At 45.0% G+C, this 144,179-nt stretch overlaps 1 protein-coding gene across 4 annotated transcripts; it reads right to left on the reverse strand.

The window, feature by feature from the left end:
* Positions 1-33,354: 33,354 nt before the first annotated feature.
* Positions 33,355-110,454, reverse strand: RNF152 (ring finger protein 152). Of its 4 annotated transcripts, none has more exons than XR_006602152.1 (3): positions 110,150-110,454; positions 39,667-41,197; positions 33,355-39,579 (listed from the first exon to the last, which is right to left on the reverse strand). XR_006602152.1 is itself a non-coding variant. In XM_045065686.1 (3 exons), the coding sequence occupies exon 3, from the start codon at positions 41,046-41,048 to the stop codon at positions 40,437-40,439; it is 612 nt and encodes a 203-aa protein (XP_044921621.1). In that variant the 5' UTR covers positions 41,049-41,197; positions 108,791-108,914; positions 110,150-110,454; the 3' UTR covers positions 33,355-40,436. The 4 variants fall into 4 exon arrangements, 3 of the variants coding, with proteins under 3 accessions (XP_044921621.1, XP_044921620.1, XP_004745645.1); XM_045065686.1 differs by adding an exon at positions 108,791-108,914 and having other exon boundaries at positions 33,355-41,197; XM_045065685.1 differs by having other exon boundaries at positions 33,355-41,197.
* Positions 110,455-144,179: the final 33,725 nt, after the last annotated feature.

The following is a 144,179-nucleotide window of genomic DNA, read 5'->3' on the forward strand; positions in this document are numbered from 1 at the left end:
ACTCTACGACCCCCTCATCTGTTGCCTCTGCCTCGCCCACATTTTTACTGTTTCTTTTTCTTTACTTTCTAGCCTTCCTTGTGATTATGTTTCAGTCATTACATTTTTTTTCTCCATTAGTTTGGAAGTCCTCTACTTTGTATTCTTTTGTGATTCCTAAAGAAATCTACATTTATCTAAAGACCAGATTATCCATTATCTTTATACTCATCATAAATAATATAAGGGGGTGGGGCATCTGGCTGGCTCAGATGGTTAAGCCTCTGCCTTTAGCTCAGGTCATGATCCCAGGGTCGTGGGTTTGAGCCCCGCATCAGGCTCCTTGCTCTGCGGGGAGCCCATTTCTCCCTCTGCCTGCTGCTCCCCCTGCTTGTGCATACTCTCTCTCTCTGGCAAAAAATGGTAATAATAAATAAAATAAATAAATAATAAATATAAGGAACTTAAAACAACATGTAACATCACCTCCCGCCCAAAGCATGTGTTACTCCTAAGTAGTATTTTGATTCTATAATTCAACACCGCAAATTAAGCACTAGGATTTTTTTCTTTATATAATTAATGATTGTTTAATCTCCCCAAATATCTGCCATTTGCTTATTATTCCTTACAGCACCTCAAATCTTTCGTATAAGATTACTTTCCATTTAGCTAAAGTAAATCTCTTTCGACTTTCTTTAGTCAAGGATTGTTGTGGCAAAAAACTCAGCTTTTCTTTTCTTTCTTTCTTTCTTTTTTTCTGGTTTGTTTTTGGTCTTAAAACGTTTTGTTTCACCTTTTTTTCTCTTTTTTTGTTCACTACTTTCTAGGGTACAGTTTCAGTACAGTAAATCACATGTACTTAGAATATACCATTTGATGAGCCCAACAGATGTAAAAACCTGTGAAACCAGAGCCACAGTCAAGATACAGAACATTTCCATCACCCCAAGACTTCTTCATGCCCTTGGCACTCCATCCTTCCTGTCCCACCCCCGGCTCTGGGCAACCATTTTGTTCACTGTAATTTATAAATTAGTTTCATTTTTTCTAGAATCTTATAAAAGTCAAATAATTCAGTAAATAGTTGGATCTGCCTTCTTTCGCTCAGCATAATTATTTTGAGATTGATTCACATTCTTGCATATATGGACAGTTCCATTTTATTTTTGGGTGGTGTTCAATTGTATAAATATGCCACAATTTGTTATTCCTTCCTTTGCGATGGACATTGGGTTATACCTAGTGTTTGGGCGGTTATAAATGTGCTATGGACATTCATGTACTAGTCTTTGTGCAAACACCTGTTTCATTTCTTCAGGGTAAATACTTAAGAGAGGAATGACATATGGTAGGTGTATGTTTAACAATTTGAGAACTGCCAAACTGTTTTTAAAACTGTACCATTTTAGATCCCACCAACATTTCCCATTGCCCCCTATTTTTGTTAACGTTGATATTGCATTTTTTAAAATTTGAGCCATTCTGGTAGATGTGTAGCAGTATCTCATTTGGTTTTGATGTGCATTTCATCGATGACTCACATAGGCAGTCTCTGAGATGGCCTTTAACAGTCCTTATCTCCTGGCATTCACACACTTGTGTAATTGTGCAATGGACTAAACCCAGTGATTTGCTTCTAACCGCGAGATTACAGCAACACTCCTAGGTTATCACTTGAGCGATGAGGTTACCAAAAAACTGACTTCCATCTCGCGCTGCTTCTCCCTTCTTCTCTCTCGGGAAAAGTTCTCAGGCATTATCTTTTCATACATTTCCTCTGTCCCTTTTTTTCCACTTCCCTTCTGGAACTCCAACGAGATGTAATTAGAACTTCCTCCTCTAGCTTCCGTGTCTCTTAACTTCTTTAGATATTTTCAATCTCTTTCTTCTTTCTTGTGCTGCATTCTAGATCATTCCTTGAATCTGTCTCCCAGTTCATGGTTCCGTCTTCTGTTACAAGTACTCTGCTGTGAGACTTAGAGTGTTTTTCTTCGGGAGGACTTTCATTTTTAAGGTTCTACTGGCTCCTGGCTCCCCCCACCTTTTTTTTTAAAGATTTTTTTATTTGTTTGACATAGACAGAGATCACAAGCAGGCAGAGGCAGGCAGAGAGAGGGAGGAGGAAGCAGGCTCCCTGCTGAGCAGAGACTCCGATGCGGGGCTCGATCCCAGGACTGAGATCATGACCTGAGCCAAAGGCAGAGGCTTAACCCACTGAACCACCCAGGTGCCCTTATTATCCATTTCTTACTTTTTGTTCATGCCTTTAATCCATTCTTTTATTTCTTTGAATATTCAACAAGCTTGTTTTCTGTGTCTGAAGAAATTTTATATCTGCTTCTGCGTCTGTTTGCCTTTGCTGTACTTTGTTTCCTTATTATTTTGTAACTTTTCACTGTGTCCTGATATTCCTTAGAACATTATCTTTGGGAATTCTTGGCACTTGTGTTGAAAATGATTCCCTCCAGAGAGGATTCCTATGTCTTTCGTCAGATGCCTGCAGCACCAATCGATCCTAAACTATTTTAACCTGTTCTTGCCTTAAGGTTTAGGAATCATCAGGTATCATAAGTTTTGGCAACAAATTTGCATGAAGGAAGGCTTATCATCTTGAATTATCAAGAAAGATTTCTTTTCTAATGCTCCAAGATGCAAGAGAGGCAGTTTCCTTGCAGCCCTTCCCCCTCCTTAACCTAGGCGCAGATTTAGTCCAATTTATTTCCAATTCATCATTACCCTCAGGAAACCGTATTTTGGGTCTCAGCTTTATGCAAGAGACCTATAATTAGACACTCCGTGGGCAGTCTTGGCTTTTGTCAAATATCACTGTCCCGGCAAGGCTCTGAAAGCCAAGCTCAAGTTCACTGGATTTCAATACGGACACTCAAGGCAAAGGTTGATTTAGCGCTCTACCTACTTCTACAGGTTAAAGCTTCTCCTTAGCTTGTGGTATGAGAGTATATCTACCTTCTTGCTAGTCCACTGATGCATCTGGAAATAATTTTTAAATAGTTTCAGAGGCAGAGTTATCAAATCCAGCATGCTGTCAGAAAGGGAAAGTTCCTTTTAATTTTTGCAGGTTTCTAATGAAGTGTGAATTAATTTAACCATGTTCAACCATGCATCTAGGAAAATAATTCCAAGCACTTTGCCTTAGTCATTTCAGGCTGTTGTAACAGAATACCATAGACTCGGTGGCTTAAACAACATAATTTATTTCTCAGTTCAGGAGGCTTGGAAGTCCAGGATCCAGGTGCGGGCAGGTGCAGTGACTGGCGAGAACCCTCTTCCTGGTTCGCAGTCGGCCATCTTCTTGCTGTGTCCTCGCGCGGCGGAAAGCAGAGAACAATCATTTCTCTCAAGTTTCTTCTCATAAAAGGAATTAATCACATCCATGAGGCTCTACTCTCAAGATTTAATCACCTCCTCAGGCCCCCAATTCCTAACACCATGACCCTGGAGATGAGGGCTTCACTACAAATTTAGGGAGAACACAACGTTCTGTCCATAGCGGGGTTATTGTTTTCCAAGACTTCAGAGTCTGATCTCAAACAGCTACCTGTGTAGCTTTAAGTCAAGACATGAAAGGTCAAAAGGAGGTCACTTGGGTCATCTTAAGTAAATTTTTCAGCAAGATACCAGAACTACTACTCAACTTCATCTTGAACCCCCACACAGAAGGGTTCTTAAAATATTTTCAGACATCCCCAGCATGGATAGAATTACTTTGAATCACTCTATTTCGCTGAAAGTGAATTTATGTAGGAAGATAGAGAAGATATTATTCTAAACATCTTTAGACAGCTTTTTAAGAGACCTAGATATCCAGATCATCTTTATTGGCCCTTTTAGGCTGTGGAATCACGGAGGTTTAGCGCCCACGGTCATTACTCAAACATCTTATTCAATAGTTAAGGACGTTGAGTCCCAAGACCTCAGCTGGGGCTAAGCCTGTACCTTGTACATTGCTGAGCTCATAGGAAGCAGCTGATTTTGATGCAAGGGGCCTGAACCCCAGTCCTCATCTCTCTCCTCCAAGCCCCACTGCTAATAGCACTATTCACAAGAATCAAGACTTGTTCTTTCAAACAATCTTGGGGGTTTTGTAGTGCAACCATCCAACCCACCCCACCCCCCAACCAGAAACATCTTTCCATAGCCTAATATGCATAGCCTTTCCATAGCCTAACATGCAGGAGTATTGTTAATTTAAGACTTAACGTGGATTTCAGCTTCTAATAGGTCCATCTTTGACTGAACCACTCATAATTTTTATGTGCTATTTGTGCACTTTATAGCCCATTGGAAGGCTGTTGTACAATGTCCACAGTACATTTATGCCCAATTTGTTGCATTACTATTTTAATTAATTGAGGAGGTTAATAGTTTTGTATATTTGATTTTATAGCACATGTTTTGCATATCCATTGCATATTTGATATTGCATTGAGGATCAGAAATGTAACCCCTAATTGTAACATGGTTCCCAGGTGAGACTATAGCCTGCTTTATGACAGTCACTTTATGACAATTTCTAGAAATGAATTATGGTCTACATATCATCTGTAGTATCAAATGTATGAATAATGGAATTAGAACATGTGACCTGTGTGCTTTCATTTGAGGGGAACTGTCAATAGCGGCAAAATCTTGAGAATTTTCCATGGAAAACTAACATGACTCCAACATTATGATTTTATGATAACCTGTAGAGGAGAGAGAATAAAAAAAAAAGCATTTAAAGAAAGATTTATACATTATTAACTAATGTGACATAAAATGTTCCCATCCCACTAATAAAAAAATGTTGAATTTATTGTTTTATAGCACACTGTCTGTCTCCTAGAGAATAACAATATTGGTGATTTTTTTTTTCATGGGGCGACTAGAACATTTTGCTTACTTACATGATTTACAAGGCTACTTTAGAAAAGGAACAATAACAACTCAGATGTTGGATATGTTCTAAAGAAGAGAAGTTACATTAGAGGTTCAGGATGGTGGAAAATATAAAACATGTTATCACAGAAAAGGAGGCAATATGAAAATAAGAAGAATCATAATTTGTTTAAAGGAATTTGGGGTGCCTGTGTGGCTCAGTTGGTTACGTGTCTGCCTTCAGCTCAGGTCATGATCCCAGTGTCCTGGGATTGAGTCCTGCATCGGGCTCCTCACACAGTGGGGAACCTGCTTCTTTCTCTGCTTGATGCTACTCCTGCTTGTGCTTTCTCACTAGCTCTTTCTCTCTTATATAAATAAATAAAATCTTTAAAAAATAAAAAAAATAATAATAACAAAGGAATTCAGTCAACGGTGGACTCAGCATTAAATACCTCCAGAGGTCTACATTTGATTTTGCATCTTTGTTGTACCCACAATCCTAGCAAAGACTTCATTACCATTTAATGTTAACCAATAACTTAGTGACTTGTTATGGTAATCCACGTTTGCTTAGTCAGCTGCAAAGTCCTTAACAGGCATCAGGTCCAAGAGTCAGTGGTTATGGATAAACTTTGTTCCTTAGTAAGGAACTTGGCGTCAAACAGTGATAAGCTTAATCTGGTAACATCGGCAGCTGGTCATCATTGCAACATGAATGATTAAAACCCATTCTGACCATCTGATTATTCCTTAGTCTGATTATCACCACTCATCACATTTCTAAAAAAGTCCCATGAGACTTTATCATTTAAACCTAGTTGATAGCTAACTTGACACTATCAATAAGGTGGCCAAGTAGGTTTGTCTGCTTCTTTGAGATCATGAGCTGTCCAGGGAGAGAGGTATTCGAAAAGGAGCCTGGAGGTCTCTGGGGCCACTTTCAAGACTCTGCCTCCCATTCTCTGAAGGAACGTGTACATGAAATGAGATGCTGAGAGACGCTCAGATGACTGGAGAGTATAGGACACAAAGAGCAATCGGAGTTGTGATTGCCACTTAAAGCTGAAGCAAATTTAACCTGAAATTGCTGGAATCACTGGCGAAACATTCACCCATGTGGCATAAAAGAAAAGCGAAGCTCTAAAAGTCAGGTATTCTGAATGCAAGTCACATCTCTGCCACTAAATAATTGTATGTTCTTGGGGTGCTTCGGGGGCTCAGTCGGGTGGGCAGCGGACTCTTGGTTTTGGCTTGGGTGATGGTCTCAGGACTGTAGGATCAGGCCCCAGGTTGTGCTCCACGCTCAGCTGGGAGTCTGCTTGGGATTCTCTTTCTCTCCCTCTGCTCTGCACAACACTCTCTTTCTCATTCTCCCTCCCTCAAATAAATAAATAAATAAATAAATAAATAAATATTTTTTAAAAATGCTTGAAAGCACTTAAGGAAGTTTCTTCTCCTTTCTGGGCTGATGTAGGACTCACTAATCCTTTCCAGCCTCAACCTTTTGCCTATTACTTTCCTGTTGAGACTAAACCAGCTTATTTCCATGTCTCGAGGAGATGGTTGTCCAGCCAAAGGCCCACCACCTCTCTCAGCTGTTTCAGTCAGAGCAGGGAAGGTATTAAGAGACAAGGGACCTGCCTTCAAGGACTTTATCATCTAACCCATAAGTCAGATGGTTCTCACCCACAGGGAAGGAACAGTTAACCTGCACAATATAGTATAGGTATAACCTGCAGATTATAGATTAGGTATAATCACTGCCCAGAGAGGAGAATGTGGTGCGATGGTTGGTGACGACTTTGCCAAAGCACAGAAGGAATGGGGCTTGGATGACACCTGGGATAGACTCTCTTGGATGGACAGAGTTTGCTCAGGCCAAGGGCACAAGGAAGGTTATTTGGAAGTAGGTGAACAGGATGAACAGAGTCAGGGAGGTAAGAACAAGCATGGCATGTGGGGGAAACAGAGATTTGCTTGAATGAGAGAAAGGTGAGCATGTAAGTGTAAGACTGACTGGAAAGGGAATAATGAACCCAATTATGAGGACATTGAAAGGTAACTCCAAGAGTACAAATGTGCCATGGGAACCAGGAAGGGATTGGGAATTCTTGAGTAGGTGGGTGTTTTGGTCCATTTGGGCTGCTGTAAAAGAATCCCCAGACTGAGGGACTTAAACAACAGAAATTTATTTCTCACAGTTCTGGAGGCTAGAAGCCCAAGATTAAGGCATCAGCAGATTCGGTGTCTGGTGAGACCTGCTTCCTGGTTCACAGATGCCTGTCATCTCACTGTGTGCTCACAGGGTAGACAAGGATGAAGGAGCTCTCTGGAGTCTCTTGTATAAGGGCACTAATCTCATTCATGAGGGGTCCACCCTCATGACCTAGTCACCTCCCAAAGACTACACCTCCAAATAGCATCATCCTTGAGAATTAGGTGTCAACGTACGAATTTGGGAGGAACACCAGCATTCAGTCTATAGCAGAATGGTGAAGTTATGCTCAGGGAAGATTAGACAGATGTGCCTTTGTAAGCTGAGTTACTTATAGACAGAGATGGGGAAAATAAGATGAAATGGGATCAGAAGCAGTAGAGAGGAGGAGAGGGGAGAGGAGAAGAGGGGAAAAGAGGCCTCTCTGCAAATACCTAGGTGGTTCAGGAAGTGAGGCTAGAGGGCAGGAGAGTTGTCTGGCTGATGTATGGATATTGGAGACATCTCATGAAAAATAGTGACTTTCTGGGGCACCTGGGTGGCTCAGCTGGTTAAGCAACTGCCTTCAGCTCAGGTCATGATCCCGGAATCCTGGGATTGATTCCCACATGGGGTTCCCAGCTCCATGGGGAGTCTGCTTCTCCCTCTGACCTTCTCCCCTCTCATGGTCTCTCTCACTGTCTCTCTCTCAAATAAATAAGTAAAACCTTTAAAAAAAAAAAAGTGACTTTCTGTATATCCCCAAATTAATTGAAAGGGTCTAGAAGACATATTTGTACACCCATGTTCACAACAGCATTATTCACAATAGCCGAAAGTTGGAAGCAATTGTCCAAGGAGGGGTGAATGAATAAAGAAGTATCCACAGAGGGGTGACTGGATAAAGAAAATGTGGTCTACACATACAATAGAATAATATTCAGCCTTAAAAAAAAAAAAAAAAAAAAGCCTCCAAAAAACATATTCAGCCTCAAAAAAAAAAAAAAAAAATTCAGCCACGCTACAGCATGGATGGACCTAGAGAACAGTATTTTAAGTGAAACAAGCCAGTCCCAGAAGGATAAATAGTGTACGATGACATTTATTTGGGGTACATGCAGAAGTCTAATTCATAGAAATAGAAAGTACAGTCTTGGTTTCCCAGGGCTGGAGAAACAGGGTAACAGGGTGGGGGAATTAGTGTTCAATGGGTATAGTTTCAATCTTGCAAGATGAGGAAGGTTCTGGAAAGACATATTTGAAAGGGTCTAGAAGACATATTTGTACACCCATATTCACAACAGCATTATTCACAATAGCCAAAAGTTGGAAGCAATTGCACAACAATGTGTGTTTACTACCACTGAGCTGTATACTTAAAAATGGTTCAGATGGTAACTCTTATGTTAAGTGTGTTTTACCACAATTTTTTTAAAAAAGAAAGAAGAGATTTTCTTTAGTCCAACGCTCTGGATCCCATCATCTCCAACCGTCTCAGGGGCTTTATTCCATTTATCATCCTGTCTCTTTCTCTCTCTCCTGGACCTTCAAGCCTTTCCTTTCTCTCTCTCCCTGTCAACTCTTTCTAGCCAAGAGTCTTCAAATAATTTTCTATATTTTGTAGAGTCTATTTTTTCACTCTTCAGCCACTACCTTCAGACAATCAATAGACAACCTCCTTCTCCTAAAATTTAACTCGTGTTTTTTAGTTCTTACCTTCCTAGACCACCAAGCGGGGGTTTATCCTGTTGACCTCCTCCTCCTTCAAATTGTTTCTGTCCCTCTTCTGTCCCACCAAACTCCTGATGTATCTACTATCTGTGGAGTCACTCCCTGACTTCCATTCAGGCTTCTTCATGGTCGCTCTTCCTGTGTGCATAGTGTTGGGAACCCCCAGTTCCACCTTGGATTCTCTTTTATCTCTTTTATCCTCACACTTTTTGAGTGATCATATTCACTCTTTGGCCTCAGGTACCATCAAATGTTGATGATGCCTAAGTCAACATCTATAGTAGAGATATCATTCCAGTACTTTCCACCCATAGTCACTGGCCTTCGGGACATCACCACCTGGATGTCCCATATCTATTTCAAGCTCAACAGGTCCCAACTTCAGCTCATTTTGACCCCTTCCCACGATACACATACCAACTTCTCCTTTAATATGCCATTTGCTGAAATGGCAGACTTACCATTAACTACCCAAACCAGAAAGTTCACATCATCCTCTTTTTCTCTCTCTCTCTCATGCCCATTTCCCATCATTTATAATCCTGCCGATGGTATTGACACTGGGAAACTGGAAAATCCCCAGGTAGGCCAGTGCCCTGAGAAGAGTCTTACAGCGTTCTGCCCATCTGAGGGGCCATCAGAAAAGGGGGCATTAGAAAGTGCCAAAAAGAAATATTTTAATGGTAGTTTGATTTGTGTGTTAGGAAAAGGTATTTGAATATTCATATGAGCTGACTTTCATTAGTAGTAAATGTTTTGGGAAGATTCAGTAACCCAGGGGTTGAGTGTACTCTATAAAGTCTGCTTTTGAGGCATTTGAACTGCATTTGTTGTTAAAGTATTTAATATCAGCAAATGTAACAAGTTACTTCCAGAAGAACCAGGAATGACATCTGTTGTTAGATGATGAGGCATCAGTTTTAATGTCCTGTTAAGTAGCGAGAAGGCAGTCAGCTGGAATTTGCCTGGGAGGGTTGGATGAGGGAATCCCTGTCTCCTCCTCCAAAGCCTGTTGGGGGTTGATCTAGATTTCCGGAGCCCCTTCAAGCCTCAAACATTGGCTCACTCACTTCTACTGGGAAGCTACCTCATCCTACCTGCCAGGACCCTCCTTCCCACACCACTGGAAGGGAAGAAGGCATCTGGGGGGTGATGGTAATTAGCACTCATGAAAGAGAATCAACACTGTTGGCCACTGTATTGTCTTTGCCATGCTTGAAACCTCCTGAAGGGCGCTGTAGATTGATTGTGTTTCCCCCCAAACTATGTTCAAGTCCCAATCCCTGATACCTGTGAATATGACCTTATCTAGAGATGGTCTTTGCAGAGACCATTGGATTAGGTCCTACTCCAGTAACTGGTTTCCTAAAAGAAGAAAGTAATTTGGACACGCAGACACAGGAAAGAACACCATGTAAAGACACAGGCAGTAGCTGGACAGAGGAGTCTATAAGTCATGGAATACCAAGGAGAGCTGTCAGCGGGGCGCCTGGGTGGCTCAGTGGGTTAAGCCTCTGCCTTCGGCTCAGGTCAGTATCTCGGGGTCCTGGGATGGAGTCCCGCATCACGCTTTGTGCTCAGCAGGGGGCCTGCTTTCCCCTCTCTCTCTGCCTGCCTCTCTGCCTACTTGTGATCTCTGTCTGTCAAAAAAATAAATAAAATCTTTAAAAGAAAAAAAAAAAGGATAGCTGTCAGCTACAGGAAGGCAGAGAAGGACCACGTGGCCCAGATTCTTCCCTAAAACCTTGGAGAGAGAGTCTTGGTTTTGGACTTTGAGACTCCAGAACTCTGAGAGAATAGATTTCTGTTCTTTGAAGCTCTCAGTGTGTGGGTTTGCCACAGCAGGCCTGGGAAAAGAAAACAATGGGGTATCTTGGATGGGACAGAAACAAGAGTCAAAAAAGTCCACCCCAGGTTTAATCGGCAGCCAATCAGGACACTGAATCTTAGCTCTCAGAACTGCCCTCCTCTCTGAGCTAGGCCCCCAGGCCCTCTTGCCTGGATCCCACCATTGTCCCTAACTGGTCTCTCCAGGCCAGTCTTACACCAAGGGATAAAGGACACCTAACACCAGTCATAGTCACAGCGATGGACAACTGAGTTCTCAACCCCATGGAAGGAGCTGGCAGGCTGTGTACACGTGCAGGCAGAGTCCTAACAAAGATCCTCATCCGCCTTTACTAAATCTTGACAAGAGTTCGTGTGAGTGTATTGCCTGGGGAAGGGGCTAGCGGAGCAAGGCAGCCCCGTGAAACCGGGGTGAGGAATCATCATGACTTCTCAGTGGAGACCCTGAAATCTGGGATTGGTCTCAAGCGCCCATGTGAGTCAGAACTGCACCGCATACCGCCCTTTCTACACTCTCTCCCCGCCACCAACTGCCGTGGTTCCTTCCTGGGCCCTCCTCCAGTCCCGGCTGGGAGTGGAGCCCAGAGGGTCCCCGGGCGCCACCAGGGGCTGACGAGCCAGAAGTCCCGGGGGTGACCCAAGGCGATCGCTGGCGGGCTGACAGCCAGCGCGTTATCAGGAACTTTCCCAACAGTGCAGCGAGAGCTAGTGTTTATAAAGTGCTCTGAAAGCCTCTGATAAAAGACGTTAAATGGCATTAATGGAACACATTCCGCAGATCCCACGTCTGGCTCCGGCTTGATTGATACGCATCCCTCTTGCGCAGTCAGCGGACTCTTTACTTCAGATGAATTGAGCTCATTAATTAGGATCCTGTGTGCCGTTTATTGTGAAGGATGCTCACTTATTACCGTAATTAGGACCCTGAGCCAACCTCGGACTATCTCACTGTAAACATATGGGGGAGGGGGACTGTCTCCTTGAACCCCCAGTGCAGGGAGTTGCTAAATTCAAGCCCATTATCTGGCGCAGACAGGCACCTGAGGTTCCAATAAAACAAAGTGTTGCTGATTTCAACAGGGCTCGCTCTTAGATGAGTCTCTGGTAAGCACGTGATTAATGCATTGCTCAGTAGTGCTTCCCTGTTTCCAGACATGAGCTCAACTCTGGTCCTGTAACACCTCTATTCCTCATTTGCACTCAGCAACTAACAGACATTTTGAAGCAAAATTAAGCTTCCTTACCCATTTGCCACCAAGGGGCTACTTCTATTATCCAGGAAAGTGGCAGTACCCTTAAGGTGAATGTTCAGGAAACTGGTTGCCCATTAGAGGCCTCTGGGGAGATTTCATCGAATCTGGATACCCAGACCCCAGCCTTAGAAATTCTGATTCTGATTCACGTGGTCTGGGGGACTAGGCATTAGTGTGAATATGTTGGGCGGGGGGAGTATCTTTCTTTTTCTTCTCTTTCTTTTAATTAATAGACTTTATCTTTTTGGAGCAGTTTCAGGCTTACAGAAAAATTGATGCTGGTCCGGAGAGTCTCCATATACCCACTATACATATACCATATAGGAAGTAGATCTCTATATATTTAATGATCTGAGTGACTCAAAAGTGCAGGCAGAGCTAAGAATTCAGTTTTAGGGCAATCATTAGCTATACAACAAGAATTCAGCAGTTTCTGGTAGGAATAACTTCTGATTGAACCACAGCCCAAGCTGTTCCAGGTTTTCCCAACACGTATCCCTAATGCAGCAGCCCAAGCTTGAGAGTGGATTGACATTCATTCACATGAAGATGACTCTGTCCACCACTGTGGTTTATGCCTTATGCACAATGAATGGCCTTATCAATTATTAGAGGTCTTGGAGAGTTCTCTTCCTTGCTGGATTAAAAAGAATATTAGTAGAAATAATACAAGTTGTGGCAATCTCGAATTCTTTGAAATGGTTGATGAGCTGCAGTACTTAAGGAAATTAACATAGTACTTCTAAAAAGGAGTTATTTGAGTATTTTTGACATTAGTAGCCTTGCTATAAAGATGGCTAAGTAGAACAAAGGAAGTAATCCATTTAATAGAGAACAGAAAATGTGGGGCGTAAATGCATTTTTTCACGGTACCCAAAAGAGAGCTAGACACGAAAGCAAGTATTTGGGGTCCATAACCATTCATTCATTGAACAAATTATTTATCAAGCATTTACTGTGTTTTAGGTTCTAGGTGCTATGGATAAACAATGAACCAAACAGGCAAGTAGTGCTGCTCTCATAGAATTTACACTCTAGAGGCGTATTGGAACATGTACCCTCCCGCTTACCCGGATGCTGTTGCAGTTGTCTAACTAACAACAGCTGGACACCTCTGGAAACGTGAAATACATTATGTAAGTCGTAAACGTTGTTGACATCACCTTTTCATTAGACTGGCATCAAGATAAAAATCTAAAATTCACTACGAAATATAATTTATTACTAAATTTTGACTTGAGAGAAAGTTCATGCACATTGATATGGGTAACAATTGGATTGTTGAAATATAAATAATAAATCATATTTAAAATATGCAAAAGAAATAAATTCGGGGCATCTGGGTGGCTCGGTCGGTTGGTTTCCACTCAGGTCGTGATCTCAGGGTCATGGGATCAAGCCCCGCCTTGGGCTCCCTGCTTGGCGGAGACTTTGCTTGTCCCTCTCCTCTCTTCCCCTCCCTACTAGGGCATGCTCTCTCTTTCTCTCTCTCACTCTCTCATGAATACATACATAAATAAATAAATTAAATCTTTTTTTAAAAAAGAAAAGAACTCGAGTTCTTTCATAAAGTTAACAGCTTATGGGTATGTTGGGTCTAGTGCAGTTGCTAGACATGTTTGAGAACTTTAGGAGGAAATGCTATCTTTATTGAAGGGCACAGGTATCTCTCACTTAGCTTATGATGCATAATAAGCTTCTCTGAAATGAAATACCTTTGTACAGCACAATTTACCTTGTATTTAGCTCATGATTCTGGGGGTCAGCTGGGAGCTTTGCCTGGACTGGCTCAGCTGAGCCCTGTTGGGGCCTCTCGGGTGCTCCGGTGTCGGAGGCAGGCCCCTGGCCAGGGCGGCCTCCGCCATTAAAAGATGGTGCCTGGCTAGTTGCCAGGTTAGGATTGCCTCGTGAGACTAAGCGGAACGCCCAAAGAGGAAGTAAACAGCATTGGTTGCTAGCGAAGTTGTTCATTTAGGTGCACAGCCTGATTCGCTCGCTCCTGTACCCTGCTCGCTGATTGGTCATGTAAGCGTATATAAGTGTGTAGACTTGAGGAAATAGAGAGAAGAGAGAGAAGATGCATCCAAACGAGGGTTCTTGTCGTCCTTGCGGGGCGAGGGCGATACTCTGGCCAGCTGAGGAGATGGCCTCTCTCACTCACGGGTGGTTTAGCCCCCTCAGCTGGGATGGCTCACCTCTTCTCCAAATGGCCTTGTAGCCTCCAGTTTCCTGGTCTCCTTCCCTTGAGAGCAAGGCCCAATGCTCCACTAGTTTTCAAGCCTGTGATTGTGTCACATTGGTTATTGTCCCCTTGACAAAAGCAACTCATACGGCCAAGTCCAGAGCTGGTATGGGGGGGCACTACTCAAGGGCAGAGACGGAAATTATAGTGACATTTGTGCAAATGATTCATTCCACTATCTCATTGCTAGGTATGGGTTTTTAGGTGAGACCCTCCTAGAAAGTACTATTTTCTGAGAAGTTCCTGCCTTTGACGATGGGCCCCATGTACACTCAGGTCTAACTGTTCCCAGTGAATGCAGCCCAGGGAACACAGTACCTTGCTGTATCACTTCACACAGTCTGGGATCTGGAGATGCATACTTCACCCCTGGGCTGTACCAGGTTCCCCCTCTGGGGACCACGCTTTCCTCTCTTAAAGCGGCTTTGTAAATTTTGTATACACCCCTAATTTCCACACAGATCACACCCCTGCATCTTTAGGAGAAGAGAACGATGTTTGTGATAGCGCAGTGAATCTCTCTGTCCCAGGACTCAAACCCAAGAGATCTGCCTCTTCCTTAAGCCAAAAGTATACAGGAATCGTTGTTAGAACTGCATGTAGGGGATTGGAGACCTGGAATTCACGGGGACTGGGTCAAGAAAGAGGCTCAGGAAAGAGAGGATGTACCTCCTGGGGGGACTCAAACCAGACTCCCCCTCAGAGAGGAGAGGAAGGAAGTGCAAGGAAGAGAGACTGTCTTCCAGCATCGGCTCCTCCTTGTTTACAGTCTGATAAAATTCATTAAAGACTTTGCTTCAACAAGATCAGCCAGGAGTTCAACACTCAGTTGCATATTTGAAAGTTGATAAGAGAGATCTTAAGAGTTCTCATCACAAGAAAGAAAAATTTGTTAACTATGTGTGGTGATGGATGTTCGCGAAACTTAACATGGCAATCAATTTATAGTACATACATGTATCAAGTCCTTATGTTGTATACCTAAAACTAAAATGTGTCAAATTGACTCATTGTGTCAATTATATCTCAGAAAAAAAAAAAAGATTCTCCATGTGTTGATGATTGTTCAAGCAGATGATATTTACACAGATATTCATTGTACTATCCCCTCTACTTTTGTACATATTGCAAATTTCCCATTAAAAATTTATTTTGTTGGGGATGCCTGGGTGTCTTAGTTGTTAAATGTCTGCCTTCAGCTCAGGTCATGATCCCAGAGTCCCGGGATCGAGCCCCGCATCGGGCTCCCTGCTCCATGGGAAGCCTGCTTCTCCCTCTCCCACTCCCCTTGCTTGTGTTCCCTCTCTTGCTGTCTCTGTCAAATAAATAAATAAATAAAAGCTTTTTAAAAATTTGTTTTGTTTGTTTGAAAAAAAATGTATTTCAAGTTTGAATATAATCGCCATGAGTAACTCCCTGTCCTGGCACAGGAGGTAGAATAGTTCACTGGTTAGACATGCAGGCTTCCACCTCTGACCACCTGTGTGACCTTGAACGAGTTAGCCTAGGTAAGCCTCACTTTCTCCCTCTGCCATGGCCAGGGTTGTCCAGAGAAACAGAACCAATGGATAGAGATTGAGATGGAGATCGATTTTAAGTAACTGGTTCACAGAATTGCAGGACCTAGAAAGTCTGAAACTATAAGACAGGCTGGTAGGCAAGAAATGCTGATGGTTGGGGCACCTGGGTGGCTCAGTGGGTTAAAGCCTCTGCCTTCAGCTCAGGTCATGATCCCAGGGTCCTGGGATCGAGCCCCGCATCTGGCTCTCTGCTCAGCGGGGAGCCTGCTTCCCTTCCTCTCTCTCTCTCTCTGCCTGCCTCTCTGTCTACTTGTGATCTCTGTCTGTCAAATAAATAAATAAAAATCTTAAAAAAAAAGAAAAAGAAATTCTGATGGTCAGTGTTGCGATGTGGAATCAGAGTTGCACAGAACAGTGGACTGGAAACTCAGGCAGGGTTTCTGTGTTGCATTCCTGAGGATAATTCCTACTTCAGGGCTGGGGCTCAGAGCTTGCTTTAACGCCTTCAAATGATTAGAAGCCAAATTATGGAGCATAATCTGCTTTACTCAAAGTGTACTAACTTGGGGCATCTGGGTGGCTCAGTCAGTGAAGCATCCATCTTCAGTTCAGGTCATGATCCTGGGGTCCTGGGATCAAGCTCCACATCGGGCTCCCTGCTCTGGGGAGTCTGCTTCTCCCTCTGCCCTTCCCATTGCTCTTGCTCTCTCACTCTCTCTCTAATAAATAAATAAAATATATTTTTAAGAAGTATACTAATTTAAATGTTAATCATCTCTCAACAAATACCTTCAACAGCAATATCTAGATGTGTGTTTGACCAAACAACAGGCACCATAGCCTAAGCCAGGTTGACATATAAAATTAACCTCACACTATCCATTAAAGGGACACAAACCAGTATATACGTCCTTGAATTGTAATGAAATAAAGCAACAAAGCAGGGAGAACGGCTCCCAGCATTAATCTTGGTTGTCATTATTCTTATCCATACCCTATAGAAATAGTAAAGGCTGGCCATCCACATAAATTAGGGCTATCTAGTTTGGGGAAGGGGTGAGCGGAAGGTTTGGAGAATTTATGGCAGTAAGTGGTTTTATTCCTTAAAGAACCAGAGTGGGGCATCTGGAATTAGTTTTAAATTGATGTTTGTTTTCAAAAGAAAAGGAATTTAAAAAGAGTTCTGATCCTTTAAGACTGAACTCTTGCTTTAGAGACCCATCACCTAGCAACAGGAAGATAAAACCTTCTCTCCTCCAACAGGTAAACCTCCAGCTTATCTAATTGAAATTTCAGGCTTCCTGCCACACTCCCGAAAAACTATCACTTTAAAGGGATCAAACTGTACAAGCCAAACAGAGTCAAATTTGAATGTGCTGGTTTCCAAATGGCAGGCTAATGAGATTTTCATTGGGAGAAGAGATTTGAAGCTTTACAGCTCGTAATTTAAGTAGCTTTGTTCCATTGGCATTCATTGAATTTCACAACAAGACTGCAGTAAAATTCCTTTTTTGACTCCTGTCTGGGGATCAAAGATAAGTGTTAGAAGCAGAAACAAAGTGTAAATTGTATGAAAATAAAGAATTATCTAGACTTTTCACCAGGTTGAGTTATCTTTTATTCTTCCTTCCAATGTTCCCTGGCCCTCCCTTCCCATGTTTGTTACAAATGCTCTCCATTCTACTTCTGAAATGACTGCTCATTTCATGCCTTTCCACTCCGCTGACATACCCTTTACAGTACCCCTGATTGATCTCCCTGACCAAACTGTCTAATCTATTCTTGACACCATTGACCAATTTATTTCTTTTAAGACACAGCCTTTCTTCTTTCTATTCTCTGCTCAAAATTTCAATAGCTACTATTGCTTTCTTTTCCACAAAGTTCAAACTCCTTTGCTTGGCATTTTAGACCTTCTGTGATATGACCATAAACTTTCTTTCCAAGATTGTTTCCCTATTTCTTTGTACCAGTTCTAGCCAAACACAAATTTCTGGTCCTCCCCAAACCTGCCCTGAGCTTTTTTGACTCCACATCTCTGTTTATACTAGCACCTCCTCAAATGCCCTCTCCTTGAATCCCAGTAATTCACCTAGGTCCAGGCATGCCAGTTCCTCCAAGAAGCCTTCCTTGATTTCCCTCCTCCCAAGTAGCACTTCTCTTGTGACATTTATCACATTTAGAGAAGTCAAAAGGGTGCAGGATCTAAGTGCACAACTTTGAAGGTGGACAGCTGGGTTTGAGCCAGCTCTGCTGACTCTTACCTGTGTTAACTTGGACAAATTGCTTACCTTCTGGGAATTATGGCTTATGTTTGCCTTTTTGAAAAATGAGATAGCCACTGGTTGTGAAAGGTGAAGAAGTTAAATCATGGAATGTGCTTGGCACGTAGCTGACAGTCAGTAAATATTAATTCTTATTTTTTAAAAATCACATTTAACCTTTATTGTAGTCTATACAGTCCCCATCTCATGCCCCCATCGTAAAATCCCTGGGGGTAGAATCTAGATCATAAACCCACTCTCGGTTCCTCTCCCCACCAAGCCTGCCATGTATTATTATTTGAAAAAAATTGTTCCTGGTGGCCTTCCCTGGGTGCCCCACCCAGGGAAGGCCAGGGACATGACGCTAATTCTCATCTGAGTTACAGTATATGCCTATTGTTTTCATCATATGTATATTTTATTGTCTTTCGTCCCCACAAAAATACACTTTCAAAAAGACAAGGACTTTTGTGTGTTTTGATTATTGCTGAATCCCAGCACCTGGATCATTCAACAAGTATTTGCTGAACACTTGAATGAATGAAGATCTACTTTCTCTCTCTCTCTCTCTCTCTCTTCCTGAGTTGTATTTCCAAATAAAGTGATGACATTTCTTGCCAATTCCTCAAATCTAAGTTTACAGAGAACAACTGGAATACCGACCAGATGATTTTGGTATGTAAGTGTCAGGGGAAGAAACTCCAAATGTGATTGGAAATGTGTGGTAGCGATGTCTAGCGCTTACCCATTTCTTCTCTGCCTCTCCCTCGGAGCATGTGAGGAGAGCACATCTCTCTGCTCCCTTTCCAGTCAGGCAGGACTATGTTCTGGAGCAGAAGTGAAGCACGTCACTTCCAGGCCAAAACCTTTAATTATCAGCGTGAGACCTTCTTCCTCTGTCCCGTCACCCGAGGAGGTCACGTGTTCTTGGAGGTATAGCTCCGGGATGGCGGGCCCTCTGTTCAGCCTGGATCCTGCAACGTTGTACAGAGAGGGCAGCTGTGTTAGACAGATCACTAAATGCACAAATAACTTCGCAAGAGTGAGAAATCAGCTGGAAGGCACTCAGCCATGAGACGTGGGGGTTGTTTGTTACTGTGCACAACCTAGCTGCCCTGACCAATACAGACTGTATTAGGGTGGATTGTACAAGGAGCCGGAAGGAGAGTCTTGGTATTTTCCAACAAATCTATCAATGCAACATAGTCTTTCATCTGAAATATTAAGTAGCTCACAACGTATGCTCTTTAGTTTATTTCAGTGATCATGGGGAATGTCCTCTCATCTTTCTTGATTATCCCTCCTTCTTTGTCGATAAGAGGAATGTACCAACCTTTACTGGACATCAGTGGAGTCCTTGCTTTGCCTGCTACCGTATTTACCGAATCCTGCGCATCTCAGAACCACATGGTCACGATTTGAACATGCCCGTGTTCCAGCTAACACTGTACTGGGCAAAGCAAGGGCTACCCAAATTTGACTTTACTAGAAAGTACTGAACTATAAAGGGACAAGACTTTGAAACTCAATTTCCTGGCAGTTTCCTTTGGCTTTCTTTTTTTCTTTAAAGATCAAGAATGTTTTTCCTATAAATTACTGTGACTTCTCAAGAACAACGAACTTCACACACTCTATCTTAACATTGCTGATTGTCACAGTCTTCGTTCCTCATATCCAAACCACTGTTCCTCCTAGCACATAAGTAATACTGCTTACTGAGCTACAAGAATTAATTCATCATCAATTCACTCAAGATATGGCAGAATGAACTTAAAAACAAATAGCTGCCATCTTTTGTAAAAGTACCTGTAGTCTGAGAAACAGCTTCCTTGTACAAAAATAATAAGACCAACCCAGAAGCCATGAATTTTTCCCCAGGACTAAGGGATGAATTTGCAGGAGTGCCTCGCTCTTTCTGCCCTTTGGGCAAGAGCAGCTGTTGGCCAGAGGATGAGATCTGGTCCATGACCACAGGATGGGATAAATGGATTGACTTTCCAAGGGATGAAGTCCATGTCATTAGCTACATTAGCACAATTCTCTAAACAGCCGAACCCAGGAGTCATCTGTATTCAAACCCATTGATTCATTATTGACACCAACCCAACCCATGCCGGTGCTAGGAAAATCAGGTATTTTAAGGTATAGTCTATGCACTAGAGGGTCTTACAATCTAAATTGGTCATGAGCGACTGTGTCTTCAAAAGTAGAAATAGAGAGAAGTACAAAAAATTGCATTTGCTGTTTCAGGAAGTCTAGAACTTTCTGTCATGTCCATTACATTATAAAAGATAATCCATGATGAGGGCCATGAATAGTGTAGGCAGAGTAAGAGCTATAGGCATGAAGAGCTGCCAAGGGAGGGAATTGGAGGACCAAGCAGTTTTATGGAGGGCGTGAAATAAAGGTCAGAGAAGACTTGCATCCAAGATGGGAGCGCAAACGCCCAGGGGGCTGACCAGAAAAGATGAGTGGGTGAGAGCAGGATAGGCTGGAAGTGCCAGGGGCACGTGCCCAGTCTGGACGGGACTGTCACCACCCCTCTGCTGCGCGCGAGCCTGGGGCCCTGTAACCGGGCCTTCAGATTTTTCCAGAAAAGTCAGAAATCTGTATTTGTAAGAATGGCCACGTCTTAAAATATTGGCAACTCAGATAAACACAATCGCAGGTCAAATAAAACAGTTTCTGGCAGGATTGGGCTACAGCCCTGCAACTCCTGCCTCGGGTCAACCAGGCGGGAGGCTGGAGAAAGACTTTTCCTCTGCTCTCAGCCGACCCCTCGCATTTCCCATGACTCCACATCGGCTGTGTACAGAACAGAGTGAGCTCTGATTAAACTGATATTAGAGATAGTACACCAAATTTGCATAATTTCTTAAATTCGAGGAGGAAATTTATATTACCCCCCCCTCCAACATACATAATTTTGTTCTGCCAACGGTAATTGTCCTGAGCCGCTGCCCCACTGGGGAGGGCTCAGTTGTGATTAATTAAATTCTGTTTGCCGCGAGCAAACGGCAGAGCCCTCCATCATGCCTCCCGCCTCTTCGGCAGCCTCCAGAGGAAGTCACTGTCCGGGATTATAAAACTGCTACTTTTCTTTTTATTTTCTTTTTTTATTGTGGTGATATATACATGCTATTTACCATTTTTACCATTTTTAAGTGCGCAGCTCGGTGGCGTTAAGTACATTTACAACGTTGTGCAACTGCCATCACCAACCATTTCCAGAACTTTTTCATCATCCCAAACAGAAACTGTTTATTCATTAAACAATCACTCCCAGGTCTGCCTCCCCACCAGGCCCTGGTAACCTCTATTCCACTTTTTTCTCTGCGAATTTGCCTATTCTGTGTACTTCATATGAGTGAAATCACGTAAGATTTGTCCTTCTGGGTCTGGCCTATTTCACAAAGCATGATCTTTTCAAGGTCCATTCGTGTTATAGCAAATATCCCGTTATTTTGTTCCTTTCCTCCATATTTCCTCACCTCTTTCCCTATTTTAGTGGTAAATCTATACAAAAAGGATAATACTTTGAGCATAAAATCCACCAAAGTACACATCATTCAGAGCCTTAAATTCTCTTAAAAGAGAAAGGATCTTGATCTGTCCAAATCTCTCGCTTTCAGACTGTCTGGATTTGAATCCCGACACCGCCATTAACTATTTTACAGTTCTAGGAATGTTATTTAGCCTTTCTGTGTCCTGGAATTCTCACATAAAAAAGCTAGGAAAATAATAATTTATATATACACTAATATCCAATGTTATATGTAACACAGGAGGAGCATTTACACAGAGGAGTTTTAGTAATACAATTTTTTGAAAACATAACCATGGACTGATTTATATATCTCTGTGTATATTCTAAATAATTTATTTAAATAAATCCTTATTAGTAAATGAGGCCTGTTTGCTAAACAGGCACTGCTCTGAGATCCAGGACCATTAGAAATCAGAGAAGAAGCTGCCACAGGGCCTCTGCATGGCTCCCTGTCCAGGGGTCCCATCCCCGTCCATCATGCTGAAGTTTGGGAGCAGAGCACACCCCACACAACAAGATCACAGTGACCACTCTCAGTGGGGAAGTTGACCGAGGTATTTGGAAGTTCTTTGAAAGAAGGAAAAGAGAGAAGAAGGAACAGGGCAGGGGTGGCTGGAGAGGAGAGATCTAATCCATTGAACAAGGCCATTCAGAGTAGGGGCAGAAATCCTGACATACCTTTTCTTAGCCCCAAGATCATCCACTTTTTCAGTGGCCAAGCACTGTTCAATAAGGACAGGTGAGAGAAAACATACAAGTGAGAATGTTCTCTATGGGTCCTTTACACAAAGGAACTAAGCAGGATCCTTCCCTATAGGGAGATCACAATCAGGCAGGAGAGAGAGGTAGTTTAGCCAACAAGCTCTAGGAAGAGTGCCAAGCAGGAGAAAGGTAATCAGATACCAACTACCACAGAGGAGGGACTGATGAACCCTCTCTTGGAGGCTCAGAAAAGCTTCCTGGCATCTAGGACATGAAGGCTAGAAAATTGAGTAGAGTAGTTTCCTGGTCAGACCAGAAAGGGAGGAAGAGACAGTGTATGGACAATAGCATTCAGGGAACATATAAAATCCTTTAACATTGCTGGAGCTTAAAAATAAGCTGGAGAGGTAGGGAGGGGGAGGAACCAGGAGACCTGCGTGTGATGCTAAGATACAGGGAGCCTGGTCTTATTGGAGAGACAGAGCCAGGAAAGGGTTTAATCAGGAGAGGGGGGCACCTGGGTGGCTCAGAGGGTTAAGCCTCTGCCTTCGACTCAGGTCATGATCTCAGGAATCCTGGAATCAAGTCCCTGGAATCAAGTCCCGCATCAGGCTCTCTGCTCGGCGGGGAGCCTGCTTCCTCCTCTCTCTCTCTGCCTGCCTCTCTGCCTACTTGTGATCTCTGTCAAATAAATAAATAAAAAATCTTAAAAAAAAATCAGGAAGGGGCCACGCTTAGAGATCTGTGGTTTCTGAAAGAACACCCTAGCATCGGTGAAGAGGACAAAACGTGGGTAGTAGAGATAAAGCAGAAGGGGGGGGGGGACATCAACCAAGAGTTGACGGGAGTTTCCTGATGAGCATCGAAACCAGGGCAGTAGCCATAAGAATGTAGAAGAAAAATAAACAAACCTGAAGCTTCTTTTATTATTTTTTTAGTCTTTTTTTTTTAAGATTTTATTTTTTTAAGTTATTTCTACCCCCAACATGGGGCTCCAATTGACAACCCCTGAGTCCCGTGCTCCACTAACTGAGCCAGTCAGGGGCCCTTAATATTTTAGTCTTTACAGCCATTCATTTAAGAGGATTTCATGACCATTCACTGTTAACTGAAGCATTTCATGAATAATGTTATATTTTTAAGCTTTTTGAAGCTTAAAAAGCTTTTCACAAGCGTCATTGTCGTGTTTGAGCCCCAGAGTAACTGTGTAAGATAGTAAGTTCCATCATTCCCATTTTACAGATGCAGAAACTGAGGTCCAGCGAGGTGAACTGATTTTTCCCAAGGTTACACGGAGAACTAGCTGCAAAGCCTGAGCTGGGACCAAAACCTTACCCAGAACCGGCGTTCACTCCTCCCCAACCCCATGACGTCAACAGCTCAAAACTATTTCCCTGTTTATGCATCCCCAGAAAATGAAAGGTTGCTTGGCAATGTGTTATTGGTCGGGGGAATGGAAAATTACAAAGAAAGCCAAAACTATGAGTGAACTGTAGAATTCTTGGAGTCATTGATCTAGATACAAGCGTTCCAGCCAATGGGAAGGAATGCAGGGCTGTTTCTGGTTTGTTTTCCAAACAGGCGGGGAGTCCACTTATCTACACACACAGCTCAGGCTCAGTTAAGAACCAGGGTTTCTGGGGTTTGACAAGATGCCTGTGCCTCCTTCTTGCTGCTGGGGAAAATCTATAATATCTCTGCATTAGACAGAAAGGCAGGTGGGGCCGTGAAGATCTGTCCTGCTCAAGAAGGAAAACCAAAAAGCATTTGGTGACCCATTTAGGCTTTAATTTGCTTTCAGGTTTCTCCACCGTCTGTGGACGCCGGGAGGTCAGCCTCGCGTGGCCCATTAACACACGTGGGTTCTGTGCGGTGTCTCCACTCGCCTGGGTCCCAAACAGGTGCACCCTCAGAAAGCCAAAGTCTCTGCTTCTACCTCTTGCTGAGTTGGTCGTGTGTTCATGGCTCCCAGGCCTATTTGCCAAAAACCATTTTCCATTCAGAGTTAAATCTGGCTGATTCCGCCACCGTATTTATTTGCCTGGGCCTGTGTTTTATCGCTTTAAGAAGTGATTAGTCCCGCTGTAATGATTTTTTTCCACTTAGAGGGCACTTTGGGCTGAGAGGCCCATTCAAAGCCACAACGTTTTGATGCTGCTTCTTTAAAATCAGCCACTTTCTCTCATCAAACTCTGTAAAAATGGCCGATGGGCTCTGGGCACAGCCCCCACAATCACCTGGGAGGGGTCTTAAAGAAGGCCTTGTTGGCAAACTTTTCCTGTACCCCCACAAGAGAGGTTGCCCACACCTCAAGTTTAGACCCAAATTAGAGTTAACCCAATTTGTGGGGAAAAGATTAGCTGGACAAAAAGCAGAAATCACCTTAGAAATCACCAAGAAAAGTGGTCATCAAGTTTATTTCTTCCAGCAGAACTCCTTTTACCAGACAGAAATCCGTGACAGACTGGTCAGTGCTACCGCAATCCCCTCGCCCTTCCCTGGCGGCCCCCATGGCTCCCAGGGAACATTCTCTGAAAACTTCCACTACAGGCCACCTTCCTCGTTTTTTGGATAAGGAGAGGAGGTCTGGAGAGATGAGGTGACCTGCTCAAAGGCTGACAGCCAGCAGCAGGGGCAGTGTGGTCTCCCAAGGGCCTCCCCAGATGAGGAGGGAATCAAGGGAGTGACCAAACAGCACTCGGGTTCCCCTTTGATCATGTCACTGTTCGTGCTTGTCTGCTGAGTAGGGGACGTAGGAGAGCTTCAGTTCCTCCTCCATGTCCTCCTGCCTGACCTCCCCACAGTGGGGACCAGCATTGTTACTTTTTTCACCTTGAACCTGAGTTGAAACTATATAACCTTTTGAGGACATGCAGAATCATCCTGCCCAGAACCTTCCCCTTTGTGAATCACAAAATAGACCTCCCGGGGACAGAGCCCAGGCCTTTGGCTAATGGCTGGAGGGCACCTCCCCCGCCTCTGTGTGCCTACCACTCCTCCACAGGGGGCCCTTTCTGCCCCAACGTCACCCAGGGACCTCCCTCTTCTTGTGTTTGTCAAGAAAAAGAAGGAGAAGGAGAAGAAGAAGAAGACGAAGACGAAGAAGAAGACGAAGACGAAGACGAAGAAGAAGAAGAAGAAGAAAGAAAAAAAGAAAGAAAGAAAGAAGAAAAGCAAGCAGTATGAACATAAAATGTCAAGATCCAAGAAAATTGTAAGACCAACCTGCTTAACCAAGCATTTCTGGAAGGGAAGAATCTTTTTGACTAATGTTTTCAGACGGTTTGCTCACTGTCCATTTATCACCAGTGCTTGTTTGCCAATCCCAAGCACATCATTTATATGTGCCCAGAATCCCTGGGTAATGGGCATGCTGTAAAAATAAATAGAATAAATAAATTAGTTCTCGAGCTCCTCGAATAAATCCAGTTGAATTAAATGCACCTAAAGTCACTCAGTCTTGACGAGCAAAGTGAAGACTGTAATGAAACAGGCTTTTTGTCTGGGAAAAAGGGAGAAGAGGGAAAGAACTTTGCTCGAATGCATGGAAAAATTTAAGAAACAAAGGAAGTCATATTTGCACAGAGAGTTAGTCATTGTTATTTTCCAGAGGTTTTGTCTCCCAATTGCCTTTTTCCATAGCCTCAATTTCACCTTACATTTCTAGAACCTTCCATTGAAATTTGAATGCAGGTCCTGACAGTTATTGGATATAACCAAAGAAAAGGTAAGATTGTTTACCTCGCATCCTTATTGTCTTTCCTATTCGGAGGTTTACACACTTTGAATAACAAAGCTCATATGGGCTAGAAACGCACATGGCCACACACACACACACACAGGCACGCCCAGACCTCGGTTGAGACCTCACAGCATACCAGGCGCTATTCTAAGTCCTTTATTTGCATTAAATATTTTAACCCTCACAACAACCCTATAAATCGTGTACTATTATGATCATCTCCATTGTAAAATGAGGAAACTGCTAGTTTTAAATTTTTATAGAGGTCACCTGATAGCATTTTTTAAAAAAGCACCTAAGATTTAAAATATATTGTACAATTAAGGTAAATTATGTTTAAAGCAGACATTTGACATCTATGCCTATAAAAATTTATATATTCAAGTTGACCTAAACTGCATTTTTTTTTTTTTTAGAACTTCTCACTGGAAGGATAAGGGACCACCTTGCAACTTGGATTATTTTCCACTTGAGCACACCCAGTGTTTTCCTGGGCACCTGCCGTGTGCCAGGGACTGTCTGTCACTTTTGGGGAGAGTGACGGGTACCCCGTGCCACCTTACATCCAAGTACAGTCAGCACTCCTCACCCTCACACACACTCACTGATGCACACTCATGCTCATACGTACTCACCCACACTCACACATCCACGCTCTCACACACCAGTGCACACTCACGCTCACACTCACATGCCATGCTCACGCTCACATACTGACCCACACTCACCCACTCATACTCACACCAACACACACACCGATGCACACTCATGCTCACACACTTGCAATCACACATCCATGTTCATGCTCACACTCCATATTCATTACACTCACATCCACACCCTCACACTAGTGCACACTCATGCTCATACTCACACATCCGTGCTCATGCTCACATACTGACTCACACACCTGCACTTTCACACACCGATGCACACTCATGCTTACACACTTGCAGCCACACATCCATGTTCATGCTCACACTCACCATATTCACATTCATGCTTTCACACACTGGTGCACTCACACTCACATCCATGCTCATACTCACTTACTGACACTCACACTCACACATCCATGCTCTCACACACCAGTGCACACTCACACTCACATCCATGCTCACACTCACTTACTGACCCTCACACTCATACTCACATCCATGCTCTCACACACCAGTGCACACTCATGCTCACACTCATAAACCCATGCTCATGCTCACACACTGACCCATACTTACACCCATACACTCATGCTCCTGCTCACCTGTTCACACTCACACCCACACAGTCACACTCACACATGTCCTCCCTTTCTCCTCCCAGAGCCAGGACAAGGCCGAGGCAGTAGAAGCCTCTGGAAGCGAGCACCTCTGCAGCCTCACCTCTCCCCATCCTCCCCTGCCCTCTCCCTCCTCACACACACACACACACACACACACACCACACAGCACAATTAAATACAACAAAATCAAACAGTCCAGTGTGCCAGTGGGCTATGGGGAACACACAGCATCTGTAGATGGCCAAGTGACAGGGCTGGTACAGTCGTGACATCAGTTAATTCTGACTAACAAGTGAAGCCGCCTAGGCAGTCAGCCTCAAGCATGAACATTTTAAAGAAGAGGAAATGACTGGATTGTAGGAAGATAGCTGAACAGGAGCAGCTCATTAAAATGGGTTTGACGGGCAGGAAAGAGAAAGCCACTGTTCCCCACAGCAGTAGCAAGAATCTAAGTGTGGAAAGTGATGAGATCTGCAAAGAGAATCCCAGCCACACCACCCCCCGGCCCCGGGGGATTCCAAAACCCACTGTGCATCCGAACCTGACCGCGCTGAGCTATCCCAGGGACTGACTCATGTCTCGTTCATTCAGCAAACACTCACCGAGCCTCCATCACTCCTCTGAGCGCTGGGGGCGGGCGGCAGGGGGTGGAGGTGGGGGCGGGCAATGCTGATTTCCAGGCACAGACAGGTCCCCAGGGCAGGATTAACCTGATCCCCTCTCTCGGTGGTACTGGGTTCAAATTCTCTTGTAGGAAGTCTTTTCCCATCCACTAATTCTGCTTCTCCAAAACGTACATATTCAATCCTTTTTTTAAAATAAAGGTTTTATTTTTAAGTAATTTCTATACCCCATATGGGGCTTGAACCCACAAACCCCGAGATCAAGAGTCAAATGTTCTACCGACTGAGTCTGCCAGGCACCCCTGTCCTCTTTTTTTCTTTTAAGCGGAATACCATTTTCCAGAACTATATAAACTGGAGTCATGCTGAAATTAATAATGGTTTCCATAGAAATAAAAGCCACCAAGTACCGGCTTTGGAAAAGGCTAGAGGAGTTGGGCTGAAATCTGAGGGAGTGCAAAGTTTCTACTTCGGAATGAAGCCTCTCGATGGCTGGGGGGGAGGACGCACACTAGAAGGGGGTGAAATCAGGACCGTTTCTTGGTTGTCGGACATAAAGCTAGGAAGGAGGTGTGATTTGTCCTAAATGGTGGGGGCGGGGGACGTAATTAAACAGGGAACTTAACTGTGCAGTGGGGCTGCTTGTGTTTCAAGTGTATATAAACTGATAGAAATTTATAATTTATAGAATATAAATATAAAATTTATAGAAGCATAGATAGTCCCTACATTGCTTATGCATTGCTTAGGAGTATACTGAAAGTGATGATTACATGGGTTCCTGGATGGCTCAGTCGGTTAAGCGTCTGACTCTCCATTTTGGCTCAGGTCATGATCTCAGCGTCGTGAGAGGGAGGCCTGCATTAGGCTCCAGGCTCAGCACGGCTTCTGCTTGAGACTTTCTCCCTGTCCCTCTGTACCCTGTACACCCCCCGCCCCGCCCGTGCTCGAGCATACACACGCATGCACATGTGCTTTCTCTCTAAATATAATCTTTCTAAAAAACTAATTATTACAACTATTGATTTCATTCCATGAATTTTATATTTCTAGTAAAATGATTTTCTATGAAATGCTAAAATATTTTTAACTTATGTGTTTTGCATATGTTTGTAAATTCCTTTATTTGTCTGTGTAATCCTCTGTGTAGCCATTCTCAAAATATGACCCTCTGCCCATTGTGGGGCCAACAGATCTTCCTAATGGGTTCCCCTTGACAATCCTAAAACTTTTTCTTAAGTGCCTGAATGAGATCAACTCATTAATAACGGTCTACATATGTTTTGCTACATGTGGTATTTTTAAACTAAAATTAGTGCTTTTTAGACTTCAGAGAATTTAGATGTGGCTCTAGTTCAGTATTTTACTGACGCTGCAAGCCTGCAGTCGCACGTGCGCCTGTGCGAGTGGCTGGATTCTGACAATGTGGGGGAGGTTACGTATTAATTATCAGTGCTGCCTGGAGTAATCATGTTTTTTAATTGCTGCTCTTTTGCTTCTTCACAGCGAATTATTGTTAGTTTTGTTCATCATTATCAATTTAGTTTGTTGTGAGTTGTTTTTAACCCCATAGTATGCAGTAATGAATATTTATGAATTTTTAGGCTATAATTTTCCAAAATTGCTCTGGAATGTATACTGAAGCGGATGTATACATATTTGCCCCATCATTTGCTAATATGAGAACGTTTCATCTGTAATGTGTGCACTGCATGGAGTGTCGGCATGCAAATTACAATAGAACATGAAAGTGAATCTAATAAAATACTGGGTTATTTTACATTTACATGTTATTGGTTTTAAAAAGTGAACATATGAGTAGTAGTTTAATCTTAACATAAAAAATAAGCAAAATATGTGTGTGTGTGTGTGTAGTTTTTGTTTTTTTTTGTTTGTTTGTTTTGTTTTATCCTATTTTGATTAACTGGAACAAGACAAAATTGTGAATCATTATTCAAAGCCAATAGTCTCCAAACTGTGTTTTATCAGATGTTAATAGGTTTTCTGCAAATGATGGATTCTTTACTCGCATAAATTGGGAGAAAGTGGTTATTATTGTGTTTCCCTTTTCCAGATTTGCAAGGCCCTTTCTTTAGCATACCACGATGGTTAATTTTATGAGTCAACTGAGAGAGGCCATGATGCCTAGGTATTTGGTCGGACACCCGTCTGGAAGGTATTGCTGTGAAAGTATTTTGTAGATGAGATTAACAGGTAAATCACTGGACTTTGGGTAAAGCCCACTGTCCTCCCTAAAGTGGGTGCGTCTATTCAAAAAGTTGAAGACTGTTAGAGAAAAAAATAGTAACCGCTAAGGAAGAGGGACTCCTGCCAGCATTTTGTTTGGGACTCAAGCTGCAGTGTCAACCCTTCTCTGGGTCTGCAGCCCCCTGGCCTGCTCTGAAGACTGCCAGCTTCTACGGGTACAAGAATCAATTCCTTAAAATAAATCTCTTTACAGATATATATATACAATATGATAAATTTATATACATATTTGTATATAAATATACACACATATACACATATGTGTGTATATGTTTCTCTAGAGGACATGTCACACATGTTAAAGGTTCTAGAAGTTTATACAATTCAAAAAAAAAAATCCCTATTTAACCCAGTGTTTTCCCAGTTTATTTAACCACGAAAATTTTTTCATATAACACCTACAACTATCTCAAATACGGCTTGGGCCAGTTTCTTCTCAAGGCTTGACTCTAGACAGAGCTGATCTGTATGCAGCCTCTGTCAGTAACGGCAGACTCTAAACCCATCCAACTCAGGAACCAATAGCACAACTATTGGAACAAAAGACTCGACCTGCCCTTTTCTTCTGCACCCGGTGCTGGCACAGGGAAACGGCTGCGTGTTCTGTGGGCAAAGCGAGGTGAAAATACTCACTGTGGAGTCGGTTCCACATACAGCGACGTCTGATGAAAATAACTACCAGAGGAATGGACCCCATAGCTGGGCTTTTGTCAAAGGCTCTTTTGTGGCTATTTCTGGGGACTGGTGAGTCGTCCTGAAATATCACCCATGACAGTGCATCATGGCACAAGGCAACGCGCGAATGGCAGGGGGCCCGACAGGACAAGCCAGCTCTGCCTCCTCTCTTATTGTCCCTTCTTAAATGTGTCCTCACAAACGGTCCTCACTGACCCCAATTTATCCTTCAGAGCTTATTCTAGAAGCCATTGCCTTTTCTGACTCCTCCCTTCCCCAGAACCCACCAGATCAGCCTGCCCTCCCTGCTGTCAGGTACGTTCAAACACCAAGTACCCCTGCCCTGGACACAAACAGTGTTTCTTTATTAATGCCGGTCTTCCCTCCAGGACTGCGAGGGCCAAGAAGCCAGTGGCCACTTCCATCTCGTGTCTGTCGAGCCGCGGGAATGGCACAGGAGGGAACAAGCGACCCGAGGAGATCCTACTCCTCTCCGCTCCCAAGGGCGTCCGCCACATCAGTTACCCTTCCTCGGTTGCCCAGCTGGCGGAGTCGTCTTTCCTCTCACCTGTCTCGAAAGACCTTCACTCTTTCAACGTTTGGAGAAAATCTGTGCCAAGAGTCCACGAGATGTTCACACGTAGGTGTATGCACATGTGCACAATACACACGCACGTGCGCACACGCATGCCCATTTCTGCATCGCTGACTCTTGCAAATAATAATCTATACGTTCAGTTACCAGCAAAATAGTGTGAAGAGATAGGCAAGCAAGGAACCGGAGGAGGAAGGAGACTGAATCCAATTACAGCTCTGTCCTTTTCTGGGTCAAGTAGAATTGCGCACAAATTTTCAAACCTATAAAAAGAAAGGGAGAGGCTCAGTCTGGGTCGAGGATCCGTCCCCCCTCCCCCCGCCCCAGGTGCCATTTCCCCAGCCCAGGGCTACACTACGTACACTGAACGTGCATTTTTCTTCAAGAGTCATTGCTGGAAACAAAAGCATTGAGAAAAATAATGCATTGGCAGGGAAAGAGGCTTTCATTTCAAGAAACTCAGCTGACTATTCAGAGGGGACACATCTGTCAGGACTGAGGGTGGGGGTGACACACAGTGGATGCCAGTCCTGGCTCCAGTCACTCCCTGTGCCCCGCCCCCATCCCCTCCAGACCTTTGGGGGTACTCAAACACAGTACCCCTTTGCAGGAGGGGCCAGAATGGCAAAGACCTTGGAGTTGACACAGGTTCCCCCACTTCTTCCACCCTTACACCCAGAGGCAGAAACCTTGCACTAGCTATCCGAATAGAGCCTCTTCTACAGAGCTTGCCAACGTGGGGCTCCCCAGGCAAGATGTGTGTGCAGGGCTCACCTGTGCTCCCCTATCATTCACTCCAGGTCCCGCCAAGTCTACAGAGAAGTCTCTAGATAAGACTCTAGATACAATCCAGTCCTGCGCTTGGAGGAGCTAAGACCTGGAAAGGCTAAGGTATTTAACAAGGGCCTTAAATGCCTTCTTGCCCCCTTTGAGTTAACTCCTTCTCTAGCTGAAAGAAACGCACAAGCTTGAAGAAGCAGTTACAGTAAGGGAGTCCCTACCCGCCCCAAAATACACACATGCCCACTCACTCCGAGACCGGGGAAAGGCATACAAGAAATTCCAAAATACGCTAAATAAATTTCACATTTCCAAAAAAGTCTGGACTCCCTAGTACAAAGCTTGCTTTTTGGTACAACGAAAGGGTATCTCACACTTTGCAAACTATGGGGAGGGGCACTTGGGTGGCTCAGTCTGTTAAGCAGTTGCCTTCCGCTCAGGTCATCCCAGGATCAGGTCCCATACCTGGCTCCCTGCTCAGCAAGGAATCTGCCTCTCCTCCTTCCACTTCTCCTGTTCAAGCTCTCCCACTCTCAAATAAATAAAATCTTAAAAACAAACAAACAAACAACCCCCCCCCCCCCAAAACCTATGGGGATTATTTCCTAATTGCCCAGAGAGAGCCAGGTCATGCTTATACAAGCATGCATGCATGATCAGATCATTGATAAGCCCTTATAAAGGATTAGGCCACTTGCAAACTGAGCTGAAACTCATTGATGTGATCCAGAGTTACTGAAAGACAGAATGCTTTTATCAAAAAAAAAGGCTCTCCTGAAAACTCTGTCGCACTGATGAGAACGTGCATAGAAGAATGCCTTTCCAGATTCAGAGCCAAGAGGCAGATGACATGGGGGGCCTGGGTGAAGCTGTCCTACACATAGTAAAATGAGATGTCCACCTGGGGCCCGACACACGCAATGCCATTTCAAGACAGCAGAAGGACAAAGTCGGGGCCACGGGAAGTCATGAAAACCCAAGTTGCAATAAGACCAATCCTCAGTCTTACTCATCACAAAGGCATTCTTTGGCTTCTCGGAGAAACTGCTTGAAGGTCACCTCCACTTAAAATTCTTGGCTCAGGAGCTCCTTGTTGCTTTATTACCCTAGTCTATTAAAATTCTTAGAGTAACTGATGATGAAAATTCCAGCGCATTTGCGCATTTTTTTTCCTTCATAGAGTGGGAAGAAAAAAAACACACACACAAAAAACCAGCACGCGAGTCTATTTGAAATCGTTTTATGAATTTTAATCATAGCAAATGTTTTTAACAGTAGTCATAAAATCAACATTACCACATATACAAAGGACAAGACACCAGTTTGGCATACAAAAATACCATATATTAAAATTGGGTTCATTGGAAAATCTCAAGACTTGCTAAGACACCATCTACACCAGAGAAAGCAAGCAAGAATGCTTTTAAGACATTCAGATTTATAAACAGCAGCTTGATATCCCACTTCCAAAGTCAATTATTTGGCAACATTTGAACAATATTTTCTACACAGCCCAGCAGCTCATTTATCTGTAGGGCAATTTGGCCCTTTAAAACAAAAGCTTCTAAAATAAATAATCTGCATAATTGTGAATGAAACATGTCAAGGACTTGAGTTAGCCTCTCAGCAGCATTAATCTAGCCATCTAAAACTGGAGTATTAGCTCTTGAGAGGGCCAGGGAGCCCACCAGTGGGGCTGGAAGACCGGCGGGAACAGCGCAGAGCGGCTGCGTGGCTTATGATGGGGGAGTCGGGACCCGTCCCAAGCTGCAAGCAGCCTCCCCACTTGCAATCGTCCATTGAGACAAACAGGACCAGGTGGTGGAATAAAGAAAATATAATGACAACCACCAGGATTGAAAACCAAAATACTCTTGGATGAGTCTTCCCAAGAGATCAACCTACTCAAGTCAACCACAGACCCGGACAATGCATTCCACTGCTAAGAGGGTATTATTAGAGTTCGTGGCTAATGACCTAGCAACCAATTCTAGAACAGGCTCAGAGATTGTCTAGTGTGTGGACAACTCAGGGGTGGGGGTGGGGCAGCTTGGATCCTCTCACTGGCCCAGCCCACTCTGTCTTCAACTTAGACTCTGGAACTGAATTTGGTAGGCCAGCCTAGAATAACAAATTGTGCTTGTCTAAGTTATTCCTAGTCGTCCTTGGGTTTCTTTCTTCAGCTGGTTTCTACAAAGACTGACCTTCAGCTCTCACATCTTTTGTTCTCCAACCATGATCCCACTACAGATTTCTCTCCTTTTATGCAAGTATTTTCTGTCTTGAGCACATCTACCTATTGCTATCGACCCAAGGCCACGTCTCCACTGCTCCCACACAGGATCTGTCTCTCAGCCAGAAAAATCAGGCCAGGAGCTTCCTAAAGCACAGTGTACGACAGCACCTACTCTGTCCTCCCATCTAAACAGAGAAGACACAGATTGAGGTCGAGGGGACATCTTCCTCCTCTTTTTCCTCCTTCTTACACCGCATGGTCCTTTACCATCCTCACAGTCAATCATCTACTTCCAGATTCTCAAATGTCAAATTCAAAATGGAACATCCCTTTGGAAAACTAATTAGAATAACCCAGTAACTCACAGGGAGAATACAGAAAACCCTCACCCAGGCTACTAGCCCTGCACCCTGTGGTGATGAATTTAGAGCAGTGTTCTAGAAGAACAGGGACAACTCTAAGAGAGCACCCCCAGAAAAAACAAAAAAGACAATGCATGCTGATGCAGACTTTAAAAGACTCCTCTGTACTTTGCCCCAAATATTACTGATTGTCCCTATAAAAGATCATAATATGAATAGTATCAAAAACCTTAGACTAGAATAATAAAGTCCAGCTAACAAGATGAGTGTTTTCAAGCACCACTACATCATAAGGGAGATATACATAGTGGGATACCCCGGGCAGTGAGTCCTGAAAAAAAAAATCCATTGGCCCAACTGTGCAAGGAAACTTGTGCAGAAAAATTGGAGCCACGCTGCATGAGTTCAGGAATAATGGTACTCCACCCCTGAGCCAAAAAACAAGCCATTTGAAAGACAAAAATTAAATGCCCGTCCTGCTTGTGTTCTTCAATCATCAATGGCTTTCCAATAAAATGTATAGAGGAGAACCCACCTCTTCATAGGTTTGAAGTCTCAAGGGTTTATTCATCTAGACATTCCCAAAGGTGGTTGGTTTGATATAATGTATGCAGCCTACAGCATTTGTTAAGAAATTAACATCTAAGTTCAACATTATATAACCCACAAATTGGAAAACATGACTAACAACATTTTTTTACTTGATTTTTTAAACTCCTGTTACAGCTAAGTCGTGTGTGTGTGTGTATATCTATATATGTCTATACCTGTATGTGCAAATATACACTATATATATATAAATATACACTATATATATATATATATATATAGTGAATCATGTCAGGAAAAAATTCAATGGCTTTAATTTCCACTTATTTTTTAGAAATATTTCATGCTTAATAAAAATTTAACTGAGTTTAACTAAAATTTAACTAAAATTCACTGCTTTTGAGATAGATGAATACTTTCAACACAGCTACTGGATTTTCTTGATGACTCCATTCTTTTCTGGAGCTTCTGTTTTGGTTAAGGGTTACCTTCTATGTGATGTTTTCCTGGGAATGACGAAATGGTCACGAAGACCAATCAACTGACTGGTGACACGTTTTGTGTGGGAACAAAATGCAGACTGACTGACAGTATCATTCTTTTAGGAGAAGATAGAAATTCAAACCTTTTTGATATCACTCCTCTCATACCAATAACCTCTGGGCTTCTAAATTCCTCTTAAGTCTGAAGACAAACTATCATTTTGGCAAAAAAAAAAAAAATTAAATAATTTTAAGAGATAAGCTAAAAAGGTCATGCCCACTGACGAGTTCTCAAAAAAAAATTATATTTTGCTAAAATTTTTTAAAATTTTGCTAAATTGAGGCAAATGCAATGTTCACATTACACTCAGAAACAATGAAAAGTAGACTAGCCAATTCTGACACCACACAGGATTTCAAATAAAGCAATGTGAACTCTTCAAATCAAAATCCAGACTAGAATAAATATCATACTATCAGGAAGAGTCTCATCTTTCTATGAAAATGTATCTCAAACTCAATTTTCTGCTTTCCTTTATTCACTTAAAAAGCAATTTTCGTAACTTTAATAACCTTTTAAATTCCCTGAACAATGTTTTTTAATGTTTAAAAAAAAAAAAAGCCTTTGTGCAAGGCTGCAAATTTGCAATTTGTTCAGTAATAAGAGATAAAAGGAAAAACCAAACAAGACTGCACGTGTCAAATCTCACTCTAAGAGCAGTACCTACGTTGTAGTCCAGCATCTGAAAATGGATCCTCATACCAAATACAACGACAAGCCAGCAGACTTCAAGGGCAAACAAAACCCCTCTCTAAACACCGCAAAACATGATTGCTCTTACATTTCACACCTTACTCATGCAATGATGAAGTCTGGGTAAGATGCTTGAAGTGAAGAGGAATTTCATTAGACTTTTTTTTTTCTGTTTTTCTGTAACATTTACTTTTTGGCCCTAAGATCCTAAACACAGTTTCACAGTATAGGTCATGCATAGCTTGCAAGTCAAACGTTTTTACAGCTACTGTCTAACTATTTTTGGACAACAGATTTACATGCAGCTAATGATCCCAGACGAGGGGCTTCATAAAACACTCTTTATGCCTCACTGACCATTCTATGGCCCAAAGTATGTAAGTAATAACCCCAAAGGGTAATCAATGAATTTGAATCATCATACTTGAGATCATATATCTTTTAAGCCCAGAAAGGATTTTTTCTTTTTAAGCAACTGCATGTTACTAAACTGCAAACTGTTCTCTTTTCTCTTAGCCCTACTCTGTACTCCGTCAACACCCTCATGCTAGATCCCACTATGCAACCCTCCAGAATTACACGGTCCAATACAGTAGTAACTAGCCACAGGTGAGTGACTATGTTTAGATAGCTTAAATAAAATACAAAATACATTCCTCAGTCATACTAACCCCACTTCAACTATCCACTAGCCAATGTGGCCAATAGCCACTATATTGGACCGCATAGGCCATAGAACACTTCCGTCACCGGAGAGAGATCTATTGAACAGAATAGCTCTAAGCTGCACCAGCACATGGGTTAACCTTCAAGTGACCTACTTTTAGGTCATGCTAAAGACTGAACTTAATTGCATTCTTAAAGAAAATACCTTTTACGCTTTCTAATCATAAAGTATGACTGAAACTGAGAACCAATTGGCCTTTTCGATCACAACTTGTGCCCCAGGTCACTGTACAAAAATTTCCCAAAGACAATGCTTTTTGATAGCATTCTTGGTTGGTTGTACTTAACATATGAAGTATTCTCTTGCTTATGTCAAGATCATTAATAAAGATGAAAATTCATGCTTCTTAAAGTTTACTATTTACACAACGCTCATTGTCCTTTACATAAGGGTGGGGGGAACCAATGGTTGGCAATTTAAAAAATTCAAATCACATCATTTTTTATTAAATGTCTATACTCATCCTTAACTCAATCGTCCTTTCGTTTCCCAGAGAGGTAGATGCTAACTAAAACGGATATATATATATATATATTTAAAACAACAACAACAACAACAAACTAAAGCACTATTGAGTGAGTAAAGGGTATTTATTCACCCTCCAAAAGATCAGAGCCCAACAGAGACATCAACAGGCCTCGGAAAGAGCAGAGAATAACGCAGTTCTTGTCTCCATTTTGCTGCAGAATTACAAAGGGCCACACACCTCTGTGGGCCTCCATGGACTCATGCACAAAAGGAAGCCACCAGAGGCTGCTCTCAGCTCTGACTTTCTGTGCTTTCAGTTGTGATTTTTTTCCCACTGATGTGCAACTGTGAATTCCGGGTGATTGTGTCCCTGGACTTTTGTCACATGGGGTAGATGAGTTGTTAGTGTCGTGGGGAAATGCCAGAAGAGGCCAGAGCGATGGGATGCCAACTAACATGAAAACATCAAGTGTACAAAAATTCTATCTGCAGGCTGAGCTATGACGCACAGAAACACACGCACACACGTGTGCACAACTGCACACTTTGACAGGCAATACACAAGTAACTCCAGGCAGAATCCATTGAAACAGTATTTCTTAGGTCAGGAAGACGCACACACAGAATTCTGATTTGGGTGTTATTGTTACCTTAAATTGTAAAGTCAATAATCTATCACAGGGCTGATTAATTTGGCACTGCTTCACTGCAGCTCTAGCGTGGGACTGTTTTTAAGTTACGTGGACATTTTTACTCTACAGCTTTGCACTAAGAAACACAGAGTGCTCTACCGCCACACATTAGTGCTATATAAAACCTAATTAACACGCAGGGCTCTAGTTCATACTACACTACAGGGCCAGTCATTTCATACTGAACATAGACAGACGTAGATATCATTCACAAAAGCAACTCAAATATGGCCTGGCTGAAAACTGCAAGGGTCAAGCCCGTTTGAAATGTAGCATTCTTAATGCAACATTTTCCGTGTTTTGTTTTTTTTTTTTTTTTCCTTTCCTCCAAGAGGTATAGAAATTAGGTCAGACATGCATCACGGCAGCCTGGCAGAGTTTGAGAAATCGACACTAACCCAACAGTGTATTATGTTACGTAATAGAGGATAGTATTTAGTTAATAGGATACCTAAATTATTAATACCAAATAAATCCTAGATTATTTGTTGTATAATGCCCAATAGCTTAGACAATAAAATGGCATTTTAACCTAATTTCTACTTTGAGCTTTCAAATACACTTGCTCCATGAATTCCATAAAAGAAATTAGAAGAGAACCGTAAAGCTGATGGCTATTTCTGAATGCACACACATCCAGACACAGGAAATTACCACTTCCACACCAGCAGATCTTTCTTCACCAGCGTCCGCAGATCACTATACTTTTAAGAATATTCGAGAATTTATGATGAACTGATCCACTTTAGATTGGGAATGTGAGTCGTTAGTTTACCTTGTCACTTTTCTCAATAAAAACATATTTTGAAATACAAGACATTTTCTCACTTGTACCAACAAGAGGAAATTGGAATCCTAAATGGTTTAAACTCTGACGGAATGACATCGTTCAAAAAGCAATCATGGCCTGTCTATTAAAATGTCAGTCCAGGTTCGCCATCGATGAACAATACTCATATCTATCATGATACCTCCAAACCCCGAGCCAAGACAGCGTCTTCTGTCACTTTCCATCTGTGCCTCACAGAGTACAGGACTTGGCTATGCAGGAGTAGCAAATGTTGGAAGTGATGCGTGCGCGACACTTCCCTGGGAGGGTCCTGGGTCCTGGCGCTCGAGAGGTGGCCACAGAGTCAGACCCTGGACTCATTCAGGCCCACAAAGTCTTACTCCTGGGATTCTTCTGAAAAGATTCAAAACCTGAGGTAAATCAAATGACACATATACACGCCCACACAAATAACACAATATTTACATTTAAAATTCTTACTTCGTGAGATGGCTTGAGAAAAATTGGCATATAGGGTTCCTGTGGGATTAGGCATTTCTCATTATTACTCAGTTTATTGCTCTCCTGTTGGGCTTTCAGTTTAATAAACACGTAGCAAGCTCTAATTACAAGGGAAGAAAAATGGAGGTACAGAACAAAACACAACACACTGGAAACACTTGTTCGGACACTTTCTTCCAAAAAAAAAAAAAAAAGACCATCCACTTCACTTATTTTAATTTAGGTGCCATTCAAAAAGTAAAGTATAAAAAGCCTTAGCAACTAAATGAAGACTGGATTTCCATTAAAAAGGGGAAAGGAACCAGCACTGCACAGTCGTCGCTGAATTTTTAGGGGGGATTCTCAGGTTTAATTCTATTTGTATACATAAGCATCTTTGTTTTAATCTACCACATTTAGAGAAGATCACATTGTACGCACTTGCACAGTTTAACGTCTAAGTGGAATACATCTATCTGGTAACAGGATTCTGACAAATCATAAATCACAGTCCATTTAATAAATGATTATGGGGATGCATGCAATCGTCTTCAAAGCTGTTGCCACCAACGCTCAATGATTTGCCCGGTATCTCGCTGAGACCTCGCGTCTGCCCTTCGCGTCTGTCTCCGGTTAATCAAGTGGCAGCCCAGAGGCCAGCGCTGGCACCCAATGATCAGCGTCGCCCCCCATCTTCTCGCTGCGATCCCATCACCAACACCTGCTCAACCCCGAGTTGGCACCCACGAGAGACTCCCCTGCCACGCTGTTCAGCCACAGGAGATCACAGTGAAGCGCTTCGAAATGCAAGACATGTTGTGCAGCACGATGCCCAGCAGGAAGACGAGGACGCAGGCCACCAGGATCACAGTGCACACCCCGGACCAGGTGGAGCTTTTGGCCACGCCCCGCCGGTCGGGCTCTTCCTCCACCGCCTCCTGGGGCGCCCCGCCCTGCAGAGGCTGCTGTTCCGCGGGGATGGTCACCACGGTGACCGGCTTCTGCTGGCTCCCCGGCAGCAGGCGGCAGCCCATGTCTCCGGGCAGCAGCGCTCGCTCCTTGGAGATGGGCAGGGGCAGCATGTAGCACCCATTGCTGGGAAGTTTGATGAACACTGGGGTGTGCTCAGACGCGTGCGGGATGGCGATGACCGCCAGGACCTCGGGGTCGTCGGGGAGCTGCGACACGGAGAAGCCCGGGGGCAGCTTGGTGACGCCCCGGCACCAGGGGCACCTCACGTCCTTCTGGCTCGTCCTCATCTGCTGGAGGCACACTGAGCAGCAGGTGTGTTTGCAGTCCAGCAACTTAGGCCTTCGCCGGGGGCTGTAGTAATTGAAACAGATCTGACATTCCAGCAAGGAATCCTGGGAGAGCGTCTCCATCGCGCCTCTGGGAAGCAGGAAGGCCAAGGCCAAGGGGAAAGAGCTTGTTCTCAGGGGCACGCACTCCCACGCCTTCCTTCTTGGCTTTCCAAAGTCGTGAGGGGATCAGGGAGCTCACAGGCACGGAGCATACTTGAGTGTGTTCATTTCTGAAGAAGACAAAAAAATGCAGAAAAGTTAATTATTTCAAACAAGCTGAGGTGTCAGCACACCAGCCAGGGTTCAAAAAGTCTTGACACTGGGTCAAAACATAAAAATTTCCCACTCGGGAGAGATTACAGGAGTCCCACTTGTAATGCCCAGTGGAAGATAAAGGAGTTGTCTCAGGCGGCTTCTTCCGGTAAATGCCTTGCTCATTTCTAAAGGGAATGCTTTCATGGGGGTACACATGCCCCATATTTCATAAAGAGGGAGTCTTGATTATATTTTGTATATCTCGGTGGACCTTGGCTTGTTCTTCTAAAATACACCGGAGAAATTCTCTTGCTTCAAATAACTTTGTATCATCTCCTAAAAGTAAATTTCTTTCCTTCAACCCGCTGGTCGTCTTCTCCTGACTCGACTTACCCTCCTGCCAACTTCCCAAATCTAGGGAGTCCATGTAACTTATTTGCTCAATTCCTCTCTCAAAGGAAATTAAAACAGTGTTGCCAAATATCTGGGGATCCCTCCCCCCCCACCAACCAAATCATTGAAATAAAGTAATGCTTGTCATTCGGTTTCAAAAGAGACAAAAGCTCAAAACAACAGCAACAATGGCCAGCCACAGCAATGATCCTTCAGGTAGCAGGGGTCACAAAGGCACACCTAGTATTTTCCATCCGTTACTTTAATTGCAATACTATTTAGGCTCGCACCCAGGAACAGGACTGCAAGCAAGTACTATTAACTCACCAGTCGTAACCAAGTATTGTCTACAAGAGGTTACCAAAGAAGACTGGCAGGCAGCCCCCACCATAAAACGAAAACAGTGTAAGCCTTCTGGTACTGACTGAGAGGAAGCAGAAAGACTTAGTTCAACTTAACTGGGGTCTGAGGAAACCCCTAAGGCTCCAGTGTTGTAGTGAAGGCTGCTAATTCTATTTCCTATTGAAAGTGTCCAAATTACCGGTCTCTGGATGGAGTCACAATGGCTCTGGAAAGAACGACCCAACCACTATTGTAGAAAAAAATCACCAGTCCTTGAACCCCACCCACTCCCAGGGCCGGGAGCTAATAACAGGGAAAAGTTCCAGCACACGTTTCTTAAAAAGCAAACCTCTTTTTTCTAACTTCCCTTGTGAAATCAAGAATGTACTCCTTGCCAATGATATGATTTGTTAGAAATCAGAATTAGAAATGGAGGAAATTTTTAAAGCAAAATATAATCACTGGTGAAAATAACAACAATAGCCCAAACCAGCAACATACCGTGAAACATTTTCGATGTAGTAAGAGTGCCTCGATTAAATTACTGAAAGTCAAACAGAATAACAGAGCATTCAGAAAGTTCATATCATAATCAACTGCTTATCTATCCACTAATTCAAGAAATGTTTATTGAATAATTGAAATCTGCTAAGGGTAGAACTCAAATATTCTTGATGAAAAAACATATTATCGGGTGATGGAGGTATTAATTAGCTAGATGGGGGGGCAGGGGGTCCTTTCACAATGTCCATATAGCAAATCACCACCACGCACACCTTCAATGTCTTACAGTTTTGTCAGTTATACCTCAATAAAACTGAAAAAAAAAACCTGAAAAAAGTAAAAATTAAAGCTATCTGTAGAGCATCTATCAGGCACAAAGCACAATGCTTTGGGCATATAGATGAAACTGATCCAAATCCTACTCTTAAGCAATTTGGTTGCGTAAGAAAGAAAACATGAATAGCTTTTCGCTTCCCATTCATTTATTCATTCAGATTCTTACTGACCATCTCCACGTGTCAAGCATTATGGTATTTGTTTTTGTCCCTTGTAACCAAGACCTTGTCACTGCCAGTAAGAAACTCCCAGCCTAGCAGTAACCAGTTATGCGTGTGAACAGCTGTAATACAAACACAGAGGGAAACGTGCCGGACAAGGGCAGGAGGAACCAGGGAAGGCTCAACGGAAGATCTGGATTATGGAGAGAATTTGGACATATAAAAGCAGGGGGCAGGGGACGCCTGGTTGGTTCAGTTGGTTAAGCAGCTGCCTTCGGCTCAGGTCATGATCCCGGCATCCTGGGATCGAGTCCCACATCGGGCTCCTTGCTCCGCAGGGAGCCTGCTTCTCCGTCTGACTCTGCCTTCCACTCTGTCTGCCTGTGCTCGCTCTCGCTCGCTCTCTCTGACAAATAAATAAAATCTTAAAAAAAAAAAAAAAAAAGCAGGGGGCAGATCATTTTCAGGTTCAGAAATCAGTGTGAGCCAAGGAAAGAGCATGAGCAGCTGCAGAATTATTTCTAGGCTCTACCTGTGGCACTGGCTGGAGGATTTTTTTTTTTCCTAATATGAGAGTAACTTGAAAATCCCCCCTAAGAATTTTATAGTTTTAGCTTTGATGTTTAGGTCTTTGAAAAAGATGCCTTTTAGTTTTTTATGATTTTATTTCTCAGTAATGTCTACAACCAATGTGGGGCTCAAACTTACAACCCTGAGATCAAGAGTCTCAGGCTCTACCAACTGAGCCGGCCAAGGTGCCCCCAGATGCCTTTTACAGAAATGAGATTCTTGGAGAATTTGCAAGCAGCCTCCCACTGGCCCAGCCTGAGAGCGCATTCCTGCAGGGAGGGGAGAGGGGAGTATGGCCAGGCACAGACCACACACTGTGGACAGCCTTGAGTGCCAAGGATGTGGGGCTTTCTGGTGGGCGATGGGAAAACACCAGAGAGGGTAGGAGTATGAGAATGAGGGGGCGCCTGGGTGGCTCAGTGGGTTAAGCATCTGCCCTCAGCTCAGGTCATGATCCGGGGGACCTGGGATTGAGCCCCACGTGGGGCTGTCTGCTCAGCGGGGAGTCTGTTTCTCTCCCTCTTCCACTGCTCCTTCCCATCTCCATCCCCCACTCATTCTCTCTAATAAATAAATAAAATCTTTTAAAAAAAGAGAGTATAAGAATGATTCATTAGGTAATCATACTCGGGGTAGATTGGAAAGACCTGCTGGGAAGCTAGTATAATATTAGACAAGAGGGAACGAGTCGTTGAAGGAACAATGGGCAATTAGGCTGAAGAGATGAGACGTGCCAAGCAGTAGTCGAGAAGTCGAGTGGGATCCGGCGGTGATTACAATGTGGCTGTGTGGCAGGGAGAAGGCACAGGTGAAGTCTGGAGAGGAGGGTGGCATCAGTAAGAGAAATAGGGATCCCGACAGAACCACAGTGGGTTCTGCTTGGGCCACCTTCCAGTTGAGGTGCTGGGAAGAGATACGAAACAAGTTATTCAGGAAGACAGGAAAGAGTCGGGAAAAAAGCTGAAGATGTGGGGATGATAGTCTAGAGAAGAGTCAGGCATGGACCTGGAGACTCAGGGGAGGGCCACCGAAAAGAGCTATCAGCCAGAGACAAAAGAAGAGAGAGACACCCTCAGGGAACACACAGCTCCTTCTGACGGAAAGGATGAACGGGGACAGAGGTAGAAGGAAAGCCATCATCTCCCAGCCCGCATCCCTGGGGAAAAAAAAAGAAGAAGAAAAAGGAAAAAGAAGAAGAAGAAAAAAGAAAGCCTGAGCAGCATGAGGGTATGGAGAGAGAACCTTGGGCTTTGGTGACCAGGAGGTCCTTGGTATTTTTAAGAGTGTCTTCAGTGGAGTATTGGGGGATGACGGAGTCAGCAGGGATGCTGGAATGGGAGCCCCGGAGTCCCTTTTGAGGTAGCGTGAGGCAAAGGGGCAGGCCAGTAGCTGAGAGGGTGAAGAATCACTTTGATTTGAGAACACAGAAATCTGAGCGAAGAGAAGCAGAGGAGGCAGGCGTGCTCCAAGCCACAGGGTCTGTGCGGTGCTGCCCAACGCCGTGACCGCCCGCGACAGGTGCAGGCGAAGGGAGCACGTGAGCTCAGACAGGGGAAAGCTGCCGGACTGCAGTGGGCAAAGCGGAATGCAAATCCCCCGTGAGCCAGCACTTAGGGTAGAACCTTCTCATTTCAGACCCCAAGTATGGAACTTATTCTTTCCTGAAATACAAAAGCAAAACACAGGGTTTGCTGGCGAATCTTGGCAAATGCTCCTCTCTGTCCTTAGCATTAAAGCCTAGGGACAGAGATAAGGCCCGGTGACAGACCACAGGGAAATGGGAATGTGCGTGGGTGGGAAGGACTGACTGCTTGGAGCTTTGGTGGCAGAAATGACCAAACTGGGGAGGGGACAAGAAAAAGCACAGATTCCTGCAATTTTACGAATTTGGAGACCGCTTTCTTTAACAACGGCGCTCGGGACCACCACCTTCCAGATACATGGAGCTGGGACCAAAAAACTGTTTCTTGATACCAGTCCAGAAACAGTGACCACGAAATTATCAATCTTCCTTCCTAACAAAACAGAAAAAAGAAACCCTTCCTGCCTTCCATGTCCTTGACCTTACTTTCATATAAAAAATGTGGGAATCCGTTTAGCGGAGGAGGAAGAACAGGGGCTTTGGCCTCAATGAACCTTGGGTCCAGTCCTTGCTCTGTCACCACCAGCTGTGACAGTAGAGTGAGTCATTGAACCTCTGGAAGCCTGATTCTTTACCGGCTAAAGAGGAAAACAGAGTTGTAGCTGAATCAGGTAAAAGGCTCAGGGAGCACTGGTGCATCCCTCTCCCTCCCTCCTGACCGCAGACTCCTTCCAGTGCTGTGCGCCATCTGCCCAGAGAGCTCTTCCTGGCTCTCAGAGAACCGCCATTTTGAACAGCTTGAGAGGAAGAACACACGGGTTCTCCTTGGCCCTGCCCCAAGGCCTGCCACACCATCGTTTTTCAACAAAACCAACATGCAATTTTATTCATGATTTTATGTTCCAAGTAATGCTCACTTAATTGGCGTTGTGCTGCTTTAAAACTGGATTATACTACTCAATTTCCAACTCTATCCAAGTAAGCCTAGGCCCTAGGGTAAAGGCTGACCACCAAAGCAGAATGGGGAAACAGTTCCTATCTTCCATGCTCAGCCACTCAAGGCATCCTGGTGACAGCATCTCTCATCTCTCCGTGGACGTGCTCTGTGTGACGCCAGCTTGTACTGCATTCCAGCTTATTTTCTGCAGCATAATTAGTAATGATGATGCTTAGTTAGGTAAAGAGAAGAAAATTTATGAGCCTATGGACCAAAGCTAATGATGAATCATCCCTCTTCCCTTCCTTCGGAACCTGGAAAGGTGTGTCAACCATAAAAGAAAGGGAGTGCAAACAAAGCCGACGTAAGCTGGGAAGTAAACTCGAGTGCCTGGTCAAATGCATCAAACATGAAGCACACACAGGTGAGAGCCTCAGGAACCAGAGTCTGAGGTTCTTTCCTTACCAGAGCAAGATGCAGCAGTCAAGTAAGACACGCGTTACATTTAGGAGGAAAGGGCATTTGGAACGCATACAAACAAGTGTATTCTGAAACATAATGGGACAATTTATTTTTGAAAGGATCTGAAGATCAAAACCGGATCACAAGAAGAGGAAGAGCCCCTAAAGGAGGACATTCTCAAAATAATTATGGCTTATAATAAGAGAACTAATTTTCAAATGTATTTTCCTAAGACAGCACTTAGTTTCATAAATGATGTCAACAGTACAGCATACAGATAAAAGGCCTTGAATAATCACTGAACGCAGTACTAACGCATGCTTTGGTTTAAAATGCCTTTCTTAAAAAAAAATATTTATTTGACAGCAAGTGAGCAAGTGGGACGGGGGGTTAGCAGGGGGTAGAGAAAAGAGAGAGAGGGACAGAAGCAGACTCCCCACTGAGCCTAGAGCCCAATGCAGGGCTCGACCTCACAACCCTGAGATCAAAACCTGAGTGGACAGGGCGCCTGGGTGGGTTAAAGCCTCTGCCTTCGGCTCAGGTCATGATCCCGGGGTCCTGGCATTGAGCTCTCTGCTCAGCAGGGAGCCTGCTTCCTCCTCTCTCTCTCTGCCTGCCTCTCTGCCTACTTGTGATCTCTGTCTGTCAAATAAATAAATAAAATCTTTAAAAAACAAACAAACAAAAAACCCGAGTGGGGACCAGACATTGGGCACTCAACCGATGGTGGCACCCAGGTACCCCTAAAATGCTCTTCTTGGTTTCTTGGTTTCGGCTCAGGTTGGGAGTCTGCTCGAGATTTTCTCCCTCCACCCCGTTTCCTTTGGCCCCTTGCTTACGTACCCTCTCTCTCTCTCGCAGTATCTCTCAAATAAATAAATAAAATATTTTTTTTAAAACATGGATTGAGATTTGTGTAACTACAGGGAAGCATGTTGGGGGATGGGGTGGAAATGCCAAACACTAAAGTGTTGTGTATGTTGTTGTTTGGGAGTAGTGGCATTTGATGTTCTTCAACACTTGATAAATTTTCCCCAAAATAAAAGTTCCCCTTTTTAAAACACTATATACTTTCAAACACCGTGATAAAAGGTGTGGGCATGATAAAGCGTCACTATGAATTTAGTGGTGGTAAAACAGCACAGGCCTCCAATACTGAGTCTGCACAGTCCCAGGTGCTTTTAGAAGTTGAGGGAGGCATAGGAGGATTAAAAAAAAGTGGAGGAAATAAATAATCCAGAATGTTGTACTCTGCTTAGACTCTTGTGACCCTCCATACACCCTGATTTGGATCTGTGGCTGTGACCTTCATTGGGAAGCCTCCCCTCAAAACTGGTGTGGACCGAGAGCGACTACATCTGGTTGACCCTGGCTGACCTTGAACTATTCCACCCGATGGTCTCCATCAAAACCTTCAATTCAATGGTCCTGGTGAGAATCATCTCGAAGTCAGAGATGACACTGGACACTATCCTGCTTTTCTTCCTGTCTGGAAATAGCTCCTCCTTCTGATGCCGGCCATTTGTTACTTCATTCTTCAAGAAAAAGTAAATATTTGAAATGGGATTAAATGAAATCATTACAATTCCATGTAATGTGGCATTTCAGCTGGTAACACCCCTTGGTATACTGGATCTCAGCTAACACTCTGGTAAGTGGCAAGAATGGGAATGGCCTGGCGGTGACCGACGTGTCGCTGACGTCTGGTCCTCTGGCAGCAGAGAGCAATTCTTTCAGGACACAATTGCCTGATGGATGCAGAGTCCCACTGGTCTAACTACACTCGCTCTGATTTAATGGAGAAGGCAGTGGATTCTAGGACTCTGACAAATATTAAATGAGAATTCCATCGGCCCAAACTCTAATATTTATATTGTTTCCTCCCATGAGCATCTGTGGTTTGCTGTATTTAACGATGTCAAGACTCTAGAAAGTGAAAACTCTCATTCATTGTCTTGGATGACCTGAGGATGCAGCAGGGAATGGTGACCCGGTCTAGAGGCAGAGTGGCCTTGGTGGCAGGGGCAGACCCGGTGAGACAGAGAGATCGTGGCTAAACAGGCAGAGGGCAGCAGACGAGCCAGCCAGAAGGCCATGATCAGACCCAGGGACCTGCACACGACCAGACGACTGGCCCTGCCAGCACTGCCCATTGGGACAACCACAGTCCCGATGGACTGGGCCAGAGGACAGGGGCCAACTCTGTTACTCTGAAAATTTGACTAACCGAGCAGGGGAAGCTGAACCAAGGTCTTCAGAGATGTTATTTATACAGGAGCATTTCATTTACTCAGAAGCATTTAAGTCGAGTTACAAAGAAGATAAACAAATTTGATGCCCCCACCCCTGCCAGTTCGGCAATGCATATTTAAAATCCAAGTATATTGGAATCAAGACATTTTTAGGAATTAAAGCCGAATTTCAAAGTAGCCATGACTGACAATAACCACTGGTTTTTGTGGGTTTGCTTCTTCTAGTAGCTATCAAACCATCACTACTGTTAGGGGTCAGGAAAGGAGGATCTTAGCTCTAATTCTGCCCTAATAAACCTTCAGCAAGTCACCTCTCTGTGAGCTGTGTGGGGTCCTCACCTATGAGGACACTGTATTAGATGATCCCCTAACGTACCTTCTAGCAAACATAGTTCTACTACATGAACAAAGTGCTGGCTTTCAGTGACAGAGCTGCCAGGCTATTTGTTCTGTGCTTATGATACCTGCCAGATCATCTGTTAGTATCATGTTAATGATCTCACAAGAATGTACATCTATGTGAGAGAGCGGGCAGTTCAATAAATGGGAGGCAACTTACATTAGAAATTTCTTCCTTTGTGCCTCTGGTTCAACAAATGAATTTAGGTAGAGCTAAAGGGCTAAAAGAAATAGCCACAACTCTGATTTACAGCAACAATCCAAAGAATAACTATCTTATGTCTAATCAATAACCTTCTTAGATCAAGGAAGATATTGCTATTACTCAAACTCATTACCATGTGAAGGTGGTCCAGACTTTTCCTTGAAAAGTCACCTGCACAGCCGCCCACCTCACACAGAGGATATTATTGGCATAAATCAGATACTTTGTTTCACCTTCACTTGCTCTGATCACCAGTAATGGTGAAGAAAAAGTTGCAGATGCTCATAAAAGCAGGAAGAGGTATAAAGGACTGTCAGGGGATCCCCAGGCTCCCTGGAGAGGAGGGATAATAAAAGATGCCATCAGACAGACAGACAGACAGGTAGAACAAAGGGAAAATGATCAATTACCCCAAATCCTAGAATTCTGAGTACAGCCAAAGGAAATGACAAGTCAGACATCTAAGTAGAGCCAAAGAAATGAAAAACAAACAAAAACCCTAATCCTTCCCAATGGCTGGACATCTACTAAGGGAAAACATTCGGTAGGTAAACAAGTATTTATTGGGAACCCATCATGTGCCAAGCTTTATCCAAGACACCGAGACACTACGGCCAACTAGTGCCTTTGCCCTCAAGGAGCCTAGACGTGCACTTGAGGGAGGAGCTATGGAAAGAGAACCAAGGGGAGGGAGGGGGCGGCCAGTCGGAGCACTGAAAGGAGGTGCTTCTTCAATCGATCATGCACAGGACTCAAGCAAAAATACCAAGCAAAGAGCTATCACTTCCTGTTAGAACCAGAAAGGTTAGAGCCAGCTGCCAGCGGGCTCACTGTTCTTCCTGCTCCGGTGACACTGGGGAACAGGAAAGTCAAAGGGAAGGACACTGACATTTCCCTTTGTGATTAAGCACCACGTTAGACCCATGTGGGCATCACCCCAGACAGCAAGGTGGGCTCTGAGCTGTAAGAGCTATAAGCCTCAAGAGAAGCCAGAGTTTAAATTTGAGGGAGGATCTCAAGGTCGTCTAAGTTTGAGGGGGGAATCTCAAGGTCATCTAAAGACAGCACAGTGCCAGCGAAGCACATTAGGTCATCGCTGGGGAGAAGGGTCTGAGGGCTTGAAGTCGTGCATTAAGGACCCCGAGGCTCTAAGTAAGCAAGCTCCCGGGAGGGCAAAGGCCCCTCTCTGCCGCGGGTCCCCACTGCCCCTGCTCTTCACGTGCGGGGTGCGGGGGGACACTGAAGACCCCAGATAGACTCGCTATGTATCTATGTGCATTTCCAGAATAGGAACCACACAGCTGCCTTTCCCACCAACCCCAGCACAAACAGAAACCTTCAGGCAATTTGTTTTTTTAACTTTTTCCCATTGTGTTTTGTCTGTGTCAGAGACCCTCCGACTTTCTTCCGTAAAGAGGCAGATATGAATTTCAGGCTCTGCGGGTCAAACAGGCTCGTTCACACACTCAACTCTGTAAAGTGTGAAAGGAGTCACGGACAGCAGACAAAGAACAGTGCCTTTACAAAGACAGGCCTAGGATTGGAGTTGCGCAACAGGCTATCATGTGCTGACCCCAGATGGCCACCATTTCCCCTGCCCTTAATCCCCTAAATTCAATGCGTTACTCTGGAGACACCCATCCCCACATCTGCTTCTTGCTCTATCATCAGTTATGTCACCTGGTATCTTTCTGTCAAGTTCCAGAAGACAAAATACTTTCATAGTTATTTGGGGAGATAAGAGAGTATCAGCTTTATAGTTGCAACACCTTTTTAAATGACTGTTTTCAGAAAACAGGAAGAGAGGTGAGCAAGGACATTGACAATGACCATCATACCTGACCCACTAACTGCAAGACCATTCGTGAGAACACAGGTAGGGTTCCAGACTTCTTTCCACTTAGAAATATGGATCTATTACTTGGACCAAATGGCAATAACTCTAGAATTTATCATGATCACCCCAGATTAAAGACAACCCCTAATTTGATGGAACCTCACAGGGACACAATGGTAATGCCGCCTGACTGCCCGAACTTTGGATACAATCCTATGTTCACCTCCACAATTATGGCAAGCCAGGAAGTAGCTGAACCAATTTAGATCTGGCCAGGTTAATCTCAGCTTTAAAGACCTTATTTATTTATCTGACAGAGATCACAAACAGGCAGAGAGGCAGGCAGAGAGAGGAGGAAGCAGACTCCCCGCCGTGCAGAGAGCCTGATGCAGGACTCAGTCCCAGGACCCTGGGACCATGACCTGAGCCGAAGGCAGATGCTTTAACCTGCTGAGCCACCCAGGCGTCCCTAATCTCAGCTATAGGTTGCTATCTCATGGTACTTCACCTCTATGAAGAAGGGACACTTGGGTACATTCCCCAAACACATGGAGAAGTTCTTCAAAGTGCCACAGAACACGGATGAAGATGAGAACGCCATTAATCTGAGACACCCTGAGGCTAGAAGGAGCGGCAGGACAGGAAAGTCTTAGCTCAACTTTATTTATTTTTTAAAAATTCATTTATTTATTTGAGAGAGAGAGAGAGAGAGCAGGGGGGTAGGGGGTGGGCAGAGGGAGAAAGAGAATCTGAACCTCTGCACTAAGCACAAGCCCAACACGGGGCTAGATCTCATGACCCTGAGATCATGATCTGAGCCGAAACCAAGAGTCAGACACTTAACTGACTGAGCCACCCAGGCACCCCTTGGCTCAGTTGAAAAAAAAAAAAAAATCTAAATATTAAGACTCACCTACTTTTACACATTTAAAAAATACATATATTTCTTAAGATTTCCTCAGATTACCCAGAAAACATTCTAAATTAAACATCTGAAAAGAACAGCACATTAAAAACCTGGTGGGTTTTATGGATATCTCTTTAAATAAATCTATTCAGAAGCCAGTCGTAAGATTATTTTCTTTGAGCAGGGAGTATTTATTGCCGCAATCTCTCTACCTAGCATCAATTTCGATGATTCATGGCATAAGTTAAGTCTCAAACTGAAGTTACTAAGCTCCCTAAAGGCACCAGTACTAAACTAAACCCAGGAAGCGCCGTGGGGCAGGGGGGGTGTGCAGGGAGTCAGCTGTCAGTCTGCTTGTTACACTTCTACTTTTTCAGACATCCAGCTGGAGTGACTCAACGAGACTTGACTTTCCATTTAGGCAGGGCAAGAAGAAAAAAAGCAACCCCCCTCCCCCAAACTGGAGATGGAACCGTGATACAACCAAAAGCCATCAACCATGAGTCCGTCTTCCCTAACCTCACAAGAAATCCAAAAGACTTCTCCTTTGCTTTCTTATGTTTGTTTTTAAGTCAACTCAGAAGTAATATTTGACAACAAAATGTACCTACTTTAAACAGAGTTCAATGAGTTTTGACAAATACACACAGCTGTGTAACCACTATGCCAATCAAGCTATTTCCATCACCCCACAAGGTCCCTTTGGGCCACATCCAGTCCCTCCTCCCTCTCTGTCCCCGGCTCCAATCTAGCTCTGAATCTGTAGCTTGTCTGTGGGTATAGATTTAGGGCAAGTAGCAATATTCTTTTTTTTTTTAAGATTTTATTTATTTATTTGACAGACAGAGATCACAAGTAGGCAGAGAGGCAGGCAGAGAGAGGAAGGAAAGCAGGCTCCCCGCTGAGCAGAGAGCCCGATGTGGGGCTCGATCCCAGGACCCTGAGATCACGACCTGAGCCAAAGACAGAGGCCCCAACCCACTGAGCCACCCAGGCGTCCCAAGTGGCAATATTCTGAGTGTACTTTCAGATGATCTAGGAGCATCTTCTGGGGAATAAAGTGTTGAACCAACTTCATATTCATATTCCCAGAGAAGACCACAGAGTAACAAAGAGTACTCTGAATGCATTCATTCAAATATGGACAGAGTCCAAGGCACTATCCTGGGTTTGGGGGATCCAAAGAGAAAAAGATGGGCCCCTCCTTGCAAAGATAACAACGTGGTGTGGTCTGGGCTTAATGCAGGCTATCGGACAGCAATGGAAGAAGAGACACCTGGTCTACCTAGGGAAGCCTGGCACGATTTTTCAGGAAAAGGTGGCACTTTAACCTCAAGGATGAGGCCACAGCGTAAGTAAAGGCACAGAGCCCCAGACTGCGCAGTACCAGTGGTATGGGCAGGGCTCTGAACCCATGGCCTCCAACAGTACTCACGTGTGTCTGTCAGCACCTACCTCAAGGCTGTGCAGACTTCAATGGGTTAGAACACACGTCAAACTCTCAGACCGGTGCCTGAGCCCCGGCCGGCTCTTCCTGGTATTATCACTACCTGATGAGGAAGGAAAGGGAAGGCCTGCCGGAGCCTGACGACGGCGGAAGGCAGTGGGGTCTGAGCAGCATTAACGAATCCATCAATTAAGCACAGCCTTCCCCCTGTGCTCTGAGCTCAGCGGAAAGGCAGACAAAGAAACAGGTAGGGGTTCAAATGTAGCCTTGGCTCCAGGGTTCTAAAGCAAGACAGGAGGAAGTCCCCAAAGCCAAAATGGCACTTCCCTGGTCCTCGCACTGAGGTTCCAAGGAACCTAATAGCTGTCCCTGCCAGCTGGGAAAGGTCAGGTCGCTAGGTGGCAGTAGAAACAGGGGGGCAAAACATGCCCCCCACGGAGGGCAAATAAGTCATGGAGTGAGGAAGGAAGGAGAAGAGCAGGAGGAAGGAAAGAGGGAGCAGGAAGGAGCAGAGGGGGAAGGAAAGAAAGCAAGACAGAGCAGAGCCCATCCCCCTCCTCTTCGCAACTCCTCTTCAAGGGGCACTGAGGAAGGCCCAGCCCCCAGCAGCAGGCAGAAGCAGCAGTTCTGATTTTGTGGGAAGCTCAGGAACGGAAGGGCAGGCCCCTCCCCTAGTTCTCAGGGTTTGGATTTTGTCCTGTGCGTGGCAGGGCTGCTGAAGCTTCACTGGGGAGTGTATCACAATCATAACCACATGATCTTTTTTTCCCCTTTTTAACCATTTTGAAGTCCACAATTCAGTGGCATGAAGCACACTCCTAATGTCGGGTAAGCATCATCACTACTTCCAGAAACAACGTCTTCATACCCAACAGGAACTCTTGTAGGGCCAACAGCAGGCTGCCCCAAGGGGGGCCACTCTGACATGAAGAGTATTTTGAGTTAAAAGCAATCTAAACCCAGCAGATTCAGCAAAAGCTCTTCACCTCCCCTTCCACTGCTCGTCTGTACCAGGAAGAGAGGTATTCACGGAGATTTCTCTTTATCTAAGAAATGTATCCACGTAACAGGGCCACCTTCGCTTTACAGACCTCTCCTCTCACCTCCCCGCTAATGGGCTTTCTCCCCTTTGTGTCAGCAGACCCCACCCCTCTCCTCAGCTCACAGAAGCCCCATGGTGCCTCACTGTCTTTGGGATTTCATGTCTGTGTGGATTCTCCATATGTATGAAACTACATTTGATTTTCTCCTGTTCAACTGTCTCTTGTCGATTTGATTCTCAGGCCAGCCAGAAGGACCTCAAAGGGCAGAGGAATTTCTTCCTCCCCGACACTTGGTACTCCTCAAGAATGTAACTCCCCACAGTCTCTGGCAACCTCTCTTCCGCTTTTGTTTCTCAAGGAATCTGCCTATTCTAGGTGCCTCATATAAGTGGAACCATCTATTTGTCCTTTTGTGTCCCCATGGGGCTCCCTGCTCAGCGGAGAATCTGCTTTTCCCCCCTCCACCCTTCCCCCAAGTCACACTTGCTTACATATGTGTATGCTCTCTCTCTCAGATAAATAAACATCTTTTAAAAAAATAAATAAAATGCTAGTGTCCATCTTGAGTGCATAGAGATCAGGTATTAAGGCTCAAGCCTGTCAACTCCACTAGCTTCCGGCACCCAAAATAAATTTCTCCCTTTCTCTTTTCCAACTCTCATCTCCTGAGTTACCAGCTTCTCTTACAAGTTTATCCAAATTTGTTTGGCAACAGTGTTGGCCAACCCAGCCAGAAGCTACATTTTGATTGGTCCGGCCCACTTGGGTTCCCCTGGACAGAGTGGTTGGCCACTACAGTGCCCAGGCTCTTGCATGTGGCTCCCCGGTTAGTGACTATAACAGACTGTTTGGTAACGTGACAGAGGAGGAAAAGACTCCCATGGTTCTGGTTCAGACAACCGAATGGAGGTCAGATTTCTGAGGAAGGCTGCTTACTGAAAGGCAGCACAGTGTCTGGAGGTTACGGAGATGGACAATATGCTCTGAATCTTTAAGTTTCCTAACTGCTCAAGTTCTGACTTCCACGTGAAACTTGGATAACCACTGTGGAACTAGCATTACCAAATACTTTTGTTTATATGACATTATATTTCACCAAGTCAATTATTAGACAACAAAGAAATGGATATTTTCATTACTGGGTCCTCCAGGAAAAAAAAAAAAAAGAGAAGAGACTATGAACCACAAATGTCTAAGTTCACAGAGATTAAACCTTAGCAGTGTTCAAATTCTTCTCATCTCTAAAAAAGCACAGTGTAAAATATTTGTAAGCGGTTCTGTGGTGCCAGGCTAGAGCTGTTTATTAGGACATCCCATTATCAAATAAGGCTCAAAGCTATCTTTTGCCATGTAAATTCCTCTCTCTCTACCCTGGCTCTGGTTACCAACTAAATGGGAAGAAATGCTCAGATTCACCACCTCTCCCTTTGTGGCTCATTCAGCCCCCCCACACACACACAAATAGATACATCTTTACAGAATAATAAAGCCTGCCAAGTCCAGTAGAGAGTATACAGTAGGTGCTCGTCTATAGTAACACCCAGATGAGAAAGCCTGTCTTCCTCTCATTGTCGTATTACTTCCATAATAAGAATAAGAATATTCAACTTCACACGGAGGCCCAAACTGAAATGTGAGGTTATGGATTATCCTGATTTTTATATCCAAGACCACACACAAAGTATTTAAGCTTCAAGAATAAAAAAATTAAGCAGTTTTGGACATCACGCTCTCCCTCTACTCTCACCAAGTACCCTTAGAGGGGAAAAAAAAAATTATAAAATAAGCCTATTTAATCTTTCAATTAACTTATTGAGTTTCAGCTTTCCTATCCTTTGTGAAAAAATTTCTCGTAACTTCTCTTTCTCAGAAGAGTCACAAAATATATCTAAAAGCAGTAAGTTAATATTTTCTTGTATTAACCCAATTCTACTTTTGAATTTAAAATGCAGAGATGCAGCAATAATAGGAGTAAAACAACAGATACAGATTTAAATGAAAATAAATGTCTCACAAACCGTTAGCTGATGTAGGTCATGAGAATCAGATTACATTGGTTTATTGAGACAGCCAGTCTATTTTGGAAAATAACTCTCTAATGCTGTCAAGTTACTGAGCAACTTAAAATAAAACAAGGTCGAATTTAACCTACACTGAAAGGAGGGAAGAAGTGGCCAAGCCTCACATAAATTGCAACCTAAGGTGATGGACAGGGCAGACCCCACCCCATCCCCCACCCTCCTCCGCAGCCACACTTCAGTTCCACTGCCGCCCTTCCCTAGGACTGTCGCAATCCCTCCGTGTCCCCATCAATGGAATATCAATGAGACCACAGAACCACAGACTCACACACAAATACAATTTCCTGAGGAAGTGATTCTAGAGCTAACATCAGTGAACACGAGGGCCCTCTGTTTGTCTCATCGCTGTGTTTTTCTTTAGCTGATGGGAGGCATTCTAAGGCTTTCAAGGCCAAAGGGACTCTGCATTTTTTAAATGCCATCTATCCCTGAAGCTGGATTATAATAAGCAGATAAAGAGACAGAAACATCATGACAACAATTTGAAGAGATTTTTCTTTCTGTCCATCAAGCCAGGTTGGGGCAATAAATACATCACCCAGGGTTCCCCATGATGGCTACTTTCATAACCTGGACTGCCATTTGCATTTTAAAAAAACCATCCACAAGATAAAATATGAAATACATGGGCACTACAACTCCAAGACGCCAATACACACCTTCTTTATTCCACAAATCGGCAAGTCATCATTCCTGCCATCAGCCCTCCAGTGAATTACTCTCGCCAAACACTGGAGCAAATGATGGGAGCGACCCCTTGGTTACTTAGTCAAGTACTTGTCAAGCCCTGGCTTGAACTCCACCCTCCAGTTGCTTGGGGTCACTCGCACTTCTATAACAGCAGCGTGCCTCTCTTAGAGCCTCTAAACTTCTATACACACATCCTTCTTGGCTTAGCGGCAGTTCCCCTTTTTGGTCTGGAAACGTGATGTCTAGCAGCAACTCTAAGAAACCATCTCTTACCCTTCCAGCTGGGTAAGGTGCTACACTTACACTCTTATATTCTGTTTACTTGCATCTCCCCCATTGGAAAGGGTTCCCTCAGGGCAGGAACCTACACACCCCCTGTGTTTGACCAACCAAGGGGTTGGATGGATTCCTGTTTACCGGCATCTCCCCCTTTCCCCAGCATGAATATAGTGCAGAATGGCCTCCGCACTGAGGACAGGGATCTGGCCTGCCTTCTGTTCTTTCCTTAATGACTGCCGTTCAGGAAGGGCTCCACAAATGCTTGTAGACTGAAAACTAACTGAAATTGAGCCATTTCTAAAAAATTAAGGACATACGGTCACCAGGATTGCAGGCAATTCAGAAATCATGAACAGGGTAAGACTCACGCTTTAACAGTAGGCTTGTTATTTACCTCTTCCTAGAATGGTACGCTAAAGGAAGGAGTTACTGGATAGGAAAATAAACTCAGATGTTAAGCTAGTATTTTTTTTTTTAAGATTTTATTTATTATTTGACGGAGAGACACAGTGAGAGAGGGAACACAAGCCGGGTTAGTGGGAGACAGAGAAGCAGGCTTCCTGCCCAGCAGAGAGCCCGATGTGGGGCTTGATCCCAGGACTCTGGGATCATGACCCAAGCAGAAGGCAGCGGCTTAACGACTGAGCCACCCAGGAGCCCCTAAACTAGTATTTCTACAAAATACTTTGAATCCATGCCTCATCATGTCCACTGAAGCCAGTGCCTGGGTGTGGGGTCCTGACGTAAACACCTGCAAAAACGTCCCTGGGGGATGGTCATATCCAGTGAGGTCTGCCAGCCGCTGCCAATTCCTCACTCTCAGAATGGGCTCCAACATCTACCCCACAGCAGGCTTCCTCCACACTGCTCTTGGGAGAACAGGACAGCCGGAGGGGGAGGAGTCGTTATTTAATAAACCTACGTGTGATTTACCTGTCCACCTGGTAATTCCACTTCTAAGTATTCACTCTGAAAACATACCCCCATGCACCCTCGACAAAATATTCACAAGGTAATTCATTTCACCATTATTTTCAACAGCCAGATGCTGGGGAAAAAGGAAATTTAAATTTCCATTCACAGAAGCTAATTGGTTTCTAGCCACCAGCGGAGTAGTAGGGAACGTGGCAGACAGAAGAATGAGGAAGATGCTATGAACTGCTCCGCAGTGACAGCCTGGTGGTACCAAGTAGGGGGGGGGGGGACAAGGTGGAAGAAAGAAGGGGAGTAAGAAGATAAATTTGTTTATTTTTACGAAAAGAGAGAACAAACCAATTCATGTCACAATGGTCGCAAGTGCGGGAGTGGGCGGGAACGGAGAGGAAGGGCGAGATGAGGCCGAGGGCTCTCCCACTGCACCTTTAGACGCCTGCGACTCTGAGTCATGTATACAGTGCACTTCTTCAAAACCTGAATTAATCAAAAAGGATGAACAAAATCAAATCCTAAAATTAAATGTATACACAGAAACAACTGAACGGAGCTCAGGTGGACAACAGAACCACCATAACATATCAACATAATCGGGGCGGGGCGGGGCGGAAGGACGAGAAGAATGAGGGGAAGGGGGAGGGGGAGAGAGTTCTTTTTTTTTTAAGATTTTGTTTATTTATTTGCCAAAGAGAGCACGAGAGAGCGAGCACAGGCAGGTAGAGTGGCAGCAGAGGCAGAGGGAGAAGCAGGCTCCCTGCCGAGCAAGAAGCCTGATGTGGACTAGATCCCAGGACACTGGGATCATGACCTGAGCCGAAGGCAGCCACTCAACCCACTGAGCCACCCAGGTGTCCTGAGAGTTCTTTTTTAATGAAGACTCCCACATATATATGAAAAATGAGAGATTAAATTTTTTAAACCACCATTTTGCCACTTCCAGTGTAGTGTCCGACTTAGCTGAAGATCATCCATAAATGCCAAAATCCCTGGGTGAAAGGTTGCTGGAAGACAGCACAGCGTATTTACTCCCCTCGGAGATCAGCTCACAGGCTGCTTATTAAACGGTGAAGACAAAAATCGTCTCTACGATGGTAAGATCTGGCAGGCGTCACCTTAACCAAAGCTCCAACTCAGCAGGTGTCACTTAACCAAAGCTCCAACTCAGCACCTCCCAATAATGGCACAGGCTGATGTCACGTGCTTCCCGCAATGGCGCACGGAAGAACACGACTTTGCCTGTGAGGTGCCCTGCCAACGGGTTCATTTGAATTTAATCACAAGGAACAAGATGTGAAGGACTTTTATGAGCTCCTCAAAGCCGGCAATGTCACGGAGAGGAAATCAAAAGCAAGGAGACCGTCCTAGATTACAAGACTAAGAAGATGCGTCAACCACGTTGGGATCCATGGCTGGGTGTGGGGGAGGGGGGCTCTCTACAGTGATAAAAAACATTTTAAAATATGGACTGTGTATTAGGTACTATTACTGAATTAATGGTGAATTTCTTGGGTGTAATGATGGGATTCTGAGGGAGAAAGTCCCTGTTCTTGGGAGATACATGCGGGAAGTATTCTGCGAGTAAAGCGTCATGATGCCCCCAAACGAGGTGAAGTGTAAAATTCATCTCCATTCCACCTGTTGAGTTACTCCTTCTGTTTCTGAGACTTCAGGTGAGAGAAAGCTAAACGCAGCCAAAGCAAGCCTCTCACACTTCCTGAAAAGCTGCCAATCACCCCTCAAAGATGTATGAGGGTCTACAAAAACAAAGCTTCCTGACTATTAGGGGCTGAACTGTGCTCCTCCCCAACCCTGTAACTCATACCCTGAGGTCCTAACCCCAGGCCCTCAGAATGCAACTGTATTTAAAGACAGGGCCTTTAAAGAGGCGATTAAGTTTAAAAGAGGTCACTAGTGTGGCCCTAATTCAATATGACTATGTCCTTATGAGGAGGGGAAATTAGGGCACGGACAGGTCTCCCGAAGAGCACATGAAGACACAGGGAGAAGGTGGCCATCGACAAGCCAAGAGACAGACCTCCGAAGAAACCAACCTTGCCGACACCAGGATCTGAGACCTGTAGCCCCCAGAATGGTGAGAAAGTAAACTTCGGTTGCTTATGTCACCCAGTTCATGCTACTCTGTTAGAGCACCCCAAGCAAATGAATACATTCACTTTCTGCTTTTCTTTTCTTTTTCTTTTTTTTTTTTAAGATTTTGTTTCTTTACTTGTCAGAGAGAACACAAGCAGGCAGGGTGGCAGGGAGAGGCAGAGAGAGAAGCAAGCTCCCTGCTGAGCAAGGAGTCCAATGCGGGACTCAGTCCCAGGACCAGGACCTGGACCTAAACCAAAGGCAGTGGCTTAATCCACTGAGCTACTCAGGCATCCCTTCTTCTTCTTCTTCTTCTTCTCTCTCTCTCTCTCTCTTTTTTTTTTTTTTTAAGAGTTTGTTGTTAAGTAATCTCTACAGCCAGTGTGGGACTCAGATACACAATCCCGAGATCAAGAGTTGTCTGCTCCACAACGGAGCCAGCTAGGTACCCCTTGTGCTTTTGATTCATTTGCTTCTTTGCCAGGCCAAGTGTCTAGCAGAGTTCCTGGCTCACAGCACCCAAAGGCACCCTTTCCTTCTTCAGACTTCGCAAGAATGGTGCACATGGTCCTTCAATCCTATCCCCATTAATCACTCGGGCTCCATCCCCCACCCCCACCCCCTCCCCTAGGCTCCAGGACACCCTCCAACTCCTGGTTCTTTGCCTCTGGGCCTTTCAAGAAACACACGTGCACTGTCCCTCCTGACTCCAAGGCTTCCCTCCACAGCCCTTACAGAGCTGGAGGCTCGCTCCACCCAGTTCCTCAGCCCTTCGTCCGCCCCCATGAGACCCCTCCCCATGCCGCAAGATAACTACCTGTTCACTCACAATTCCCACCCACCCCCCAGATCTGGCTGCTCTAGAGCAGGAAATAACATGTTCTTTCTCTTTGCAAACCACAGCATTTAAGCACATGCTAGGCACTCATACTTTTGGTGAATTAAATTAACATGAAACATGAACCACGTTCAATTTCAGACTCCTAACTCTTCATCCACTTGGCATGTTCAAGGGACCAGAGAAGAAATCACAAAAAGGATTAGAAAGTTCAGCCCTATCACCAAAGGCGGAGGATGTAAGGAATGATCCTTACATCGCAGTACTTGAAGCCAAATGAAGCCAAAATGAAGTTTCATTTTCATTAGTATTCACAGAAATGAATCTCAGAGAACCAAGATCAAATGAAACATACCTCAGTGTGAGCTTAAGCCAACCTCTCTTTCTAGAGTCAACTGTTGTAATCCTTTTCAGTCCCTGGCCAACCACCTCTCCTGCAACCCCCCTACCCAACTTGGCCCCAAAGCCCCTACAAATACGTCACAAGCTTCCTAGATAGCACTAACATTCCCGTGGCTCGTGAGAGGTGGAAAAGCTGCCATTGACTAGGACGGCAGCGGAGGGTCCAGTAAAGGACGGCCCATAGACAGATGCACGTCTGCTGTCCAAAGCTACACTCAAGGTCCTTGCTCCCCCCTCCCCATCCAGATCCAAGTCCTACCTATCCTTTTCCCGTGACTCACCTTGCCTCCCACTTCCTCCCTCCTGAGGGACACCTGCCCTTTGTAGGCTGATGCGCCTTCATCCTAAAACGCCGATACTTCCCATCTGTTCCTTCGTCCTTCCTGTCCCTACTGATACCTGCTTCTCTGCAAAGACCAACACAGGCTGCAGATTTCTTCTCAACCTTCCTCACCTGTCAGCAGTCCCGCTGACCTTTGCCGTGTTCTTCCATTCCACAGCGTCACCAAATGTAATGATTACTCACAGGACCCCATCTTGTTGCCAAAAAAACCCAAATAATTTCCCCTTCCCCAAAACATTTAAGTTGCAGACCAGAGGTTCCATTACTCCTGTGCACTCAAGGTTATTTACTACGTAAGAGCTATACAATGATTAAAATCAGAAAACTGCACCAAATATCCTGACAATGCAAAGGGACAGAATCCAGGGTCACGTGTTGTATTTACCTGTCCTAATTCTTTACTCTTCTTCAATCTGGAACAGTTCCTCAGTCTTCTCTTGACTTTATTATAACTTTGACAGTTTAAAGATTATCAGGGGTTACTTTGTAGAATACCCTTCAGTTTGAACTTGTCTGTTGTTTTCTCATGAACAGACTTGGTTTACACACTGTATTTGGTGGGGAGACGAGAGAGCTTACAGAAGTAATTCTAGCAGGTGGTTATGCGATATTAACTTGATACTTGTGTCTCCTACATTTCTCCACTGTGAAGTTACTCCTTAATCCCTTTCCTTTTGTATTTTAACAAGTATTTTGTAGAGAGGTACGTTGAGGCTTTATAAATCTTATTCCTTTGGAAACATGCATCCACCCACGTTAGCACGCTTTCAAATTTCTTGCCTGAATTAATGATAACATGATGGTTGCCAGATGGTGATTGTTAATTCTACCCTTCCTTCTACTTATTAGCTGATATTCTAGACAGAAAGTAGATAGAATTAGCCGATATTCTAGGTGAATGTCCTCTTTTCCTTATTTATTTTATTCATACTAGCATGGGCTCATTGAGTTTATATGATTCAACGAGTTAAGACCGATTACCGCTCTATTTATTTTGATGCTGCAAGTACCCTAGGTTTGGCTACTGGGGGCTCCTTCAGGCATGGTTCCTATGTCCCCATCATTCTTGGCGCACTTCCTTACTTTGTGACACAGAAAGATGTTTTAGGCTCATCTCATACTTCCCCTGTCCCAGGCCCAGAAACAGCCACTTCTCCCAGGAGCCCATTCCCTTCACTTACAGGATGGCATCTAGAACTCAAGATCGTAGTGGGGTGCCTAGCTGGCTGGCTTGGTCAGTAGAGCATGCAATTCTTGATCTTGGGGTTCTGAGTTTGAGCCCCACGTTGGGTGTAGACATTACTTGCACACACACACACACAGAAAAATAGAAGGAAATCAAGATCTTAGAAACCAGAGATATACTCATGGCTGTCACTTATCACTGCTCCCAGGACCTGTCAGTGGACACAGCTAGGAGCTGAGCTCCCCTGGAGATGGCCAGCATCTTGCTCCCATGTAGCAGGTAAGCCTCAGGATCAGTTAAATTGGCTAGGATCCTGCCACTGGACTGGTCTGTCTTTTCTTTACAGCCCACAACCCAAGGAGCTGCTCTTACCAAGCTGGGGTCCTATCCTGTCACTCACAGCTCCCTCTTCTCTTCCAAAGCCTCACACTCTGGTCTGGGAGCTTCTCGTTCTACCTGATTGTGTCATCCTTGGTCTTTCTCCTTGTCATACTACCCTGTGTTTTCACATCTAACTTCTTGGCCTCCTAGGTGGACTTTCAGAGAACATGGGTTCCCAGGAGCCCAAAAGCCCTGCCCTGTGCACAGTCCACCCCAGCTCCCAGAACCCCGGGAATCTGTCTGTCCCAGAGGAGAATCTTCCCACTAAAAAACAGCACCCCCCCCCAAAAAAACCGTTCTTCATGGTGACAGTTTGTCTTTCCCTATGTTAATTTCTAATGGATGTTTTTAAAAAAAAGTTTTAGGTGCTGTAGCGAAGTGATAGGTAGAACCTTTTTAGGTCTGTGGGGGTGATATTTTGGTCCCAAAGTCAGGGCTCCTCAGCTAGTCCTACATTTCTGAGCTTCTTCCCTTTCTCTGCCTCTGACATCACCATTTCTTTTTTCTAAAAGCACCATTGTTATTCCTTCTCTACTGCTCTGCTCAGCTTCCATCCCCAGAAATGTGTTCATCCAGGTAACCCAGAGATGATATATAAATCTTCTGGTCCCTGCCACCTGCTCTAGGAGTCGAATCTGGGGTGAGAAAGACTGTCACAGGGTCCTTGAAACAGCCATTCATGGGACAGGCGATCAGGAGTCAGTCCCAACCCACTGCACAGTCCATCTTCTACTTTTTGGAAGTTTCTACAGGGTTGCATACATGATGGATGTTTAATAACATTGTCAGGCTAACTAGCAGTGATTTCTAGTGCGTACCCATAAAAAGTTACTACAAAGGCCTATAATTTTGGACCTCAGAGCTTTCATTTTTCCAAATGGGAAAGGCATGTAATAAATATCTCCAGAACCACAATGTGATATGACACTAGCTATTAAGGCTCAAGGAACCAATATCCATGAAACAGTCCCTTATCCATTAATAATAGTTACAAAATGTCAAATCCCACAGCTGGCCTGGGCTGCAAATCTTATATTCTTTACTTAAGAACAGATAAATAAATAAGCATGAGTTGGTCTGACTTTTCTGGGCATAGAGAAGCAAGATCTTTGTAATCATCATGTCAAACGTGAATCCATGAGTTCTGAGTCAAGGTCCCCCTCTTCCAGACTAACAATTCTTCACTCTCAGGAGCTACAAACGTTCTGAGAAAGGGATAAAGGGCACAGACTCCTCTGTGTCTGCGGGCAGAGGTGCAGAAAAGCACACATGTACACAAGCAGAGTGTGCCTCTAACTTCACGGAGCTCGATCACAGGGGGCCCCAGGTGAAGAGCCCCTGCCCTCGGCCAGCGCTTCTCAAATGTTAATGTGCCAATGAATCACTGATGCTGCTTTGAGCGGCAACCTTCTAGAACAGAGGTCAGCACCCGTTTTCTGTCTGGGGGCAGATGGTAAATATTTTGGGCTTGGTGGGCCACACGATATATGCTCCAACAACTCAGCTCTGCTGCTGTCCCAGAAAGTGGCCACAGACGATACCCCAACAACCAATGGATGCACCTGTGTTTTTAAAAAAAAAACTTTATTTACAGAAATAGGAGGCAGGCTGGCTTTGACCTGAGGAATATGCTGGAAGATATTACTTTAAATCCAGCACAAGGACTACAATAGCAAATTATAAAACTAAACTGATTTGTTTTAAACTAAACTGATTTTTTAAAGGTTTATCACCTTTTTTAAAGGTTCACTCACTTTGTTACAAACTTAACCAGCAAGTCCCATCACCACATTGTTTCCTACCGCACAATTTGTTATGAAGAAGCCACTGTTCTGTCTTGCAGCCCGCACAGTGAGGGTCGGACTAACTCCACATTATAAACATCTCCTGAAAGAACCTTTGTGGCCTGTTTTTCTACCTCACAGCCCAGTTCTATTAACTGACAGCTGACCACGCGCCAGACATAAAAGCAGAACACATTCCTTCGAGTTCCAAGCTGCCCATTTCTCTTCTGAATCCCGCTGTCATTTTAACAGGCCTGGCAGCTGTCAGACTCAGGCCAGCAGTCACAAGGGCTTTGTCTGCACAGAGACTTGTTTTCACAAAAATCAGGACCCACACAAGGCTCTTCTCTGGCCTTGCCTGGCCTTCATGGCCAAAGAGCAGACGCTTGACTACTGAGTGCCTTCCCGGGTGCGCTGCCCTGAGTCGCTTCCCGTTCTCCTGACTTTCTGGCAAGCCCTTTCCAACCACAGCCTGTTAGCCCCACAGAATGGAGGGGGTCTGGATGGGTTTTCCTCTCAAGAGTGCTGCATTCTTTTCTTTTCTTTTTTTTTTTAATTTTTATTTTATTTTATTTTTTCAGTGTTCCAAGATTCATTGTTTACATATAATACCCAGTGCTCCATGCAGTCTGTGCCCTCCCTAATACCCACCACCAGGCTCAACCATCCCCCCACCCCCATCCCCGGACCCTCAGTTTGTTTCTCAGAGTCCACAGTCTCTCATGCTTCGTCTCCCCCTCCAATTTACCCCAATTCCCTTTTCCTTTCCTTCTGCTAATGCCCTCCATGTCATTCCTTATGCTTCACAGGTAAGTTAAACCATATGATCATTGACTTTCTCTGTTTGACTTATTTCAAGAGTCCGGCATTCTGAAGTTCACACCTGGCCGGGGCCTGCCAACCTTGCTCTGAGGAAGCGGGTCAGCACGAGCTGTGTGGGTATGGAGCCATTTCTGGGGCACTGAGGAGACGGTTTTCATACCCTGACAGAAAAGCCAGCTCTCCTCGCTAGAAAGGACTTAGGTTCACAGTGTGCTTCTAGCCATTTCTTGCTAGTCTCCCAAGTTAAACCTCACGGAATTCAATATTAACTTCTTCAGAACTGCCAACTAGTTCAAACCCTAGTGCAAGTAGGGGTATAAACAGCACAAAGCATAAAAACTCTACAGAGCACGAAGGAGCTTATCCTTTTGTATGAAAATTCACCAGCAAACACCTTTTATAGAGTCTCCCACAACTCATCCAGAAAGAGCTGTGGGAAACAACACCCGACGCCACCAGCACACTACCCGCTGCCTCCTCTTGCTGGGGCCACGGACGTTCATCACCTGGATGTGGTGGAATAAAGCCACGGGGGCTCCGCTGTCTCTCGGGGGTTTGTTGTTGTTTGTGTTCGAGAAACGTGTCTGGGACGGGGGTGGGGGGCTCCCAGCTCCATTTTTTCCGATTCTCTTTCTAAATCACTAGCACAGACTGTCCAAGTTATTCATCGTGCGTCTCCACAGTAACTCTAGAGATTATGAGGAAATAAAAGTAATAATAACGTGAGTCTGCAGGTCAGATGTGCTTAAAACTTGGGTCTCCAAGGAGGGCAGTCAGATGCAGTGCAACTGGACTCCTTAAGGGAAAGAGCAAAGTACATTTTACCTTTGTTTTTAAAGGCTGGGATGGCCCTCGGTTATTCACGGTGGCCTTGCAAAAAGGCCTTTAATCACCTGCTCACCCTGGTGAGGAACAATTTATGGAGGGCAAGTAACAAAGAAGCTACTTCATTCACTTCACTCCCTCTGTTTCTCCTGGGGGCCATAAGTGGATCCAAGGGCAGAAAAATGTTGGTGACACTGGGAAGATTTTTATTAGGTTTACCAGGGCTGGGTGAAAATGACTCTCCTATTTGCTTGTGGAGGTGACCGGTTTGAGTGTGCTGTAGAGGAAGGGAAATGCTGGGGATCTCAGATAAAACCTCAGCCATGAAGGTGGCTTGAGCGCCAGACCCCCGCCAAGCCTGCAGGCCGCCCGTGGCCGCTGGGCTGACAGCGCAGCCACCGAGCCATCCCAGGGCTCTGCACTAGAAAACATCAGCCTTCCGCTTAGGCAGGTGCTGAAGTGTGAAGTGTATGGTCAAAAAGGTTTCCTCCCTGACAACAGAGTTTTTCCTTTTTCTTTTTTTTAAGATTGTATTCATGTATCTGAGAGAACAATGTGGAGAGGCCACAAGCAGGGGGAGGGGCAGAGGGAGAAGCCGACTCCTCACTACAGACTCCCAGGCCCCTGGGATCATGCCCTGAGCCAAAGGCAGAGGCTTAACCGACTGAGCCACCCAGGCGTCCCACAACAGCGTTTCTGTGAGCGTCCACACGCCCCCTCTGAGACACCAGCGCCTGAAGCAGAGGCGGCCCAGCTGACATTTTTTTTTTACACAGGCTCACTGCCAGCATGAAGCCCAACTTACAACCTTGAGATCAAGACCTGGGCTGAGAACAAGAGTCCGATGCTTCCCCGACTGAGCCACCCCGGAGGCCCCCAAAAACTGTCTTGAAGAGCATCTGTGATACCATGAAACGGAAAGTCAAAGGTACAACCACCACTCAGCACCACGGAAGAGACCGCTTCCATCTCCCCTAGACTCTCCTCTCGGCCCTCCCCACCACCCCTCTGCAATCTCCTCTACCCGGTTTTGGCCCCGCCTCAGCCTTGGTTCTTGCTGTGCCTGCTGCCGAGAGCCTTCTTCCCCCGCCTCCCCTTCTTCACGTCCCTCTCCCACGCGACCCCTTACTTCAGGTTTGCCCAACTCTAAGCCCCGAGGACTTGCTGCCCCCTACCAACACTGAGTTCGCCACGGAAAACCCGAGAAACAACTTACCAAAGGGGCAGCAGGCACGAAGTATTAGTACTTCATCATCCATAAGGAGGCCAGACAAAGCAAGGCACTAACACCGGAAGCACTAGACTGCAAGAAGACAGAACTTTCCTTGGGCAGAGCAGAGGCCCCAGACCCTGGAAAGTCACCCACCAGCATCTCAACTCATCACTAATTAGGGGTGAGGCCTTAGGCCAATCATTTAACCTAAGTTTCAGTTTCCTCACCTCTTCGGCAAGCACAATCACACAATCACACCGATCTCAAAGTTTTATTTTTAGGACTCAGTGGGTAACTGGTAAGGTATCCAGCCCAGTAATTAGCACATAATAGGTGTTCAGTAAACACCACCTTTAAAAAACATATATATATATATATATTTATTTATTTGACAGACAGAGATCACAAGAAGGCAGAGAGAGATGAGGAAGCAGGCTCCCTGCTGAGCAGAGAGCCCGATGCGGGGCTTGATCTCAGGACCCTAAGACCATGACCTGAGCCGAAGGCAGAGGCTTTAACCCACTGAGCCACCCAGGCGCCCCAAACACCACTCTTCCTTCCCCTACTTGTCTGACTTATTTGAGAGCAAAGGTGACATTGCCAACAAGAAAACAGACCTTTCGGGAATAAATAAAACGAAAGGTGGAGAGAAGAACCCAAGGAAAAGGTAGCAGAATACTATTTAGAAGAAAAAATATCTCTGAAAAGGTAGTGAGGTTTCCATGCGAGCAAACAGGGGCTTTGTGAAAGGCGCTATTTCCATTGGCTTGAGGTCTGCTTCGGGGGCTGACTTGAGACCCTCGCTGCGTCATGCCCTCGCACGCAGCTGTGCCTTAAAAAAGGTTTGGTGCAGTTATAGCAGGAGCTGGTCAAACAGTGCCAAAAGTCTCTTGGCTCAGAATAAATTCCCACAAGTGTCCTTGAATCTGTTAAGCGTGCAAAGACGGCTTTGCATCAATGGAAGAGAGAGGCAGCCTGAGGCTCACTTTCAAAGTCACTACAGCCACGGTATAAACATTACTTTTTCTTAAAACACACCTCAGAGAAAGCCAGCCAAGGAGGGTAATTTAAAGTTAAAATTACCACTCAAACATGGACAAGAGACACACAGCTGAGCTCACCACCTGGGGCTCCCAAAAACTTCTCAAAGTTAACATGTCCAGAATAGAATTCTGGGTCTCCCCCAAAGCCTTCTCTTCCCACAGTCCTCCTCAACTCAGTTACAGGAAACCTTATGCTTCCAGCAACACAAGCGACAGCCCTCGGCATCACCATGTCTTCTCTCTCTCACATACCTCAGATCCCACCTACACCATCAACTTCACTTGGTTCCCTCCTCCCCTCCGACCAGGCCCTGGCCACCATCCCTCTCACCAGGAGCACCGGCAATATGGTGGCCTGGCTCCCTGCCCTCTCCTCTGCCCTCTACAGTCTACTCTGGGTACTGCACCCAGAGTGATGTTAGGACAACAAAAGTCAGAGCAAGGAACCCCACCCTCAAAGTCTACAATAGCTATATATACCCTGAGAAGTAAAGGCAAAGGTCTCACAATGACCCACGTGTGGCATCACACACCAGGGCCTCCCCTGGGTGACCCCTTGCTCCTTCTGCTCCTTCTATCAGATATGCCATCTTTCCTCCTCCCCTCCTTCTGGTCCGCAAGCACCACCTTCTGAAGAAGGCCTTTCTGGATGGCCTTCGGCCCTTTTACAAATTGCAACGCCTCCCAGCATCCCCTTTCCTCTTTCTTGTCTTTTCTTTCTCTAGACACGTCATCTTTTAACGAGGTATGTCACTTCGCTTTTTATTTTTGCTTGGCCTCACCCCCTAAGTACCCAGAACACGAGCTCCACGCAAGGTCTTATTCGGTGCTGCATCCCTAGCATCTAGGACTGTGCCCAGCACGTACCAGACGCTCCACTGAAAAACTGCTTCTGGGGGGCGCCTGGGTGGCTCAGTCATTAAGCGTCTGCCTTTGGCTCAGGTCATGACCCCAGAGTCCTGGGATCGAGCCCCACATCGGGTTCCCTGCTTGGGTGGGGGAGCCTCCCTCTCCCACTCTCCCTGCTTGGGCTCCCTCTCTCACTGTGTCTCTCTCTGTCAAATAAATAAAATCTTAAACAACAACAACAACAAAAATACCTGCTTCTGGGCTTCTAGCACATCAGCCAGCTAAAGCTTTCGGGGGCCAGGGCAGGAGGAACAGGCCTTACTGACTGTTCTCCCTCTCTCCGTCCCACCACACCAAAGCTTGCTAGGTTTCCCAGTATTTTTACAAGAGATACCAGGCTTCCATCATTTTTCTGACCATTGATAATTATACCACATTTGAACGATTCCCTAAAAGAGAAATGCATATGTCAGATACAGTAAAAATTAAAAATATAAATAAATTACTATCCCTCCTCTGCTATCACCTTCCTCTAATTAAAGTGGAAGTCAGTAAGAGAATGTAGCAAGCAACACGCACATGCTTACTATTTTCATATGCAGTGATCTGGCCTGTGCTTGACCTAAGCCGGGCACGGCTACATCTTCCTGAGGAGTACCTGGAAAGAGATGAGGAAGGGCCTGTATACAGGTCAGGTGGGGAGGGGGTGAGGGTCCTCTCAAGGCTGCCAGGGATTAACAACAGTAGAAGACCCCTACCAACCCCAGAACTGAAAGGCAAGAGAAGGGAGCTGTCACCACAATTAAGAGAAGGCTGAAGTTCTGGAACCTGGAAAGGGGGCTTACCTAGCGGGAGCTAAGAGAGGTGGAAGGGAGACAGGGCTCAGGCAAGGAGGGAGCAAGGACACAGGAAAGGAGACGTCCTAGCATCTCCCACCAGTAGGCAAACCCAACCTGAAGCCAGAGGGCAAGGGAGGCGAGGCAGGCAGGAAGACACAGCCCAAGAAAGTCTGGGAAGGCAGGAGGGATGAATGGAGAATGTCCCGCACACCCTGTTAGCCAGTAGAGACCCTAGAGTCTTGCCCAGTGCAGGGAAGAACAGGGAAGCCTGGGTAAGGGCTGGGAGCTTCCCTTACTTCCTCTCACTGTTAACTGTGGATCCACTAGGACCTGGAAGCCAAATCTGCGTCAGGGAAATGCTGCCCTGGGTGGGGGTTGGGGATTGTGGGGTGGGTTTACATCTCACAACCTAGGTACTAAGTGCCCCGTCCAAAGCAAATGGTCTCTAGTACTCCACGCACAAACACTGGGATGCAACTGCTATGTGATATGGCCAGAGAATTTCTTTTATAGACGAACTCCATTTCTGCCACCTTGAAGTCAGCCTTGAAGAGATTTCCCTAGACCCAAGATGACAGTTCAGGATCCTGCTCTGTTCTAAAGTTACTTCAAATGCATAATGAGTGACCCGGTCCCTCAGCAATGACAGAATACCTACAAAGTTCTAGGTGCCAATAGTACCCACTCCTCCCAAGAGCCACACAAAGGAAACATTCACTGCTGTGTTGAAGTAATCTGCCCGAGCTGACCACTGAGCAGATGCCAAAGCCTGTGCGCTTTTTCAAAATATGGAAAAAAGGAGCTTTAGAATTTAATCCAAAGGAAAACTTCTTAAACCTCTGATTTCAGAGGACCCATAACAAAACGGATCTCTGCATCACCAATGCATTTGAATAGATGTGGACGGTGCAAATGTGTAAGCTGAACCTTCACCGCATGAGTTCAGAGAGCACCAGGCTTCTGGATTAAGTTCTATCAATGATTTACTTTGTGCCCAGAGGCTCTACTGATTTCTCTCTCAGCCGCTCGGTGTCCCCAGCTCTTTAAATACAATGACCCTTCATCCAAACCTGTCTGGGACATATGGAAGTGAATTACTCATTATATCCTTCCAAGAGCCTTCTTCCAAGGCTCTTCTTCCCCCAACCCTAAAAGTGGACTTTTCCCAAAGTGATAATATGGTAGTTTTGCAACCACATCCGTCAGACCCAACTGGAGTCAAATGATAGACCTTTCGCTGGTGAACCATTTGAACTTGGACAATTTATCCAACTTAGTTGTGCCCTAGTGTTCTTCATCTGTAAAATGCGAACACTAAGAACGCACGCGCGCTCACACAGTTGCTGGGTGATCAGATGAGAACATGCGTGCAAAGCCCTCAGGACAGTATCAGGGATAGAATAACCACTTGAAAGCAGAATGTAATCATTATCCTCATTATAATCCTCATTATCATTTTTCATATGTGGTTCTAAGTTGAATTGGTAAAAGTACAAAATTTCTTTGAGCATTCTCCAGAATTATTCTATGACCTTAAAATCTCTTTTTTAGTCTTTACAAAAAGAACTGAAAATAACACAAATGGGTGGGTGGGGGCGGGGTGCTGGGTGGCTCAGTCGGTTCGAAGTCAGATTCCTGGTTTCCCCTCAGGTCGTGATCTCAGGGGGTGTGAGACTGAGTCCCGAGACGGGCCCCACACTCAACAGGGAGTCTGCTTTAAGAGTCTCTCCCTACTTGTGCGTGCATATGTGCCTGCTCTCGCTCTCTCTCTCTAATAAGTAAATCTTGTAAAGGAAGGAAGGAAGGAAGGACAGAACACTAATGGGTATGACGTTCAGCACCAAACTTGACAGACAGCGCTCATCGATCTCATCGATAGTAAAACCCAAGTGACTGAAAAGCAGGGTCAAACTACATCGACTTCATTAGAGCACAAGAAATGTGTCCCCAGGGAAATCTTGAGGAAAGAGGATTTCACTTTGGACTCTTTTCTATGAAAAAGGTTTAAATTCAGGACAACAAAGTAAACCTGCTTGTAAATGAATGGTATCCAAAACACAGGTTAAAAAAAAAACACAACAATTTCATGAGCCTTAAAATACCCCCAAATGCTTCTTTGAGGTCAGGGATCTGGTGAAAATATCCAGAAGCTCCCAACCAGCATTCTCTATATGTAAGTATCCCAGTCTCCATGGTAAGGTCTTCTGATACTCCGGAAGCTCTGCCCAGCAAGGACCAGACCACCCAGCAGGGACCACAGCCCTGGGACAACTGGCACAGTGCCAAACACACGGAAATGCCCAGCCACCACGTTCGCTTTGATAAATGACTGATTCTGTGGCAAATCAGACCAGAGAACCACATCAGCTTGCCAGGGAACCACTCAGTGGATCAGCAACATGCCAATGACCTGCCTGCTTGGTCCCTAAGACCACCTACTGATACCCACAATTATAAAAAACATCTTCCGCTCTGACTCTGGTTGGCACAGACAAACCATGTGAAGTCTGACATTTCTGCTCTAACAGAAACAGAAACAGAAACAGACAGGCTGTACTCACGCAGTCATTCCCCATCAGCACTTTGTATCAATATTTTAAATCGAACTTTTAAACCATTTGAGTCTGGACCCCGGTGTCTACTTCACATTAACACTGTAGCCACAGTGTAGTTCTTAAGAATAATAGGTATCCAATAAACATTTATTGAAGGGAGAGATGGAGGGAAGAAAGAAAAATGGAAAACAACAACAACAAACACTGAGCCAAGCTCCTGAGCTGCCCCAGATTCAAGGGTGAGGAAGTAGAAGAGCTGACCTATGTTCTCGATGGGCCTCCCCTCATCCTTGTAACAGTCTTATGAGACTGTTCTCATTCACCCATTTTAGGGTTGCAGAAACTGAGGTAAAGAGAGATTAAACGGTTTTCTGAGCACAACCGGACAGTGTTTCAGAGCCAAGATTTAAACTGAAAGAATATAATCCAGAGCCATCTTCTAATACTGCCCTACTATCTGGATACCCAAATTCACCTAAGACAGCCTGAAGAAAGCCAATTATTAAGGTTTTCATTTACAGATAAGAAAATTAAACCCAGGGGTGCCTGGGTGGCTCAGTGGGTTAAAGCCTCTGCCTTCGGCTCAGGTCCTGATCTCAAGGTCCTGGGATCGAACCCCAAGTTGAGCCCCAAGTCGGGAATCTCTGCTCAGCAGGGAGCCTCCTTCCCCCTCTCTCTCTGCCTCCCTCTCTGCCTACTTGTGATCTCTGTCTGTCAAATAAATAAGATCTTTAAAAAAAAAAAAAAACTAAACTAAACCCAACTGGTTAAATGACCAATAAAAAATCAAATGCCATCTAGAGGTAAACCAGACCCAGTGCTTCTACTTGGTCACTACCTTAGAACCTAGAAAATAAGGACCCTGAATTGTTCCTATACGTGAATATAAGTTTATGCTACAGGCTTTCTATCATCTTTCTAACTTCAACCCAGAATTCCCACTGAAAATACAACAGCAATATTTGCATAGCACCTTGTGATTTATAAAAACTATTTTATCTCCAATACACTCCCTGTGACATACACAATGCAGATAACATCATCAGCTGTCAAAGACGAGGGCAATCCTAGTGACAGGCAGCCCAGAGACATATCTCAGCTCAAAGCACCCAGGGACACAAGGAGGGAACTTTCAAAGACGACGGCTTCTGCCAAAGGTGGTTCCCAAGGAAGAAATTTCAAAATGATCACTTTCTCCTCCAGACTGGAGACTAAGGACACAGAATTTAAGTAAAAGCAATATTCCTCAATCCTCAAGGGTATCAACCATTTGAGAAGGTCCCCATGTCTTTCTTCTTTCTCCCTCGTTATTGCTTTTCAAAACCTTTGGGCAACAGAGGAGAAAAGTATTTGCTTATTAAAACAGTGTTTGCCATCAGGGCACACCAATCTTTTTTGCTGAACATCTCTAGAGTTGTTGGGCTAACTATTACTTTTGTCTTTCTTGCCAGAATCAAACCAGAGCTCATAAACTGGTAAGTTTATATCCCTGAAAGATATACTAGAGTTCCCAGCAGAACATCTTCCCCAAAACTCAAAGGAACATCTAGATCATCAGACTTCAGAAGACTGATTTGAAATCTTACTTAGCAGACACAACCACTCTTCAGTGGGTCTCATTCTTGGCTAAACACTACAGTCACTTGGAGAGCTTTAAAAAGATACCACTGTTCAGGTTCCATATGTAAAAGTACTGATATAATTGTCCTGGGGTGGGGCCTGCACACTGGGACTTTTTTTTTTTTTTTTTTTTTTTAAGATTGTATTTATTTGTTGGGGCAAATGGGTGGCTCAGTAGATAAAGCCTCTGCCTTTGGCTTGGGTGATGATTCCAGGGTCCTGGGATCGCGCCCCACATCAGGCTCTCTGTTCCGCGGGGACCTGCTTCCTCCTCTCTCTCTCTACCTACTTGTGATCTCTGCCTATCAAATAAATAAAATCTTTAAAAAAAAAAAAAGATTGAATTTATTTGTCAGAGAGAGAGAGAGAGCACACAAGCACAAGCAGGGGGAGCAGCAGGTAGAGGGAGAAGCAGCCTCCCCACCGAGCAAGAAGCCTGATGCAGGACTTGATCCTAGGACCCTGGGATCATAACCTGAGCCAAAGGCAGACGCTCAGCTGACTGAGCCACCCAGATGCCCCCACACTGGGGCTTTTAAAAGCCCTCCCAGTGACTCTACTGCATTCAACGTTGAGCCCCACAAGCACAGAAAGTAAGGTGTACACCTGCCCGCTCAAGTAAGAAGTGATTGACTTTTGATCTGCTGACCAGAAATGATTTCACAATTTAGGATTATTTGATATATGGGTTTAAATGTTCAGACCCAATCTTTTCATTGCATAATTGAAATTGCTCTTCTGGTCTTCCTGATATCCCTAGACAAGCTTCACCTGGAAATGCAAATGAATATAAAAATGCATTTTGAAGGTACTAACATCTACATATTTATTTATATCCATTCATAAATTCAACAGGAATTAATTCTTACAGTTCTGGAGAGGAGATGTCTGAAATTAGTCTCCCTAGGCTAAAGTCAAGGTGTGGGCATGGCTGGTTCCTTCTAGAGGCCCTGAGGGGGAAAATCTGTTTCCTTGCCTTTTTCAGCCTCTAGGGGCAGCCTGGATTCCTTAACCCATAGCTTCTTCCCTATATTTCTCCGTGGCCTCCCTCTTACAAGGAAGGACCCTTGGGCTTACTTTGGATACACACAGCTAATCCAGGATAATCTCTCCATTTCCAGATCCCTAATCACTTCCACAAAGTCCTTTTTGCCCTGTAAGATAACATTCACAGACTCCAGGGATTAGGACAAGGACATCTCTAGGGGCCATTATTCAGCCTCGTGCAGAATAAGGCAACTGTCACCACTATTACCATTATGCCCATCCCCCCTGCCCACCATCCTTTTTTTTTCCATTACAACTGAGAGTCAGGGTTGCATGACTTAACCAGGTCCCATGTCTGGGACAAGGCTGAATTTCAATCTGACCTCCTAACTCTCAGTCCCACTTTCTCTCTGCCCCAAGTATTGCGTCCCCACAATAAGGTGATGTTTGCAATATTACTTTCTTTTCCAAGTCTCCACCACACTGTTAACAAGAAGTATTTTCACTCAGCCTCAATCATTATTTCTATTCCTCAGCCAATATATGCCAAGTGGAAACGTCCATGCACTACTACTCCTGGTAAACATGCCTTAAGCCAGACCCCTTCCCTACTGTCCAGCACGCCCCCTGAGGCAGTAATTCATTAAACAAATTACGATGTCACACTATCTCAGAGTTAGAAGCACAAGGTAGTATATGGAGAGAAAAGGCGAGCTCTTGGTTTTAAGAGAGCAAAGCAATCTGAACTTACTAAGACATTAACATAACCATTTTGAGAAAAATCTGTAATCCGTGATGTCCATACCCTGCCTGCTTGAAACAGCCTATTCAGAACTACTTTCTCTTCTTCTCAACTGAGGAGGTAGTATGTACTTAGAAGCCCAGATAGTGGTCTTCTAGAATGTGGTATCATTTTAGCTGGGGTCGTCAGGAAGTAGTGGGTAAGGCTTTCTACACAAAGAACATTCTAGGGGCACCTGGGTGGCTCAGGGGGTTAAAGCCTCTGCCTTTAGCTCAGGTCATGATACCAGGGTCCTGGGATTGAGCCCCACATCAGGCTCTCTGCTCAAAGGAGAGCCTACTTCCCCGCCCCACCCTGCCTGTGTGTGATCTCTGTCAACTAAATAAATAAAATATTAAAAAAAAAAAAAACATTCTAATGTGATGGTCCTGCCTCCACTGACGCCTTGGGATTTCACATACTCCTCCCTCCCAAGCACATCAGAGAGAGGAGAACCTGGTGCTAAATCACAGCCACTTTAACAATGGGAGAAGGTAAACAAGCAAATCTCACTGCCACACTTATACCTGGCCTGAGTCTGTTCAATCTGATGTGAAAATGGGAGGGAAGGGGGAAAAAAAATCAATGCCGCATCAGAATGCAACTGGTGTAACACCAGCAAGTTACATGATTTCCCAGGACTGAGGCAACACATCAACTCCGTCCCCAGAACTATAAAATAACGGCAAACAGGGTTTTAAAGGTCATGTGGAATAATTCAAACAACCAGAATATTTTATTTTAAATAAGCTAATGTGGTGGAGAGCGGGGAAAGGCTGGGATATTCATGCTAGATCCATGCTCTGAAGCTATCACTTCATAGGATTATAACCAATATTGGGAATGACTCTTAGGGACAGCAAGATCCCTTGACATCTAAGAGTCAGTCTGGGCCACTCATTCAGAAAATAAACCAATGCATTTTTAAAGCTTTTCAAGAAGGTAGCCTTACACGGGAATTCTGGTTTACCAGGAGTTAACCATAAACTCATAATAAAATTGGGATGTTCTTTGGAGAAGTGTCTGTTCATGTCTTCTGCCCATTTTTTGACATGATTTTCTGTTTTGTGTGTGTGGAGTTTGAGGAGTTCTTTATAGATCTTGGATATCAGCCCTTTGCCTGCAGTGTCATTTGCTAATACCTTCTCCATTCCGTGGGTTGCCTCTTTGTTTTGTTGACTGTTTCCTTTGCTGTGCAGAAGCTTTTGATCTTGATGAAGTTCCAAAAGTTCATATTCACTTTTGTTTCCTTTACCTTTGGAGACATGTCTTAAAAGAAGTTGCTGTGGCCGATGTCGAAGAGATTACTGCCTATGTTCTCCTCTAGGATTCTGATGGATTCCTGCTTCACGTTGAGGTCTTTTATGCACTACGAGTTTATCTTTGTGTAAGGTGTAAGAAAATGGTCCGGCTTCATTCTTCTACACATAGCTGTCTAATTTTCCCAGCACCATTTATTGAAGAGATTTTTTTCTACTGTATATATTTTTCCTGCTTTGTCGAAGATTATATGACCATAGAGTTGAGAGTCCATATCTGGGCTCTCTACTCTGTTCCACTGGTCTATGTGTCTGTTTTTGTGCCACTACCATGCTGTCTTGGTGAGCACAAATGTGATCATCATTAGTCACCAGGAAGATTCAAATCAAAACCACATTGAGATACCACCTTACACCAGTTAGAATGGCCAAAAATAAGAGGACAGGAAACAAGTGTTGGAGAAGATGTGGAGAAAGGGGAACTCTTTTACACTGCTGGTGGGAATGCAACTTGGTGCAGCCACTTTGGAAAACAGTGTGGAGATTTCTTAAGGAATTAAAAATAGAGCTACCCTATGACCCTGCAATTGCACTTTTGGGTATTCACCCCAAAGATATAGATGTAGTGAAAAGAAGGGCCATATGTACCCCAAGGTTCATAGCCACAATGGCCACAGTCACCAAACTGTGGAAAGAACCAAGATGCCCTTCAACGCATGAATGGATAAAGACGATATGGTTCATATATACAATGGAGTATTATTCCTCCATCAGAAAGGACGAATGCCCAACTTTTTTATCAACATGGACAAGACTAGAAGAGATTATGCTGAGTGAAATAAGTCAAACAGAGAGAGTCAAGTATCATACGCTTTCACTTACTTGTGGAGCATAAGGAATAACATGGAGGACATTGGGAGATGGAGAAGTAAGATGGGGGAAATCCGACGGGGAGATAAACCATGAGAGATGTGGACTCTGAGAAACAAACTGAGGAATTTGGAGGGGGCTGGGGGTAGGTGAGCCTGGTGGTGGGTATTATGGAGGGCACGGATTGCATGGAACACTGGGTGTGGTCCATAAACAATGAATTTTGGAACACTGAAAACAAAATTTTAAAAATAATAAAAAATAAAATTAGGATGTTCTAATCCACGTCATTTAGATATAACCCAGCTAAACTGAAAGACAGAACACCTGCTAAATATTTTTACCCCATGTTTCCCGACATCCAGGTAGTTAAAGAGCCCTGGGTTCTGGTCCTGCCTCTGCTAGGGCTGGTCCTTCTGCCTGGGAAGGTGAGAGGGCTGGACAAGATGACCTCCAAGGGCTCCTCCAATTCTGACTCTAGAAGCTTTCAAAAAATCCATTAACAAAGTTTATGGGCTGACTTCTACCTAGAATTAGATTCCAACTGAGTTGGTGAATAAAGTGAAGACAATGAAGCTGATGGTCAAGACTGAACAACTAAAAGCTGGAGAAGACACATAAGCTGGAGAACAACATCATGCAACAGAATATGTGCCCTCCCTTAGGGAAAGCTACAAAACCTGGGGGGCCCACGAGTTTATTTCAAAGACTCCTGAGGGTGCTTATACTTAAGTGCAGGATGGTCCTGTGTTTTCATGCTGCCTCCAGCGCTCAGAGCCTCCAAAAACAGGCACAGAAGGGATGGGCTGAAATAGGGGGTGGTGGACGTCCTTGGGATGGGAATTCCACATGAAGCATCATCAAAGCATCATCACTAGGGCTCTTCTCGCCACACAGGGTCCAGCATAGCGTTCAAGGACAGTCTGATACAGAGATGGCTATTCCTTTGAGCTAGAGACTGAGTGGTTAGGGACTTGCTACACCTTCTTCCTCCTGTCTCTTCCTGGGGTGGGGAAGGGGGACAGTAGAGCAACCTCTGTCCTCTTGAGGGTCTGCAAAATTAGCTACAGCAAATGAAAACTGGATTCACAGAGCTGCTGAGCTCACTCAGGATTCAGATCCCCGAACAACTAGTTCCATGAAACAAATGTGCTTGCTTAAGTGGGAGAGCCCAGAAAAAAAGTGACAGGAAAATTGAAGACTTGTTATAAAACTCATCTTCAAAAAGCCATAATTATCACAATCGTGTCACCTAAGCATTATTTACAAACATCCTTCTGCACAATTTCTCCTCTTGGAACAGCCCTTGTCTAGATACAGTGCCATTACTCAGCGTAACATTTTAGATTAATTAAGTAGTAAAACACGGAAAAACAAGCATTTTTCCATCAAAACTCTGGAGTGAATATAATTAAAATAAGATGCTAGAGCACAGGCATAAAAGAGGGAGAATGTGACTTTCACCTTCGTGCTGATAATCCCTACTTACCAGTCTTACAACATGTCAGTTTCCAGGGTCGTGTACATTACTCAGTGGATTACCCCTGACACTGGAAAAGGGAGAAAGTGTAAGAAAATTTTTCCTATTTTGCAGATGAGAAAAACTGAGACTTTAAGGAAATTAATGCTTCATCCGAAGTTGAGTCACAACAAAAACCCTGATCACCAAACTCCTTATTTCGATGCCCTAGAACATCAAACACAGTCTAGGTGATTTTGTTTTCATGATGAAACTAAAGTAATTCTCACATCAAAAGCTGTCATTTATTTTGTCTGGGCCTTGCTTCTGAACCTTTCAGGTCTCAGAACATTCTGGTTGGGCTCCTGGCAAAATGAAGCCCATTTTGAACAGCCACACAGACAGGGTTTTCTCTGCAAGCAGAGACAGGAGAGAGAATGCTTCTCGCAGTCTGTTGTATTAACTGCAGTTCTGCTCATAACCTACTATTCCTTTTTTTACTTGTTTTAATTGAAGTGTAATTGACATGCAGTGTTAGAGGAGCTTCGGGTGTACGACATAGTGACTCAACAGTTCCAGACGTCACTTCCGTGCTCATCATGCTAAGTGTGGTCCCCAAACAACGTGATCATTCCCGGTGGTGCTGTACTTTCCGTTCCCAGGACTTATTCATTTTACAACCAAAGTTTGTACCTCTTCATCCCCTTTACCTATTTTGCTCCTTTCCCCCCCCTCCTTCCGGCAACCACGTTTGTTGTTTTTATTAATCTAGTTCTGTTTTGCCTTGTTATGTTTTTTAGATTTCAGGTATAAGTGAAACAGGGTGTTTGTCCTTCTCTGACTTACTTCATTCAGCCTAATCCTTCTAGATCCATCCAAGTTGTCCCCAGTGACAAGATTTCATTCTTTTTTAATGACTAAGTAATATTCCATTGTGTGTACAGATTATTTTTTTGAAATCCCAAGCCTCATGGTTCCTGGCCATGATCTGCCTGTATAGGACACAAAAGCAGCAAGTGGTTCCTCACTATTTCCATGTCTTCCAGGCCCTGGCCAGCAATCAGAAATAGGACTATGGACCTTTGTTCCTTCTACTTGGGGATGACATCACCTCTCAGTCCCAGCTCTGTTAATCAGTAGTCATTTGAGGTAAATCTGTCATGGAAGTATATAAACATCTACCCTCAACTGTGTTTTCCCAAATAATGCATCTGCCCTGTGATTTTAAGGAACAGGACAACTAAAACAGCAGCTGCAGGAACAACTCTAGTCTATGCTCAGATGGCGGACAGGACTTTAGCTTTATTTTGGGGTCTCTGCTACCAAGTCCCCAAGTCTATTCAAATAAATGAAGCAGGGTAAGATGACGGCTCTGTCTCAACCTGGAGTCGGGCTGCCCCAGCCCTCTTTTCTCATGAAGGAATCCCTCCCACCTACCCAGTTTCTAGGACCAACACTAATCTTAGTGCAGACGTCTGGGGAGTTTGGGTGCAACCCCCTGTACTCCGCCCAAGTCCCCCAGAACACCAGCTCAGCATTAACTTCCTGCCAGCACTACGCTGTGTTCCTTCTTGATTCCTTAACCTTCAGGTTCACTGGACCCCTGGCTGCCTCTCACTCCCCCAACCTGCTGTCCCTTCAACCCTGTACCCTAGGACCAGAAAATATTCCAATCCTGCCTTCTTCAACTTGCTATCAACAAATCATTGCCCCAAGGGGATGCCCCAAGCCCAGAGCCTTCCCGCAGCTCCTCTATCTTACCGTGCAGGTGCACCTCACTCCTTCCGGGCCTGGCAGGGCCCTGAGAATAAGACCAGCAGCTCTTCAAGTGACCCTCTGCCTTTCAGGGCAGGTTCTTATTTAAATGCCTTTGTCTGAGCCTAAACTCCATTTACCGGTGGAGACAGAGCTAGTGAATGGCTGTCCTCACTATCAACCGTCACTACTTACTTGAGGTCTGCCAGCAGCTCGCATACAGCAACCTATTAATTGCCCTGCAGACATCATGATGCGGCAAATTTCACTATTTTCACACAGAGAGAAGTGGAGGATCCCATTCTACTAAGAACCATGCCTCGGTTCTGCTGCCAAGACTGGGGCAAAACCAGGAGTAACTCAGAGTCTCCTGGCTTCGTGCTTATAGTGGGAACCGTCTTCGGGGAAACCATGTGTCTTGCGCGCGGAGTTCTGTCAATTACCCCCTGCGGGAGGGGGTGGAGCAGGTCCTTTCCCGCCCAGGAGGGCCGACCCCCTCCCATGGACAAGCACCAGGGCTCCCTGGTGTCCCAGTCACCTGCCCGCGTTCCAAAACCACCGCATACATGTGGCGCAAGGGGCCACAGGACGCATTTGCTCAAATTCCCAACTCAGTACTTCTGATAAAACCAATTGTTTCAAATAAAAACTGGAAGGACTTCTGTACTTCCCACCGGTCCCATCAAAGCTTCTTGGTTTCAGGCTTAGTTGACGTCAGTGAAATCCGCAGCAGAGCAGGAGACGGCTGTCCAGGGCTAATCCAGCTCTGTGTTGCTTCCGAGGGGCAGTGTAAGTCTCGCAGACCATGTTCTCAGGGGCCTTATGGCGCTGTCAGCAGAGACACAAGCTATCCGTTCTGGGAGAAGCCAGAGAGGAGCTGCCTCCTGGTCCAGGCTGGCACGGGCTGCCCTCGCAAAGGAGCTTGAGGCTGTGGTGTGAGCAGATGAGCAGCAATCCACGTGTGTGTGTGCACGCGCGCGCACGTGCAGGGGGTACGGAACGGAGTCTCCAAAAAATGCATGTTCAAGTCCTAGCCCGCTGTCCCTCACAATATGGCCTCACTGGGCAGTAGAGTCACCGCACACGGGCAGTAGGGTCACCACACACGTGGTTCGGTAAGATGAGGACCTTCAACCCAACACTGCCGGGTGACCTTGTCAAGAGGGGAAGAAACACCTGAGGAAAGAGGGTCCTACGACACTCAGGTGGCAATCAGATGCATCCACAAGCCAGGGATTGCCAGCAGCACCAGGAGCTGGAGGAGGCAAGGAAGGGTCTCCCCTCCCCTGTGGGTTTCAGGGCAGCATCGCCCTGCGGACACCTTGAATTCAGACCTCCAGCCTCCAGAGCTGTCAGAGGATACATTTCTGTTGTTTTAAGCCACCCAGTTCCTTGTACCTTATTAATATAGGATGGAAAGGAAAACGGAGGAATCTCAAAAATCTCTTGATTTAGAAACTGCACCAAATAAGAAAAATATATGGTTGTGCTCAAGGACATCTTCTCAGCGCGGCTACGCACGGGAAGGAACTGGGGGAAGAAAGCCAAGGCTCTGCCTCCCTCAGAGGAACCTTCCCTCCCCTGAGAAGTGAGACTAATCCAGGTCCTGAGCTGGGGAGGGAACGGAGGTGGAAGTCCTGCCTTCTCCATCCGGAGCCTCCGAGCGCCTCTCTGCCTCACATACTTCTGAAAGGTACTAGACAGGTGTTTCCATATCCGTGATCTCCTCTCATGATCACGACCATCTGGGTGACAGAGAAAGAGGGCAGGTGTTATCATCCCTATTTTACCCACAGGGAAACTGAGGCTCAGACTAGGTTGCAGGCTGCCCACAGACGAGAGGACCATTCCAAAAAGAACTTGAGTTGACAAAGCAAAAGGCTTTCAGAAGAGGTGAGATGGGAGTGAACCCTGCCTGGGGTTTGCGGGGAGAGGGGGACAAGCCAAACAAAAGCTCTAGACACCTTCCATGTCCAACCAAATCAAATCCGCTGGCCTTGACACGCAGCCCCTTTCCCTTTTTCTGAAGGTACAACAGTCACAAAACGTGGCTATCGACACAATCTGCCCATTTTCTGGCCAGCTTTTTATATTCAAGTATCTCTCAGGGGGGAAAAACAAAACAAAGCAAACTGCATGTGTTTTCTAGCTTGAAATATAAGGCGTGTGCGTGTGTGCTCCCCGTGTGCCCCCAAGTCTCTAGGCACCGCCGTGTTCCCACCCAGCCGTCACCCGCACCGGGGTGCACTCCCTGAGCTGGACTCCAGGGTTCCAGAGGCTGGAGCTCCCACACACGGCGTCCAGCAACCTCTGTGCCTGAGTGAGCCCTCTCCGGAAGCAGCCCTTGAGAAGGCAGGAGAAGGCAGGGACCCAGTGGGATGCCAGGGCCCCTGGAAAGGACAGGAGGGAAAGGGTTAAGCTGGAAGGCCCTGGAGATAAGGCCCTGGGGTGGAGAGCTCGGACTCTGATCAGCTGCCTTTTCCAAATATTTTAATCTCTCCCCTCTGAAAAACACCCAGTCGGCTGGCCACCGAGAAAACTTGGATTTCTTCTTTCATGCCCCTTCAAACCTGCGGCCAAGATGCCAGGCGGACACGCACACACGCCAGGACCAGCCACTAAACCACTCCGGGAACGCGCAGCTGCGAAACGCCATTCCGCATTTTGTCAGCTTGAAAATATTAAACACCACTGAACAAAATTTAAGGTTTCTTTTTCGGACGTAAATGTCTACTTATTTCAAAATGAATTAGCGGTTCTCTGGGTTTCATAATGTTTAATTCATTAATGATAACTACAGCTCGAGAATTTGAAAGGAAATTGCTTCCAGGATAAAATTAAATGCGAAACTCTAAGCAGTGATTCATGGCTGTTCCTATCTAAATTACTAATCCGTGTGACAAACCTGGTTGGCAGCACACAAAAAAAGCAATACCATTTCCCCCACTGCCTTTATATACTTTGCTGAATTGTTTTCCAAACCGCCTAAACCCAAGTCCTAGATAATCCCCCGCTAGCAGCATCCCGCCCGGTGGTGGGATTCAGTGCTCAGAGTCCCTACTGCCTCGCACAGACTCCTGGTGGACTAATACTTCAGCGCCTCGGAAAAGAGTTTTCTCGACATTACAGTTTAGACATATAATCCAATGGATTTCCAAGGAAACTCATTTTAAATTAAAGGCAAATATCCCCATGATATCAGTCTGCATCTCCGTGAAGAAACCTGCATAAAACTCTAAAAATGGCAGTTTTCCTTTCGTTTGCAAGGAAGCCTAGCCAGCTGAGATCCAATTACATATTTCCCCGTTAGAACAACTGGGCACCCGAGTAACCATGTTATCCAAAAGATGAGAGAATATCACACTTCTGAAGTTTCATCAGACCCAGGTTATTGTGCCTCCAGAAATTTCTCTCAGGTCGGTTCCTGGGTTCACAGGCGAGGCTAGGGAGAAGCAGGCAAGGATATTCCTGACCGCACACCCCCCACCTCCAAAGGAACTCAGAGGACCAGGGTCCCCCAGGGCACCTCTCTGGGAACTGCGACCGGACTGCCCCACACCAGGTCCCCGTCTCCAAGCGGTGTCCCACACCAACCACCCCGGGTGCTGCTCCGAAATGGCAGGTCATATCCCCACCAGCCCTCGGGGGCGCTACTCCATGCCAGGGACTTACATATGGTGACTCCTTTATCCTTGGGACAACTTGGAGAGGGTGTCCTCCTTGTCCCCATATGGCAGAGCAAGAGATGGTAGCAAAGAGGTTCAAAAAGGTTGCCCAGTAACAGAGCAAGTGACTGGCAGAGCCAGGATTCACATCCACACTTCCTGCCCAGCCACCTACATGCAGAATCAGCAGATCGAGCCCCACCACCGCTCAGAATATTCTACTCACTCCTTACTACCAAGAGAGCAGGGCTCCCATGGCCGCCAGGCTCTATGGGTCCTTCGGTGATTCGGTTAGATTCGCAGCCTCATCTGACAAACACACTCTTCTCTGTCTACCCCTATTCTGGTTGTTCTAACCTATGTGCACCTGCTCTTCCCCCCACCCCTCCCCTCCTCCTGGGACTCCAAGTCCCCCTTTGGGGTCTCTTCCCCCCAGAACTTTAAGCTCCTGGAGTGTCAAGTTCATTCCTCCAGTTGACCATCCACTACTGCCTAGGACACTGGGGGGGCCCCTTTCTCTCCCCCTGAGCGTGCGGCCTTCTCACAGCCACCACACCGACTTCTCTACGACCTGCCCTGTGTCCCCACCGCGGAGACGTCCTGTGACCTCTGGAACTAAGCAACGTGCTACAGCAGATCATCAATGACACTGAAAGAAGTAAAATGAAAACCAAACCAGAGACTCAGGGGCTTGTCCCCAAATGACCCAGTTCGATCCCTGAAGAGAGAAGACTAGGGATGGCGGGATTTACGTGAACTCCATAAAAGCTCTATCAGGGAGCATTTCTTTCCATCCAGCATGCAAATGTGGCCACCACAGGAAGGCAAGAACACCCGCTATCCGCTCGCTAGCGAGGGGCTTTAGGAAGCAAGCCTATTTGGGATTTACAATCAGCAAGAGATCATCTTCGGAACCAAACTCAAGAGTTAGCCATGCGCCACCAAACAGGGATGGCGAACTTAAGCCACAACTCAGCCGGGGTTTTGTTGTTGTTTCCGAGCAGCAGGAGGGGGAGCGAAGAGGCATATGAAGGCTGTTCTTTTTCGATTTTAAGGAGGGAGTGTACCCACTCCCTGCAGCTCTTCTGTCATCCCCACACGGGGTGAAGGGGTGGGTGGAAAGCAGGCTGACATCCATTCCTGACCATGAACTCGGCATCAGAGAAACCACAATACCATCAGCAATGCAGCCCGAAATGCAGAGATCATAGATCGGCGACACACAGAGTTGAAAATACAAAATAATGCTCCTAAACCCCATACAACGGTTGCAACTGTCCAGTGCACGCAAATTCTCTGAGGAACCCCGCAGCACTGTGGAAATACACAAACGCACATAAAAATACAACCCTACCGTTATGTAAAATTAACCTAAAACTAATATGCTCACTAAAGCAAACTATATATTAAATCCATTTCGCTCACCTTCTTAGGACTTAATGAGCCCCAGGGGGTGAGGGGTGTGATCTGAATGCCGGAGCCTCTTTCATGAAACCTTCCGAGGAGATTCACGGTAATGGGCGGAGCTGGGGTTTTCTGATCTCTCGCCTTTTCCCGTGTAGGCAGCACAGGCAATCGGAACACGCTGCTGACTACAGAGCTGGGCTCCCAGTGTAGCTGGAGGCTTAGGACCCTGTGTTTGGGGGTGCGGGGGGGGGGTTCCTCCCAAGGAAAGGCACTTTAAAAATATTTTCTTTTCCTCCCAGCTTATACAAGCTCCCCAAAGCAGCCACACCTGCCCAGTGTCAGCTCAGGGAGCCCGAGTTGGGGGGGATCTGGGCATTGGCCCGAATGACCACTGTTTGCTGAGCCCGCAGGGCTCTCCAGAAAAGCCATTTCAAGTCTCAAGGCCAGACACAGGCTTTACAAGTAACTTCAAAGTTGTCCACGAAATGAATGAAAAGCATATATCGGTATCATGCCCTGTAGTGACATGGGGGGAAGAGGAAGAGCAGGAAAGTGTGTAGGGAAGTTGGAAGTAGGTCTTAGGAAAGCAGCTGGGGTGGGGGTGGGGCGGGTGGGGGTGGGGGGGGTGGAGATCCATGATACAGGCGGCTTCCCACGAGACTTAGAGCCAGTTGATAAAGGGACTGCCCAGGTTTGAGTTCTCAAGGTTCCCACTTTATTTTTTTTTAATATTTTATTTATTTATTTGACACAGAGAGAGAGAGATCACAAGTAGAGAGAGTGGCGGGCAGAGAGAGAGGAGGAAGCAGGCTCCCTGCTGAACAGAGAGCCTGATGTGGGGCTCAATCTCAGGACCCTGAGACCATGACCTGAGCTGAAGGCAGAGGCTTAACCCACTGAGCCACCCAGGTGCCCAGTGTTTCCACTTTAGTGATTAAACAGAAGAACTAAAAGTAGTCACTGTTTATAAAAATATAGGTCTCTCATAAGCATTTGAAATTCTTAGAAAAGATTTTTTTTTAGAACATGCTAACACCTTGCAGGTGATCTTGTTTGTTCCATGAATATCTTCAGTTCTCCATTTCATTGTAAGTAGGACTAGCTAAAAGAAACCCTGTCTCCACCATTTCCCCCCACCCTTTCAATCACCACAAAATTCTAATTAGTGAAATCCACAGAAATGGGAAATCTCCATCTTCACATCTTAACTGCTAACGACACAACGATGACATAAAGACTAAATGAGAAGGTGTGTAAGCATCTGTGCTTTGAACAGGAAACCACGACAGTTGACACGGTGTCATCAGAATTCACTCTAAGCGTTTGTATTTTCTGGTAGAGACTTCTGCAAGGAGCTTGCTCACTCTGAATTTAATCCACAGTTTAAAAAAAAAAGAAGATGGGCAAGTCTATCAATCTAAGGCAACCTCACCTGTCTGGTCGTTATCTTTCCATTGCTCCTAAACCTTGCCCTGTCTGGGAAAAAAATCATTTGGAAATGTGGAAATAGAGTTATACTGGACCCACATGGGATTCTAATCCCCTGCTTTTAGGATTATAAAGAGGCTGGAGTGGGGGTGGGGCTCAGAGCTCAGCGGGGTGCCTTCCGGGGCCAAATGTCCCTGCAGCCAGGACAGGGCCTATGAGAGAACCAGCCTTTACAGACCACTGTCCGAGGATGGGATTTATTATTACAAATACACTTGTGGATGGCAGTTTAAAGATCTTCATGTCATACATTCCATCTGCTTGTGTCCCACACCACTTTTTTCTACTAAGTGACCTCATCTGCTGGGGCTTTCTTCCACCCAAGGTGGTTAAGTGTGCAGCGCTCCCTTTAACGTTCCCGGGGTCAGTCCCTCACCCCTTGGCTCTTCACAGCCCGTCTCCTTCCCCTGCAGAAAAGACTCCCCAGCCCCGCCATCTGCCCTGCTCCAGAGTCCAGCCAGGGTCCTGTCTCGGCCAACAGCAGCCCCAACCCCACTCCCTTTAAGTTTTGCTTTGGGATGTCACTGTTCCTTCTCTCCCTTTTTCCTTTTTTTTCAGGATGTGGAAAGAAGAGTTCCTTTAAGGTTAAGCAAGAAGGAAAAAGGACCAGAGTCCTATTCTCCTGCCAGCATGTGTGTAGACCTCACTGCTTCCGATCCAAGAAAAAGAAAAATGAAGCCAAAGTAAGGGGCCAGCCCCATCCAAGGCAGAACGATCCCGTCTGAACTGAGGGCCTCCCGGGCTTCGTGCCTTCATGCCTCCTGCCCTGGTTTCCGTGCTCAAGTCAGTCCTCCCGCCACCCCATCCCCAAGTCTTAGTGGAGCCCATCTGTCTGATAATGTAACAGCCTGTGGTCGTCGGCTTCACATTCCCTCCATCCGACCGGCCCACACCCCATCTGCACCTGCTTCCCTGCGCGGCCGGCAGACACTTGAGCCAAGCGATTAGCCACAACACCCTTACGGAGGTGACGGTGTTTCCCTTCCTAAGGCGCTCACATTTTAGCAAAGGATTCAGGGACATAAAACCCAAAAAGGAAAGGAACTAATTTATAATGAATCGTCTACGTACCAGCTTCAGACCCCAGACACATCATTGAATTTCTCTGGGCCTGCCTCTGGCTCCTGCCGCAGACGGCTGTTCTGATACTTCAGTAAGCTAGCATATGCATAATACTTAAAACAGCACCGGACACCTTGCAAGGGCTCCACCAGCATCCATTTTATTAACCTTCACCACGATCTTCTGAAATAAGTACTATTGGCTTCATCTTAAATGAGGACACAGAATGACTGGCTCAGGACCACAAGGCTGATGAATTAGCAGAGTAGGGATATAGCCCTCAGTATACCAAGTGACCACAATCCCTGCTGTTCTCAACCCACCACAAGGAATGAAGCTCTAACGGTAAAATCATGGACACACTGCGGGCCTGTGCAGTGCGATCCCACTGAAGGGGTCCTGTGGTATGCTGATGGTGGACTATCAGAAGGAAAGCACCGGGCAGCTGAGGTGAGCATGGGATGATTTGACCAGAGTCCTGACCAGAGTTGAACGCATGGTGTACACTGTCAAGGTTAATGCAAGGCCCACCTCTGAACCAGACCTTGGTCTACCCATTTGCCTCCTTTAGGCTCAGCTTGTCCCGATGATAAAATGGGGCATAAAATTTACTTGGGGAGCACCTGGGTGGCTCAGTCGTTACGTGTTTGCCTTCAGCTTGGTCATTATCCCAGGGTCCTGGGACCAAACCCTCCTTTGGGCTCCCTGCTCCGTGGGAAGCCTGCTTCTCCCTCTCCCACTCTCCCTGCTTGTGTTCCCTCTCTCGCTGGGTCTGTCTCTGTCAAACAAATAAATAAAATCTTTAAAATAAAATTTACTTGGGCATTGCAAGCTCCTGACCCCTGGAGGTGTTCGTGGCAGAAGAGAAAACCTCCTGTGAGGGAAACTGCAGAAAGGAAGGAAGTCCTACGGTAAGGAGGCCAGCAAACCTGGGAATGGAAGTTACTTCCAACGTAAGAAATCGAGGCTTCACTGAACAACAGGCTAGAGATGAACAATGCTTATTTAAAAACAAACAAACAAACAAACAAACAAAAACAAAAAAAACCCTGCTGGAGCCAAAGATATTACTAATGACTTTGATAATATCTGGTTAAAAATTCTTCATGAAGTCTGGGCGGTTTAATTTTTTAATCTCCAAAATATTCCTGAAAACTCACCTATTTCCATTATAGGTTACAAATCCGTTATTAGGCCTCTTTCCTTTCTGGCTTGTTCTACATTTGAAAAGCATTGACTATTCCACTGAAGCGGACTTCCCTCAAAATAACCTCATTATTCTAGACTTGCACAATTATGTCACGGATATAATTACCACCATCATGATTCCAGGGCTATTTGTTGCGCCATAATTTCCAGATGAATTTCTGGTGTAGAAATAAAATAGCCACAATAAAATAATTAATTACAACTCCATTATGACAACAGCACAGAATGACCGAAATTAAAACTCTGAAAGTTTTAGCATTTCGTTTTTAATATCATGTTCATCTTTGTAGCCAGCAAATAATTACTATAAAGGCGCCCACTGTTAGTACATTTTGTTTCTAATAGCACTGCTTTCTTGGTATTGGTACTTTTCCATAACTACTACTGCAAAGTTTTGAAAGACCGTGATATCATGACGGTCTGGTCTGAGTACCAATGTTACTACTAACCAGATTCAGGGTCTGTTTTTTGGTTTGGGTTTTGTTTTTTTTGTTTTTTTGTGTTTTTTTTTAGGATTTTATTTATTTACTTGAGGGGGAAAGAGAGAGAGCTCACAGAACAAGAAAGTACAAGCTAGGGGAGGGGCAGAGGGGAAAGCAGACTCTCCACTGAGCAGGGAGCCCGAAGCGGGACTAAATCCCAGGACCCCGGGATCATAACCTGGGCTGAAGGCAGATGCTTAACTTACTGAGCCACCCATGTGCCCCCAGATTTAAGGTTCGTATGTTCTTCTACCCCTCGGGAGCATAATCTGGCCCAAGCCACTAAACTTCTCTGGGTCTCAGTTTGTTCAACCATAAATATGGGGCTTAAAACAGCACCTACTCCTAAATTATTGTGATAATTAGGTGGGGTAACTTTTACAGAGCTTCACAAAATACTCTAGATTTAATTACAAAATACTCTAGATTTAGTTAGATTAAGTTAACAATTCTTTAACTTGTAAGTTCAGTTCAAAGATATTCAATATTTTAAATTTTACTCAAGGGGCGCCTGGTTGGCTCAGTAGGTGGAGTGTGTGACTCTCGATCTCAGGGCCATGAGCTTGAGCCCACGTTGGGCGTAGAGCCTACTTAAAAAATAATAATAATCAAATAAGATTTTACTCAAAATGTTGTCACCTCCATTTTCTTCTTTTTCTGCCAATGTACTAAAGTGATTATCCAATAGTCAGTAAGCACCATCAGCCCACCTGACACATTCTCTGAAGGACTAAGGTTCCCTTCTACAACCCGAAGAAAACAGACTCATTTTCTGAGACAATGGAATTGGCTGGAGCAAAGCACAGGGCAGCAGATTGGAATTAATCAGCAGATTCGAATTAATCGGCGCTGATTATACTAGAGTTTTTGAGGCCCTTGGGGCAGAGGGTGCATCAGTAAACAAACTTCACAAAAGGAAAACAAAACCCACTTACCATCTTCAAAGTATTTTCCTAATCTATCTAAACGAGTAGTTTTATTCTGCATTATTTGTGACTATTCCTCACACCATACTAAGTGAATTCTGTCTGGTTAATTTAATTTTAGACCTATAAAAACTAATTTCAGGACTCTACTACTATTTTACCCACTTGGGGCTCCAAGTATATTTTGGTTCCTGAAAACCTACCCCCAACTTCTTACAGGAAACCCAAAGGCCAAACTACAGGGCGATTTGCCCCAATACTATTCCCTCTCCACTAGCTGCCCAGCGTATTAACTGACCAGAGAGAAGAATCAATCAAGACCGTCAATATGTCTTTGGAATAGCCAAATAAAAAGGACACCAGTGGCAGGAACCACCATACTTCCCTGGCCAATACAAGACTCAGCCACCAAGATGCAGTGCCCCCCACCCCCGCCGACCCGAAGAAAACTTCCTGATGATACAGCCCTGAACCCACCAGTAGCACAAAGATACCACATCCAAGAGAGTGTGGGGGATATAAAAAAGTGTGAGATCAGTACAGTCTTTAAGGAGACGAAGAGCCAGTTAGAGATAGAAGATAACCGGTCATGACAACATTTACTGGTGAAAACGAATAAATAAGCCAGGTCCCTGGTAGGGTAGGCACAGCCCTCACGCAAGCCCCATCCGGCATCACTCAGCAGCCGGCCCCACCCCCGGAGGCCCTGCTCTAGGTCTGCAAGATGGAGGAGACAGTGAAGGTCCCTTTCTCCTGCAATCATCGGGGATTCGGAGATGGGCCTTGGGCAGGGTACCAAAGAAAGAGTTAGGATCTGAATTGGGGTGGAGGGAGGAAAAAAAAGGCAAGCATCCTCAAGGAGACCACAGGAGGAAGGCAGGCCAGCCGGAGCACGCCCAGGGGCTGGTGAGTTAGAAACACACGGCCAGTTTGGGTGAGTGGAGCATCATCCCACCGGACTCCCAATACGCCAGGCAGGGCCCCTTACAAGACCCTCTCCATGCACGGTCTACAAAATATCTCAAATGTCTTAAATCACGGAGAAATCAGAATCAATCTGGGAAGAACAACTACAATTTAGCTCCACTAGAACCTAAAGTCACATATTACCTTTTAGTTTTCAATACATGTAAGTGTCCTCTGCTCCGGGAAACAACCGTGTTTTCCTGTTCCTTCCTCCGTTTCCATCTCTGCCCTTTCGCGGACAGCTCTCAGAGCCTCTCTCTCCCCCACTTGGCAACACAGTTCAACCTCAGACTCACAATGGCCACTTGGATGTCGATTGGTCGCAAAGGCGCAGCTCTGTCCTCTTCCAAACGCCATTTTAAAAGAGAACTCTTGATTTCTCCAAATTTGGCCTTTTGCACATCATTTTGTCTTTGTTACTGTTATTCACCTGTAACCCACACTTGAAAACCTGTTTCTCTCCCACCTCTCATTCAACTGATCTCCAAAACTCCACTAAGTTTGTCCCTGAAATGTCTCTTGCATTCATGCATCTTTTCTCTCCTGTGGCCCGCCTCCTGGGGTGCAGGTCTTCTCTGGACCCCAACTGGTCTCCCCACCTTTGTCCTTCCCCATCCACACTGACTGCTGCCAGATTAAGCTCCCCAAAGCACAGCTTCATACCCACCTGCTCCCAACCCCCAAAACCATCATGACTTCCTGCAAATAAATCCCAAAGGCCCCCTTCCCACTAGCTAGTCTAATCCTTTTCCCCCCAGTCCAGCTCGCATAAGCCACAGTCATAAAGCACTGTAGTCATCAAGCACTATTTGGTGTTCAGAAGAAAGATTCCCCCCTCCCCTACCACCTTGCTGCTCTGCTGGAATGCCACTCCACTGCCCACGTGGCCAGATTACTCCCTACACTTTAGGAGCATCGCCAAATGCTACTTCTTGCATGAAGCCTTTTTAAATCCTTTAGCAGGAAGTAATCTCTCCCCTTCACACTCTAGTACCACTCATTTCATCCACTACCACCTGGCTTGCGGTTCCTGGTGTGCCTGTGTCCTTACTCCTACCGAGGGGACCTCCTCAAGGAGCATCCCTGTAGGAAAACAATCAAACCAACATGCTAGATTAGTACTTAGGAGGAACCATGGCGCCAAGAGTTATGGAAGACACAAGAGCATCCGTTGACAGCAAATTGGGAAATTATGCTCCAACAATGCAAAAATAAAGCGATAATATCTGTAACTCTTTTTAACCACCATATACAGATGTTCGCTGAACTCATGAAAATACAGAACATCTTGGAGAAAAGGAGTCTCCTGGACAGAATGAGGAATGTGAGGCAGCACACGGATATATCTCACAGCCTCAACTCCAGAGCCATGTGGAGCTGAGTTCTAATCCAAGTTCTGGCACTCACGTACTTTGTGACCTTGGCATGTCATGTAGCCTCAAGTTCTTGTAAAGAAGCAAATTAAAATAGAGATAAAAAGTACCTTCCCCTTCAGGCTGTAGTGAGAATAAGGCACACACAATGCAAAACACTTAGAGCCTGGCATATAACTAGTCCTATCCGGGTTAGCTGGTCTTATTATGGTGCAAATGTTCTATATGGGGGAAGAAAACCCCACAAGAATCACAGACTTAGTAGTAGTTAAGATGTCTGGCAGGATTTTTACTACAAAGGAAGACTTCACCATCTTAGAATTGTCAGTCCACATCTGCTCTCTTCCTGACAGGGAGTCTCTGGCTGATTTGACAGGTGGGGTGAAATTCACCGGGGGCAGAGAGCGGGGGCAGAGGGGGGGGGCGGGGGCAGGGGGCTCTCTGTACCATGGAGTGAATGTTGTGCAAACAAGGCAGGCACCCGGCCACTGAACCAGCCACAACGCCTTCGGCCGTCAAGGGGCTCCCGCACAAACAGCCATTGTCACCGGCAAACAACCCAGCCGCTGTCACCCAGATGGGGGCCAAATGAAACCATGGGACTTATGCATTTTGGTCCGTGGCTCTGTGTCGAGACAACCACAGATACGATTAATTGCTGCACAAGAAATCCAGAACCAGGCCCTGAATCTTGCCCGATAAGCAATCTTTTGGGGTCAGATTTTTAAAGGACACAAATCCACAGCATCCGGCTGGACTATGCAAATTTGAGTCTGCTTCAAGGCCCAGCACATCACACGGCGACTCATTAATTAATGGTGTGGGGAACAGCTGTGACTGCAGGGTACCCACATCTGTCATCCCCCTCCCCAAAAAATGTGAAAATGCATTATACAAAAATTGCCACAAATAAACGACCTGAACCCAGACCACAGGCCCGCAGTCCCACATGGTGAAGTGAAACCTGCCAGGACGTTGGAGGGTTTATCACTTTCTACTAAAATTATTTATAGCTCAAAATTGTTCGTTCTTCACATGTCAGAATTACCAGAGTAGTGGGATCCAAACTCACATTTCTCCTCGTCTTAGTTTCTGACAAAAATCTCGAAGTTAACAGAATTATAGCACTGAGGCTGATGCCTTACAAGAACCAACAAAAATACCGTCCCTTTCTCCGTGGCTGGAAGGTCTGTCTTTACTGACGACCTGGAATCCTGGCATGGCTGCTTCACCGAGGGGTCTCCATCCAAATGTCAGGGAAGGTGAGGCAGCGGACACTGACTATCAGAATAAATACCCCCAAATCTCAGCAGCCTAACGCCGCACATGGTTTAACCCCTTCTTCACGCTGCATTCCACTTCCGCTCAGGGAGGGAGGTTCTGCTCCACACGTCATTCAGGTTTCTCCCACCCTGTGGCTTCTCCCACCCTGTGGCTCCATCACGGCCCCGGCCTTCGCAGTTCTCCCCCACCCTACTCCCCCTGCATCTGGCCAGCAGACCAGAAAGAGAGCAAATGTGGAAAAGGCCCTCCCCCTTTAGCTGCCTCTCATTTCCACACACACCCCATGGGTGAGAATCAGTCACATGCCTCTGCCCCCCCGCCCCATGTGGAAAGTAGTCTAGTACAGTGGTTGTCAACACTGTGGAGGCAACTGTGACTCCCAGGAGACTGGCAATGTCTGGAAACATCTCTGTCCTAATGAGGCAACTGGCACTGAGTGCGTAGGGTCCAAGGGTGCTACTGAACACCCTGAGGGGCACAGGTCAGTCTCCCTGCAACAAAGACCCATCCAGTCTCAAACGTCAACAATGCTGAGGTTGTGGAAGCATCCAGCCACTCCCCACCACCACAGGACATGTCAATGCTCAGGTCTACCGCCATCTGTCACCAGACACTCTCATCAATCCCAAGGAATCCACATTTCAAGCTTGTTCATTCATCCGCTTGTTTGTTCCTCCGTCCATTCATCTGAACTCCTGAACAAGACAAGGTCCCTGCAGTCAGAGAATTCTCCAGTGGAGCAGGGAGGCAACCAGAGGTAAATACGATTAAAAAAAGAACAAATGGAAGGAACACTAATTCTTCCTCAGAGGGTTGGAGGAGAATCCATGAAGCAGATAGAATGGGAAAGAAGTCTTGAAGGAAGCAGATACTTACAGCTTTCCATAGAGACGAGGCATTTTTGTGAGAAGGGGAAGGCACTCAGGAAGAGGGAACTCCACGAACAAAGCAAGGGCAAGATGAAAAGACAGGACTTATCCCCGTTTCGGTGTGGGGCAGAACAGTGACAAGGGGAGGAGGGCTCGCCCACCAACGGCCATTGTAAGAAATGCTTTTTTGTTTGAACAATATTTTTTAGTAGAGTATTCATGAAAGTCTTAAGCTCCCAGCTACGCACACTGGCTTTCAGTCAAGTAGCCCTTCAAGAAACAATTCCCACCACCTAACTGCATAGAAACATGTCAGCACAGGGCAGAGCTCCGAGAATAGTCAGAAATCGCACTGCAAATTTCCCAGCAGAACTCATCACCGACTCCTCCAAACCACACAGCCCCAAAGCCACGATGAGACTGATTCAGGGAGATGCGGACCCGAATCATCCATCTTTGTTCGCAGGGACAGAAGCGTGCAGGAGTCAGATCGCTTCCTGAGTTATACCACACTGAACCCATTTTTTAAAAAGGGCTTAACTGCTTTTTTCAATCCCGCATCCCAGCCGTGGATGTGGCTCCCAGGCTGGGGGTTAAGAGCAGACCCCACAGGCTCCGTATCCCAGCTCTGGCATAAACTCGCCGCGTGACCTTGGGCAAGTCCCCAAACTTTCCAGGATCCTCCGCCTCTCAGATAACATGCTTAAAGCAGTTAGCACTGAGCCTGAAGCCTGTAATACATGTTATCTGCTATCTCTGTACTAGAGTTATTCCCCCCCAAGCCCCCCCCCCCAGAAATGCACTGTGGAATCCAACAGTTTGGGAAGAAAAACAACAGATAAAGTTCCATGTCATTTTGTAAACCATGCATTATTAATAACAATGTCAATTTGCTTCAGGCAAGATGCTTTTAATTACGAAGTCAATACCACCATGTAAACACCAATTTTTCTTCATTTTGAAGCTAAAATTGAGCCTAAAAAATACCACACTCCTACATAATTATTTACCCCTTATTCACTTAACTCACTTTTCTTCCCTCCAACTGTTGTCTCTCTCTCTCTCCTTTTCTCATTTTCGCTGTGATCAGCTCTGGGAAAACAAAGTGTATTTAGCTGTTAAGTACTATAGATTATATCGAACGACACCAGTCACCTAGCACTAAAAAGCCTCATAAAAGGAAGAAATTTGTTTCTTTACAAGTCAGAATCTCGGAGGAGTTAAGCTGAGGGAGGTAAGCTCCAGAACACAGACGAGCGTCACCCGGAGCCGAGCGGCCTAGACTCACAGGGAGCACCCCACTCCTGGGGGGTCCTAGGTGAACACAGGCGAAGCCCCAGTCACCTTTACTCACAGGCGCCATAGAGTCAAATGGCACTGCCCTTTGCGGTAAGGCAAGGACAAGGAACAAAATGAAAGCCAAGGCGACCAGATGACGGAGGCTGAATTCCATTTACACTTCAAAATTGATTATCACTGCCCTCCTAATTTACAAGGAATTCTAAGTTGTCTGGACAGCATCTCTTTTTCAATTTCCATTCCAGACTGGCCTTGATTCCCGAGAATGTTATTTTAAGGAGCACATTACAAAGAAGCTTTGGCACCTCCAATGAACAGGTTCCACAAATAAGACCCAATAAATCTGGGATAAAACTTCACATATTCTTTTTAACCTCTAGGTGAAGACATGTTTTCTTGCAAATCAAAGAACTTCTTGTTGGGAAGAATGAGGGCCCTAAGATGCAATTCTCAAGCACCGTGTTTATTACTGTAACATAAACTCAAGGTGTGTGAACGATTAATTTTGGATAGCTCTGACTCTGCTGTTGGCGCTGTATTGCTCAGTGGGTTAAAGCCTCTGCCTTTAGCTCAGGTCATGATCCCAGGTTCCTGGGATTGAGCCCCTCATCAGGCTCTCTGCTCAGCAGGGAGCCTGCTTCCCTTCCTCTCTCTCTGCCTGCCTCTCTGCCTGCTTGTGATCTCTGTCTGTAAAATGAATAAAATCTTCAAAATAAAATAAAATAAAATGCATTCTGCTTGCCTGTAAGTTTCCCCTTCCATAGACAAACCATTTACCTTTTTCTCAGGTGAAGCAACAGGCCCTGAAGAAATCTGGCTTATCAGGAACCAAAATGAGTATTTCTCAGAGCCATGGTGCTTACCCAGGAATCTGAGTTGAAAGAGTGACGTAAATGTCTAGCAATTGCCCTCAGGTGCTCTGTGCCAGGGGTCTACAACTAGCAAACTAATTACTGTTTTGGTAATTTGCTGCAGGTCCTAACATCCCCGGATAAATAGTTACACTTCCCAAGAAGAAACAGAACACAAAGGGTTATCACTGGAGGCATCGGCTAAAGATCAGAAAAATCTGTGGCTAATCCAAGGGCCTTATCAGTTGCCATCAACCCCCTGTGTTAGTAATGGAGATTCAGAAAGAGAGAATGCAGACAAATTGGCCCCCAGGCTTCCAGATACCCCACTCCGGAGGCAGGAGCTAGGCCTCCTCCTCTTCCCAACCCACACTTGGAATGATCAGACTCATCAGGAAATCGCTCCCTTAACTCGAGGAAAACACAGGGCAGCGGGTGCACAGGCACTCGATCACACTACAGTTCTGTGCACAACATGCGCACGTTCCAGAAGCATCCGAGCGTCAAACAAAAGACAAGGCAACTCATCGGCCGGTGTCACGTGGTTCCAACAAGAAGAAGAACAACAAACAGTCGAGAGAAGCGACAGCTCATACACTTCAGGTCGCAGCACAAGGGACCCAGAGAGGATAGAAGGTTGTGCATTTTCAAGGAACCCATCCGAGAGCCCAGAATGAAATCCTGTAAGGATCAGCAACCTGGTCCTGCACTGGAACCCAGCTCTCAAGGTCATTTCCCAAGATTAAACTGCACCCTTCCTTCAACAAATATTTATTAAATAGCCACTGTGTACCAAGCCCTGTGCAAAAAACCCTTCCAGGCACAACAAATATTACAACTTAAAGAGCATTTTTAAAAGATCCCGTTAACTTTATAGCTCTATCATATAGGCTAGTTGCCTTTCTTGCCTGTACTAAAGAGATCTCTTCTTTAATAAAAATAACAGCAATAATAATAAAGATCCTATTCCAAAAAGCACATTCAGAAAGAAAAGGACTGACAAAGCCAACTGCCTCCTGCAGGCTTGTCCAGGCCAGCTCTCTGCTGCCTCTCTTCTGAGGACGGCTGCCTCTCCAACCGTGGGAAATGTCCACAAAGCCTGCTTCAGGGAGAACAAAAAAACAGACAACAAGAACAGGACCCCTCGGTAGGGTAACCAAGTAATGCTGGGCTTCCTGGGGCCTTTCTGGTTTTGAAAACAGAAAGTCCCTCACCCGGGGTATCCTCTTAGTCCTGGAAAAGCTGAATCAGTGGGTCATCCTACCTCCCAAGAAACCAGACCCTGGAAACCAGACCCTTCCTTGCCTGGCCCGGGAGGGCTGAGGTCACCGGAGAAAGGACGCTGGTGCTCTTCAAGGAAGGCCGACTGCCTGTGAGCTGTCCCAGAGCCGCTCTGCTTCTCCAGCCTCCTCCTGAGAAGGCCGATCATCCTAAACTCCACGCCATATAGGCAAAGCTCTACAAAGACTCTCCAATGATAAGACTCCAATGCCATGACATACGAAGCAAATCCTCATAAAAATGCCAGAGGCCGTAGGTATTTGGATGTGGTTATCTTCGTGGCTAGTTCTAGAGCTTCTGCAGCGTAAAGCACAACTGTTCATCCCGAGATTTCCAGATTTCAACACAACTGGTGGATGGCAGATGCCAAGTAAGAGGGACATTAATAACAGCCGCCATTAATGTAGCATTTAGGATGCACAGTCCAACATGCTAAGCACCTTATGCAAATGAACTAACTTACTCTCGAATAGCTCAGTAAGGTTGACTGTCCCCCATTTTCCAGACAGAGACCAAAGCTCAGTCAGACCTTATTTACTCAAGATCATTAAGGGCACAGCCAACACCTGAACCCAAACCCATCTTGCTTCAAATATGCCATGTTTTTGGGACGCCTGGGTGGCTCAGTTGGTTAAGCCGCTGCCTTCAGCTCAGGTCATGATCCCAGGGTCCTGGGATCAAGTCCCACATCGGGCTCCTTGCTAGGCAGGGAGCCTGCTTCTCTCGCTGCCTCTGCCTGCCACTCTGTCTGCTTGTATGTACTCTCTCTCTCTCTGACAAATAAATAATATCTTAAAAAAAAAATATGCCATGTTTTTAATCACTCAACTGACTTAGGATCAGGTAAAATGGGTATGTATGGTAATGGTCAAGAATTGAGGGGGTTGAGTATCAGAAACATTTCTTTTATTCTGTCCCCTTTTAGCTTCGCCACTGAAAAAAAAAAAAACCCGCAAATTAATTACAAGTTAAGTTTGTACATTAAGCTAAGGCAAGGGTTTTACTTAGAACTGTGCAGAATTGTGCCTAGCAAATGGCAGGAACTTATTTGAATAAATTTAATAATTTAATACAATTTTATACCTAATACAGGGTTTACGCCATTGATTCTCAGTGTTTCAAATGCTCTTTTACCCATCACCAGAAGTGGACAGATGGGTTCTGTTTCTCAGTAGTTAGGTTTCTCAATCGTCAATGTGATGGAGTAGGACCGAATGGACAAGTGCTTGCCTCACGTAAAGAAGGCTCTTTACCTGTACGGTTGAATAAGCCATCACTCACTCACTCACAATGGCCGTTGATCCTTACGTCACGTGCAGCAAAGGGGCAAATTCTCCAAAAGAGGTACGGAGATCTATCCACATTCTCGCCAACCACTTTCAACCTCGTATCAACCTGCAAGGAAGCAATTTACAGACCTACCCCAGAGCAATACAACTGGAAAAGAAGATCACACCAAATACTTTGTTTTTTGAGACACTGATCTCAACTCCATTCATTAGCCTCTCAAACTGAGAACATTATTTTGATGTTAATGTATCCGTGGCCATTTTCTCCAAGCAGCTAAACACATTTCCTCTTTCATAATAACACTATCTGTAATGATCAAGCATTCCAAGGGTTAGAGTTTCCATCATGTGAACGAGTATTCCAAAATCAAAAGAGGAAGAGCAAACCAGATGTTTATCCCAAAGGCACTTATGGCTACAAGCTAATTACGAAGGGAGACATGGCAGCCAATTGGACAACAGTTGCCCACTATGGTCAAATCCAAACAACATGGTCTGCTTCTTGAGACTGTGGGGTAGCCTGGAGATGATGGGATGTAAGTTTTCTATGTCCCCCAAGAAGATGTTTTTGTGTGTACTCTTGTGCTGGAAGAAGCGGACAAACAGAAGCTGAGAAACAGAGCACCAATAACAATTCCTTTTGTTAGAGTGACAACCCTCAATGAGAACATTCACTTCCCAACCGCTGAAATGCACATGAAGCCTGACAACTCTAATTTGATTCAATACTTAACCATTATTAATGCAAGTAGGGGAAGCTCTTAAAAATAAGTTTCCCTCGGGGTCAGCTGGGCTTCCAGTTCTTGGCTTCAGTTCAGGACATGGTCTCGGGGTCCTGGGATTGTGCCCTGTGTTGGGCTCTGCGCTCAGCGGGGAGTCTGCTTCTCCCTCTCTCTCTGCTCCTCCCCCACCTCCACTCACACTCGTGCTCTCTGCTCTCTAACAAATAAAGAAAGTCAATCAGGAAAAAAAAAAGTTTCTGTCTTCTTAACTTCCTTTAAGTCTAAGGCCAAAAGGATCTATAATTCCTTTATCACAGTGGGTCAAAATCATTTCTGGGCTGTCAAAGATTCATCAATGATTGAGTATGTATTGAGCCCTTATGTTGCACTAACATGGTGGGGAATAATAAATAGGTTCAAACCTCATCCAGTATTCATCTCTAAGGAGCTTGCAAGAGAAATGAGATGTTGCTGGTTTCAGTCCCTACATCCACTAGCTCCAAGGCCCTCTTGGAGGAAACTCTACCCCTCACCCTCTCCCCCAGCTAAGCAGTGACTGGAAAAATCCCATTCACATCCTGGGATATCTTTTCAGTACATCGCCCTTCATCTGAACTAGCTCGAGTGAGTTTCTATTCTTTGGGATTAAAAAGAAAGAAAAAGACTAGGGTGCCTGGGTGGCTCAGTCAGTTAAGCACCTCCCCTCCAGTCATGAGCCTAGGCTCCCTGCTCAGCGAGGAGTCTGCTTCTCCTTCTGCACTTCCCCTCTACTTGTGCTCTCTCTCTCTGGCTCTCTCTTCTCTCAAATTTAAAAAGAAAAAGACCCATCCATTTTAGGTGATAATACAAGACCATCTACGATAAGTGTCCTTTGTAGAATGAATGAACGTTAAATGAAATGAGGGATGAATGCGATTTTGCCAAGGAACTTTGCAGGAGTGAAGCATTGCTATGGGCCAAAGTGACAGAGTTAAATGTTGTAGAAGAGTTAAGAGCCAAATCACACCTTGAGTGACATAGTATAGGGAAAGGACATTGCAGGCCACAGAATATTCCAGAATTTTAAACAGGCTATGCAAAACATTTCAGGGACTAGTGGGTTCACCATCCCAGCTACTCTTAAACTCAGACAGAGCAAAAGTTAGGGATGGACCTTAAGTCTTGAGTCTAGGTGGGGAAAGCCTTAAAGGGAAGAGTAAAATACATGAACCTCATCCCCAAAAGACAGAAGCCACCGAAAAGTATTAAGCAAGGGAATGAACACCTAAAATGGCCTACTGTCCTAAGGGTACCAGCATTTTCTCATATGGATTGGGGTGGGAAAGCCAGGAGGTAAGGGTACCCGCTCCTAGAGTCCCGAGAGAAATAAAGTCGTCCGCTGGGAGACGAGAGTGAGGACAGAAATGAAGGGAGGCAGGGAACTGTCACTGAGGAGCGACGGTCCGTCTGTTCATCAGCAGAAGCCCAACATTCATGAGAACGCTCCCTATTTCCACGGTATCTGTCAAAGCTTTTGCCAAAATCTCATCAGTGACCAGAGAACGTCAGTGAGGAGTGTACTAAGTGTGTGCTTATCTGGATTTATAAACAGACAGCGAGGCAGGAAAGTTACATTTCCTTGGGAGGTAGGCCGGAGGGCCGAGAAAGCAAGCACGGGCACAGAACATGGCGCCCCAAGACCCCACTTCAACAGGTCTCTGCCCCTCCCCGCCGCATTTGATCAACGCCACCCCTGCGTGAAGTCTGGTAGCCCAGGGAGCCTGTGTGACCTCAGAGTAAGTTTTAACCTGCAGGATGTGTGCAGTGAGCGGGAATGAACAAATCCAGCGGCAGATAAGACACCACGCTCTATTCACAACCTCTGCTCCCCGTAGACCACAAGGAGCCCCCCTACACTTCTACAAAAAATGTTCTCCTGGCCTCAGCAGCCATAGAGGGTCTAGGCCAGAAAACCACAGGCTTCAAGGACCACCCAAAGGAGAAACAGTCACACACAAACTGCTTGCTGCTGGCCTCAAGTCCTCCAGTGACAGTAAGTCAACCAGAAACCAAAAATCCTTAAACATAAGAGTAATTTCGTTTATCTAAATGGTGATTTCAATCACGAAAGCAGACTCCTGGAGTCCAGGCAGCTCACAAAGCCAAAAAGCCAGCAGGGAAGGAGCAGGAAAACCCACGCCCTCCTCCCTTCCGGCTTTCTCGACATTTCCACGGCGCCCGGAGCCAGGCATCCCATTCACTCCACAAGTGTCCTCTACCTGGTCCGCGGACTAATTATGAAATTAACTAAGTGGTGGGCACTTAGAGGCCAAACAAAACACAGAAATGTGTTGCGGAGCTTCACAAATGTATTTCGAGACTAGTCCCTCAGGACTTCGTTCTCCCTCTTGTGGGGTCTGTGCTGGCCCTCAGCCCAACCCCACACACCCTGGTGGGTTCCTGGAGGTTGTGCACGGGCTATACTTGGTTCTCCCTTCAGGCTTCTCAGCCACTCATTTCCACTTTCCCTGCCTTTGGGTGCAACACTGTGTCACTCACGGGAAGCAAAGGGCAGCCTCTGCATTCTTAGGCTAACACTGATGTCCCCTAGTCACTGTGACTCAGGGGCCATTTCACCGTATCACCTGTCTAGGGAGAGCTTTTTATAAAAAATGACTTCAGCAAGCAAGGTGATCACTGAGCCAGAAGCAATACAAAATATTTTGTTAAATTCCACACATAATGCCAAAGGTATTTCTCAAATCCTAAAAACTCTAATACATGCATGCATTAATCAAAACATAAACAAAGATATTTTGAGGAACCAGCACTTCTGACAGCAAACTCTCTCTACAAGCCACCAATTACTTAACCCGCTGCCCCTTGTGCACCCAACTGTTTTGAGGGACAATGCAACAAGGCAGGCTTTTACCACCCTCTTTGTCAACATGGTTGCTGATGGGAGCATGAATGTCCCAGAACTCTCTAGGTGTTCTGCTGGCCCCATGACCAGAAAACGTCACTCATCCAAAGTGCTTTTTCTAAACCTCAGAGTAACAAGGGGGTAACTCAAGGCCACCCTATACAAATTCCTGCCCCCTCAAAGTCTTCTCTAGGGCCCTGCAATCTTTGCTGTGTGAGGCGACCCCCTATGTGACTCTAGGCCCACCGCCACTCCTTTCCTACCCTGGCTGTCCCAAACAAACTCAAAAAGTCTTAGACAAGAGGCAGATGGAGAGGGAGAGAAAGTCCGTAAGTAACAGCTCTCTGTTACATAATGCTAAGCACAGAACCTCCTAGAACTAGCCCTACAACCATTTCCTGGCCTATCACGTCAGAATAAACAACTACTCAAAACAGGCAACAAGAGAGAACATTATGGTTTTTTAAAATTTGATGGTCAGTGTACAGTCGTATCAGTAAATATAATACCAACACATCAGTAAATACCATGTGGGGGTAGAACCAGATTCTTTAAGATATTTTTCATTCATTCTTTCAACTGATACTCTTATAACACCCAATGTCTACAAAGTTTGAGCTAGCCCCACAGAAAGACACTTTGTAACCTCATCTGGGCCACAGCACCTGTGGAAGTCATTGGTGATCACTCCCCGCTACCCCTTTTTCAGATTTCGCCTTCTTCAAGACAAGAGATACTGAACTATGGTTTCAGTGGGGTTCTAGGACAAGTTCTGGCCAAAGCAATCTGAGTCACTTCTGCGCCCGATCGTGTCATTAATACAAGGAGATCCTCTAGCTTCCTTTCCAGGACTGCACATTCAAGATCACACCTGCCTCAGTTTGTGTCTTCAGGTGACGAGGACAAGCAGGGCCTACACCTGCTGACCACGCCAGACACACTGCACGGGAAAGAAAGAAACTGTGTTTAACCACAGAGATTTCAAGGTGATTTCTTCCTGCAGCGTAACCTAGCCTAACTTGCCAATATTATCGCTGTTTTAAAACAGAGAGAACCCTGCAAAAGTTCCTCTCCCCGTCTGTTTTCAAAATCAGGTAATACCAAAAAAGCAGAGTTTGTTTCAAACTTCAAGCCATTCTTTCAAATGTAGAGGGTGCAGACAGGACAGACAAGTTCAAGCAACTCTCAGGGAATAAGGAATGAAAGAGAATGACCTTTCAACAATGGTGAGATCTAAACATTCATGTGAAATTCAGCTCAAGAGTTTAAAGCCTATGAAAAAAAAAGGTCACCTTCTGACAACAGGTCCAGTCTATGAAGTAGTGATCTCCCCAATGAAAGAGGCATTCAATGGCCATAAGCTCCTCCCTCAGAAGTCCAATGCCACCCTTTGTTCCTCTTTCTTTAGCTTCCATCCAACTTAATTAAAATCAGGTCTTCCATAAGCTTCCTGAAGGTGGCTCCTCTTTAGGTCTCCAGACAGTCTCCCCAGCCGCCCCTCCCCTTGGCATTTTTCACAGAGACTATTATTTATCAGGTGCTCGATCAACATCTACTGAATTGAATTAGAGGGAACACTCTGTAGAAAAGCCTTGGGCACTGGAGGCAAAGGTTGGTCTAATAACCCTCTAGGGTTCCCCACCCCACAGCTAAACACACTACTGCAGACATCTGGGGCTGGGGAGTCTCCACCTCAAGAAAACAAAATCAGCATCAATATAACACTTTATTATGATTTATTACCACACAGCGCTTAAAACCACAGTACGCCGAACACTGCACTGTGGCTATCTTTGTTCTTGGACGTGCATTTACATGTGCAGGCAGCTGTTCTCCCTGGTGGAATTCTGTGTGTGAGGTATTTATTTTTTCTATTAAAAAAAAAAAAACCCACACCCTTTGTTTCTATTGCATTATTACACTCCTTATTATCCCATCACGTGGCTTCTCCTCTTGCAGGAACACAGCACACACCCTGCGTTATTGCTGACATAAAAATTACTTGTCAAAATCCCTCTATCCTGGCACCATTACGAACCTGATCTTCCCAAAGCGGTGGCCTTTGTTCCAGCTGGGACCAGATACCTCCCTTACTTTTCCTGGTGATTCCCAGATGCTCGGAGTACAAGGATACAAGCCAGTTGTCACTGACGTTTGCTGAAAGTCACCTTTCAAAACTACCCTAGAGGTGAATGACAAATCCTTCAAGTTTTTCCATTTTATTTTTCAAGGGATTTCCAGGGGAGGGCAAGGTGATGGGGGAATCTGCCACAGACAGTGCAGGTATTGCTGCAGCTCAGGAGAGCTTGGGCCCTCAGCAATGCCTTCTTCCTAGGAGATGAACCTTGAGGCCACCTCCATAACGACTCTTAATCTCTGCTTCTCGGGTAGGATGCGAGGACTCTGCCCTCTAGGAGACAATGCCAATGCCAAGGTGATCTGACGTGTCTGAAGGTTACATTTTCATTGAGCCCCATCAAGATAACCCCAGATTTCATTAGGTTGACACCAGAACAGAGCTATCCTTGGAAAGAAAGGAACAGGCCAGAGTCTTTGGAAAAGAACCAAACACCTAAAGATAAAACGCAGTCTGAGAGCCTAATGGTTCATGGCTATGTAAATGGAAACTTAACTAAAGCGCCCTTTCTCTGTTCTCTTTTCTGCTCTGCTCCCCCAACTGCCCTCCGTTCCACCTCCCAGGAACTTACTGCTGGCATGTCCCTCCTGATATTGCAAACACGATTACAATGAAGGCTTGCAGGAGAGACATTATTTCCTAAGAAGGTTACTACATTTGACCAATGCCCTAATTGAGCACTGGTCAAATTTACAATCCGCCTCACAATGATACCTTTTCAACAAGCGATATCCACGAACAGACTGAAGCCAAAATATATTACTACAGATAAGAAAGCAGGCATCTAATCCAAACCCCACGTTCAGATACAATTGCCCATGTACTGAATATATCAAAATTCCCATCCATGGAAACCCGGGGGAATTGATTCAACCCCAAAGGCACCCTGCCCTCAACGACTTCTTGCAAAGGAAGGTTTCAAGTCATTTGCAATTTCTTTCTCAGAACCAGGAGTTAGCAGCAGCCCCTCACGGCTCCACCACACAGCAAAGGAATGGTGTGATGCAGAAACCCCCCAGTCAGCCCCTTGCAAACACTGTTGGCCCCAATGACCCAGAGACACCCCGGCGGCTACCCAGACTGCTGGGGGTTACCTGAATCTGTCATCAAGTCCCTTTCACCCCCTTCTGCGTGATGACATCAAGTGGAAATGGTACGCGTTTGGGAGGCAAGAGGCAGACAAGCAGGAAGCACAATTGAGCCTGAGCTTTGTTCAGCCTGCAGTGAAAGACGCGCAGGAAGGGTTAGACTCGCGCAGCAAAGAAAGAAATTCAAGCACCCTCCCCGGCCGGCGGCGGCGAAGTGGGTGCGCTGGGCGGCGGAGGGAGGCGGCGGAGGTGTGGGGAGCCGGCCAGCCGCGGAGGGGGCGTAACGCTTCCTAATTGTCTCTATAGGATAAATACCCCCTCCCCCCACTCCGCTGCAGTCTCCCCCGCCCCCAAGTTCTCCTCCGGTGGCAGAGCTTCCACCAGCAACTGTGACCCCTCAAAAGAGAAAGAAACACGAGAAGGCGTAGAATAACATCTCGGGGCAAAAGACACACTAGCAAAATATACTAGTCAACCGGGTTCTCGGGGAATGCGGGGCGCCGGGTCACCCGCCCAGACAGACACACCGGCGCTGCATTCGGGAGCATCCTTTCCCTCGCCCCCGTCCGCCACCTCATCAAGTCCCTGTCACTGTTTTGCCGATTTCTCCACTCTTTCCAAAACCGCGCAGCGCTCCCCCCGCCCCACCCCCACCCTAAGCGGCGGATCTGGGACCGCCGCCTCGCGTGCAGCGTCCCACGCGTCCAGCCTGCTTTGTCCTGCCGCTGCCCTTCCAGGAGCAAGCGCCCCAGGCACGTGGGTCCGCACAAAAGACCCCCACCATCTGACCCGCCACGGCTCCCTCTCCTCCCGAGAGGGGTCCCGGGGCCGCGGAGTGGCGCGCGAGGGCAACTTCTGGGGGTGGGGACCTCGCTCGACAAGGGGCTTGCTAGGGGACCGTCCGGGGTGCGTGCGGGGTGGGGGCGCAGCCGGGGCGCGCGCGCACGTGCACCCTCCTGGGCGTGCGCGGCGCGGGCACGAGACGCGCTCCCTCGGACTGGAGCTCCAGGGGGCATCCGAGGACTCCGCGGAGCGGCCGACAGCGCTGTTCCCCCGCCCCAGCCGCCAGCCCAACTCCGCCAGCGCTCGGGCGAAACGCAACTCCAGGGACCCCCTCCCCGGCGCCCCGGGACCGCCCCGCTGTGCGCTGCGCTCCCTTCCCCGGGACCCCTGCGGCCCGCCACTCCCATCTGCTGCCCAAAAGAAGCCCCCCCCCCCAACACACCAGGGGGTGGCTCCCCTTCCCCGCTTCCCTGGCTCCGGGCGCGGCCGCGGTGGGGGCGAGGGCATCCATCCCTTCGCGCCCCTCTCGCCGCCCCCGACCCGGGAGGGGCAGAGCCGAGAAACAAACCGAAAGTCACCGACCTCTCTCTGCAGCGGGCTCCGGCGCTCCCTACGGCGGCGGCGGCGGCGGGAGCATCGCGGGGTGGTCCCGGCGCGCCCGCCACCCGCTCGGCCAGACGCGCGAGGCGGGCTGCGGGGCCGGCGCGGGAGGGGAGCGCGGCGTCCGCGCCTGCAGCCCGGGCTCCCGGCTCGGCCCTTCGGGAGGCGCCCCACCTGCCCGCTGCCCTCGGCGCTCCCGGTCGGACACGGCCGCCCGGCGCTGGGCTCCGAGCGGGAGCTTTTTGTGTCACCACCCAGACTCAGGCACCGAAGGGGGGGTGGGGGCGGGAGGCCGGGCTCCGCTCCCCGCGGCACCGCCCCTCCCCGGCGGCTCCACCTCCTCCAACCCCCACCCCCCCTCCACGGCGGCTGGTCCTGGACGTCCGTCTGTCAGTCCCGAGTCGCACCCCCGCCGCCCGAGTGAGGGGCTGCCCACCCTGGCCCGCGCGCTCCCTAGGCCGTGCCCCAAATGCCCAACCTGGGCCGGGACCTCGACGTTGTCTCGGCGCCGCGCGCGGTGGGGGGCCGGGGAAGGGGGACCTGAGCGGCGATCAGGTGTGAGACGAGGCCGCGTTCGGCAGGCGGGAGGTCAGGGGCTGAGGCGGGGGCCGAGGCCGGAGGGGACCGGCGTGCGGCTCCCCACAGGGGGACCGAGCCGGGGAGTTGATACCGTCGCGTTTCCAGAAACTGCCCTGGCATCCGCGTCGCCGCAGATACTGCTGGCTGCCGCTAAAAGTTCACGTAATCCAAGCAGGGATCGATCCTGCTTTTGTGGAAGGGAAGATACTTCCCGAGCAGCCCGAACGGATACCCCACCACCTGGCTCCCTGGGAGGGTGTGCAGGGGAGGAGGCGGGGGTTGAGAAGAACGAGGTGCAAATGCTGCGGGTTCCATGACAGGTGCAAACCACCGCGGCCCACCTTAATCTCCACCTTGAAACCGAACTTCTAACTTAGGGAACATGCTTAGCATGATTAGATCCTCCAAGAAAATATGACGACGGTCTCTGGCCTCTTGGGTTGACTGCAGAACTGGGTAATGGAGGAGAGGGGTGGCCGGTAGAGGATGGTGTGCATGCTCCTTGGTGCCCTTTCCAAGGATTTCTATGCAGAATGAAGATCTAAAAGTCTGTTGGATGACTCTGAGAAGGATAAGCCCGCCCACCTGCCTGAATGCCAGCACCAGGTTAACTGGATGGTTCCTCAGTTAAACAACAGAAAACACGCAGCCTTTTCCCCTAATTGTCCTAATTTCCCTTTTTCCTAATTGTCTCTATAGGATAAATACCCCCTCTCCCCACTCCACTGCAGTCTCCCCCGCCCCCAAGTTCTCCTCCGGTGGCAGAGCTTCCACCAGCAACTGTGACCCCTCCAAAGAGAAAGAAACAGGAGAAGGCGTAGAATAACATCTCGGGGCTTGTCCACAAAGAAAGAACTCCCGTTCTAACCTTTCCCAAGAGCTCACCGAAGCGCTTCTGCCAAGAAAATGAAAAGGAGACCCTCCAAACCACAGAAGGGGGGGGGGGCTCTGAATGGCCTACTAAAATTCAAATTGTACTCAACTAAAACTCCTTCATAGTGTTTCCGAATGTGTTGTCACTAAGCACATACAGAAATCAGTCACCAAGAGACAGCTTTATGGCTTTATAGCTTGATGGCTGTCAGTCCTCTCTTGGGCTCCTAATTAAAGTGTTCACTTGGCTAACTCGTGTCCTTTTGTTCCCCAAAGTTATATCCTCACTGCACCTGGCAGCAGGGAAAGCTAGATGTGTGCTTTAAAAGCCTCAGGTATGCTTGGGGTAGAAGGCTTCAGGAGTCTTTATTTTTGGCCTCCAATTCAGGGCAGAAAAAAAAAAAAAAATTTTTTTTTTCAATGAGAAGCTAATGAGAGTATTGAAAACTTCTGATGTTGACCAGGAGCTTGGAATAGGATAGTAGGTTATCACACCTCAAAATTTTACAAGGAAAGTTTAGCCTATAAATATTATGATTATACAAGAAGTGCCTTTAAAGACTACTTTTAAGAAGCTAATTTCAGGGACCAGTAATTATTCCAAAATATTGAAACTCCTTTTTTCAGTGGCTTTCAAAATGATTCTTTGGGAGGATTCGAGATTTCAGCCTGGCGTGGGGTAACTGCCATTCTTACTGATTCATTCCCGCTGGCTGGTACTTTAATTCGTAACCCATCATGGGTGTTCTGCCTTCTGTCCAGTCTTGTAAAGCTGTCACGTAGAGAAGGTTAATTAACTGGGGCAGACCGGGATAGACCAGTTCTAAGACTAGTAGGGGGCAAGCATCAACCCTTCGAGTCAGGGGAGAAGCAGGCAATGACATGTCTGAACAAGATTCTTCAGCGAGGCGGTCCCAGGAGCAAAGCAGCGGCGACAAGGCAGTGTCCCCAGGCAGGCAGCATGGCCAAAGCTTCTGGCCTCCAGCTCCAGACCAAGCCCCTGCCCGTGGTGGGAGTAAGACAGAGTCCAGGTAGCATCTCAGGTCTTAAAGAACTGGTCTTCTCAGGATGGGCTCTGGGCACAAGATAAAGATCAGATAGTCATGAAGGCATTCGACAAATATTCCTTGAGTATGAACTGTGTACCGGGAACTCGGCTCTAGGATCAGAACAGAGAAGAAAACAGACCCAAATTCCTGCCCTCAGAGAACACACATTCTAACAGAAAAAGCAGAGAATATACAACATAATCACAGGTAAAATGAATTATGTGTTGGGGTGAAAAGTAAAAGGGGGGAAAAGCGATCAGGAATGTGGGTGATTAAGTCTGTGTGTGAGAAGAAGGCTGAAATTTCAGTTCAGTGGCCGGAGGGGGCCCCCTGAGAAGGGGAGTGAACTGCCCGAAGGGACGGGGCAAGGCAGGCAGTAAACAGGGAGAGACTCGCCCTTATCAGACAGGCTACAAGAGATGGGTCTGTATTTCCCACGGGCAAAGGTTGGTCAGTGAGACCAGCAACACTGACCAACATTTAGTCACCTGAGGTGGAACTAAAGTTGTTTAAATCCAGACAGGGATGAGTTCCTACCCATCTTTGTGCCCACAGCACTGAGGTTTATTGCGCTCAACAATCTTTATGGTTTATTGGCCTGAGCCCTTAAATCTCTGAGAATCTGGGATGGAGCTGAGATAAATGTGGCTCCATAAGCCTAAGGACAGCCCTTGGGCCAGAGATAACACTTCCACAAAAGAATGTGGTGATCTAGGGGCACCTGGGTGACACAGCTGGTTAAGTGTTTGACTTTTGGTTTTGACTCAGATCATGATCTCAGGGTCCTGGGATCAAGGCTTGTGTAGGGAGGTCCGGGTTCAACACGGAATCTGCTTCAGCTTCCCTCTCCTTCTCCAGCTGCCCCTTCCCAAGCTGGTACACACACTCTCTCTCTCATTCTCTCAAATAAAAAATAAATAAATCTTACCCCCCCCTCCAAAAAAGAACATGATGATCTCTTTCATTGCTTTTTACACGTCTTACCGATCTTTGAAGGCAGGATTATTTTTTACCTTCTACCCTAAGCACCTAACACATGAAGAGGGAAGGAGAGAAACAGGAGGAGAAGAAGGGAAAGGAAGAAGAAATTGGGACGGGAAACAAATCCTACTCAGCTTGCATCCTAATCCAACCCAATAATGAGGGTGAGTTTTCTGTTTAACATGTATGAGTTTTATACGTTAAAACTGCATCTTGAAATTGAATTATGGTAATAGTTGCACACTTAAAAACAAAGGGATTTTAAGGCTTGTAAATCCTACCTCAGCAAAGTTGTTTGAAAATGCTGAAGTACCCCATGCTGAGCCAGCTTTCACATGCTGTCAATGATAAGCCAAGGAGGCATATTCACCAGACACATTACCTCCTCCCTAATAGATGTTGAAACGAAGCTGATTTGTGTGAAATAGCAGAAAATACATATATTGGTCGCTGCTCCCGGTTCCTGGCACAGGGCTCCTGAAACCCTTGTAACTTCCTAAGCGATAAGAGCACTAGGAGTATCTTTTGCTCTATTATTTGCCCTTTGACCCCAGTTCCTGACAGGAGTTCCTATACCCCTGGGAATTTCCTGGGGGATGGGTATGTCTTTTGTTCTAATGAGGTGACTCTTGGTAGGCTCCTGGTGAGTGCTGGTCAGCACAAAGGCCAAGCCATGATGAGAAGCTTAGAATTTTCAGCCCTAGCTCCCCTTCTCCAGAGAGGGGAGAGCAGCTGGAAATGGATTTAATACATGACCCTACGGGCGCCTGGGTGGCTCAGTGGGTTAAAGCCTCTGCCTTTGACTCAGGTCATGATCCAGGGTCCTGGGATCGAGCCCTGCATTGGGCTCTCTGCTCAGCAATGAGCCTGCTTCCCCCTCTCTCTCTGCCTGCCTCTCTGCCTACGTGTGATCTCTGTCTGTCAAATAAATAAATAAAATCTTTTTAAAAATGTTACTAATACATTTATAGGATGTATTACATCTATAGGATGAAGCGTCCATAAAAGTCCCCAAAGTACAGAGTTTGGAAAGCTTTTGAGTAGCTGAATATGTGGAGGTCTGGGGGGAAGAGATACACCCAGAGAGGACATGGAAACTCCCAGCTCCTTCCCGTCTTCCATGCCTTACACGTCTCTTCTACCTTGATGGTCATCGGTATCCTTTATCCTACCTTTTATAATAAACCGATAAAGAGTAAGTAAACTTTTCCTGAGTTCTGTGAGCCACTCTAACAGATTCATTAAACCTAGGCAGAAGGTGATGGAAACCTCTGCTTTATGGCCCCTCGCTGCTCAGATGGGATCTCCGGGACTTGCAACTGACATGGGGGACAGAGGCCACAGTCTTACAGGATTGACCGTCTTCTACATAGCATCAGAATTGAGTTAAATTGTAGGACACCCAGCTGGTGTCACAGAGAATTGCTTTTGGGGGGGGGGCGGAACCCACACCTTTGGTGACCAGAAGGGTCAGAAGTGGAATGTTCTGTATGAACATAAAGGAGAAACTGCCAGGAGGAAGAGTGAGTTTCTCTTACTCAATTTGCAAACTTACTTTTCCTTATGTGGTATTTGCCTCCTTAAGGCATATATAATCTTTTTGAAAGTCTAGAAGAAAAGTCTTAAACTTGACATAGTCTAGTTTACTAATAATGACTGCTAAAGAGAGTGCATATTTCCAAAACTGGTTTTTATTTTGGGGCCCTACTTAAGCCAATTTTGTCAGACTAATCATTCTGATAAGATGTTCTAAGTGAGAAAGGCACTGTATTTGACACATTGTCTAATCTTTTTCCTACTTAGAACCAGGTGCTATCCATCTAAGGACAATGAAGCCTCATCTGGAACAAAACACTGAAGTATTCTGGAACCCCCAGGGGATGTTCATCGGACCTACATCTAGATTGCTTTTCTAAAAGTGGTGATGGATTGAACAAAGACATCTCACTTTTTTCTTTTTTTTTTTTAAGCTCATCTTTGATACCTACCGCAGACACTGTGAATCAGCCGTCTAGAACTATGTGAGCATAATCAGGGGTAACAGTCAACATGTTTAAACAGTTGTAGAACCAATCCATGTGGATAATGACCATAAACAATATGGCCATTTGGTGCATCTGGGCTGAATGTCAGCCTCGCATTATGATGCCAAAGTCCTCTGGACACCCACCTCAACAGCAGGTGTCTGTTGTGTTCTCATGACATTTGGGCAGTTTGGGGTTGAGCAAGATCCTCCCATCCACCAGCCAGTTACTAGTGTCTGCTCTAAGTAGGGTAGAGGGAAATCATTATAAACTGAACTCAATTCCTTGCCCCGTACAATCAACGTGAGACACAGGTCTCACTGCCTGGTGGGCTGGAGCGACTGCATTCGATCAGCCCTCCCCTCATCATCTGCCCTATTCTCATTCCCTCCAGCTGTGCCTTCATCCATGCTCATCAGTCACTGTTCCTGTTTCCTCTCCATCAACTGTCAGGTTGCTGGAACCCATTTGGCTCCTCTCCTCTTGGCCACTAACCCCTCTGATCCAGCTGCCAGATGGTACAGAGGTGCAGCTCAGAGACAGGAGAAAAGGAAAACAAGAACAAGCAAGTTCCATCTCCATTGTTTGGACCCAGGTCTGAATCTAATGCTTTGCCCTACTGGTCCAAGAAACGGGCTCCATCTTGTGGACTCAATTCCTAGCCTGCATCTTACTCAAGTTGGCCTGGCACCCCTTTACCGGATCCAGGTCCAGACCGGGCCTCACCCACCCCTTCCCCCCACTGTCTCTTCTCCGAGCTGCAATCATTCTGAGCAGCAATCTTCCCAAAACAAGGCAAGCAAAGCATCTGTTTCTGGCCCTTCTGCATGCAGAGGGTCAAATCAGTGCACCCTCTAGTGGTCAGGAGGAGAGATGGCAACCCTTGGCCCATGTCTCCCAGAGGTCAGACCCTTGCAGGGGTCAGGATAGGGCCAAGTGGACTAGGATGTTCTCCGTAGACTTCCTACCTCTTTTTGCTTTAACGTCTTTCCTCTGCTGTTACTTCTCTACCCGCCCCCCGCCCCCACCCCGGGTGGGTGGAGTGTGTTGGAAAGCGCGGTGGAGTTGAGCATGCCCTACTGCATTCTCAACCTTTCTGCTGCAGTGCTTCCTGTCTCCCCCTTCATGTATCTGATTTAAAGACCACAAATTATTCTGCTACAGAGTAAGAGAACCTTGAGATATCCATCAAGTCCGAAGCCAGTAAAGAGCAGCTTCTTTTTTCGCTAGTGAATGGCTTGGAAGCCTGTGGATCAGATAGTATTGTTGACCATTACCAGAGTATTTCCATTCATGCTTGCGAGATCCTTAGAAGTTCTATGATCACCATGCCCCAACTTACAGACAAGGAAACCGATGCCCACGCCACTTACACACCTTGCCCAAGAAGACAGGACCAGTGAACGGTGAGCACAACCTTGACCCAGGTCTTCCAAACCCAAAGTCCTTCCCCTGAATACCTACCACAGACCACACTCTCCAGATAATTCCAGGTAATTCCTCTTGATCTGACTTAAATGTATCTCAGTCTCTTCCCAGCCGCTGCTGTTGTAGCTCAGGGTTAGCAAGTGGCTTCCAAGGCTGACACTGTGGCTCACAGAGCACTGCAGTGCCCCAAATCTCCCCCAGATTTCAAGAGGATCTGCTCTTTCCTAGCCTTACCGTCCCACTTTCTTTGTACCTATGCAGCCATGGGGCCTACATTTACAATGGCCAATCTCCAAAGATTTGGTGCTTTCAAAGTTTCTCCATCTCTCTGTCTCTCACCATGGCCTCGTGTCCCTTCAAAGCACACTCCGATTTCTCCAACCAGATTCATTTTAGTCTTCTGTGAACTCTTAGGACCCATGAATCATTCTTTTATTTCACACTTACTGGACTCTGCCTTACAGCCGCTCACGTATTCATCCCATCAACAGGTCCTTAAAGACTAGAACTCTGCTGTATTCACATCACCAGGTCCAGGAACACATGTCCCGGCATCATACAGATTAGCATGCTCCTGCCCTGTACACGGTCAGTACTTAATAAGTGTTCATTCTAATGACCAGTCAGAAATTTCCATTTTTTGTTTCAGAGTTATGCTTCCTACATCCCCTCTCAGGGGATCTTCTTTAAGTTGTTTCTCCACAAATCTGGTACAACCTAGTTACTCCAGCTCAGCCAAAGTGGGATTTAGGGTTATTTCCAAATCCCCGTGGGGAGGGGGCTGGGTAGAGACAGGATGAAGAATCGTGACATGAGAATTCTCTGTGGGCTCTAAAGGAAAATGGACTTTCCAGTAGCTATTCTTACCCTATGTTATGGGTTGAAATGTGTCCTTTCAGAAGCTGTATGTTGAAGTCTTAACCTCCAGTACCTCAGAACATGGCTAGTTGAGGGTCTTTATAGAGGTAATCAAGTTGAAATAAACATATTGAAATGGGCCCTTATCCAATATGACCAGTGTCCTTGTAAGAAGGGGAAATTTGGACACAGACACATACAGAAGAAAGATGTGAAGACAGAGAGGAGAAGGCCATCTGCAAGCCAAGGAGAGAGGCCTGGAATAGGTCCCGTCTTCACAGCCCTCAGAAGGAACCAACCCTGCCAAGACCTCAGTCTCAGACTTCTAGTCTCCAGAACTGTGAACCCAATTTCTGATGCAGAAGCCACCCAGTCTGTGGCAATTTGTTATGGCAGGGCTAGCAAATGAACACAGCTTAGGACTCCAGCTCACAACCTCTGGTGGAGTATCCAGGGGCCGTGTATTTTCCCAAGGACTAATCCACATCGGCAAAGCTAAAAAGACAACCAAGCAAATGCTCATTTGGGAAAAGAACAGCTAGGATGGCTACCATTTATGAAGCATTATTGTGAGTAATGAACTAATGTTTAATACAGTAATGGGTCTAATCACTGTTAGGTGCTTTGCAAACATCATCCTACTTAATCCTCCCATCGACCCACTCAAGGTGAGTATTGTTACTCTCCTCTCTCCTTTGGCGTGATTTCTGGGGAAACTGCCCTTGTTATAAAATGGTTGCCCTCATTCTGATGTCATATGTAGATCAGGTAACATCCCGCAGCAAAAAAGGGAACAACTTCTTCTCAGAGTGACAAACTCTTTTCTAGAAGCCTTCCAGCCAACTTCCTCTTGTGACTCATAATCCAGAACTATGTCACATACTCATCCCTAAACCAATTCCTGGCAAAAGAAATGGTACCGTGAGTGACCACATGACAAGGCAGGATAGTTGAAGTCACGTGGGGTAGGGTGAGTGTTGGAACAAAAGAAGGGATATGCTACATGGAAGAAGAGGAAAACAGACTAACAGGTTATAGCCACACACTGAATCTTATGGGAAGTATGATTCTGGGCAACTTACATAAATAATCCCCTTATTGTACAAGACACATCACATTGTCTTCTGCTACCTATAGCCAAATTCATCTCAATATGCCACTATTACATGTATGCTTTGATTTTCTACTGTGAGAACAGTCTTTACAGCATATTATGAGAAACTAATAACATCATGTTGACTGTCACCCAGAGTTTCAAAGGCCCAACAGAGAGAAACAACATTTTTTAAATTGTGATAACATACACATAACATAAAATTTACCACTGTAGGGACGCCTGGGTGGCTCAGTTGGTTAAGCAACTGCCTTCGACTCTGGTCATGATCCCAGCGTCCTGGGATGAGTCCCACATCGGGCTCTCTGCTCAGTGAGGAGCCTGCTTCTCTCTCTCCCTCTGCCTGCCACTCTGCCTGCTTGTGCTCTCTCTCTCACACTGTCAGATAAATAAATAAATTCCTAAAAAAAAAAAAAATTACCACTATAGCTATTTTTAAGTGTGCGGTTCAGTGGCATTAAGTGTATTGACACTGCTGTGTGACCATCACCACTGTCCATTTCCAAAACTTTTGTCATCCCAAACTAAAACTCTGTATCCATGAAACAATAATTCCCCATTCCCCCTCTTCCTAGCCCCTGACAACCACCATTCGACTTTCCGTCTCTATGAAATTGACTTCTCTGGTCCCTCATATAAGTGGAATCATACATTTGTTCTTTTGTGTCTTATTTCATTAGTCTAATGTCTTCAAGGTTCATCCACGCTGTAGCCTGTTTCAGAATTTCCTTTCTTTTCAAGCTGAATAATATTCCATTGGAATATACCCATATTCCATGGATATACCCACATTAATTTATCCATTCATCAAATGAACATTTGGGTTGTTTTCACTTTTTCTTATTGTGAATAATGCTGCTGTAAATGTGGGTGTTCACGTATCTGTACAAGACCCTGCTTCCCATTCTTCTAATATATGCCTAGAAATGGAATTGCTGGATCACCTGTCAATTCTATTTTTAATTTTTTCAGAAATATCCATAATGTTTTTCACAGCAACTACATCATTTTGCACTCCCACCAACAGTGCACAAAGGTTCCAATTTCTCCATATCCTTGCCAACACTATTTCTAGGTTTGGTTTTGTTTTTTGTACAACAGCCATGCGAGGAGGTGTGAAGTATATCTCATTAAAATTTTGATTTGTATTCCTCTAATAATTGGTGATGTTGAACTAATTTCTCATGTGCTTATTGGCCATTTGTATACTTTCTTTGTTGGAGAAGTATCTGTTCAAGTCCTTCGCCCATTTTGAATGAGGTTGTTTGTTTTTTGTTTTTGTTGAATTTCAGGAATTCTCTATTCTTTAGGGGTTACATTTACTAAAACTAATCATTTCTACAAATTTCTAGATCGTTAGCTTCTTGCTTCACTTACCTCTGGTTCATCTTTGCATTTTCCCAAATCTCTAGCTCAATGCTGTCATATGCTAGGAACCCAAACTCTTTGTTAGCTGTCTGGCTGGATAGGTGATGGCTGGATGCAGATGAACCATATTAGGAAATAGAAGATAAGGCTAGAAAAGTAATTTGGGTTTCAGTTTGAGGATGCATCCGTTTGGTGGTAAACGGAAAGCAGAATAGTATTTCAGCAAGAGTGTAATTTAGAAAAGCTGAAGTGGCCCTGGTATAAAGGAGGAATTGGAGGCAGAGATCCTGGAGGCAAGGGTCACACAGCTAGAGAGCCCTAGTGCCTGTGAAGGTGAGTAGGGCTAGAAGTCAGACGGGCAGCAACAGGAGTGTGATAATCCTCAGTACCTAGCTGTACTGTACACAGTTACAGGGCCTATTCACACCACCATTTCATTTGCCCCTTCAATAATTCTGCTAGGAAAGTTTTATCACCTTCTACAGTATTGCAAATTGATTCTCAGAAAGTGTGAATTTTCCCCAGGTCAGAGTAATTAAAGGCCAGGTCAGCATCAGATCCCAGGCAGCCCTGTTTCTCATTCACCAGCACGACTTGTCTACACACATTAGAGTCACAAGATAAACTTCCAAACAGTAAGATGTCTAAGCTCCAACCCAGATATTCTGATTTAACTGGTCTTCGGTGAGGCATAGGTAAGGGAGTTCATGAGAGCTCCCCAAGGATTCTAACTTGCAGCCAGGCTGAGAACCTCTAGAGAGCGGAAGGGGAGGCAGAGTCGATGAGACCCAGTGACTGACTGCTGAAAGATACAATGTAACAACAAGATTTTTAGCCTGAGGGACTAACCTTCCTAAGAAACTCATCTTACCAGGACAGAATTACATGCACATACGTGCAACAGCCGCATTCTGGGTTAGAATAAATGGAAAATGGCTGCTTTGGATGGGATCTCAAATAGTCATCCACAGATGGTACTAGGCAAGTGCATAACAAATGTTGGGGAGACAGGGTGGTTAACTCTAGAGGCAATGATACGGACAACGCTTCCTTCGGATTGTCGCACAGACTTCCATTCAATGGCATTAAATTGCATCCTCAGAAACAGTCCAAAAGAGACTTCCCCTTTTGGATTCCCACAACAATCCCCATTAGTGGTCCCTGGGAAAACCAGTAGCAGTGCCATCCTTGAGTTTAAGTCAGTCAGTTATGGACGATGGCTAGAGGGGATGATGAATTTAGGAACCCAGAGTATTTGAGATGCTGGTGGCATATCCAGGTGGAAAAGATCAGCAAGCATTTGAAGCTGAGAGACTGAATCACTTGAGATTAGGTCTGGGCTAGATTTTATTTTATTTATTTAATTTTTTAAAAATTATTTATTTATTTGACAGAGAGAGACACAGCGAGAGAGGGAACACAAGTCAAACAGGGGGAGTGAAAGAGGGGGAAGCAGGCTTCCCACCAAGCAGGGAGCCCAATGCGGGGCTCAATCGCAGGACCCTAAGATCATGACCTGAGCCAAAGACAGACGTTTAACAACTGAGCCACCCAGATGCGTCTGGGCTAGATTTTAAAACAAACCAAGTAGAAACTGGTTAAAATTTAGATATGAGTGAGATGAACATTCATTTGGTCCAAGGACCAAATTGTAAAGAATGACTCATGATCATGGTCATGATCTCAAGGTCCTGGGAAGGAGCCCCACATTGGGCTCCCTGCCCAGCACAGAGCCTACTCAAGGTTTCTCTCTCTCTCTCTCCTCCTCCTCCTCCCTCTGCCCCTTCCCACCACCCATGTGCATGCTGTCTCTCTCTCTAAAATCAATAAATGAAATATTTTAAAAAACAGAATACTAGTTCACAGGTATCCATGGCACACACACACACACACACACACACACACAAATAATTAAATATATAGGAAGAAAAAAAGATAATTTCAATAAGTTCCAGATAATACAGGTCATTTTTTTTAATAAATAAATATTTATTTATTTATTTGACACAGAGAGAGAGATCAGAAGTAGGCAGAGAGGCAGGCAGAGAGAAGAAAGCAGGCTCCCTGCTGAGCCGAGAGCCCAATGCAGGGCTGGATCCCAAAGGCACAGGCTTTAATCCACTGAGCCACCCAGGCGCCCAGGTCACATTTTTTTAAAGAATCGATTCAAATTTAAAGGTACAGAAGTTTAAACAAAAAACGCTTCACCATCTGATAATTAATACACATCCTATTACGTTATCATAAAAACACAAACTATTTAGAAAAAGCAAAAATAGAAACACACATTATTAAAACTTATGGCATTTGGCTGAAATTGTGCCCAGACACAAATCTGACATTTTAGAAGCTTTCACGGTTATTCAAGAAAGGTTGAAAAAAGCAAATTTAATCATTTGAATGTGGAAACTAGAAAAAGATTATAAGATACCTAAAATAAAGAAAAGGCAGAAAATAATAGAGGTAAAAGAATCCCAAAATAATAAAATTAAGGATTGGTCAACAAATTCAAGAGCCTTATTTGTGAGAACAAATAACCAAAATGGCCTATCTCTGAAAAAATAAATGAAAAAATAAAAACGATACAAAACTAGAACAGGCCAAGTATGCGACAGCAAATATGGAAGGGAATTTGAATAGATTAGCATAGACTTGCATATGCAATTCTCACACCATATTCAACTCTATGCTAATAAATATCAAAATCTGGCAATTTTCTTAAAAAATATAAATTTCCAAAATTGAAACCAGAAATACTACAATGCACTAGTAGAGTAATAACATTAACTATCAAAGATCTGTCTCCCAACAAAGCCTCCAGGACTAGATTATGTACCAACAGATTCTTTCAAATTCTCAAGAATTAAGATCCACACCCTCCACAGTTTGTTCCAGAGCACACAAAAATGGCAATTACCCCATTCATCTTGTGGTCCTTCCCTTTCACTTTCTTTTACCCCCATCTTTCACTATTTATTTATTTTATTGGTCTTTTACACTTGGTTAACCTCATATTCTATCCGACTTGCAGCCTCACCAAAGTGCTAAAGTATTTTTGCTTCTGAGGAGTTTTGAATAGGCTGTGACACAGGCTTGTAGATAAGAACTAAACCAGAAAATGACTTTCTCATCTTTTTCAGAATCCAAACTTTCCATAATAAATATCTATAATACGGATGACCTAATCCTGCTTTTTTTTTTAACCACAGGCAAAACACTAGCTGACACTTGTGATTTTTATCCTGTCCTTTTATATTTTAATTTTAATACATAATTTTTTTTTTTGCTTAGTTTAGTTTATTTAATGTACTTCCCTCTTAAAAATCTCTGCTCATGCACAAAGGTCTAGGCCAAAATCTTGATGTTGCAATTCTTATATTCACAATGACTTTATCATCATGAGTACTGGTCCTCACCAATATATGTATGTATGTATATATATGTATATATATATATATATATTCCTCCCCCCCCCCCCAATATCAGCTGTTTAATATTCAGGATCATCCCAGGGCACCTGGGTGACTTAGTTGGTTAAGCATCTGCCTTCAGCCCAGAGTCCTGGGATCCTGCCCCGGGTCAGGCTCCCTGCTCACCCTGGAGCCTGCTTCTCCCTCTCTCTCTGCCCATTGCCCCTGCTCGTGCTCTCACTCTCAAATAAATAAAATCTTAAAAAAAAAAAAAAAGGAATTTTTTTTTTTTTTCATTTTAAATAAGTCAGAGTTATAAGCAAATGAAGAAAACTACTCAGCTCTAGAAAGAAGGTCGCCACCATGCTTGGCACATTTGCTGAAAACTTGAACTGGAAACCTCAGAAATATTTCCAGTTTGCAGAACTGGATTCACCAAATTCAAGGGCAAAACCAGTGAAGGAAAATTTCGCCACCATAGGTCTCCATTGTGCCCCTTCCGTGGGGGTGGGTGGGAGGAGTCCTTTCTTTACCAACCCACCAAGATCTGAATCCTTCTCAAAGGCAAGGGCCCAGTTTTTCTAAAAGCTTTCTTAGTTAATTCCATGCAGTCAAAATCATTCATTTTCAAAGTTGTCAGCACCTGGAACCCTAATACAGATTCCCTTCCCCCTGCCTTCTTTGAATTTTGTTGTTACCAGGGAACTAACTGCATTAAAATTAGAGCATGCGTGCATACACACACACACACACACACACACACACACAGACACGTGCACTTGCACACACTCCTGTTTGATGGAAGGTGCAACTTAACTTTCTGTTCCTTGAACCCCAGTACAGTAACTAGTACCTAGTTTACACTTAATAAATGTTATTTGAAATGAAATCGAATCAAATTGAATTGAATTTAGCTAAAATAGAGGTATAAGGACAAAGCTAAGGGAGCAACAGAGGAGAGCAGTTTCTAATTCCGCCTGGGAGGATTTGAAAAAGCCCAAACAAAAATAACACAAAATGTGTTTGGAGGAGTCAAAAAAACACCACTTTTACAATGCAATTTAATTGCACGGAGCAAACATTTATTTAATTTTAATAATAAATGCTTACACATTTTTACACAGCATTTTAATCTTTGAAACCCTTCCAGGCACTAAATAATTGAATTTTCTAGATTACATTCTTCAAAAATCATCCACATTGATTTAATGTTCCCAGCAGAGTAGTTAAATGAAAATGTAAACAAATTAGAGACAACACAAAGATCAGGACTCTTCTCCACATTATTCAGAACACCCACTACCTAAGAGGTAGAACCAAGAGGAGAGAGACCGCTGATTCTGTCTGTGAGAAATGGGAGCCACCCATGTCACCGTGGACACCAGCCTCACCTTATCATGTGCAAAATGCAGATAACGAAAGAAGACATTCAGATTCTCTGGGCCCTATAGGCCAAAATTTTAACATCAAAAGCTCGATATGGGCTATTTTTCTCAACACTCACTTTCTATGGTCACTTCTTTCCTTGTAAGAGACTAAAAAGCTTCTAGGAGCTATGTTGATCTTTGAAGAACTCTCGCATCATGTCAAGTAAAGTTTCTACACTGGAACGTATGTGTGCTGTCATGGAAATGTCTGTAAACAGATGTTTAATGGGATTTTTCTTGTTGTCCTAAGTCGATCTGCAGCTTATTTAAGAAAGACTAGAAATAGAGCGCGTGGATGGCTCAGTGGGTTAAGCCTCTGTCTTCAGCTCAGGTCATGATCTCAGGGTCCTGGGATTGAGCCCCACATCAGGCTCTCTGCTCAGCATGGAGCTGCTTTCCCTCACCCCCTGCCTACTTATGATCTCTGTCTGTCAAATAAATAAACAAAATCTTTAAAAAAAAAAAAAAGAAGAAGAAGAAGAAGAAGAAAAGAAAGAAAGACTAGAAATAGGGGCGCCTGGGTGGCTCAGTCGGTTAAGCGTCTGCCTTGGGCTCAGGTCATGACCTCAAAGTCCTGGGATCCAGCTGCATCTTCGGGCTCCTTGCACAGAGGGGAGTCTGCTTCTCCCTCTCCCTCTGTGCCACCGCCCTCCCCCGCCCATCAGCTCAGTGTGCGCTCTCTCTCTCTCTCTCAAAGAAATAAGTAAAATCTTTTTAAAAAAGGACTAGAAATAAAAAAAGTAATTGGAATAAGTTGTCAAATGAAAGAGGGAAAGCTTCCTTCCACTCCAGGCCAGAAGGGCTGAAAGACGCCCCACCCCTCACAGAGTCTGGGGCTGTCTTCAAGAAGACAATCTGGGCGGCAAAGAAAGGAGAAAGAAGAATGAGGGTGCTGGTCCTTACCTGCTGGGTCTCTGAGCCGAGAGGGGGAGGCCACAAGTGGGGAAATGAGAAAGTCTGGACTCAATGGGAGGCTAAGGTTTTGATTTAGACTAGAAGAGACACTTTAACTCGTGGCAATGAATCACAGCGACCTAAGTGAGATTAGTCTTATAACTGAAAGCCACTTAGCAATGAGACGGGCCCGCTGTGCCATCACAGATCAGGGAGCAGAGATCTGGCAAAGCCATGGAAGGAAGAACAAAGAGCGCCATGTCCTGTTTGTATCCACTGAGATCACTCCATGTAATAACACAGTTACGCAGCCGTAAAACGTCACTTCATTCGTCCTAACATGGACAAAGAAATAAGCTGTTACACAGCTGACTGTTAGCAGTTGTCATGACCCAGTTGGCTTAACGACATGGTAATCCAAATAATTGTGCAAAAATCAAATCAAATAAACAGCCACACGGAAGGCTGGCTGAATGGTCACGGACAGTGCAGCTTTAGCCCTCTCTCCCTTTTTCCTCAGAACTCTCAATAAAACCGAATAATAAAATGTAGGCCAAGCTGCCGTTAACATGACATTATGACTTGTCTGGATCATCAGAACCTGGCAGCCGTTCAGTGTAATTGTTGTTTTAAGCAAACACTTTTCCACTCAGCAACAGGCCGAGGGACTAACCTCAGCGATTAGTAAGGCCCGAGTTTAGCTGGAGAAACACACTTCAGCCTAGTCTGCAAGCGTCCCAGGCTTAAGCTACTTCTAGAAGGACAAGATGCGTAAGTGACAACAGCCTGCCCAGATTACTGTGTAAACGGCCTCTTGATTTTGAATCACTGAGATGGCCTGTTCTCATCGGTTACCTGCAAGGAGCAACCTGAAAGCAATCTCTTCCATGATGAACTGCTTTCATTTTCCACCTCTTGGAAGGGTCAGTCATCCCAACCAAAACAAAACAAAACAAAAAGTGGGGGGGGGGGGGAGAAAAGGCAAAACAAAAAACACCCTAAAACAAACACTAAACTGATCAGGAGATAGCTAAATGAATCAACCAATAAAATTTGGAATGCTTTGTAATTGCATGATAATGACAGAATCTGCAATAATAAAATGGTTTGCAATTTGGATTTATAATCCCTACTTACTCCATAAAGCCCTAGCATTTTAGAGGCGAGATTATCTGTTCACAAGGCTTCTGCCCAACTCTTGTAAGAGGATTCTATTATGGTTAAACTGGAGATAAAATGGGAGTTTTAATATGATTATAGGTCAGTGGTTTTTGAATTGTTAATGTATAAAAGACCCCAGAGGCATATGCTGAATATATAGTCCGTGAAAGACAAAATTAAATAAACAAAAAGCAATTTACAAGCTGGAAAACATTTTTTAGTTCTCATGGAGTGTTAGAACACATGTCCTCTAGCATCCAACTTAACAGGGCTGAGCTGACACCATGGAAGGGAGGCAAGTAAATTAATTTCGCATCACAGGCCCAGAACTAGAAGAAAATGGTTTGTGGAAAAACATTTCAAAATGGAAAATATGAACCACAGGAGTAGACACATGATTCCCGAGGGCATGGAAGTTCCTGAAAATGAGATTCATCCTAGTAATGTTACAAGATAATGAAAACGAGATATATTTATTTATGTTTGTTCTACCCTACCCACCTCCAGAAAGAATTGTCGTAAATGAGAAAATCCTGGAGAATTTCCAGTCTAGATCAGACAATGTTTTGAACATCTTGGTAAGGCAGTCATACTAAGTATGGAACCTAGGAGGGGTCTTACACACAGCTTTCCCTTTAGCAGTTCGAAGATGACCTTGGCTGTGGTAATGCACTTCCCTATTTTCTAGACCCCAGCCCCTAGTTGCTCATTTAGGCCATTGATTTCTTGCCCTAAGATGCCATGTGATGACAGCTGTCCAGAGGAGTGTCATTGCACACACACCATGGAGACTCTTGGAAGAATATATGCTTCTCCTTTGCAGCACCCCAGACTCATGAGAAATGTTGTCCCACTTAACCCTCCCAGTTAATGGTTTGAAAACAAGAGACACAGGTGGGTTTGGTTGCAAAACTTATCAGATGTGGTCATTATAGGGGCGCCTGGGTGGCTCAGTGGGTTAAAGCCTCTACCTTCAGCTTGGGTCATGATCCCAGGGTCCTGGAATTGAGCCCCACATCGGGCTCTCTGCTCAGCAGGAAGCCTGCTTCCTTCTCTCTCTCTGCCTACTTGTGATCTCAGTCAAATAAATAAATAAAATCTTAAAAAAAAAAAAAAGAAGTGATCATTATAGGCTCTCAGATTCCCTGGTTCACCAGCACTAAGTGGGTATCCAACTGTTGATTCCATTCTGACACTAACCACCCGGAGTAGTTAGTTCAAGACCACTCTCACTTCCAATGCCAACTGCAAATGGAATGCCTAAGCTGCTCACACTTCCTTCTGACTTGGCTACAAAATCTAGGGCTCCCATGCCCCCCTTTCAATTTTGGTGGTTATCTAGGACTCACAGAACCCAGGAAAATGCTGGACTTGCTACTACAGTTTATTATAAAGACTGCAACTGAACAGCCAGATGAAGAGGTACAGAGGGCGAGGTCTAAAGAAGTCCTGAGCACAGAAAGTTCTGTTCCCCTGGAGTTGGGGTGTACTGTCCCCCTTGAACATGGAGGTGTTCACTGACATGGAATATCCCTAGACTCCCTCATGTGGGAGTCTGTATGGAGGTTTCATCATGGCGGCATGACTGAGTAAATCCTTGGCCATTGGTAACTGAATTCAAACCCCAGCCCCCCTTCCCTCCTCAGAGTCAGGGAGTGGGGCTAAAGATCCACCTTTCTAATATGGTTTGGTCTTTCCTGCCACCAAACCTCCCCAACCCCCCACCTGCCCCTACCAAGCTATCTATGGACTTTGCCCAAAGTCACCTCATTAGCAGAAACTCAGGTAGAGTGGTTCAAAAGAGCTTATTTAAATAACAATACTTGCTCCTATCCCCCTATAACTCAGGAAATTCCAAGGGTTTTAGGAGCTCTGTGCCAGGAACCTGGGACAGAAGTCAAACACGTATTTCTTATACTGTATAGGCTCATCTAGCATTAAACCTCAAAGGAGCACGAGATCCTCTAATTCAAACCAACTATCCCACAGTAAGGCCCATTTCCTTCTCACCTCCAGGAATCCCCAGCATATATTAGACATTTCAGTTTTGTTCCATAATAAATAAAATCTTTAAAGAAATCTTTAAAAAAAAAAAAAAAAGGGAGAGTAAGACCTGGAGCTCGTTCACAGCAGCGGCTACTACCGAAGAGTAGTAACTATCCCCTGCAGTAGGACCCATTTTACAGACGAGCACCCCGAGGGTTAAAGAGTTAAGGAAGGCCAAGGTCCCATGCTAGCAAGCTGTGGAAATGCCATTTGAGCTCGTTAGTCTAACTCCAGCGGCTGAGTTCTTTAGCTGGCACCACTCTGCCTCCTGGCCACCGTGAGCACGCAGACCATGATCCACCGGCTCAGAATTAAAATAACCTGTAATCATCACTAATATTGTGAGTCAGGCACGTCTTCACAGCTGATGCCTCTGATAGGGTGGCCCTGAGTGAGGCTGGGAGCTCTGGCTCCGGTGAGTGGGCGCTCTTAGTTACTGCCCCCATCATGGATGCAACCGCCAAAAAGGGTCATATAATCAAAACAAATTGTTTCAAAAAGTAAAGTTTCACTCAAAATAAGACCTCATTAATTCAGATGACACTAATTCATAATCAGTGCTATTTTAATAGGAACCAGGCTGAATTCCACCTTTGCAAACACTTTCCTAATAAATCGAAATTAATTGCACAGTTGTGTGAGATTTATTATATTCATTATCAGGTTCCAGAGCACTATATTATTCTCAATTAAAATTCTGCAAAGCTATATTGACTGTTTTCATTATTTTTTGTATCCATGCTTGCAAAATTTAATGGAAAGGCAAAATATAGTTCCTAGGATATGTAATATAGAGTATATATATTAGAAATATTTATGCAACAAATGTTTCTTTTTATAAGATTAGCATTATCAGTTCAGCAAGTTTATATTGTTTAGTGCATGTATACAGAAAAATGTATACTTTTGAGGTATAGTCTATAGAATCCTTGCAAAGAATATGGTCCAGGTGCTTATTTCCTACATAATGACATCATTCATAATAAAAACTGCAACTTCTAAGACTCCAGTAGCATTGGGATTTAAAAGTTATTTACTGATAAAGCTCTAGGGAGATCCTAAGTGTTTTTCCAAGCTATAAATATGTCAATTGCTTCATATTATGAAACAAGTAATTTTCTTTATGGAGTGTTTGCTGGACAAAAGGGCTTTTCCCCCTGATCTCAGGTTCACATGATGTGTGAATCTCTAGGTCTACTGTTAAGCTAATGAACCAAAGGGACATCTTCCTCTGCATGGGATGAACATAAATATATCTGAAGTCCCCTAGGGGGCTTTTCTGCTACCCCCCACCCCAAAAAGTTTGTGTGTCCTAGTCTGGCTCTTAACAGTGTTCAGGAGTTGGGGCACCTGGGTGGCTCAGTCGGTTGACCATCTGACCTTGATTTCAGCTCAGGTTATGATCTCAGGGTCGTGGGATTGAGTCCCCCAAGTCAGACTCTACACTGGGCAAGGAGCCTTGCTTAGGATTCTCTCTTTCTCTGTCTTTCTACCCCCACTCCCTACCTCAACCCCTGTGTGCACATGTATGCACTCTCTCTCAAAAAAAAAAAAAGTTCAAAAGTTTCCAAAAGGAGTGCCTGGGTAACTCAGTCAGTTGATCATCTAACTCTTGATTTTGAATCAGATCATGATCTCTGGGTCAAAACCTACGTAGGGTTCTGCACTCAGCGGGGCATCTGCCTCTCTCCCTCTCCCTCTGCCCCGCCCCCCCACTCACACGTGTTGTCTCTCTCTCTCTCTAAAATAAATAAATAAATCTTCACAAAGTTGCCAACAGTAGTGATTGAAACACAGTTTGACCCTATAGCAATCTACTGAAATGGAGGCACATTTTGTAAAAATCAAAATGAAATTTAGCATCAGTAGTTTAGAATGGGGGGGAAAAAAAGGAGTAAGAACAAATTTTGGTGGGAAATGGGCCCCCAGTCTTTGAATGAGCTCCCAAGGAGCTGCTTTCAGATGCAGAGGCAGTGAACCCAGCAAGTGGATCCCACCCTGGCTGACCCCACAGGACTCACCTGTGTGGCCAGTGTGCATCCTGCAGTCATCTGAGACTAACATTACAGAGGAACCTCAGGACTTCAGGGTTTGTGGATTTGGAATCTGAGAGACTTCATGAAACCAGAAAATGTTAAGACCGAGGGATCTGAGCGAATGGGTTAACCAATCTTCTCATTTCACAGATAGTGCAGATAAGGAAACTGAGCACAAAAAATGTTAAGTGACTTGTCTTGAGGTTATACAGCCAGTTCCTGAAGAAAACCTTCTCCTCCCTTCCAGGCTATGTTCATGGTCACTTCTGTGGGTTGAACTGGGTCCACTCCAAAAGATAAGTCCAAGTTCCAAGTCCCAGTAACTGTGAGCATGATCTTATTTGGGATTAGGTCTTTGCAGATGTATTTACATTAAAATGAGGTCCCATTGGATTTGGGTGGGCCTTAATCCAAAGAATGATGTCCTAATAAGAGGAGGGAAGTTTGGACATAGACACAGAAGAAAGAAAAGAAGGTGATGACAGAGGCAGAGGTTGAAGTCATGTAGCTGCAAGACAAGGAACACCAAGAATTCTGAGAAGCCAGAAGAGGCAAGGAAGGATCCTCCCCCAGAGCCTTCAGAGGAAACTTGGCCCTGCCAACACCTTGATCTTGGATTTCTAGCCTCCAGAAGAGTGAGATAATAAATGTCTGTCGTTAAAGCCACCCAGTTTGTAATAACTTCTTCCAGCAGCCCCACGAAACTAATATGGTCATATTTGTTACAGCATCAAAACCCTTCCTGTGCTAAGATTGTTTACAGTGACATAAATCTCCAATGAAGATTCACAATTGGCCACAAACACGTATCACAAAAAGTGTACTTATTAAGCATTTGCCTTTTTCTGAAGTGCAATACCTTACTTTATTTAATCCTCATAATCACCCAATCATGGATGATTCACCCATTCTAAAGATGAACAAATTAAAGTCCAGAGAATGGTAAGGAACTTGCATAAAGTCAATAAACTAATAAATGGTGAAATTGGGAGTCAAATCTGAGTATGCACACCTCAAAACCTGTGATCCTAGCACTACCTCAAGCCAGCTGCACATGGAGGGCCAGCCTGGCCACTGAATGTACCAGAGTTGTGTAACACAGCGGCCCTGCCTTGGGTCATGGGATGGCAGTAACTGTGAATAGCTGTCAAAGAGGAATGACCAGACATGCTAGAGTCCTTTAATAGGCCACTAAAATGACAAATAGCCATCTGACTCTAATGGTTCACCTTCCTACTGAGTGTTCCTCTGTACCCATGCCTCCATGTTCATTCATTCTTTCCTACAATAAACATCAGCTACCTGCCTTACGCCAGCTGCTCCCTTGAGTGCGTCAGTGACCACGGAGAGGTTGAGATACTGGCATTGCCCTGACAGGGCTTCTAGGGAAGTTGTGGTTGAAGTGGAAAAAAAACTAGTTCTTGCCTGTAAGAGAGTCAGAAAACTTCCCTGTGGTTTGCAGATGCTAGCCCTTTCGGGAATTTAGAATTTCCCTCTAAGTATTAAAAATGTAGTTCAGAAGACCCACAGCAATAGAGCCCTGATTGGACCCTTTGAATTTCTTCTCACTTGCCCGAAGGCAAGGGAATGAGAGCTCAGAAACGGGAGACTCAAACAGAGCAGCCCATTTCCCAAGCATGCTCCAAGGAAAAGAGAATGAATTTGATTTCATGTTCTTCACAGCTAGATTTGGGGGGCAAATGCATGGTTTCAAGGCACAAAAAAGGCATGAAACAGCAAAAGCAAAGACATAGGGGGCATGAAAGTTTATGAAATCTATAGAGAGCTGTGAGATTCATGCTGCCAAAGCACAGTGTGTGTGTGTATGGGGGGGAGTGTTCATCTAATGCAGGTTCCTAAGCACAGACATGAACATGCAGGGGACTGTAGGGCCAGTGTAGGCTGGTGATGCTGGAAAGATAGATGGGTGCAGGTGACCTCAGGCAGTGACCAAAAAAGGACACAGAACACGTTTGGAACAGAGCAGCTTAAAAGGGTGGCCTGGGAGGAAGCCACCAGCACTGAGGGTTAAAGAGGAAGCTTTCTTTATCTTAACTGCAGTTTTAAATAAAGAGGCTACAAATTTTCCCCATTAAGCTAAGATCTGATGCCAATTAACATTAACACCTTGTGGGGCACCTGGGTGGCTCAGTGGGTTAAAGCCTCTGCCTTCAGCTCAAGTCATGATCTCAGGGTCCTGGGATCGAGTCCCACATCAGGCTCTCTGCTCAGCAGGGAGCCTGCTTCCCCCTAGCTCTGCCTGCCTCTCTGCCTATTTGTGATCTCTTTCTCTCTCTGTGAAATAAATACATAAAAAAAAAAAAAAAAAAAACATTAACACCTTGTGTTTACACCTGATCTTTCCTCTCTGGCCTGACCTGAATAGAGAAGCAGCACAACTTGTAGTGACAAAACTTTTTTTTAATTTTTAAAATTCTTCTATTACAAAATTAAGATCTTTTACTGTGATTTTTTTTTTTTTTACAGAATTAAGAGCTATTCCCCATACATATCTATGTTTACAAATTGCCAAACAAATTTTGTCCAGCTCAAAGATTATCTCTAGACTAGAGGTTGGTAGACATTTTCTATGAAGGACCAATGAGTCAGTATTTTAAGTTTTGCAGGCCATACTGTCTCTGTTATACAAATTCTGCAGTTACAGTGTGAAAGCAGTCATAGACGATATGTAAATAAGTGAATGTGGCTGTGTTTCAATAAAACTTTATTTAAAAAATGAGGCAGGAGATCTGGTCTATTGCAATAGTTTGCTAACTCCTCTAGCCACATAAACTTATTCTTTTTTTTTAAAGATTTTATTTATCTATTTGACAGAGATTGCAAGTAGGCAGAGAGACAGGCAGAAGAGGGGGGTGGGAAGCAGACTCCCTACTGTGCAGAGAGCCAGATGCAGGGCTCCATCCCAGGCCCCTGGGATCATGACCTAAGTCCAAGGCAGAGGCTTAACCCACTGAGCCACCCAGGCGCCCCATAGCCACATAAACTTATTCTTTTACAGTCAAGGAGTATTTAGCCCTGGACACCTGGGGGCTCAGTTGTTAAGTGTCTGCCTTCCACTCAGGTCATGACCCCAGATCCTGGGATCTAGTCCCGCATCAGGCGGGTGGGGAGCCTGCTCTCCCTCTCCCCCTCCCCCTGCTTGTGTGTTCCCTTTCTTGCTCTGTATTTCTCTGCCAGATAAATAAATAAAATCTTAAAAAAAAAAAAAAAGGAATGTTTGACCCACTTTATAACTTCCCAATTTTAATTGTCTTATTACTCAGTTTTCTCCTCATGTTGATCATTCAGATTAATATTTTCATGCATATTTGTATAAGCACAGACTGTCTTCATCCCTGGGACAGTATTATACAGATTGGAAAACATTCAGAAGAATAGTTTTACCATTTCACTTTCATTGTTATCAATAACACTTTTATAGAATCCCTTTAGTTCATGTGATTCTTTGTAGAAAGTGTGAGTAGGTATCCAAAATGATGGCCCTTAGGGCACCTGGGTGGTGGCTCAGTCGGGTAAGTAACTGCATTCAGCTCAGGTCACGGTCCCCAACTCCTGAGATCCAGTCCCATGCTGGGCTCCCTCCTCAGTAAGGAGTCTGTGTCTCCCTCGGACCCCCCACTTGTGCTTGTTTTCTCTCTCTAGTGCTCTCTCTCAAATTAAATCTTAAAAAAAGAACCAAAAAACCCCAAAATGACTGCCCTCTAAAGGGACAAGGTCAAAGACAGCATAGACACCAGAGGGTCTTGCCAGCCTTGACTTTCTATATTAAAGATTTTATTAAAACCATGGGAGGGGTGCCCAGCTGGCTCCGTCAGTGGGTCATGTGACTCTCGATCTCAGGATTATGACTTTGAGCCTCACATTGGATGTACAGATTGCTTTAAAAAAAAAAAATAAAATAAAATAAACACATAAATAAATAAAAGCATTCCTGGGCATTTTCTCTGTACTTTTGAGCTAACAGGCCACACATCTCATTATTCCACACTACAAAATAGTCCTAGTCAGATAGTAAACATGGTAACACAGACTCATGACTCAGAATTCTAGGAATCAAAAAGTATCTCACTGGTAGATCCCAATTATATGTGGGTCCTTTTAAATAAAAGGAACAGAGGGGGCACATTATGAATGCAAAATCAGATACAAAAGTGAATTTTATTTCAAATGAGAAAACGGATTTCAATAGATGATAAACTCTAAAGAGCTGAGAGATGTGACAACCATTTTATGTCCTATTACCTTCTGGGTTTCCACTAAAATACTTCCTTTCTGTCACATTTAAAATTTTGGCTGGATCTAAAGAGTACACTTATCATGATAAGCCCTGAGTAATGAACAGAATTTTTAAATCGCTATATTAGGCACCTGAAACTAATGTAACAACATTATGTAAACTATATTGGAATTTTAAAACTTAATAAAAAATAATAAAATAAATTTTGATTGGTTAATAATTTTGGAAAAAATGTTAAAAGTTAATCTAAAGTCAAAGAACACACAAATGCAATTTGAATACTTTTATAATTCCTGTTACACTGAAAGGGTGACAGCATGATCAAATTGCTCTTAGTGTAAGAGTTCTGTCACTGGTCTTTCTTTTCTGCCACTGTCACTTGTTTATTTCGGTTATCCTGCTGGGTTGGGGGCAATTTTGCTATTTCATCTGGAACCATCATGCTTTGTCAGGACAAGACGTGTCAGATATTCTAAAATGTAATCTGATATGTTGGAATCCATAAAAACATGCAATTTCACAAATGAACTGTACTCATTTCCAGTACTGCTACACATGTGTTATCTACAAACCCTGGAATTCTGATAGATGTTTCAAGAAATTCCTAGGAAAAAAAAAAGTTACAGTCAAAACAGTCAAGGGTCAGGACACCATCCTGACTGGCTCGGTCAATGGAGTCTATGACTCTTGATCTTGGGGTTGTGAGTACAAGCACCACAGTTGGGTGTGGAGATGACTTAAAAATAAAATCTAAAGGAAAGAAAACAACAACCAAAACTATCGGTGGCCTTAATCAATAGTGATACAAAGATCTGCACATTGATGGACATATGTGGCCACATGAGCACATTGCTAGGCCTTGAAAGGGTCTGTGAAGAGCAGGACACAAAAGTTTCAGCTTCATGACCATTATGGGGAGCCTACCTCTGACCTTCCAAAGCCCCTAGTTTAGGTTTCACAGCAATCACATACTATAAAATACCCCCTATGAAGCTGAGTGTGTTACATCCCAAAGCAACCCATTCCATTTTTAGGCATTGTATTAGTCGGGGTTCTACAGAGAAACAGAACCAATAAGATAGATACAAATATACATTAGAAGAAATTTATTATAGGAATTGGCTCGGCAGTAATCAGGGCTGAGAAGCCCCAGGACTCGCTGTCTGCAAACTGAAGAACAGGAAAGCTGAGGGTGGGGGAGTCCGGTGCGATTTAAGACTGGAGGCCTGAGAACAGGAGCGCCCATGTCTGACAGCTAGGCTGGCCTAGCTCAAGCAGAGTGAATTCCACTGCTGCCTTCTGGTGCCATTTGGGCTTTCAACAGATTAGATGATGCTCACCCCATAGGTGAAAGTGATCTTTACTCAGTCCACTGATTCAAACGTTAATCTCTTCTGGAAACACCCTTAGAGACACAACCAGAAATATGTTCTACCAGTTTTCTGGGCATCCTTTAACTCAACTTGACACATAAAATTAATCTTCATGGGCATCTTAAGTTATTCCGGAATTCTTTCTTACGCTAAGCCAAAACCCACCTCCTAATAATAACTATACAGTGGTCTTAAGTCTCCTGCTCTATTTTTTAAGTTTGTTTGTTTGTTTGTTTATAAATAATCTCTATGTCCAACATGGGTCTTGAGCTCATGAATCCAAGATCAAGAGTCACATGCTCTTCCAACTGAGCCAACCAGGCACCATCTACATCCCCCTTTTGCAGAGTAAATCTAATTGCTCACAGTCATCCATTATTTGAAGACTGTGGTCACATCATCCTCTATCTTAGCTTGGGTTCCCTAGGAGGCCGACTCTGTCATAAGGATTTATTCAAATGCTAGTAGTTTATCTAGGAGGTAGTTCTAGGGGAGCACGGAATTGAGAGGGAAAGGAAACAGCCAGGGTATGATCAAGCCAACAACCACTGCGGACAACCTGAGCTCTGTCCTTTGCTAGCTGTGGAAGCCACTGTAGAACACCAGCCTCAGGGTTATCCCACTTAAAGGGTGAGGAAGCTGAGGATTTACATAGCAACACCCATCAGTTATTAGTTGACAGCTGTCCTTGAGAGAGACTGAGCTCCAGCTTTCAGAGAAAGCCCTCAAAGAGATGCACAGGCTGGCATCTGGAACTCAGCTAGCCTGCACTTCCATGGTAAGATCCATAGGAATATGGGCAGCACATTCTCCAGATCAGAATGCCCAGAGGTCTTCCAGGTTTCTGAAGACAGAAGAGCTAGGGTCTCCCCATCCAGTTCTATTAGATGCTCTTGTCTTTGCTTTTTTTTTTTTTTTTTTTTTTTGAGCTAAACATTGTACTCCATGTGTGGTCCTGTCTTCTCATTCTCTAATTTCTGGTCCCACAAAGAACACACACAATATGGAATAGGCACCATCATTGATCAAGGGTAGAAAAAAACAATCAAATTCAGCCATGAAAACAGCTAAGAGTATTTAAGCAAATTGGACAAGAGTGGGGTGGGTTTGGTGTGGTTCTGATGCAGTATGTGTACTGGGAATCCTGAATGGCTTTTACTGGTCCATGCCCTGCTTTTTATTTTCTTTAAAAATTCTAGACAGATTCACTCTTTCCTTGTCACCTGTCACCTAAAAGGATATTCTTTAGTGCTGTCCTATAAGCAAGACCTAAGTCTGAACCATGGAGAATTAATGAACAATTTTTTGTATTAGATAATTAAAAATAGTAAGTTCTTTGCCAAAAAATGACAGAATTTTTTCCAGTAATTTGTTGCTGTAGCCGTTTTTTTTTTTTTTAAGATTTTATTTTTAAATAATCTCCACACCCAGCATGGGGCTTGAACTCATGACCCCAAGATCAAGAGCCGCATGCCCTACTGACTGAGTCAGACAGGCACCCCTGCTACTGTGACAGTTTTAAAACACACTCACAATTCTTTGCTATTCCTACACTCATAAGCTGGTTCCTCATTGCCTTCCCTTTGAGTGTGGGTTACACTTTGGTTCTAACAAAGAGAATGTTCCAGAACCAACCACATAAGAATCCTGAGTAGGTCAAAATACACTGTGACTTCCTCCTTACCCTCAGGCCACTTTCTCAAGGAAGCAAGCTGCCATGTCGTGAGAACACTTGAGCAGCCCCCTGGCGCAGTCCCCATGGCGAGAAACTGAGGCTTCTAGCCAAGAAGAGCAATAGGAACAAATCGTCTTGAAAGCAGGTGGTTTGGCCCCAGTCGAGGCTCCAGATGACCCCAGCTCTGATTGACTTCTTGTCAGCAACCTCATACGAGATCCTGAGGCAGAACCATCAACTAATCACTCCTGGACTCCTGACCTTCCAAAATTGTGAGAGAGAAGACATAATTGGGTTTTCTTTTTGAACTTGCTGCGTTTTCTTTTGAACTTGTAGGGTCATTTGTCTCACAGTAATAGATAACTAATACTTGGAGAATACACGCATGGCTGACTGGTATTTTTAAATAATCAAAACTTGCCAGCACTTTACCTGAAAGTGGTAAAGTTCCTTCTTATGATTCATTGCCACAAAATCTCCATTTTCCTCTTATTCTTAGTGAAATTCTTAATCACTTATCAATAACCTTAAATTACCATTTCTTGAATCACATATGCTTTTAACCTATCTTAGAAATAATCTCACCACTAATCCCAGCAAAGTAAATGCTACTGAGGACTGCACTACCGACTTAAATCCCATCAATGGATGGCCCTGCCACCTTGCCCCAAAAGCTATAGAATAAATTCCTTACTTAGAATAGGGCAGAGGTAGTGGGCATTAGGGCAAAGCTTTATTCTGATATGTTCAACTAATGATCTCTTTTATCTTTCCTTTCCTAACACCTTTAGCAAATGATTTTTTAATTGCAATATGTGAAATGCAACAGATTTGGCTCTAGACCATAAAAATGCCTTCCTGTCTTTGCTGCTTTGTGAGCAAAATAGAAACAGTCCAGCCAATCCCACTGACTCTGGCCAATTAGTGTTTCAGTAGACAAGTATGTCTACGTAAGACATGGGGTCCCTATGCCTTCCCAGCTGCTATGCGGAAGTAATAAAACAATAAATTATGGTTGGGTGGAGAGCTAGCCTTTGGTCCTTGATCCTGCTTCTCTGATAATAGCCAATAGGCTTCTAGTTGTGGTAGATTGAACTTAACTTGTTTCTTTTTTCCCCAAACAGCTGCCGTTGCAAGTTATTGCTTGCCAGAACTCATTTCTCTCATACCTGTTCAAACATCTATCTGTGAGCAAGAAAAAGCTGATGGAAGGAAAAGGATATTTTGCTGTCCTCAGAGTATAGGTGACTTAAGAAAATGAACGCATACTGACACCAGGATGGAATCAAGAATATTCCTACAGTTATAGGAGAACTAGAGAGTGCAACAGAATGCTGGCTGTGGGTATAAATATATATGCTCCATGTTCCCAAATAATTTGTATTATTTGGAACTTCCAAGTTAATTAAATTGTGTCTCATCACAGTTACTGGATTATAATTATCCTTCAAAAGCTGTGCACATTTTACCTGGCAATAAAAATTCTCAGGGTGAGTCAGTGAGTCCATGAGCAGCCCAGCTCCGATTTGCGCCCCCGATTCTGGCCACTCAGCTGCCCCAAAGTCCAGACACCACCATACCAGCACCTGGTTTGAGCCTCTTCCATTGTGGATGCTTATCTGTGGGTCTTTCTTGACTTCCCAGTTCATATTTGAAATTGAAATGTTATGAGCCAAGCCAAATTAGTATGTTTCAAAGGTTTATTCCCATCTCTTCTATTGTTCTGTAATTATGAGTTGGGTCCAAAATGATTTGGAATCTTGTGCCAAACCTGAAAATATTCCAAATTTCTTATTTTGGGGATGAGTCTTAGAAAGTCTGGGACATAGTAGGCACTCAATAAGCCTTTATGGACACTTGGTATATATAAGTAGTAATTTTTTTTGCTGAGACAATTTCTATTTTCAATAGATAATAGAAGCAAGACATTCCTGGAACATACCACACTGACCCGGGTGACTATGAAAACAGGGATCACTGAACAGAATTCTTGGAAGGGGTGATTTCTTCCAGCTACTTTATTAGCATATCATCTCCTACTCTTAATTCACTTCCCGAAAGATCTACAGATATTAGAATAAATGCGGGGGGCCTTAACAGTTACGGGGTCCATAAGGATGCAGAATTCAGTTGTCTATCCAAGACTTCTCACAAGCTGAGCTACAATAGCCTTTATAAAACACCCTCTTGGGGCGCCTGGGTGGCTCAGTGGGTTAAAGCGTCTGCCTTCAGTTCAGGTCATGATCCCAAGGTCCTGGGATCGAGCCCCGCATCGGGCTCTCTGCTCAGTAGGGAGCCAGCTTCCTCCTCTCTCTCTGCCTGCCTCTCTGCTTACTTCTGATCTCTGTCAAATAAATAAATAAAATATTTTTTTAAAAAGACAAAAACAACAAAAAAAAACACCCTCTTGTATGGACTCAGGTACTAACATGATAGCTTGGCTCTGATGATTTTCTTTTAATAAAATGAAAGAGGAAGATGGAGAGAGAGAGAAAATAAGAGAAAGGGCCCTTCAACTCTCAAACTCAGCCTATTCATCTGAGCATATAAGAACAAAAAGATACAATTCCAAAGTTGAACTTTAAAAATTCCATCGTAGGAGTGGGTTTTCTTTTCCCCCTTTCATAAACCGAAATCTTCCTATCTCCTTATTTTGGGGAAAGAGATGAGAAAGATTGATGATAGCACCTTTCTCGCCAAAGTCCTCTCTGTCAGTTCAAAGCAAGGAAAATGAAAATACCAAACAAATCCATCCATCATGATATAATTCTTGTCTCCTTTTCATCTTTCTTCTACTTCCTAGATTACTAATTTCTCAGTCACCTTGTTTTCACTCCCAGTCCGACGGGGAGCATATTTATAATACTTAATATTTGCTGGAGCTACAGACACGGGTGCTTTAGTACTTAGTATCTGCCATATTTACAGGGTCTCAGAAAGTTTCAAGATAAGAAGTAGGTGTCTCAAGCTATTTCAGAAATGAGAATAGGGCACCTGAGTGGCTCAGTTGGTTAAGCATCTGACTCTTGATTTTAGCTCAGGTCATGATCTTGGGAGAGATCAGGCTCAGGTCATGATCCTAGGTTGAGACCAAGCCCAACAACAAGCTCCCTGCTCAGCAGGGTATCTGCTTGAGATTCTCTTCCTCTGCCCCTTCCCCACTCATATTCTCTCTCTTTCTCTTTCTCTCTTTGAAATAAATCTGTTTATAAAAAAAAAAGAAAGAAAGAAATTAGATGGTGCTTCGGTGGGTTAGTTGGTTAAGCATCTGCCTTTGGCTCAAGTCATAATCTCAGGGTTCTGGGATCAAGCCCCACATTGGGCTCCCTGCTCATTAGAGAGCCTGCTTCTCCCTCTCCCTCCACTTGTGCTGTTTGTCTATCAAATAAATTAATTAAATATTTAAATAAATAAAATATTTTTAAAATAAAATAAATAAAATCTTAAAAAAGAAAGAAATTAGAATAGGTAAGGAAAGTGAGCTCGAAGGATAACTTGTCGTCTCTAGTAAAAACCCGAGGATTTCATCAGGACACTGGGGCTCCCTATCACATGTAACCTTTGACTGCTTCACCATAGGCAAGGGTATCAGTCAGTGTAAGTTAGGTTATGGTGTGGTAACAAACAATCTTCATTTTTATTTTTCTGTTTTTAGATTTTATTTATTTATGATAGAGAGAGATAGCAAAAGAGGGAACATAAGCACTGGGGAGCTGGAGAGGGAGAAGAAGGCTCCCCACTGAGCAGGGAGCCTGATATGGGGCTTGATCCCAGGACAATGAGATCATGACGTGAGCCGAAGGCAGACGCTTAACGACTGAGGCACCCAGACACCCCAACAAACAATCTTTAGAACTAAGATTGCTTTTCCTTTGTATCACATGTGCATCATAGATGGTTGTGGCTTTGGGCCACATCATCTTTACTCTCAGATGGAGGCTGATGGAGCAGTTTCTATCTCGGATCCAGCCAGTTTTGTGACAGAAGGAAAAGAGCACGTGGAAAATAACATGCTGGCTCTAAAAGCTTCTCTCCTGAAGTAGCCACATCGTTTCCACTCAGTCTCTTGACAGAGCAAGATCAATGGCTTTGTTGCTGGGACAGGGACACAATTCCTTCATAAGGGAGGGGCCGCAAGCATAGACACATTATATGATCTACCCCAGTGAGAGGCCTCTGTGTTTTCTCACTTGTGAAAAAAGTTTGGCCTAGGTTACCTCCCCGAGAAAACTTATGATCTCATAATTCTGGAACCACTTGGCAGTAAAGGAGGTAGCATAGGTATTGCTCATACCTATTCTCTGTAAGTATCATAAATGCAATAGTTCCTCATAAAATCAACAGGCAAAGTTAGGAATGGCTTCTTGTTCAAGTCTTGGGTGGTCCAGTGTTTCTGGAGGATATGAGCAACTACCAGCATTCTTTCCCCCTCAAAATTCTATGATACTCCAGGGGCACCTGGGTGGCTCAGTCTGTTAAGCAGCTGCCTTCAGCTCGGGTCATGATCCCAGGGTCCTGCTCAGCAGGAGGCTTCCCTCTCCCTCTCCCTCAGCCTGCCGCTCTGCCTACTTGTCCTCTCTCTCTCTCTCTCTCTGTCAAATAAATAAAATCTTTAAAAAAATTCTATGGTACTCTAACACAGAGGGAGTCAACAAAGGCTGAGAATTCTGTGAAAACAGTCTAGCCAGGGTTTTCTTTAAACTGTATCTCCTTCATAATTACACTTAAAATTTCAAAATACTTATCTGAGTCTTCACACTGTCACCAGAAATCTTAGCCGCTGAGGTTACTTAATCTAGGAGGAAATCTCAGAATCCCACCCCATCTTGGCTTGTGCCAGCAAAACCCATGGATTTCTGGTTCCCATTCAATTTATGCTGAGAGATTCACATTATTTACCTGGTTATATTAAAATGGGAGGCTAAGTATTATAGATACAATTCTTTAAAAAAAAAAAATCCAGGGTTGCCTGGGGGGCTCAGTTGTGGTTGAGCCTCTGACTCTTGGTTTTAGCTCAGGCCATGATCTCAGGGTAGTGGGATCCATCCATGCGTCAGTGTGTCGGGCTGCCCCCTCAGCATAGAGTCGGCCTGGGATTCTCTCTCTCTCCCCCTGCCCCACTCTCTACCCCTTGCATGCACTCCCCCTTTCTCTCTCAAATAAATAAATAAAATCTTCTTTTAAAAAAATCTGGGGCACCTGCCTGGCTCAGTGGGTGGAGTCTGTCACTCTTTATCTCTGGGCCATGGGTTTCAGTCCCACATTGATCATAGAGATTATTTAAAAAAACAAAAACAAAACAAAACCCGATGTTGGGAGAAAGAAAAAGTATAAATTACTCATAAGTGATTTATATTTTACAGGGGCAGTATGCCTTAAGAGTTAGATGTATTTCAGAATTCATAATTTGCAGGTTTCAGAAAGGTAATACATTGTATATACTATATATTATTTAACT

The sequence above is a fragment of the Mustela putorius genome, unplaced genomic scaffold (genome assembly GCF_011764305.1).
Source record: "Mustela putorius furo isolate JIRA1106 unplaced genomic scaffold, ASM1176430v1.1 tig00003858_pilon_pilon_pilon, whole genome shotgun sequence".
NCBI lineage: Eukaryota > Metazoa > Chordata > Mammalia > Carnivora > Mustelidae > Mustela > Mustela putorius.

Excerpts from the sequence above, each read along its gene's own strand:
- RNF152 (XM_045065685.1), bottom strand. The coding sequence starts at position 41,048 with ATGGAGACGCTCTCCCAGGATTCCTTGCTGGAATGTCAGATCTGTTTC.